The sequence below is a fragment of the Aquarana catesbeiana genome, linkage group LG13 (genome assembly GCF_042186555.1).
Source record: "Aquarana catesbeiana isolate 2022-GZ linkage group LG13, ASM4218655v1, whole genome shotgun sequence".
Taxonomy (NCBI): Eukaryota; Metazoa; Chordata; class Amphibia; order Anura; family Ranidae; genus Aquarana; species Aquarana catesbeiana.
The window spans coordinates 7,069,070-7,213,248 of NC_133336.1; the positions used below are offsets into that span (position 1 = coordinate 7,069,070).

Below are 144,179 nucleotides of genomic sequence, written 5' to 3' on the forward strand. Positions count from 1 at the left end.
ACCTACCCAGTATGTCCTGAGGAAGCCACTAAACTGTGAAACGCGTTGACAAGCAAACGTGGAGGCGGTGTTGGATCACATCCTTTTATACACAGATACATTATCTTATACACGATTTTGGAGTACCACTTTTACTATCAGGATCCAATCTTTATGTTTGCTCATTGGGTATCTGTTGACCTTGTCCAACAGTAGGATGTTGTCTTTATGTTTATATTTTTTTTTAACAATTTTGTAATAAGGTATATCATTTTTATACATGGTTTTCCTCATTATGTGCCCACAAAGTCCGCTCTTTTTTTTAGTTTTTTCTCAATCCTTTTATTTATTTTCAGCAGGCAACTATTTTTTTGATGTTATTAAATATTTATCAGAAAATATTTTGTAACCTTTTTTTAATAGTATTCCTTGTATATTGTGTTATCATTTTGAGCATTATATTTTAAAGATCTGACTATAATATCAAAGTATCTCTTAGAATGGGACTTTTAGAAGGCAACCAAAGAGAACAAAAATATATTATAAAAATAGATTTTTATTAATATCACTTTTAAAAACTCCTCACATGAGGCACAAAAACAAACATTGTGTCAAAATTGTTCAAAATGAAGCACAAAACACATTCTTTGGATACCCCATTCCATGTTCTGCTGTCATTGAACCTTTGAGATCATACAGCCATTCATGGTTTGGGGTATCACCACTTGTATGTTTTGTGCTTTATTTTCAACAATTTTGACATAAATGTTTGTTTTTAAACATGTGCCTCACGTGAGGAGTTTTTAAAATGATAATAATAAAATCAGTTTTTATAATATATTTTTGTTCTCTTTGGTTGCCTTTTAAAAATCCCATTCTAATGCCGCGTACACATGGTCGGACTGTCTGACGGGAAATGTTGGATGTGAGGTTGTTGGCTGAAAGTCCGACCCTGCGTACGCTCCATCGAATATTTGTTGTCGGACTTTCCGCCCACAAATGTTGGCTATCAGGCTCTCAAATTTTCCGCCAACAAAATTTTGTTGTCGGACTTTCCGATCGTGCGTACACAAGTCCGTCGCACAAAAGTTTGCGCGTGCTCAGAAGCAGGATCAGCCGGTCTTGTAAACTAGCGTTCGTGATGGAGAATTAACATTCGTGCCGCGGCAAATTATGAAATCTGGAAATGCAGTGCACAATTCTCTTCTTCTCTAATGGGATAATAATGAAGCTGCTTTGCTGGTGATACTGATGGGGTTATTGCAAACGAATTTTTAAAGGTTTTTTTTTTTAAGTGATATCAAGAATAATATTAATAGTGCTAAATGAAAAACACAAAAAGAAAAGCGTGAATCAACACTCACCAAACTTCTACTAACACGAAATTAGCAGAAGGAGCCCAAATGGCGCAAAAGAGCTCTAGTAGGTCACTACGTAATTGTTGGCCAACATTTCTGTGACCGTGTGTATGCAAGACAAGTTGGAGCCAACATCCTTCGAACAAAATTCCACGGTTTTGTTGTCGGAAAGTCCGATCGTGTGTGCATAATAGATACTTTGATATTATATACTAATTACAGGGTTGATGGCAACCCTGATCCAGCACTGATGAACTAATACTGCATTCAAAGATCTGACTATATGACAAACCGGCTGGAGAATATAGAGCTTTTATTCATTGAGTTTTATTGAAACCACTGGAACATTCCATTGGTGTAAGGCGCGGTATTCTTCTGGTTTATTTCCGGGCAGGATTCATGACAGTCGCCATGAAGAGAATGCTGTTGGTTTTGTGCTCACAGATGATGGAAATGAATGGACGGTTAATTTGTATCTGTTTGAATAGCGCTAATGGAACCGTTTCTATGGCCGTAGCTCCGGCGGCCACTGTCCCTTTTTCATCCACATCCAGGACAGCCTTGTGTACGGCCTGAAATATAATAATAGCATCAGCAAATAATCAGCAAATACAGGTTGCATTTTTTAAAATCGAATAGAATTTTTGTGCTGCACTACTTCGGTATCTCTACCCTGGACAAAAAATGGTGTTAGCACCCCCTCTAGCCCCCCTCCTGGATTCTGTGAATGCGTAGACATGCCGCAGGGCTTTGGGTTCCAGAAGAAAACTGCTGCGCAACATATGTGCACATGTTTCCCACACATCTGAGCATGCATGGGTTTCCTCTACGCATGCTCAAAGCCAGGCTGTTATGGTAATTATTATTATTATACAGGATTTATATAGCACCAACAGTTTACGTAGCGCTTTACAACTTCAGGGTAGACAGTACAAATACAATACACTTTAATACAGTAGGAATCAGAGGGCCCTGCTCCTTAGAACTTACAATCTAAGAGGGAAGGTCAAGAGATACAAGAGGTAATAACTGTGGGTGATGTGCTGATTGAGAAGATAAATGTACAGTTGTTAGGTGGGGGCCAGATAGGCTTCTCTGAAGAGATGAGTTTTCAGGGATCGTCTGAAAGTGGATAAAGTAGGAGAAAATCGGACGGATTGGGGTAGAGCATTCCAGAGGATGGGAGAGGCTCTGGAGAAGTACTGAAGGCGAGCATGGGATGAGGTGACAAGGGAGTTTGAGAGCAGGAGGTCTTGGGAGGAGCAAAGAGAACGATTAGGTTGGTATTTTGTGACTAGGTTAGAGATGTAGCTAGGGGCCAGGTTGTGGATGGCTTTGTAAGTTATAGTTACCGTATATACTCGAGTATAAGTCGTTCCGAGTATAAGTCGAGGCCCTAATTTACCACAAAAAAATGGGAAAAACTTATTGACCCGAGTATAAGACGAGGGTGAGAAATGCGCAGCTACTGTAAGTGGAAAAGAGGGTCAACAATGCCCATTTGCAGCCTCACTGTGCCCATTTGCAGCCTCACTGTGCCCATTTGCATGCCTCACTGTGCCCATTTGCAGCCTCACTGTGCCCATTTGCAGCCATAGGTCCCCCGAACTTCAAACTTGGTAGTTAAGGGTTCCTAGATGCCCCCTAGCTGCAGCAAAAATTTGGGGTCTCTGAACCCAAAGGGTCCCAAAATGACATTGCTGCAGATGGACACAGTTGACTGAATTTGGGGCCCCGTATCTTGGGGCCACTTAGAGCTAAGAGCCCCAAATTTGGTGTGCAAACCCAGTGGAACTAGCACCATAAAATATCTAAAGCTGGAGTTTCTAGCACCAAGTGGCCCCGAGATACAGGGCCCCAAATATCGGTTCAGAAAATGTCAAGCACTTTTCTATAGCAGAGAATGACATTTTCCGAACCGGATTTGGGGCCCCGTATCTCGGGGCCACTTGGTGCTAAGAACTCCATCTTTGGATATGTTATGGTACCAGTGCCACTGGGTTTGCACACCAAATTTTGGTTTCCTAGCACTAAGTGGCTCTGAGATAAGGGGCCCCAAAATCGGTTCAGAAAATGTCAAGCACTTTTCTGCAGCAGAGAGTGACATTTTCCGAACCGATTCTGGGGCCCCGTATCTCGGGGCCACTTAGAGCTAGGAACTCCATCTTTGGATATGTTATGGTACGAGTTCCACTGGGTTTGCACACCAAATCTGGGGTTCCTAGCACCAGGTGGCCCTGAGATACAGGGTCCCAAAATCGGTTCGGAAAATGAAATTTTTTCCTGCAGAAAAGTGCTTGACTCGAGTATAAGTCGAGGGGGGCACAAAAAAATGTGCTGAAAAATTTGACTTATACTCGAGTATATACGGTAGTACCTTGAATTTAATTCGGTGTTTGAGTGGCAGCCACTGGAGGGATTGGCAGAGGGGTATAGCAGACGCTGAGCGGTTTGTGAGGTGGATGAGCCTGGCAGCAGCATTCATGATGGACTGAAGTGGGGATGGACTATTTAGAGGTAAGCCAATGAGGAGGGTAGTCAAGGTGGGAGATGACCAGGGAGTGGATTAGAAGCTTTGTGGTGACATTGGTTAGGAAGGGGCGTATTTTGGAGATGTTGCGGCGGTTGAGGCGGCAAATTTTGAATAGCGATAGGATGTGGGGCTGAAAGGTTAGTTCAGAGTCCAGGATTACACATAGGACCTTGGCGTGGGGGAACAAGTTGATAGTTGAGCCATTGATATTGACAGAGAAATCGGTTGAAGTGGCACCTGAGGAGGAAATATCATGAGCTCGGTTTTGGATAGGTTGAGTTTGAGAAAGTGATGTGGCATCCAGGCTGATATGTCTGATAGTAAGTTGGTGATGCGTGAGGAGACAGATGGAGAGAGCTGGGGGGTGGAGAGATAGATTTGGGTGTCATCAGCTTAGAGATGATATTTAAATTCCACAATTGCCATGTTTGAAGTTCCCCACGTGAGATTAAATTTGTCAAGAGGGCTCTGCCAAGACCCTTCAGCACATCTGTGCATATCCCAAAAATATCAAAACATGGCAGCCCTGGTGTGGGAGCAGAGCCAAATGAAACGGGAATTAAGAGGTAGGGATGACCCTAACGTTCGGTCCTTCCACCGAATGTCCCACAATGTCACTGACCAGAACACAAAGGCAACTTTTCAAAGATTAAAAGGAGAGACTTTTTTTCTGAAAAATTATACTGTTTTTGTAAAATTGTGACATGTGAGGATTTTATTTTATGCCAACTTGTAATATTTACTGAGAGGTCCACTGTCTGAGCAAATGCTGATATTGCTTGCTACAAGCTAATTAGAAAAGGCTGTCCCATGCCAGCATGCTGTAGAGAGGATCCTTGCTCTCTGTAAGGAAACAGTGGTCTCTCTACAGCGGTCCAGCACACCCATCCCTGGTTTAGACCTATAGCTCCACAATCAGCAAAGTTCATGCTATCTGCTGATAACTAGCGATGAGCCAACAGTTATAGGAGAAGTACAGCCAAAGCTTGTTTGGCTGTACTTCTCCTGTGGATCACAGGAGTGAAGTTCATTCTGCACTCCTGCAAACCCGTTTTCAGCAGACAGCGGGCTGAAGTCCGCCGTCTGCTGATGTCACAGAGCCGGTCCAGGTTCAGGCAAGATCATGGCAATGGAGTTGAAGTCCATGAGTGTGGGGTGCTCTGCGCCCCCGAGCCCACCATTTTTTAAGCCAATTAAGAGCCTCAGTCTCTAATCACTTGCTTAAAAAAAAAAACCTTGTAGAAATCTATGCATCCGGTGCCCTGCATGGAGATTAGAGGCCAGCGCATGGAGATTAGGAGGGCGGCGCATGGAGATTAGGGGGGCGGCCCCTGCTCCCCTTATGGACCGGCTGCTGCTGATCAAATGGATATTTTTAAAAAATCTTTGCACTGGCACGTGTTCCCCAGGGCAATGCCCATCCTTCATCATGCCATTATTTTGACAACCCTGAAGGGTTAATGATGTTTCTATGCTGTTTTTATCCTGTATATTTCCATCTCATTTCTATTATCTGAGTTTGAATTGGAATGTGTTTGCTTGCTAGAAATGTTTAGGCTAATAGATTAGTGTGGCTGGTTTATTGTGAGAACATTCTAGCATGCACCTTTTTACCAAAAATATTATGAGACAGCACGCCATATGGCGATAAACTCCTTTTCTTAGAATTGCCATCCTTTTTCTCTGTAACCAAACCCGAACGTATTGAAATCCATCTTTTTTTATTTTGAATAAAACCAAGGGTTATCCCCCTTGTTAAATGAACATATTTTTGACCTTATCTTGTGTACGTGTCATTCTGTGTTCCCGGGATTCTGAGTAGGAGCTAGTCAGCTGTCCAGTTCAAATCCCCATCAGACCCTTTGCCTATTAGCCCAGAAAATGGACAGTTCTGATTTGACAAATTCAGCACCAATTGATCTCAATGGTGTTTGAGTTCAGCACCCAAATGTCTTTGAAGTTTGCCGAACCCAGCTTGAACCAAATCCAGGGCAGATGAGGGCTCCAAATCCAGGGCTCATTTCTACTAATAACACCATGCTGCCCCTAAAATCTGTGGATCAGTCTTCTAATGGAAAGCTTTCCATAGTTTGAGAGTGCTAAGATCCTTTTTAGAACTAGAAGTATGCAATTTTGGTTGCTCCCAGTTGTGAGACCATGTTGTGAATTAAAGTGTAGTTCCTAATCATGTAATCACCATGCCTGCATTCACAACTCTGCCCCGAGCTACATCACCAATCTTGTCTCCAAATATCACCCAAATCATCCTCTCCGCTCTTCTCAGGACCTCCTACTCTCAAGCTCTCGCATCTCCTCCTCCCATGCTCGTCTCCAGGATTTCTCCAAAGCCTCTCCCATCCTCTGGAACTCCCTACCTCCACCTGTCCAGCTATCCCCTAACTCTTGCTACCTTCAGGCGATCCCTGAAAATTCATCTCTTCAGGAAAGCCTATCACATCTCCAACTAATCTCTTTTACCACTTCCATCAGCTCATTCCCCACAGTTACAACCTTTTTTAACACCTGCCCCATCCTATTAGATTGTAAGCTCTTCTGAGCAGGGCCCTCTTAATCCTCTTGGATTTTATTGTATTATAACTGTACTGTCTCTTTTTATATTGTAAAGCGCTGCATAAACTGTTGGCGCTATATAAATCCTGTATAATAATAATAATAATGACAGCCAATCATGGTGATCACACAAATCTATTAGCTGTAGCTTCCAATACAAATGTATACAGTGGAACCTCGGATTACGAGCATAATCTGTTCCAGGAGTATGCTTGTAATCCAAAGTACTCGCATATCAAAGTGAGTTTTCCCATTGAAGTCAATGGAAACGAAAATAATTTGTTCCGCATTGACTTCAACGGCATGCAATACCGCATGTGGCCAGAGGCGGGGGGCGCCTGGGAGCCTCAGAAATGGCCAAAAAGGCCAGAGGACAAATTCGGCTGACCTCAGCAAACTTCGGATAGGCTTCCTACCCGAGATTTGCCAAGGTCAGCATTGCTGTCCTCGGGCCTTTCCGTGCATTTCCGAACGGCGCCGATCGGCTGCGATCGGCGATGTTCGGCTCTGCTCGGCTCCGGCGCCCCCCCACCTCAGGCCAAAAGCGGTACTGCACACCGCTTTGGCCTGAATTTTGCGAGACAACACTTGTAAACCCAGTTACGATTTTTAAAAATACAGTGCTCGTATTGCGAAACGCTCATTAACCACGTTACTCGCAATCCGAGGTTCCACTGTATACTTAAAATGTAAAACATATTCAGGTGTGCTAATTAATCATAGAGTTATTGACAAGCTAAGTAACCTACACTTTCTCTGCTACATTTGTTCTGGACATCTTTCATCTGTGACCTCTGGTTAACCCCCTTCCTAACCTTCATTTGTTTTCATTCTAAATTCTACAATTCTTGGGCTTCCAGATTTCTTGATGAAGAAAGAAAAAAACCCCTTACCTTTCCAACTTTTAGTTTAATATCACGAGTGATTCCAGGGAACTTGGCATCTTTGGAGAAGGCAGTTCTGATGCCAAGTGCACGCAAAACCTCCTTTAGGTCTATAGTTGAACTGATGGAAAATTTTGGCACAGAGAGTTCAATGTACCTACAAAGGAAAATAATAGTCATTAGTGAAGGACGGAAACATCAACCAACGTGATAAAGAGGGGCAACTTCAACCACAAAGCCAAATATACACACCCGAGGCGCTTATATAGATTACTGAACCCGGAAAAAGATTTATGAAGCCATATATGAAAGGTTCCCATCATTAGATAGCAGTCTGAAGATATGAGCAACTTTAAGTAAAATGCTCCTTTTGTTTAAAGCTAGTCACAAGCCTTTAGATCAGCGTTTCTCAACCAGGATTCCATGGAACCCTAGGGTTCCTCCAGAGGTTGCTAGGGGTTCCTTGAGCAATGAGCAATTTCTGCCTCTTAGATAAGTTCCCACTGACACCATTGATCTTTTTAGCTATCTGTAAGGGGGGAATTCTTCCCAATGGCCACAAGTGTAAGGAGCATTCTTCCCACTAACCATCACACTAATGCATCATGAGTTGTAGATATAGTCATTTTTAGCAGGGGTTCCCCGACACCTGAAAGTGTATTTCAAGGGTTCCTCTGTTAAAAAAGGTTGAGGAAGGCTGCTTTAGATTTAACAATAGTCATGTCGCAAGAGCGATATAAATTGAAAGGATTGGTCTTCACATAATACTGTTGATAAAACTACAGCTTTCCACTTGTATTAATTTCACAATCTCCTTTAGGATAAAAGTTGAATTTCTAGCACTCCTTCTCTTCCCACACCCCTGCCCCCATCCTCAAAAAAAAATGGTAGAAATACTAATCACTATCTCAAATCTTCTACTTTCTTCTCTGCAGGAGGATCATCATTGCCTGGGTGGAGTGGACACCTCCATTGACTGTCCAGCAGAGAGGTGACTGGCCCATTGCAATTCTAGAGCCGCTGATTGTCATACCGAGAAGCAGAACTACTGAGGAAGGTTGATGGCCGGAGGAGTTAGAGGAGTAAAAAAGAGTTTCAAAATGTATCTTTTTAACCTCTTCCCACCGGCCATACGTATACTGTATATGAGGCCTTTTGGCAGGTTGTCTTGAGGCCACATATATGCATCCTAAATGTGAACATTTCTGTGCTGAGAGTGTGGACACTGCACGCTCCCAGTACAGTTACCAGCGGGTAACCAGCGGGAAAGCTCCCAATGCCTTCTTGCGATTTCCAATCATGTGACCTCTCTGACAGCCATTCACAGCTGTCACATGATCGGAAGGCCTGCCAAGGGCCGGGAGTTGGCGGTGGGAAGAGGTAAAAAAAAAAACTACTGGACACTGACTGGTGACGGTATATAAAAAAAATAATTTTTTACATTTTTTACAATTTTTATTACATTTTTTTTTGCACAATTTTTTTTCTAACATCATTTTTTATACACATTATGATTGCTTATACCAGTGAATTTCATTGGTATAAGCACCCATTTTTTACTGTATGAAACTGGTTCATTCAGTGTCTTTTGTTGTGATTAGCTGTGATTGGCCAAAGTTAATCACATGGTACAGATGGGCTGTGATTGGCCCTGTCTGTACCATGTGATCATGGTGACCAATCACAGCTAGCAACACAATTATATACAAAGGATGGCATGAAAGGAAGCCATCCATAGTTTACAATTGTCATGTGATCTGCTGTAATTGGTCACAGCAATCACATGGTACTGGCAGCGGGTCGGTAAAGGAGAAGGTTGTCAGTGCATGCCACTGGCAGCTAAAACTCCTGAGGGTGTTGTTTAAATACTTGGACCCTCCGGACAAGAAAACCGTCATCTGTGCCACGATAGGCAGCCGCCTAGACTATCGCAATTCATTATATCTGGGATTGCCAAAGAAGACAGTGCAGAGGCTTCAACTCATACAGAATGCTGTGGCAAGGCTACCTATGGGTGTCCCTTTGAGGGATCATATCACCCCCGTTCTTTGTGCCTTGCACTGGCTGGCGGTCTACCATCATAGTCTGTTTAAAGCAGGTTGTATCATGTTTAAAATCATGAGAAGCCTTGCTCCAAGTTACCTCTGCTCACGCTTCCACAAACGAGTTCTGGGAAGATCACTTAGTTCGAGCAGAAGAGACCTCCTCCACATCTCTGTGCCTAAGAAGACCCGGCGGGGTGGTCGAGCTTTCTCCCACCAGGGAGCCGTGCTGTGGAACAGCCTCCCTGCTGAGCTCCCGGAGGCCCCTACCATCTTGGTCTTTCTCAGGAAATTGAAGACTTGGCTCTTCACACAAGCCTTTCCTACGTAGCCCCTCTTGTTCCATCTCTTATGCTGCTTCCACCTGATTCTGTCTCCTCCTAGTCCCTGGGTTTTTTTCCAGGGACTCTGCCAAGCGCGTCGGGATCCTATGGGGTAAATGACTGCGCTATATCAAGATGTCATGCAACTCAACTCAACTGAAAGTGATCAGTCATCGGCTTTGTTCGCTGGATACAGCCGGTGACAGATCACGCCACTGCATGGCTACGTGAGAGGCGCGTTCTGGGAGGATACCATAAGACATCCTCCCAGAACACTGGTGCTCCCGCCCGGCCGTCTTTGTACTATAGGGGAGGATGTTATGTGAGGTGTTAACTTTAGCTGTTTCACCATCAAATCTTGTACTCTACCTACTGTACCTTTAAGCTACATTGCATAGGATCAGTGGCAAAGAACACTTCAGACCCTACAGCTTTTACGCTTTCCTTGCCTTCCGCTTGCCCTTGTCCCATCTCCTTCTTGGCTTTATCCTGCCTCCTGCTGGCTCTTTGAGTTACTAGTCAACACTACAGGGTTTTTAGAGCTGGTCTTGAGCTTTCTTCCTCCGGTAAGCTTAAAAAAGTATACACTAGTTTCCCTCACCTAACAGAGAAGACACTCCCACTGCAAGTCTGATTTTAACTTCCAGCTGACATATGGCAAACAAGAATAAAGATATGTTTTATATAATTACGATTTTATATTTGAATAAATCAACTAAAAAGGTGTTTGTATACATTTTCCTGTAAGTTTCTTCTCTTACCCTTCTATGAATGATGTCCTCCATCGTTGTATGGTCTTAGCGGACATTCCTTGCTCTATCTTATGGATCTTGCCCGGCTCAGCCAGGGCGATAATCATGGATGCGTTATCCTTGTATGGAAGCTCCACCACTGTACAAGGAAGATCGGTGTCATGGTAAGTGTTGTAGATACCTGTGCGATGCATCATTGGAACATCCACCATTGTCTTCTCATCAACCAAGAACTTCTCAACTCTTGTATTATCTGGATGAAAAGTTTCCTGCCATTCTCCTAAAAATAAAATAAATAAATAAATATATAAATACAAAAATACAATACAATGAAACTTCAAGTTATTAGGCAAGTAAACTCTAAATCTTCTAAGATATGAAACTACATCTAATAAAAAGTGTAATTGATCAGTGGAGTGCGCACCAAAAAAGGACCAGAAATGTCTTGAGCAAAACTGCCTATGGTACCAACGCTTGGGCATACAACTGACTACAAATCCCAAGAATAGGACTTCAAAAATACAGAAAGGACTTAAAAAATATGCAAAAATATACTATATTACCAAAAGTATTGGGACACCTGCCTTTACACGCACATGAACTTTAATGGCATCCCAGTCTTAGTCCGTAGGGTTCAGTATTGATTTGGCCCACCCTTTGCAGCTATAACACCTTCAACTCTTCTGGGAAGGCTGTCCACAAGGTTTAGGAGGGTGTCTATGGGAATGTTTAACCATTCTTCCAGAAGCGCATTTGTGAAGTCAGGCACTGATGTTGGATGAGAAGGCCTTGCTCGCAGTCTCTGCTCTAATTCATCCCAAAGGTGTTCTATCAGGTTGAGGTCAGGACTCTGTGCAGGCCAAGTCAGGTTCCTCCACCCCAAATGTGCTCATCCATGTCTTTATGGACCTTGCTTTGTGTACTGGTCCAAATCATTTGGTGGAGGGGAGGATTATGGTGTGGGGGGAGGGGGGATTATGGTGGGGGGTTGTTTTTCAGGGTTGGGCTTGGCCCCTTAGTTCCAGTGAAGGGAACTCTTAAGGCGTCAGCATACCAAGACATTTTGGACAATTTCATGCTCCCAACTTTGTGGGAACAGTTTGGGGATGGCCCCTTCCTGCTCCACCATGAGTGGAGTCTTTTTAGCTGTTGTCAGATATTGTATAAATAAAGAGCTACACTATATTACCAAAAGTATTGGGACATCTGCCTTTACACACACATGAACCAATATATTCTACTGTATATTTGTTATAATGTAGACATTCTCAACCTGGGCTCATCTAGAGATTGATGGGGGGGATGACTGCCCTCTCATTTGATAATGACTGCACAGTTTCCAGACCAACGCTACTTGACAGAGACAATGGCTAGACCTGTGAAATTTGTTTGGTTACGAATTGAAACTTGGACAAAATTTTCATTATTCGGAGATTCAGAAGTATCCGAATTTCAATGAATCCGAAATAAATTGTAAAAATGAATTTGAATTTGAATTTGAATTTGAAAATGAATCTGAATTTAAAAATTAATTTGAATTTGAAAATGAATCTGAATTTAAAAATGAATTTTAATTTGAAAATGAATTTGAATTCAAAACAGAAACATATTGCGATAAATACAGTAAGATTTAAAAGTGAAACAAGATGTTGATACCTACTTAGGCTGCTTTATAGAATAGAATAGAATAGAATAGAATAGAATAGAATAAAATGTAATAAAACAGAATAAAATATAAAAGAATAGAATAAAACAGAATAGAAAAACTAGAATAAATTAAAATAACAAGAATATAGCCATCTTCTAAAATTAGAATTTCGAAAATTTGAAATTTTTAGTAGAATAAAATAGAGTAAAATAGAAAGAATATAGCTGTCTAACAAAACAAAATTATTTAAATTTGAAAAATGAATTAGAATTTGAAAATGAATTTGAATTTAAAAATGAATATGAGTTTGAATTTAAAAATGAATTTGAATTAAAAACAGAAACATATTGCGATAAATACAGTAAGGTGTAAAAGTGAAATAAGATGTTGATTCCTACTTAGGCTGCTTTATAGAATAGAATAGAATAGAAAATAAAATAAAACAGTAGTATAGAATAAAACAGAACAAAATCTAAAAGAATAGAATAACATAAAACAGAATAGAAACATTAGAATAGAATAGAATAAATTAAAATAACAAAAATATAGCCATCTTCTAAAATTAGAATTTCAAATTTGAAATTTTTAGTAGAATAAAATAGAGTAAAATAGAAAGAATATAGCCGTCTTCTGTAATTCAAATTTCAAATAGAATAAAATAGAAAGAATATAGTCTTTCATAAATTAAATTATTTAAGGAGGCGTGGACTGTGTGTGGCGGTCATAGTCTCACTTATAGCATAATGCTACAGCAAACGTGGTAAATCTGAGTCTAAGTAAGATGACATATTCAGATTTGGTAAAATGTATCTAATTACCACATATGGACATAGAATGTTGTGTTCGCAATAGGAAATAAAAATGAAAGATGGAAGAATTCATTGATGATGCCCTCACTTTCTGTGGTTAACATGTCAGACAGCTACAGAAATATTACATTTTTCTCCAACTACAATAAAAACAACAAAAACAATGTGTGAACTGGCACTTTATACTATAATTCGCTCCAGCTGCGACTGTTCTCTTCTTACCCTTAAACAGAACATAGTTGATCAGGACCATCTTAGTGTCTTTATGAAGGTCTTTGATAAGTTCATTAATTTTGCCTTTAGTTTTATTTTTCACGTATCTGTTTATTTTTTTTTCAACTTTTTTTAGGTCGCTAAAATCCTCTTGCATAATTTCAGCATGGTAGTAGCGCTGGGTATCATCTTTAAAGCTCTGGAGCACGGTCAGTTTATCTTTTAGAAAGATGGCATTGCCGACGTTGACCTGAAGGCTGCTCTTCGGCTCATTCAACGCTTGGAGAAGAGCGGAATAAGCCTGGTGGACCTCCATTTCCCTGCAACCTGTGTTGTTCAGGCTCAAACCTTTCCACACTTCCTGGTGGGTTTTTGTTTTGGCCCCCAGCAACATCATGGAAAAAGCAGAAGAAATGCTAAGAGGTGACAAAACAACATTTTTGGGTGGGGAATCCTTGTTCTGAGATGACCTGGAGGTCAGATGTTTGAAGAAATTTATGACGAATTTAGTATTTGCCTTTACCGTTTCCCTTAAAGCTTGGTCTTTCTTCGGCTCTTTTCCACCCTTGGTTTCCTTTTGGGACTTTGCAGATTTTTGTTTAGCTGAAGCAGTTATGACCGGGATGAGCAAAAGCAAAATTAGGAGGAACTTCATGTCTTCTCAGTATAGACGCACACCTACTGATAATGATATTGAGTTAGTTAATGTAAGTTTTCTTTTTCAACATCTGATCCTCCTCTGAGACTTGTAGCAACTAGACTTCTGTATCTCAGCATGAAGATATTAAAGGATAATCGAACCCAGGAACAAAAATGTAATATATAGCATCTTACCTGTCCTTAGATGTCATAGCTGCATACATTTTTTTTTCAAATTCTTTATTTAAATTATCCAACATACACAAAACGGCAGATCCGTTTAGTCAGATACATGAATAGAATGAACATAAAGCAAACTTGTACAAACCAGATGTACAACATCAATTATAATTATTATAAATGTATGGGCGGCCATATCGGAACGCCCAATAATCATAAAATCTAGAAGACTTAAACTGTTAAAAAAGGAATCAACACTCTAGGCTCGATTAATCATTACCACCATGAGTGCAAGGATAAAGTAGTTTTCTTTAACACCAGTTCAGTGAAAGAGTAACACTAGTAAGTGTAGAAGAGAAAGAGGGTACAGTGAGGGAAGGAGAGAGAGGAAAAGAGGAGTGAGGGGAGGGAGGCAGGACAGGTGTAGCCGCCGGCAGGGGGTTGAAGGACCTTGTAGATGTTCTAAGACAGTGGTTCTCAACCTGGGGGTCGGGACCCCCTCAGGGGTCGAATGATGATTTGCCAGGGGTCACCAAATCCTGGGCTGTTCCTGAAGTCCGCACCACCCTCCCAGTCTTTTTGCGGCTGCCCAGCAGGGCTGATCCTTGAGCCCGCGGCTGCCCAGTCAGCCTCTTCACAGCCACCCATTCAGTTCACGGCATGGCTGGAGGGCACAATACTAGAGGTCAGCTGACTGGTGAGGAATGTTAAGTGGGAGGGGCTGGAGGAGACCCCATCTCTTGATTTCGGCATAGGTGTCACTGCTACGAGACATCACAAAGTTGAAGCCACAGAGAAGCCGGAGACACAGTGAGTAACACTACCTGTGATTATTGGTGCCATTAAAAACCCCCACTACAGTTCAGATCAGCAGATGACCTTGATCAAGAGCACCTAAGCTGGCTGATCAGAACCCCCCCCAGCAGTGCCCCTCATCCCATCCCCCCACCAAGGAGTAAGAGAAGGAAAAAAAAATACATGGAAGGGAGAGGAAAAGAGGGGGAGGAACAAAGAAAAAAAAGGGAGAGAAAGAATAATGCCGCGTACACACGGTCGGACTTTTCGTCTACAAAAGTCCAACGGACGCTGACGGACTAAAGCTGGCTGGTAATCCGATCGTGTGTGGGCTTCTCCGGACTTTCAACTGACTTTTTTAGCCTCAAATCCGACGGACTTTAGATTTGAAACATGCTTCAAATCTTTACGTCGTAAGTACGACGGACCCCGAAATCCGCTCGTCTGTGTGCTAGTCCGACGGACAAAAACCCATGCTAGGGCAGCTATTGGCTACTGGCTATGAACTTCCTTATTTTAGTCCGGTGTACGTCATCACGTACGAATCCGTCGGACTTTTGTGTGGTCGTGTGTAGGCAAGTCCGTTCGTAAGAAAGTCTGCCGCAAGTCCGCCGAAGGTACGTCGGAAGTATGTCGGACAGGCTGTCGGACTTTTGTAGACGAAAAGTCCGACCGTGTGTACGCGGCATTAGAGTAAGAACAAACAGAACGGATGGGAAAAAAAAACACAAGAAATTTAAGATAGAGACAGATAAAAAGGGAAAAAAAGGAGAACAAAAGAGAAAGTGTTACATCCTAAAATGTACCATAAGGGGTTTTAATACTGTAGAATAGGGATGAGCTTCGTGTTCGAGTCGAACCCATGTTCGACTCGAACATCGGCTGTTCGATCGTTCGCCGAATTGCGAACGTTATGGGCCGTTCGCGCTAAATTCGTGTGGCGCGTCACGGCCCATAATTCACTGCGGCATCGCAGTGCATTGCTGGCTGATGATTGGCCAAGCATGCACTATGACCCGCATGCTTGGCCAATCACAGCGCCGTCAGTAGAGAGAGCTGTAATTGGCCAAAGCCAGGGTGGCTTTGGCCAATTATGGCTCAGGGGATTTAGTACACACCCCACACTATATAAGGCCGCCTGCACGGCGGCCCTGTGTAGTGTGTGTTCCGGTGTGCTGAGAGATAGAGAGAGAGAGAGACAGTGTCATTTGATTTGAGTTAGATAGATTAGGCAGAACAGTCAGTCAGTTAGCTGCACTTACAGTGTATTGTGTATATATATGCATCCCAGGTGTTGCATATATATATATACACTGTATTCAGTTTAGCTAGATCCGTTGCTGTTATCTTCTATCTAGACTATTTACATTTAATGCAGTGCGTCCTGCTCACAGTGTTCAGCTAGATCCGTTCCTGTTATCTTCTAGACTATTTACATTTAGTGCAGTGCGTCCTGCTCACAGTGTTCAGCTAGATCCGTTCCTGTTATCTTCTAGACTATTTACATTTAGTGCAGTGCGTCCTGCTCACAGTGTTCAGCTAGATCCGTTCCTGTTAAATTCCTACTGACAGGCAGGCTTGTCTGGTTACAGTATATAAAGCTACCTGAAGAAAATTACAGGTGTTCTATTTGATCCTATTAGTACCACGGTCAGGCAGCTAGACTATTTACATTTAGTACAGTGCGTCCTGCTCACAGTGTTCAGCTAGATCCGTTCCTGTTATCTTCCTACTGACAGGCAGGCTTGTCTGGTTACAGTATATAAAGCTACCTGAAGAAAATTACAGGTGTTCTATTTGATCCTATTAGTACCACGGTCAGGCAGCTAGACTATTTACATTTAGTACAGTGCGTCCTGCTCACAGTGTTCAGCTAGATCCGTTCCTGTTATCTTCCTACTGACAGGCAGGCTTGTCTGGTTACAGTATATAAAGCTACTTGAAGAAAATTACAGGTGTTCTATCCCAGCTTAGTGCAGCTACAGGCCATTAGTATGTCTGGAAGGCCAAGAAGGAGAGGCAGACAGTCACAAGCCAATAAGAGAGGGCAAGCAGGCTCTGTGTCTAGTGCTGGTCGTGGAGACGGTGCATCCTCATCAGCACGTGGCCATGGGACACGCTTGGCCTTTTTTTCGGCAGCTGGCCGTGTTGAGCCGCAACATGCGGAAGACTTGGTCGAGTGGATGACCAAGCCGTCCTCATCCTCCTCATCCTCTCTCACCCATGCCCAGGGTGCTTTGTCTGGCAAAGCAGCGGCCTCTTCCCTCAGCTCAATGTCATCAGTGACTCCTTCCCTAGCTCCACCATGTCCTCATGAGGATTCCCTCGAACTGTTTGACCACAGTGTTGGGTACATGCTCCAGGAGGATGCCCAGCGTTTGGAAGGCTCTGATGACGATACTGAGCTCGATGAAGGCAGTAACATGAGCACGGACAGAGGGGGTGCCCAAGAAGGACAGCAATCTGGCAGTCATGCTCCCCCTGCTGCAGCATACTGCCAGGTTTGCTCCAGTGATGAGGAGGGAGGGGATGATGAGGTCACTGACTCAACGTGGGTGCCTGATAGGAGAGAGGAGGAGGAGGAGGAGGAGGAGGAGGAGGCGGCGGCACATCACCAACGAGGCAGGATGCCCTCCAGGGGCCAGCCTAAGGGCAGCACATTGACTGCATCACACCCCAAAGCTCCACATGTGCAGGGCGCTGCAGTCTCTGCGCGTTATTCAAAAAGTTCTTTGGTGTGGGCCTTTTTTGAGACGAGTGCATCAGATCGCACCGCTGCTATTTGCAACATATGTCTCAAGCGTATCTCGCGTGGCCAAAACATCTCCCGCTTGGGTACCACATGCTTGACCAGACATATGTTGACCTGCCATGCAGTTCGTTGGCAAGCGTATCTAAAAGACCCACACCAAAGAACAAAGAGGATCTCTCCTTGCTCCTCATCAGCTGAGATTTCCAACCCCACTAGACCTTCAGTCCTCTCTGAGACCTGCAGTGAGAGGAATGAAGGTGTAGAATTAGGTGTGTCACAGCCAAGTACTTGTGGGCAATCTGCTTTTGGTACACCGACGTCAGATTGTACCAGGCAAATTTCCCTGCCCCAGCTGCTGCACCGCCGAAAGAAGTTTGCTCCCAGCCATCCACATGCCCAGCGGTTGAATGCTAGCTTGGCAAAATTGCTAGCACTTCAACTGCTGCCTTTTCAGTTGGTAGACTCTGCCCCCTTCCGTGAGTTTGTGGAATGTGCGGTTCCTCAGTGGCAGGTACCCAAACGCCACTTTTTCTCACGGAAGGCGATTCCGGCTCTCTACCGGCATGTGGAAGGCAATGTCCATGCCTCGCTGGACAGGGCGGTCAGCGGTAAGGTGCATATTACCGCTGACTCATGGTCCAGCAGGCATGGACAGGGACGTTACCTAAGTTTCACGGCGCATTGGGTGACTCTGCTGGCAGCTGGGAAGGATGCAGGACAAGGTGCAGTAGTGTTGGAGGTTGTTCCGCCACCACGCCTCCAAAATGCTGATTGTGACACACCTCTCTCCTCCACCCCCTCCTCTTCTTCTTCCTCCATGGCCTCTTCCTCGGAACCAGCGGTGCTCCGTAGGCGTTCAAGGGGCTACGCAAGTACGCAGGCCAAAAGATGCCATGCGGTGCTTGAGCTGGTGTGCTTGGGGGACAGGAGCCACACTGGGGCAGAGGTTTTGTCAGCTCTGCAGGGGCAGGTTCAGAGGTGGTTGACGCTACGCCAACTTAAGGCAGGAATGGTGGTTTGCGACAATGGCACCAACCTCCTCTCTGCCCTCCGACAGGGACAAATGACCCATGTGCCCTGTTTGGCTCACGTCCTTAACTTGGTGGTGCAGCGGTTCTTGGGCAGGTACCCGGGCTTACAGGATGTCCTGAGGCAGGCCAGGAAAGTCTGTGTGCATTTCCGCCGGTCATATAATGCCAGTGCTCGGCTGACGGACCTCCAAAAGGAGTTTAACCTGCCCAAGAACCGCCTAATCTGTGACATGCCCACCAGGTGGAACTCAACGTTGGCCATGCTGCAGCGGCTGCACACGCAGCAGAGGGCCATCAATGAGTACCTGTGCGACTATGGCACCAGGACAGGGTCAGGGGAGCTTGGTTTTTTTTCCCCACGCCAGTGGGCCATGATCAGGGATGCATGCACTGTCCTGTCACCATTCGAGGAGGCCGCGAGGATGGTGAGCAGTGACAGTGCATGCATCAGTGACACTGTCCCCCTTGTCCACCTGTTGGAGCACACGCTGCGTGGAATAATGGACAGGGCACTTGAGGCAGAACAGAGGCAGGAAGAGGAGGACTTCCTTAGCTCTCAAGGCCCCCTTTATCCAGACAGTGTTCCTGCGTGCCCGCCGATCACACAGGAAGAGGACGAGGAGGAAGAGGAGGAGGAGGAAGATTGTGTCAGTATGGAGGTGGAGCCTGGCACTCAGCATCAGCAGCAGTCTTTAAGGGATCAGTCCCAAGAAACACATGGACTTGTACGTGGCTGGGAGGAGGTGGCTGCGGACCATGTCGTTCTTAGTGACCCAGAGGACTCCGGACCGAATGCCTCAGCAAACCTACGCTGCATGGCCTCCCTGATCCTGCAAAGCCTGCGTAAGGATCCTCGTATTCGTGGTATCAAGGAGAAGGACCAATACTGGCTGGCAACCCTCCTTGATCCACGTTACAAGGGTAAGGTTGCGGACCTTATCTTGCCATCGCAGAGGGAGCAGAGGATGAAACATCTTCGGGAGGCCTTGCAGAAAGGTCTGTGCAACGCGTTCCCAGAGACTGGGAGGTTACAAACTCCTGTTTCTGGACAACGTGTTGCTGAGGCTTCGGTCAGTCAAAGAAGGAGCGGTGGAGAAGGTGGCCGTCTGACCGATGCGTTCAGACAATTTTTTGGTCCGCAGCCCCAAGGTATGATCGGTTCCAGCAACCATCGCCAGCGTCTGTTTTACATGGTGCAGGAATACCTAGGGGCAAGATCAGACTTGGACACCTTTCCCACCGAAAATCCTCTGGGTTACTGGGTCTTGAGGATGGATCACTGGCCAGAGCTTGCACAGTATGCAATTGAGCTACTGGCCTGTCCTGCATCCAGCGTTCTTTCGGAACGCACATTCAGTGCTGCTGGAGGCGTGGTAACCGATCACAGGGTGCGTCTGTCCACCGACTCGGTCGATCGGCTGACCTTCATAAAAATGAATGAGTCTTGGATCACCACCAGCTACCAAGCACCTGATGCTGATGTAACCGAATAATTTTTTTTTGAAATCTCAGATCCCTTCAAAGACTGCCTATGCTGATGCTGAGTGACTATCCCTGAGTAATTATCCTCTTCCTCCTCAATCATCACGCTGATAGCTTGTAAGAACATTTTTGGTTCTGGGCGCCACCACCAGTGCCTAAGGCACAATTTTTCAGCCCCTGTTTAACAGGGGCGTGTAATTACAATTTTTGATGTAATACTTTGCAGCAGGGCTCGTTCCTGCATTCCAACTAGAGTGTCTGTGAGGGGTTGCAGTGTTGTGGCACCAGCACCAGTGCCTAAGGCCCAATTTTTCTGCCCCTGTCTAACAGGGGCGTGTAATTACAATTTTTGATGCAATACTTTGCAGCAGGGCTCGTTCCTGCGTTCCAACTAGAGTGTCTGTGAGGGGTTGCAGTGTTGTGGCACCAGCACCAGTGCCTAAGGCCCAATTTTTCTGCCCCTGTCTAACAGGGGCGTGTAATTACAATTTTTGATGCAATACTTTGCAGCAGGGCTCGTTCCTGCGTTCCAACTAGAGTGTCTGTGAGGGGTTGCAGTGTTGTGGCACCAGCACCAGTGCCTAAGGCCCAATTTTTCTGCCCCTGTCTAACAGGGGCGTGTAATTACAATTTTTGATGCAATACTTTGCAGCAGGGCTCGTTCCTGCGTTCCAACTAGAGTGTCTGTGAGGGGTTGCAGTGTTGTGGCACCAGCACCAGTGCCTAAGGCCCAATTTTTCTGCCCCTGTCTAACAGGGGCGTGTAATTACAATTTTTGAAGCAATACTTTGCAGCAGGGCTCGTTCCTGCGTTCCAACTAGAGTGTCTGTGAGGGGTTGCAGTGTTGTGGCACCAGCACCAGTGCCTAAGGCCTAATTTTTCAGCTCCTGTTCAACAGGGGCATGTAATTACAATTCTTGATCTAATATTTCACAGCAGGGCCCTGTGAGGGCTTACAGTGTTGTGGCCACAGCAACACCTAAGGCCCAAATTTCTGCTGAGTATATAGGGCAGGACCCTACTTTCAAACATCTAACTTACAAACGACTCCTACTTGCAAACGGAAGGAGACAACAGGAAGTGAGATGAAATCTACCCCTAGGAAGGGAAATTCTTTCCTGTAAGAGTTAATATGGGAAAACAATTTCTCCTTTCCACTGATGCTTTCCAATCCTTGTTCCACAAAAAAACCCAAATTTTCAAAAAACATTTTTCATTGGGACAAAAAAGTGAGGTGAAATCTTCTGAAGAGGAGGAAAGACAGCAAAACAAATGTCACAGGGGTGATAACCCTTCCCTATGTTTTCCAAAAAGCTTAGAAAAGATTTTTTGGCTGGAGCTAAACACGTTAAAAATGTTCAAAATTACAAACAGATTCTACTTAACAACAAACCTACAGTCCCTGTCTTGTTTGCACCGCCTGTATACTGCTGTTCAGAGTATATAGGGCCTGGTGGCCCCACACCTTTCCTTATTTTAATTTGGGTGCGGGGTTCCCCTTAATATCCATACAAGACCCAAAGGGCCTGGTAATGGACTGGGGGGTACCCATGCCGTTTGTCTCACTGATTTTCATCCATATTGCCATGACCCGACATGACATTAAACCCGCAAGCAGTTTTAAATGAGATTTTTTCCTTTAAAAATGACATTTGGTGCAGGGACTGTTCTAAACATGGGAAACACGCGTCACTTTACAGGCATACTATAGACACCCCCCAGGTACGATATTTAAAGGAATATTTCACTTTTTTTTTTTTACTTTAAGCATCATTAAAATCACTGCTCCCGAAAAAACGGCCGTTTTTAAAAGTTTTTTTTGCATTGATACATGTCCCCTGGGGTAGGACCCGGGTCCCCAAACCCTTTTTAGGACAATACCATGCAAATTAGCCTTTAAAATGAGCACTTTTGATTTCGAACGTTCGAGTCCCATAGACGTCAATGGGGTTCTAACGTTCGTGCGAACTTTCGGTCCGTTCGCGGGTTCTGGTGCGAACCGAACCGGGGGGTGTTCGGCTCATCCCTACTGTAGAAGTGGAAGGTACTCAGGGAGCACTAAATGTCCGTGGGTTAGGGGAGCAAATTACTTGTCTTGCCTTAGGAGCTGACAGCTCACACTACAAAAATAATTTTACTGTTGGGGGTCCCCACAACTTGGGAAATTTTATCAAGGGGTCACCGCACTAGATGATTGAGAATCACTGTTCTAAGACTATGTTTTAATTAACTGAGGGTGCGAAGAGGGCCTTTCCTTCATCCGAGAATTTGAATATGTTTCACTGAACCCAAGTTTTAGAGTAAATCTCATGGCGGTTTTGAGCCTAGAGTAGCAGATCTTCCATCTTGTTTACCTCTTCAACTCTTGAGAGCCAAAGCGAGATAGAAGGGGGCCTTAAGTCTCCCCAATGCAGGGCAATGCACGATCTGGCAGCATTAAAAAAATACATTTTTCTTTTTTAGCAAGTACAGAAAATATGTGTTGACCTTGCCAAAAATGGAGTGTCTTTGTAACTTCATATTAGTTGAACTGGAAGCATAAGACTATTGGGTCTTTCTCCTGTAAACTATTATTCTCCCCATTCCTCATGTAAACTATTGGGTCTTTCTCCTGTAAACTATTATTCTATTCTATTATTCTCCCCATTCCCCATGTAAGGATGAAGAGATTAGGGCCAGCCATAGACGGTTTGAATCTTGGCCAGTTCAGCAGAACCCGGCCAAGATTTGAACCATGTATGGGCAACCTAAATGTACCAGGTTGCTCGATTGATCAACTTGGGTACAACCAGCCTGCCGGATTCCCTTGTGGTTGGCTGCTATAGCCGCTAGCAATAATCACTGTCTGTGTTGATGGGGGAATTGTGGTTGCAGGAAAGAAATTTTCACTGTCTATGGCCTGCCTTAGTTTGGAGTCCAGCTTGGCTGACAATTATGGTTACCTCCATAGATACAGTAGAGTGAGTGAGTGTTGTCAACATGGGACAAGACGTTGTTTATTTGCATTGATAACCATGCAATGCAATAAAGAAAAAAGTCTGAAAAAATATTAATGCAGTCACCCCATTTTTGTTTAGTCAAATTTTAATTAAATTTGTATTCAGATGAAATTACGTTCTACTTCCTGCCTGAGGGACATAGCAGGAAGTTAAAGGAAGTCACTCTTAAATGTGTAAATATTTATTTCTAGTTGTCACTGGAACAGTGGAACAGGTTGGGGTTAGGGTTGGGTTGGGGTTGGGGTTAGGGTTGGGTTGCGGTTGGGGTTGGGGTTTTCCCTTGAAGAACAAGGTTAGGACTAAGGGATTGGGATAGAGACACTGGAACAGGTTTCCCCATTAGCTGATTTCTCCTCTTTTCCTGTTCTACTGACCACCACTGTGGAACTTTTGACTTCCCACTACTTACCACTCCAATGACAACAGTCACCAGGACCAAGAAAAGAGAGAGAACTTCCCCAGTAGGACAAAGGCAACAAGAAAAAACTGGCAGAACTCCCTAAGATAAAAAGGCAAAAAACAAGAATCAGACAGAACTAAGAAAAATAAACTTTTCATAACCCTAATTCTAAGGAAGGCAGCAGATAAGGATTCATTGCACACTGTCTACATGAATTGTTATCTACCTCCTACCTTACAGTATCAATACAATTAAGGATGTGGAGAACAGTGGCTTGATTAATTCTCCCCTTTGAAGTAAACCATGACCACCCCTTACCAGTGCCAATCTGACCAGCCTTTCCGCAGAGACAGAACCTTCACTTGTGAGCATCCGAGGAAAAATCCATTTATATAGACTGGAAGATTTTCCAGTAGTCTCCGGTTACTCCCCCCACCCCCACCCATTGCTTTGTTGTATGTGAGACTTTTTCTTCTAGGCTAAGTGGGAATTAAGGCAGCCCATTCATTATGGACAGGCTGATGCTGGAATAATACAATTGTGCTGCCATTAAGAGGTTGTAAACCCTCGTTTTTTTTTTTTAATAAGAAACATGTCATACTTACCTCCACTGTACAGTTAGTTTTGCACAGAGCGGCCCCGAACCTCCTCTTCTGGGGTCCCTCGGCGGCGCTGGTGGCTTCTCCCCGCATCGAGTGTCCACGTTGGAGAAGCGCTCTCCTTGGTGGACACCCGTGCGGGCGCGCTCCCGAGTACTGCATCTGTGTCCATTCCGCCCCCCGGCGCCGCTTCATTGGATTTGATTGACAGCAGTGGGAGCCAATGGCTGCGCTGCTATCAATCTATCCAATCGGGACACGAGACACCAGCTGCAGATGGTGTGCTTGTTCCTGGGCAGAGGATGACAGCGTCCAGGTAAGTAAAACAGGGGGCTGGGGGGGCTGCAGCACTAAAAAAAGTTTTTCACCTTAATGTATAGAATCTAAACCGTTTACAGCCCCTCTAACACAGTATAACCCATAACTACAGTATGTTTTAAATAAATAAATACATTTTTATCAATATAAATACATCTTGTGAGTCCAGCTATACAAATGTGTCATTGGACACCTTAGAACATGTGAAACATGAATTAAACATTAAAATTTAAACACTGGTACCCAAAAAAACTGCGCCCTCCTTGAGTCCCCACCACTGCGCTCAGTGATCACCGATCACTGTATCACCGATTTTTGGACTCTTTTTGATGTTGTTTTATTTACAGGTTAGAGTGATATACATAAGTGTCGTTTACATCATCACAATATACTGATTGTACACTTTGAACACTGGGGTATGTTATATCACTAATAATAGCGCCGCTTATATTAATTTTCTGGGTTTTGCAAATTAATATAGATTATTTAAACATTAAAATTGTTATATAAATATAGCCAATGCTGTACTCTCAATGCCATAAACCTACACTATATTACCAAAAGTATTGGGACGCCTGCCTTTACATGCACATGAACTTTAATGGCATCCCAGTCTTAGTCCGTAGGGTTTAAGTTGACCCACCCTTTGCAGCTATAACGGCTTCAACTCTTCTGGGAAGGCTGTCCACAAGTTTTAGGAGTGTGTCTATGGGAATGTTTGACCATTCTTCCAGAAGAGCATTTGTGAGGTCAGGCACTGATGTTGGACGAGAAGGCCTGGCTTGCAGTCTCCGCTCTAATTCATCTCAAAGGTGTTCTATCAGGTTGAGGTCAGGAGTCTGTGAAGGCCAGTCAAGCTCCTCCACCCCAAACTGGTTCATCCATGTCTTTATGGACCTTGCTTTGTGCACTGGTACAAATCATTTGGAAGAAAGAAAGAAAGAAAGAAAGAAAGAAAGAAAGAAAGAAAGAAAGAAAGAAAGAAAGAAAGAAAGAAAGAAAGAAAGAAAGAAAGAAAGAAAGAAAGTCCGCAGAGCCCCCCTTACATCAGAGTCCCTCTTTCATTAGAGTACTCACTGGGAGGTAGGAGAAAGAATGGGGGGAGACTTCACTCACAGTGGATGGATGGTTTGGCACCTTTTCTCTTCTGGCTGCTGGGCTTCAAACTTTCCACCCACACATCTCCTTCTCTGAGGCACAACACTGCTGGGGAGTGGCGGGAGGAAGAGCAGAACCAGCACTTTCTCTCTCTCCTCTGCCATCTGTGCAGGGTGAGGGAACAGTCAGTGCTGGCTCTGAGCTGTGAGAGAGAGACTCTCTCAGCTCAGAGCCCTGCAGCCACTGGGGATCCACAGTCCAGCCTCCTGCCCCCTCCCCCCCCAGTGCCTTCCCTGCTTCCTCTGCCCTCTGCCCATTTGTACTACGGTGAAGGAGGTATTTTTTTAATAAAACACAGAGACAGGGGGGCACTGTATTAAGATACAGAACGGATAGTATACCACTATATATGTTATTCCTGCAGCATGAGGGAGGTGGGGCGGCACTGTAAATAGGTGACAGGCAGAGAGGGGAGGGGGGAGGAGGACAGAGGAGACAGACAGAGGAGAGCAGGCTGCAGATGACGGAGGCACGCAAACAGACCATGATGTCAGGGGCTCAGCAGCCATGATTATCGTGGTCTGTTTGCAGAGGGGAGGGTATAGCCAGGCAGGATCAGCCAGGTATTACAGGTGTTACAGGGTGCCAAATTACATGGCACAAACATTGTGCTGTATAACATGCTAAAGAAGCAGAATCTGTGTTTTTTTGGGGGGGTTAACAAATGCTTTAATGACCACAGTTGTAGGCAAGACTTTCCAGCATGCTCCTTTACCTCCCCAGTGGGCAGCATTCAGCAGAAGTTATGGTGAATATGACCTCAGGGGGCATGATATACATGTCGCCTCTATTTACATATCAATGCTGTCGGTCCATGGCTATTACATATCAATGTCGCCTCTTTTTACAGGTGAGTCATCTCTACATGGCAATAGCACAGAGCTGAGCAGCATTAGTAACAGAACTTCACACTGAGATATCTGGACACAGCACGGGACTAAAACTACAAGGGAATTTAAACAGGGATAATTGGCAAGTATGAGGCAGTTGCTTTGGACCCCACAAGAATGATGGCGCCCAGGGACGCTGCCCCTTTGGTCCTGCCCTAAAAATGGTCCTGACTAGGAGCTACATGCTTTCAATATTGGGATGGCAAGGGAAGGGGAGGAATACTGTTTTTTAGAGCGGGCGGTTGGCTCTTTAGTAATAACAACAGAAGCGGCTGAATGCTGCTTGTCTGTTATCCTAAAGGAGCGGGAGGGGACGCCCCCCGCCGCCTTCTGCCGCTCTTCCTGGGCCTCCCATTCCACCAGGAGACACGATCCATGATCCAGCACTTCCGCCGGCTAGGGCGAGACTGGAACAAAGCTGGAAATGGCTTCGATTGAGTTTCCTATGCGTAAAACCCAGTAATGGCCAATGGCGGAGAAAAAAAAAAATGACAGTATTCATAATCGCAGTTTTTGATGATCTGAATACCTTTAAGTGTAAAGGAGGGATTTGGGGTCTTTTAGACCCCTGATTCCTCCATAAAGAGTACCTGTCACCACCTATTACTGTCACAAGGGATGTTTACATTCCTTGTGACAGCAATGAAAGTGATCAGATTTATTTATTTTTTTAAATGGACAATGTAAAAAAAAATAAAAAAAAAATTTTTTTACAGCGCCTCTGTCCCTGCGTGCTCGGGCAACAAAGAAAACGCATACACAAGTCACGCCTGCAAATGTAAATGGAGTTCAAATCACACATGTGAGGTATCACTGCGATTGTAGGAGTGAGAGCAATAATTCTACCAAAGACCTCCTCTTTAACTCTAACCTGGTAACCGTACAATTTTTTTTAAAACATCGCCTATGGAGACTTTTAAGTACCGTAGGTTGTTGCCATTCCACGAGTGTGTGCGCAATTTCAAGGCATGACATGTTATGTATCTATTTACTCGGCGTAACATCATCTTTCACATTATACAAAAAAAATTGGGCTAACTTTACTGTTTATTTATTTTTTTAATTCATAAATGTGTCTTTTTTCCCAAAAGAATGCATTTGAAAAACCGCAGCGCAAATACTGTGTGACAAAAAAATATTGCAATGATCACCATTTTTTCCCCTAGGGTCTCTGCTAAAAAATATATATAATGTTTGGGGGTTCTAAGTAGTTTTCTAGCAAAAAGTATGGATTTTAACTTGTAAGCAACAAATGTCAGAAATAGGCTTAGGCTTGAAAGTAGGGATGCACCAAAATTTCAGCCGCCGAAAATTATCGGCCGAATACTGTGTTTTCGGTATCGGCCGATAGCAAAAATCAGCCGATACCGAAAGGGGGCGGGGTCCGCCCCAGGTGCCGCCCATTGCGAGAGTGTCACCCCCCAGTCCTCCACTTCCTCCACTGCGAAATTTCACGCCAGAGTGTCTGGCTGCCTCCTCCTAATTTTAAGTTCATGTGTCCCCCGCGCTCCGGCTGCCATGTTCAGTGTCCTGTGATTGGGCATATGGGGTCATGTGAGGCGTAGGGCTGGCCTGTCCGCGATCGCGGTTGCTCCTGAAGTCCCACCTCTGCACATGACCCCCATACGCCTAATCACAGTGCACTGGACACTGAACATGGCGGCCAGAGTCCGGGGGAGACAAGAAATAAAAAATGTGAGCCGCCGCGGCCACTATCTTCTCCTCCTCCTATCCTCCGGACTGATGCAGGCCAGGACAAGAAGGTGAGAGAGACTCCCTTGTGAAAGTCGTATTACTGGCCCCTGGGGGGGTGAGAGAGAGAGAGATAGTGTCAGTATCAGTATAGGAATGCTGTAGGCAGGACAGCATAATGGACAGTATAGTATAGCGTAGTGTAGTGGTCAGTGTAGTGTAGTGGACAGTATAGTGGTCAGTGTAGTATAGTGGTCAGTGTAGTATAGTGGATAGTATAGTGGTCAGTGTAGTGTAGTGGTCAGTGTAGTATAGTGGTCAGTGTAGTATAGTGGTCAGTGTAGTATAGTGGATAGTATAGTGGTCAGTGTAGTGGTCAGTGTAGTGTAGTGGTCAGTGTAGTATAGTGGTCAGTGTAGTGTAGTGGACAGTATAGTGGTCAGTGTAGTATAGTGGTCAGTGTAGTATAGTGGATAGTATAGTGGTCAGTGTAGTGTAGTGGTCAGTGTAGTATAGTGGTCAGTGTAGTATAGTGGATAGTATAGTGGTCAGTGTAGTGGTCAGTGTAGTGTAGTGATCAGTGTAGTATAGTGGTCAGTGTAGTATAGTGGACAGTGTAATGTAGTGGTCAGTGTCGTACAGTGGTCAGTGTAGTATAGTGGATAGTATAGTGGTCAGTGTAGTGGTCAGTGTAGTGTAGTGGTCAGTGTAGTATAGTGGTCAGTGTAGTATAGTGGTCAGTGTAGTATAGTGGATAGTATAGTGGTCAGTGTAGTGGTCAGTGTAGTGTAGTGGTCAGTGTAGTATAGTGGACAGTGTAGTGTAGTGGTCAGTGTAGTGTAGTGGTCAGTGTAGTATAGTGGTCAGTGTAGTGTAGTTTAGTATGGAGGTCAGTGTAGTGGTTAGTGTAGTATAGTATAGTGGTCAGTGTAGTGTAGTTTAGTATGGGAGGTCAGTGTAGTGTAGTGGTCAGTGTAGTATAGTGGACAGTGTAATGTAGTGGTCAGTGTCGTACAGTGGTCAGTGTAGTATAGTGGTCAGTGTAGTATAGTGGTCAGTGTAGTGTAGTGGTCAGTGTAGTGTAGTTTAGTATGGAGGTCAGTGTAGTGTAGTGTAGTGTAGTGGTCAGTGTAGTATAGTGGTCAGTGTAGTATAGTGGTCAGTGTAGTATAGTGGTCAGTGTAGTGTAGTGGTCAGTGTAGTGTAGTTTAGTATGGAGGTCAGTGTAGTGTAGTGTAGTGTAGTGGTCAGTGTAGTATAGTGGTCAGTGTAGTGTAGTGGTCAGTGTAGTGTAGTGGTCAGTGTAGTATAGTGGACAGTGTAATGTAGTGGTCAGTGTCGTACAGTGGTCAGTGTAGTGGACTATACCACGTCTGCAGTCTGAGCATCTCCTGTATTACGTCTGCAGTCTCTGACCATCTCCTGTACCATGTCCAGGTGCACCACATGGAAATTTTGCTAATACTATTAGCAATGTGTTATATAAAAATGTATACGTTTTATTTAAAATATAAAAATACATTTTTATTTAAAATATTTAAAAATATTTTTTTAAAAAAACAGTCATTTTCGGTATCGGTCATTTTCGGTATCGGTTTTCGGCCTAGTGTATTTTTCATTTTCGGTATCGGTTTCGGCACCAAAAAACCCATTCGGTGCACCCCTACTTGAAAGGGTTAAAAAAATGTTATATATTCTTTTTGGGGGTTTCACTAATCTTTAGTCCTTAAATGATTTTTAAACACGCATGCAAAAAAACCCCACAAAAATGGCACTGGTAGCAGAGGAATGAAGACACCTTGAAGTCTTTCACCGTTTGGTTTGGCGCCTTTTTTGGTCCATTCATGCTTTGAGTTATGTCTGGTTACCCATTGAGGGAGACCCGTTTTGTTTGAGAGTCGCCTTACCAGAGCCAGTGAGCTTCCCTGAAAATTTCCTTGCACGAGATCATTTGAATAAGCTTTGAAATCCCAGCATCTCCTCAATACATCTTCATCGGGGATCACCCCGCCGGGTGAGAATACGCATTCATAATATAGGCTGGTGCCGTTCTCACACATATAAATGGTAAAGGTAAGGTGGAAGGTTTTACACTATCTGAACATCTTATTTGTCATCACTGAGAGAGGAAGATAAGAGGATTGAAGATAATGAGTAATACTGTATATATAGTTGTTAGTAGACCTTTATATACTAGAAGGTCATTTCTCTCCGGTGAGTGCGGGATTATACAAGGAATGGATTGGGTTGCACGAATCGTAAAGATGCATTGTCTGCAAGAAAGCAAAGATTCTTTGTATTGTCAGATTTTTGGGCTTATTATTACACACAAATGACATTGTCACTTGAGATTATTGTCGCTGTTTAATAACAGTAAAGCCGGCATAGAGGATTATTGGCAGCAGTCAACCTACTATTAGTGACATTTATAATAAGAGGTGCAAGAAAACGTCCCTCTTATATCACGAGGGACTCAACTCGTCCTGCTTACAAAAGTAAGAAAACAATGCTGCAAAAATACAAAACGGACCTTAGTTTACAGCGTACCTTTACTAGAATACATGAAGCATGAGGATTATAGGGGTATTTTTATCTAAAAAGTAAAATTTCGGCCGGAACACCGCTTTAAGCACTTACACGGAATCTTTATTGATTTGCATTTTGAGCACTTATATATTTATTTCTATATGTTATAATCTTCACTTGGTTTAAATTTTCATTTCACTATACATATATATTTATTATTATATTTGAGTCCAGATACCTAGCCAACTGGGTTGATAAACGTAAACAGCGTTTATTTTGCAAAAAGATACACGAAAGCAGCTTATTTTTTGAACATGAAACAAATAAAACAGATCATAAACCTTACATAGTTACATAGTTACATAGTTAGTGAATAAAGACACCAGTCCATCCAGTTCAACCTGAGTGAGTGTGGGTGCGTGTCTACAGTTGTCCCTATCCCTGTACATTGTGTCTCATTAAGATGCTCATCTGTTATTATTATTTATTTAAGGTACCCATATATCGCCGTCAATTTACACAGCGCTCCACACATACTCACACACTCACTCGCCAATTAACCTACCAGCATGTCTTTGTAGTGTGGGAGGAAACTGGAGTACCCGGAGGAAACCCACGCAGGCACAGGGAGAACATGCAAACTCCAGGCAGGTAGTGTCGTGGTTGGGATTCAAACCAGTGACCCTTTTTACTGCTAGGCGAGAGTGCTACCCACTACACCACTGTGCCACCCAAACCTAGAAATCAAAACTTCTGCTCACCGCCAGCATAACCTTGTCCCATAACAGGGTTTAAAGTCCCCACCTGCTCCAGTGCTTCAGAGAAAAGATCACCACAGTTCAGAATGTAAGGGCAATTTGGAAGGTGTTGGTGCCAAATTGTGCAAGTGCACATAACACTTCTTCTTGGATAGGACAACTACCCACCTGCTATTGATGGAACCCTCCGCCATATTGTGTCATACTCCTGGCCAGAGGCCCGCTCTTAACATCCCCAGCCATTTAGAAATAAAAGAATGTCTATATATAAAATCCATCTTCCACATTTTGCTGTAACTTCACAAACTTCACACAAACTTCACACTTCTGTGATATCTTACATAGTTACATAGTAGGTGAGGTTGAAAAAAGACACAAGTCCATCAAGTCCAACCTATGTGTGTGATTATGTGTCAGTATTACATTACATATCCCTGTATATTGCGGTCATTCAGGTGATTATCTAATAGTTTCTTGAAGCTATCAATGCTCCCCGCTGAGACCACCGCCTGTGGAAGGGAATTCCACATCCTTGCCGCTCTTACAGTAAAGAACCCTCTACGTAGTTTAAGGTTAAACCTCTTTTCTTCTAATTGTAATGAGTGGCCACGAGTCTTATTAAACTCTCTTCTGCGAAAAAGTTTTATCCCTATCGCTCCATTTCCAGTACGTCCCTCCTGAGGACTGGTGCCCAGAACTGGACAGCATACTCCAGGTGCGGCCGGACCAGAGTCTTGTAGAGCCGGAGAATTATCGTTTTATCTCTGCAGTTGATCCCCCTTTTAATGCATGCCAATATTCTGTTTGCTTTATTAGCAGCAGCTTGGCATTGCATGCCATTGCTGAGCCTATCATCCACTAGGACCCCCAGGTCCTTTTCCATCCTAGATTCCCCCAGAGGTTCTCCCCCCAGTGTATAGATTGCATTCATATTTTTGCCACCCAAATGCATTATTTTACATTTTTCTACATTGAACCTCATTTGCCATGTAGTCGCCCACCCCATTAATTTGTTCAGGTCTTTTTGCAAGATTTCCACATTCTGCGGAGAAGTTATTGCCCTGCTTAGCTTAGTATCGTCTGCAAATACAGAGATTGAACTGTTTATCACATCCTCCAGGTCGTTTATGAACAAATTAAATAGGATTGGTCCCAGCACAGAACCCTGGGGGACCCCACTACCCACCCCTGACCATTCTGAGTACTCCCCATTTATCACCACCCTCTGAACTCGCCCTTGTAGCCAGTTTTCAATCCATGTACTCACCCTATGGTCCATGCCAACGCACCTTATTTTGTATAGTAAACGTTTATGGGGAACTGTGTCAAATGCTTTTGCAAAATCCAGATACACCACGTCTACGGGCCTTCCTTTATCTAGATGGCAACTCACCTCCTCATAGAAGGTTAATAGGGATGAGCCGAACACCCCCCTGTTCGGTTCGCACCAGAACATGCGAACAGGAAAAAAGTTTGTTCGAACATGCGAACACCGTTAAAGTCTATGGGACACGAACATGAATAATCAAAAGTGCTAATTTTCAAGGCTTATATGCAAGTTATTGTCATAAAAAGTGTTTGGGGACCTGGGTCCTGCCCCAGGGGACATGGATCAATGCAAAAAAAAGTTTTAAAAACGGCCGTTTTTTCAGGAGCAGTGATTTTAATAATGCTTAAAGTCAAACAATAAAAGTGTAATATCCCTTTAAATTTCGTACCTGGGGGGTGTCTATAGTGTGCCTGTAAAGGGGCGCATGTTTCCTGTGTTTAGAACAGTCTGACAGCAAAATGACATTTTGAAGGAAAAAACTCATTTAAAACTACCCGCGGCTATTGCATTGCCGACAATACACATAGAAGTTCATTGATAAAAACGGCATGGGAATTCCCCAAAGGGGAACCCCGAACCAAAATTAAAAAAAAAAAATGACGTGGGGGTCCCCCTAAATTCCATACCAGGCCCTTCAGGTCTGGTATGGATATTAAGGGGAACCCCGGCCAAAATTTAAAAAAAAAAATGACGTGGGGTTCCCCCTAAATTCCATACCAGACCCTTCAGGTCTGGTATGGATTTTAAGGGGAACCCCGCGCCAAAAAAAAAAAAAAAAAAACGGCGTGGGGTCCCCCCAAAAATCCATACCAGACCCTTATCCGAGCACGCAACCTGGCAGGCCGCAGGAAAAGAGGGGGGGACGAGAGTGCGGCCCCCCCTCCCTCCTGAACCGTACCAGGCCACATGCCCTCAACATTGGGAGGGTGCTTTGGGGTAGCCCCCCAAAACACCTTGTCCCCATGTTGATGAGGACAAGGGCCTCATCCCCACAACCCTGGCCGGTGATTGTGGGGGTCTGCGGGCGGGGGGCTTATCGGAATCTGGAAGCCCCCTTTAACAAGGTGACCCCCAGATCCCGGCCCCCCCCCTGTGTGAAATGGTAAGGGGGTACATAAGTACCCCTACCATTTCACGAAAAAAGTGTCAAAAATGTTAAAAATGACAAGAGACAGTTTTTGACAATTCCTTTATTTAAATGCTTCTTCTTTCTTCTATCTTGCTTCATCTTCTGGTTCTTCTGGCTCTTCTGGTTCTTCTGGTTCTTCCTCCGGCGTTCTCGTCCAGCATCTCCTCCGCGGCGTCTTCTGTCTTCTTCTCCTCGGGCCGCTCCGCACCCATGGCATGGGGGGGAGGCTCCCGCTCTTCTCTTCTTCTCTTCTTCTTTTCTTCTTTTCTTCTTTTCTTCTCTTCTTCTCTTCTTCTTCATTTTCTTCTCCGGGCCGCTCCGCAATCCATGCTGGCATGGAGGGAGGCTCCCGCTGTGTGACGGCGCTCCTCGTCTGACAGTTCTTAAATAACGGGGGGGGGGGCGGGGCCACCCGGTGACCCCGCCCCCCTCTGACGCACGGTGACTTGACGGGACTTCCCTGTGACGTCACAGGGAATGCCACAGGGAAGTCCCGTCAAGTCACCGTGCGTCAGAGGGGGGCGGGGTCACCGGGTGGCCCCGCCCCCCCCGTTATTTAAGAACTGTCAGACGAGGAGCGCCGTCACACAGCGGGAGCCTCCCTCCATGCCAGCATGGATTGCGGAGCGGCCCGGAGAAGAAAATGAAGAAGAAGAGAAGAAGAGAAGAAAAGAAGAAAAGAAGAAGAGAAGAAGAGAAGAAGAGAAGAGCGGGAGCCTCCCCCCCATGCCATGGGTGCGGAGCGGCCCGAGGAGAAGAAGATAGAAGACGCCGCGGAGGAGATGCTGGACGAGAACGCCGGAGGAAGAACCAGAAGAACCAGAAGATGAAGCAAGATAGAAGAAAGAAGAAGCATTTAAATAAAGGAATTGTCAAAAACTGTCTCTTGTCATTTTTAACATTTTTGACACTTTTTTCGTGAAATGGTAGGGGTACTTATGTACCCCCTTACCATTTCACACAGGGGGGGGGCCAGGATCTGGGGGTCACCTTGTTAAAGGGGGCTTCCAGATTCCGATAAGCCCCCCGCCCGCAGACCCCCACAACCACCGGCCAGGGTTGTGGGGATGAGGCCCTTGTCCTCATCAACATGGGGACAAGGTGTTTTGGGGGGCTACCCCAAAGCACCCTCCCAATGTTGAGGGCATGTGGCCTGGTACGGTTCAGGAGGGAGGGGGGGCCGCACTCTTGTCCCCCCCTCTTTTCCTGCGGCCTGCCAGGTTGCGTGCTCGGATAAGGGTCTGGTATGGATTTTTGGGGGGACCCCACGCCGTTTTTTTTTTTTTTTTTTGGCGCGGGGTTCCCCTTAAAATCCATACCAGACCTGAAGGGTCTGGTATGGAATTTAGGGGGAACCCCACGTCATTTTTTTTTTTTAATTTTGGCTGGGGTTCCCCTTAATATCCATACCAGACCTGAAGGGCCTGGTATGGAATTTAGGGGGACCCCCACGTCATTTTTTTTTTTTAATTTTGGTTCGGGGTTCCCCTTTGGGGAATTCCCATGCCGTTTTTATCAATGAACTTCTATGTGTATTGTCGGCAATGCAATAGCCGCGGGTAGTTTTAAATGAGTTTTTTCCTTCAAAATGTCATTTTGCTGTCAGACTGTTCTAAACACAGGAAACATGCGCCCCTTTACAGGCACACTATAGACACCCCCCAGGTACGAAATTTAAAGGGATATTACACTTTTATTGATTGACTTTAAGTATTATTAAAATCACTGCTCCTGAAAAAACGGCCGTTTTTAAAACTTTTTTTTGCATTGATCCATGTCCCCTGGGGCAGGACCCAGGTCCCCAAACACTTTTTATGACAATAACTTGCATATTAGCCTTTAAAATTAGCACTTTTGATTTCTCCCATAGACTTTTAAAGGGTGTTCCGCGGCATTCGAATTTGCCGCGAACACCCCAAATTGTTCGCTGTTCGGTGAACTTGCGAACAGCCAATGTTCGAGTCGAACATGAGTTCGACTCGAACTCGAAGCTCATCCCTAAAGGTTAATAGATTGGTTTGGCAAGAACGATTCTTCATGAATCCATGCTAATTACTGCTAATGATATCATTCTTATTACTAAAATCTTGTATATAGTCCCTTATCATCCCCTCCAAGAGTTTACATACTATTGATGTTAGGCTAACTGGTCTGTAATTCCCAGGGATGTTTTTTGGGCCCTTTTTAAATATTGGTGCTACATTGGCTTTTCTCCAATCAGCTGGTACCATTCCAGTCAATAGACTGTCTGTAAAATTAGGAACAATGGTCTGGCAATCACCTGACTGAGTTCCCTAAGTACCCTCGGATGCAAGCCATCTGGTCCCGGTGATTTATTAATGTTAAGTTTCTCAAGTCTAATTTTAATTCCGTCCTCTGTTAACCATGTAGGTGCTTCCTGTGTTGTGTCATGAGGATAAACACTGCAGTTTTGGTTACTGAAGCCCCCCGATTCACTCGTGAAGACTGAGGAGAAGAATAAATTCAATACCTTCGCCATCTCCCCATCCTTTGTAACCAGATGTCCTTCCTCATTCTTTATGGGGCCAATATGGTCTGTCCTCCCTTTCTTACTGTTTACATACTTAAAGAATATCTTGGGATTTTTTTTTCTGTCCTCCGCTATGTGTCTTTCATGTTCTATCTTAGCCATTCTAATTGCACCCTTACATTTATTATTGCATTCTTTATAAATTCTGAATGCTGAGGATGATCCCTCAACCTTGTATTTTTTGAAGGCCTTCTCCTTTGCTTTTATATGCATTTTTACATTGGAGTTAAGCCATCCAGGATGTTTGTTCGCTCTTTTAAATTTATTACCCAATGGGATACATTCGCTAATGCCCTTATTTAATATGCTCTTAAAGCAAACCCATCTCTCCTCCGTATTCTTTGTTCCTAATATTTTATCCCAATTTATGCCTTTTAGCACGGTTTGTAGTTTAGGGAAGTTGGCTCTTTTGAAATTCAGTGTCTTTGTGTTCCCTTCATGTCTCCTATTTGTGTGATTTATACTGAAACTAATTGACCTGTGATCGCTGTTACCTAAATTGCCCCGTATTTCCACATCTGTTATCAGGTCTGTATTGTTGGTAATCAGTAGATCTAGTAATGTTTTATTTCTAGTTGGTGCGTCTACCATCTGACCCATAAAATTGTCCTGCAAGACATTAAGGAACTGGCGAGCCTTAAATGAATGCGCGGTTCCCTCCGCCCAGTCTATGTCTGGATAATTAAAATCCCCCATTATGATAACACTTCCCATCCTTGCTGCTAATCCAATTTGTGATAGGAGATCTGTCTCCACTTCCTCCTTCAGGTTAGGGGGCCTATAGCATACTCCCAGTATTATTTTCCCCTTAGCTTCATCCCTTTGGAGCTCTACGCATAAAGATTCCACCTCCTCCCTAGCCCCCTCAGTGATGTCATCTCTCACATTCACTTGTACATTATTCTTGATATATAGGCATACCCCTCCCCCTTTTTTACCCTCTCTATCCTTGCGGTATAGGGTATACCCTTGAATGTTTGCCAGCCAATCATGAGAGCTGTTGAACCAGGTCTCTGAAATTCCCACAAAATCCAAATCCTCCTTGTACAACAGTATCTCTAGTTCACCCATCTTGTCCGCCATGCTCCTGGCATTGGTGAACATGCCACATAGTTTAGACCGGTCGCATATTGTCCTCGTATTGGGTGTTTCAAGATTGCAACTAGGACTTGCTACTATACTCACCTTGTGTTTTTGTGCTTTGGTTAACCTACCACTAATGCCCCCAATACTACCCTCTGAAATATCTTCTGCACTGGCTATCACTGTCTCTGGACCCTCTCCCCCATCGCCTAGTTTAAAAACCCCTCTAACTTTTTGGCCATCTTCATTCCCAGCAGATCTGCACCCTCCTCATTTAGGTGCAGTCCGTCCCTTCTATAGTACCGGTTACCGACTGAGAAGTCGGCCCAGTCCTCCAGGAACCCAAACCCCTCCTTACTACACCAGCTCTTCAGCCACTTGTTTACTTCCCTAATCTCCCTCTGCCTCTCTGGTGTGGCTCGATGTACCGGTAGTATTCCTGAGAATACTACCTTGGAGGTCCTTTTCCTCAATTTAGCTCCTAAGTCCCTAAAATCGTTCTTTAGGACACTCCATCTGCCTCTGACTTTGTCATTGGTGCCAACGTGCACCATGACAGCCGGGTCTTCCCCAGCCCCTCCCAGTAATCTGTCCACAAGATCCGTGATGTGCCGAACCCGAGCGCCCAGTAAACAACATACTGTTCGGTGCTTCTGACATCACATTTGAAGTCTTTGGTGCGGAATGCCACACACAAGCGTAGAGGTTCTGTAGTTGTCATTTCTGCGCAGAAAGCAATCACATCTTCCTTTTGCTCCTTCATTCCTCTGCCACCACAGAATTGGGACCACTTTCCATGTCTTCTATATCCACAGCATCTAGTTTCCATCACCAAGTCACATGCCCCACGGCCACGGGTCAGGGGAATCAAGGTGATCTTGTTAGTATACCAGACTCTCTCCCACTGCCCCTTCTTTGGCTCTGCCCAGCCGGGCATGTCCCCAAATGTCACATACTTCCCCTGGCTTCCACCACTACTCACAAATGCTGCTGTACCTTGCCTGGAACTTCAGCCATGCAAAGGGTCCTTTAGGTTATCAGGTAGGATACTACATCTTAATAGCTCTGAGGCATTTGGCTCCCATCCCCTGTCCGAGAGCAGGCCCCTCCCACGCTGACATTTATATGGGCACTCCATCCATTACAGCACTAGAGGAGGGTTTTCTCTAAAAGAGAAGCTAACACCCCATTACCACTTTCCCTTTACTGTACGATTATAGGAATGCTATCTAGTGGCAGATAAGCAGACTGCACCTGCTAGCAAACAGTATCAACTGTACACAGCTCTTTATCACAAGTGTATCTTACTCTACATCACACCTCATGGATACCTGCTAGCAACTTCCTGACCTTTTCAGCCTTCTCTCACAGGTGGGTTAACCATTTCAGGGCCAATGTATTCATAGTCAGATATCGGGTCATATAGCACTTTTCCCAAAAGGGATCTGGCTCTGCTAAGCTCCTCCACCCCTTTGGTGAAAGGGGGTCAAAGAGTTCTTGTGAGTTCTCATTGGTGGGGAGTGGGAACACTGAGGAGGAACACCAGTGGACTAGAGCAGTTTTTCTCAACCTTTTTTTCAGTCAAGGCAAATTATAGACAATCTCAAGGCACCCTTTAAAATTATGGACAGTCTCAAAGGCACTCCACTCTAAAATGTTCTAATGGTTTTACATAATGCAACAACATCCACATGTAGGACACCCAACGTTAGAGGTGATTCATTCTTCCAAAGCAAATACACTTTGCACACTGGTACTGACTAGTATTCCAATGTTTCTCTTCTTCAATTTCTCTCCATCAGTCAACTAATGTCACCCCAGTGCTGAGGGAGAGCGGCACAGGAGGCTCAAACAAGGATGCTGTGGAGGCAACAGACATACTCTTTATTAACTGATGTTGTCATCATTAGTTATTAGGATGCTAATGTCTAGAAAGTCGTAATGGTGCATAATGAAGATGCGTGGCTTTGTGTAACTAAAAAGCAGGCTTGATCCACCTGCTGGCTTGTATACCATTTTTGATACATTTTTTAGGCATTTTGCCAAGGCACCCCTGAAGAAACCTCAAGGCCCCCTGGTTGAATAAGGCCGGACTGGAGGCACAGCGTGGTGCGGAGCACTTTTGTTATATAAATCTGATAATAAATGCCGATAAAGTTGCAGGCACTGAGCATCTGAATTTTAAATGAACTGAAACACTGATGTATGTATTAGTGGCACTGGACACATTTGCTTTTAAAAATTGAAGCACTGGACACTTTAGTGATAGAAATATTTATTTGTTAGCAATGCCCATGGGGTACTGAGGACTTTATTGTATAATATGTGTTTATGAATTTTATCAATTATTTATATGGCAAAAACTGCAGGATATGAGTGACATAGCACGGTATAGTAGATATACAGCCCCTCCCTGGGTTACAAACAAGATAGGGTCTGTAGGTTTGCTCTTAAGTTGAATCTGTATGTAAGTCAAAACAGGGACATTTTTTTAAGTGTAGCTCCAGCCTAAAAAAACTTTTTTCAAAGGGGTTGTAAAGGTTCAGATTTTTAAAAAAACAAAAAACAAACATGTCATACTTACCTCCACTGTGCAGTTGGTAATGCACAGAGTGGCCCCGATCCTCCTCTTTTGGTGTTCCTCCGCGGCGCTCCTGGCTCCTACTCTACTCGAGTGTCCCGTCGGAGAAGCGCTTCCCCCCAAGACACCCATGCGGGCGTGCTACCGTGTCCTGCTGCTGCGTCAGTTGACACAGACAGCAGGACCCGGCTCCGCCCCCTCCCGGCGCCCGCGTCATTGGATTTGATTGACAGCAGCCAATGGCTGCACTGCTATCAATCTATCCAATCAGGACACAAGACACTGGCCAGAGCTGGTGTGCCCGTTCCCGTTGCGGGAATTACGGGGCTCAGGTAAGTATAAGGGGGGCTCGGGGGCGCTGCTGCAGTAAAGAAGGTTTTTCACCGTAATGCATAGAATGCATTACGGTGAAAAACGCTGAGGGTTTACAACCCCTTTAAGCTTTTTGGATAGCATAGGGAAGGATTAACACCTCTGTAATGTTTGTTTTGCTGTCTGTGTCCCTGTTCAGAAGATTTCACCTTACTTTCTGTCCCAATGGCAATTGGATTTTGAAAATGTGGGGTTGTCGTGGAAACAAGGATTGGTGATAAAGCGTCAGTGGAGGTACCTTTTTCCCATAATAACTCCTATAGGAGTGAGTTTCCCTTCCTAGGGGTAGATTTCCTCTCACTTCCTGTTGTCTCCCTCCGTTTGTAAGAAGGAGTTGTTTGTAAGTCGGTTGTTTGTAACTAGGGGACCGCCTGTATATAGATTTGAGACACTTATGGGTGTTTAATACAGTAACTGATAGTAAATTAAATAGGTGAATATTGATTTACTATAACATGTAGTGGAGATGTTTCCGCTACATCCTCCCCAACCTTGGGCTGTACCAGAGGAGATCCCCCACTCAGGGGTCTGCTTCTACCACAGGCAGTAGCGGCTGGTGCTCCATCGTTTGGGGGGGGTATCTGACTACGGACCCCTTCCCATCGCTCCAGCTTGCCACTGGGCACCATACCCACACCCCCACTCACCCCTCCCCGGCCGCTGGCTCAGTTACACTGTGCTGCTATCTCCGGATGACACTGCCTTTACCTGCAGGCTCTGGGCTCTCCTCCTTCTTCTGTTAGGGTCCTCATGTCCAGAGCCAGGTGCTGTGCTAGGCTTGCTGACTCCACACTCTGCCCCCAGACTGACATGTTGGAGGGAGCCCGCTGGTGGCGGCTTCCTCCCTCTGTCTCCTCCGTGTCCCGACCTCCATGTCCCCCCCTCCATCTTTTTCTCCCAGCCAATCAGGTTTTTGGACTCCCAGCCACTGGGGTCTTAGGACTTCCAGCCACTGGGGTCTCAGGAGCCACTTCCTGATTGGATGGGAGAAGAAACAGAAAGACATTAGCAAATATTAATTTGCTAATGTCACATTACTGGGTGGGTTCAGGGCGCAGTGCTTTGCGCCCCAAGCCCACCCTTTTTTGAAGCCATTTAGAGCCTCAGGCTCTAGTCATGTGCTTCTAAATAAAAAAAAAACTATAGAAATCCCTGCATGTAGATTAGGGGCTGTACGCATGAATGGGGGGGTGGCGCCCATTCGCACCCCATGGACGGGCCGCCACTGACCACAGGTACAATTGTTTCTATTGTTTTGGCATTCCAGAGCCTCCAAACACATGATGTAGTCAGTCAGGAAATTGGATGCCTAATTTACACCCTTTAAAAGCCTGAAGGTGCTCCTTATATTTTGGGCCCCTCGAAGTGGCTAGGCTGCAAAAGAGTCTCAGCTGATAAAAACAAAAAGGAAAGACCAGTGCATAGATCTGGCGCAGTGAAACTTTTTATTAACAAAAGCAACAAACAACACCACCAGCATCAGTGGTGTGGTGAAAGATTTTCCCCATCAGATGAGAAAATCATCTGACTGAGTAGATCTACCCAACCAGAGAATTTCTCTCATCTGATGGGGGAAGATCTTATCCCAAGTGCCGCCGAGTGCTGCCAAGTGTGGCCGAGTCACATAGCAGGTCCCGCCTTCTGGAGCCTGCAGCGCTGATGGACATCCCACTGGTCCAATGGTGGGACCGCGGGAAGTGTGACGTCCATCATAGGCGCTGCAGGCTCCAGAAGGCGGGAATTACAAATGCGGCCACCGTGTGAGATCCCTGCTCGGCTCTCCTCTTCTCCTCCAGCTGCCTGCTGTGATGATGGGCATGCACCGCCACACACCACGGCTGAGCTGCTGCTACAGGACACATGAAGGCTCCTGGTCAGGTAGGATTAGTGTGTGTCACTACCCTCAGTGTATGTAGGTCAGTGTATGTCAGGTAGGCAAGTCAGTGTGCCAGGCAGGTAGGTCAGTGTGTCAGGCAGGTGAGTTTAGTGGTCAGCATTGATGGGCACCGGTAAGCCAGGCAGCAAGTGAGCTTATCCCCCCGGCATACAACCCCACCGCCCAGCCAAAAAAGCCTGCGCTGCCGCCGCAGCCCCCCCTCCCCCATGCCGGCCTTGGACTTCGGGCTGAAGCCCCTGGTCTTTTTGTCACCTAGCAACTCCCCTGGCACTTCCCTTTCCATTTATTTTAGTTTTTTGTATTGTTTTTATCGGTTATACCTCTTCCAGATGGTGATGTGGAAGCTGCAAGACTCCCTGGCAGTTTAATCTATGTTCTGGAACTATACTGACAGTCTTCAGCTCTGTGTTTTTGTTTTTTTTTTTTACTTTTTCAATGTCACAGGTTTTTTATTAGTGAAGATTTATAGTTGTTTGTTTTTTTGCAAAAGAGTCCCACATATATGATATTCCTATACTTAGGAGAAATAGCAGAATGCATTTTGGGGTGTAATTCTGAGTATGTTCATGCTGTGTGCATAAAAAACAATTTAGTAATTAACAGCTGTGTGCAAAAAAGAAAAAAATAATAATTTTCTTTTGTTCATTTTCAAAAAACATGTGGCAAAAAAATGTGATCTTCAAAATGCTCCCCATGCCTCTAATTAAATTTTTTGGAAGGTCTACTTTTTAAAATGGGGTTATTTTGCAGGTGTTTCTCCCGATCTGGCACATTTCATCCTCACATACCAATCCTGCACTTTCGGACAAACTCACCAATGCATCTTTATCTCACCATACACCACAGCAATGCACCTCTTCTAAAAATCAGGACACGACAGGTCCACACGAACCAAGTCATAACGACTCATCTTTTTTAGACCAAGTACTGGCAGGCGTCAAGCCACCTCCACCCAATTTGAACACTTATACACAAATGACACTGTACGAATTCATCCCATCACACAGACACATACGGACTCTGACCTTAGTATTATTAACTTATCGTCACACCCCCTAACGATGAGTGAAATATCTCTTTTGAAGAAAGGCCTTAACTTTTGCCCTAACACCAATTTAGATAAATTCGAGCTTTACAAGGATCTCCAATTATTTGTTCGTAAAGTAATCCTCAAAAAACTTTACCAAAAACAAGATACCACAACAAACTATACTCTTCAAGAAAATCAAGCTTTGGATCAGCTAATTGCTCTCTTGGAAGAAAGCGACACGGCTAATCTGATTGATCAAATAGATCTCGCTCAAATTTTACAATCAGTAGAACACTTGGATGCGGAGGATCGGACCCGCCCAACTATGTCAAAACTAAAGAAAAAATCGGATTTATGCCCACTACCCAGCACATGTCCGAATGCGGCAGCCTTTTTAAAACTTGTAAATAATGATCTAGACAAACTTAAAATACAAATGAAAAGACCCTCTAACCTAAGCCTAGAAGAATCAGATGCATTAACCGCCTTAGCTACTAACAAAAAAATCACTATAAAACCATCAGACAAGGGAGGCAACATAGTGGTATTAAACAATGATCACTATGTCAGCATGTGTAAAAAAATTCTCAACAATGCAGACTGGTATCGTCGAATGCCGGCCTCCATTGTTGAGAAGTATAACAGAGAGTTCTACACGATAGTAGATTCAGCGTTTCTGAACAGTACCATCACCAAATCAACCTGGACCTTTATAAGGAATAATTTCCCTAGAATCCCGACGTTTTATACACTTCCAAAAGTACATAAAAACCTAACGGACCCTCCAGGTAGGCCAATTATTTCAGGCATTGGTTCGATCAGCGACAATGCTAGCAAACTAGTCGATGAACACTTAAGACCATTCGTAACGTCATTAACATCCTACATAAGGGATACAAGTCACCTTCTACAAATCTTGGATCAACTATACATACCAGATCAAGCACTTCTAGTCACAATCGACGTAGAGACGCTCTATAGCTCCATTCCACATGATCGTGGATTGGCGGCTATTAGACACATACTCCATCAGAATCCAAACTCAGATCCTGTGTATAATGACTTCGTGGTCGCACTGCTCGAGTACATCCTTACTCACAATGTTTTTTCTTTTGATGGCTCCCACTACCTCCAGGTGCAGGGGGTTGCGATGGGGACATGTTGTGCCCCGTCGTATGCCAACCTGTACCTGGGGGAGTGGGAGAAAACTTTTTTGTCGGACGATAATCTTTCCCAATATACTAACCACATTGTGAGTTGGTATCGATATATAGATGATATTTTGATCATTTGGAATGGTCCCTTGGATGTACTCGAGCAGTGCGTACTTAGAATGAATAAAAACGACTTTAATCTGGCATTTACTATGTCTTCCGACAAAGATCGGGTAACCTTTCTAGATTTAGAAATCTACAAAAACGAACGAGGTGGACTATCTAGTAAACTATTCAGGAAAACCACCTCAGGAAACACTATATTGCATGCAGCGACTTCTCACCCCCAACCCCTTATTGATTCAATACCCTATTCACAGTATCTTAGAATCAAACGTAATTGTACAGACAATGACACATTCATGAGGGAAGCGGCCAACTTAAGAGATAGACTACTGGCACGAGGATATACACGCACGTCTTTGAAAAAATCCTTCAAGAAAGTATTGGACAAACCTAGGAATACACTTTTCCAGACTTCTAAACCTAAGGACACCAACTCATTACGTATTATAACAACGTATAACCAACAACATCGCCAAATTAGAAAAATAGTCGAAAAATATTGGCATTTATTAACTCTTGACCCTTCCCTAGGTTCTTTGATACCAAACAAACCTCAGTTCACGTTTAGGAGAGCATCATCTATCGGTGACAAAATGGTGAGCAGTGAATTTAAAAATGAATCAACCAAAACACACTGTAAATATAAAGGAACATTCATATGTGGCTCGTGCCGATACTGCGGATACATGTTGACACAAAAGAATCCCATTCTCCCTAATGGCAAAAAACTATTTCCAAAGCATTTGAAAGCATCCAAACTGCAGAACCACTGGAGTCGTTTATCTTCTCCAGTGCGACTGCGGTTGCTTTTATATAGGGAAAACTAAAATGGAGTTTTGGAAAAGAGCATACAGACACATTTTGTCAATGCAAACTTCTGATCCTGATCTCCCTCTCGGTCGCCATGTTGCCCTGGTACATGGGGGAAAATTCCCCAGAATTAAATTTTTAATTCTGGACCGGGTGCACCCTAGCCCTAGGGGGGGTGACTGGAATAAAACCTTACTTCAGAAGGAATTAAAATGGATTTACTCGTTGAAGGCTACTTTACCCCCAGGCCTCAATGATGCCATGTGTTTTAAACCATTCCTTGAAGGTTTCAATTCTGGTGGAATGGAGAAATAAAACACTAACAGATCTAATTAATAGATCCATGATTAATATGCAGAAACATACTTTATCTCCGATCTGTACTTACTCCATACTACTAACTATCTCTAAATATCATTAAATAATGCTCTAAATATTATTAAATAATATCATTAAATAATGCTGTGCCTGTTGTCTACGCTGTAAACCTTTGGGCTATCTGTTCTTTGCACATACCACCCCCCTATTGTGGATTATTATGTTTCTAATAAAACCAGCCCCACTTTTTTGGCAATATATATCTTCGTCAATGTAAGAGTAAGCATATACCTACTATCGTATTATTCTGAATGGTAAGATCTTACGACCTTACATGAAACCTCCACACTTAGCGGACCCATTACATCCATTTTTAATGGAATGGGGAAACATGTGTGCAAGTGCACAGATAGCCTAATAGTAGTAATTTCACAATACCTCTGGCTTGTCGAACCTTCTGTGATTGTTGATCTTCATATTTATCTTTATTATTATTACTATCTTTATTTGATTGCATCGCCTTGACGAACAAAGTGATTTTCTGTTATATATGAATTAAGGACCATTCATCTGTCTCACTACTACCGTCTAGATGCTAATACTAATACTATTATTTACATGTTTATAATACAAACGACTATAAATTCAGCTGAAATGATATAATTAATGAATTTAAGTATAATTGAAGTTTGCCATAAATGTAAACTGTGAAGCTAAATCCACTTTGCTATATAACAACCTGCATTATATATGTCACTTTTTAGTTTTTGAAGGGGAAGTATATAAAAGATCCAGTCCTTTCTTCTTCATTTACAAGTAACCATTCAGTAAAAATTATTTGTAAGTATATATATATAAAAAATTTGTGATTATGCGCTATGTTTGTGGCTCCCTACCCACTCTCATATACAGATGGCTTATTAATGGATACTTTTTCCTTCTCTTTTTATGTTATAAACCTTTAAATATTAATGTTTTTTTCGTTGTTTGCCTTTCTCCCGGGCCCCCCCCGGGTGCGTCTGCCACTAGCGGTTGCCCGGCACGGAAGGGCCGCCCAGCATCTTCAGCTGGGCGGCACCACAGGAGGTTACTAGGGCAACACAACAACTTGCCCTTTACCTCCATATTGCCACTCCGGCGGACATGCGCAATCCGCCGGTGAGGCTTCCCGTGCCGGTGGGACGGGTGTGCGTGACGCCGCCCCAACGTAACTGCGCTCGCGCATGCGCGGTAGGGGTGGCGCCGCGCATCCCCCTCTCAGGGAGCGACACAGACCTTCCAACTGACGAGAATTACCAGTCAGCTGAGCGCGATCAGCGCTCAGACTGATTGGAACTCGTCATACATATAAACTGACTCCACTCATTCCCAGCTCAGGCGTCTTACTTGCCAGATGCTGGGATGCGTGGCTGGCTACACACTATTGTTTGAAAACAGGTACAAGAACCTTGCTGTTTAATCACTTAATATGTTGGACTTTTCTTCCTGCTCTGCATATCTTTTATGCACAAGATCTCTCTCTGTTTATCACCATTCATCGGTTATTGCTATGCATCTGAATTGCAATACTAAAGCTATCTACATAGGTACTTACGATTTCTCATTCATACACACATTGAAATGTATATGGGTATGTACATATACACATATAGTTCAGTTCAATTATTATTTTGTATTTTTTATTTTACTTTTCATCATTTTTTATTTTCTATTTTACATTCATTTTTATTTTTATTTTTATACTTACTTTTATGATTTTTTTTTTTTTTTTTTTATTTATTACTTTTCACTATTATTATTTTTTCTTCTGATTTTCATTATATATTTTCTCGTTTTTATTTTTTACTTTTATTCCTCACTGTACAGTCTTTACTACTCTTTATTTGCATACCCCTTGCTATATAGCTTCTAAACATCATGATTACACAATGCTATAATTGTCAATATGCATAAACATGAATCATTAAATATCATCAAGGGGAATCTACAGTGCAAAACAAATACAACTTCTATGAATTCATATTTTCCACTTACAATGACTGATTAAAAGTTTTGTACTGTACATGTGCACATATACTTTATGCGTGGACTATGTCCATCCAATATCACTCCAACTAACAATATAGATTTCTCTTACCTTGAATGACATACAAGTAGTGCTGCACTACATACAAACTTATAAGTGGATTCAGTCCACTATGTATCAACAACTAGTTTACACACATTAACAAGATAGTATTTCTGCCTTTTTATTAAGCGAGAATTCGCTTTTCATTCAAACTATGTGAATTTCTATTTATAGGACTGTTCTTCTTCGCTCCAGTATACCGCTGTGGCCTGCACGCATCCGGGGGAGGCAGGGGTAGGTGAACCTCTATACACACCACCAAAAACAAACAAAAAACCCCCAAAAACCCCCTCTTCTCTTCTCTCTCTCCCCTTCTCATTGGGGAAGTGCTACACATGAGATATAAATACCCAGAGAACAGCATTTCCCATGCATGAAACATCAAAGTAAACGCCATCTTTTTCGCAAGCATTTACTGCTCCTGGTTGTAACTACCACTGTCTTTTTGCATAAAAAACAAAGGTAACATAACAGGTAAGTGATCCATGGATCATTTAACCTACAATTGGTTATTGACATATAAAGTTATATGCCAATTGATCAAATATATGTTTTTTTTTTTTTTTTTTTAATTATCTAGATGAACTTTCTTTTCAACTATGCCCCCCGCGCTGCTCCTGACCCCTACCCTCTCTGTCCAGTGCCCCCATGGGAAGCTCCGTCCCATGGGGGCACTGGAGCATGCTCTCTCCTAAGCCCTGCTACTGCATTCATTTACACAGACACCGAGACTTAGCCCTGCCCCCCTGCTCCCTCATCACTGGCTTTGATTGACAGCACTGGGAGCCAATGACTCCCAGTGTCCCAGCAAAGCCAGTAAGACCCAGGAGTGAGGGGAGAGAAGAGCTGCAAACGTGCACATCGTTGACCCGAATGAGGTCTCAGGTAAGCAAAGGGGGGGGGTGAGGGGGGATGCTGATGCCAAAACATTTTTTACTTTAATGCAGGGAATGCTTGCTTTAGGCATTTTAAAAGCCTGAAGGTGCTCCTTTGATTTTGGGCATCTAGGCAGTGAAAAAGTCTCACATGTGTAGAGTAGTAGCAGTAGAGGAGTAGAATTTGTTTTGGGGTTTTATTGTAAGCATGCCCATACTGTGTATGAGAAATAGATTGCTAAAATGCCAACTTTGTGAAATAAAATTAAATTGTATTTACTTAATCTTACTGTTCCAAAAAAATTGTGGTAAAAAATTAAAACTTGAAAAAAAACACAATTTTTCTCCCTAAATACCCTGGACTAACTACTTTGGGGGATATTTGTACTTTCCTGGCATTTTAGGGCCTTAAGAAATGAGATAAGCTGTCAGTACATCAGGATAAATCCATTTATATATGTATATATATATCATAGTTTGTAGACTTTATAACTTTCGTACAGACTAAATAATATACATCTATTTGTTTTTTGTTTTTTTATACCAAAGAATTTATAAAGATAAATTTATAAAGATTTTTTATGTGCAATTTTTTATAGCAGGAACTACGATAAGAAAAATGTTTTTTTTTTTGTTTTTTTTTAAGTTGGTATTTTTTCCTTTCTATAGTAAAAAATAAAAACCCAGTGGTGATTAAATACCACCAAAAGAGAGATTTATTTGTCTCAAAAAAAGATTTAAAGTTCATTTGGCTGCAGTGTGGTCAATTCCTCCTCCCAACACAAATCTCTTCCACCCCATCTCTTCGTGGTGCCCCCCACCTCACATGATAGCACAGTGCCTCCTGCCCACTCCTTGCCCCAGCCCTGCACAGCACTATTGTGTTCTACCGGCAGGGAGCCCTCCCTACCAGTAAAACACAATGATTCCTGCTGGCAACTATAGCCACTGGCAGTACTTGCATGCAAAAAATCCGACAGGCTGGCTGTACTAAAGCTGAATGATGGATTGACTTCAATACAACCAGCCTGCCCATACATGTATCAAATCTTGACTGGTCCCTGCTGAATGGGCCAAGATTCAATCCATCTATGCAGGGCTGCTAATAGGAATCACTGGGCCCTGTACAGACTACCTGAAAGGCCCCCCCAAGAAAATATTAAAGCTATATTTTCCAAAAAATACAATAAAATTATTAGCAGACACAAATACAACATAACTCACATCATTCCTGCTAAATCTAAAAGATAAAACTGAGTTAATAAATAAAAATGAAGATGAGATTAAAACAAATATACAAGCTGGGTTCCTGGATCAGAGAGACAGAGAGAGAGAAACAAAGTTAAAGAGATAACAAACCCAGAAGCAGAGCTAACATTAGAGCTAGCACAGGGAGGGGGATTAGTGAGGGACATCTCTTTTTCAGCAAATAAAAACTGGCAGCAGGGAGAGACAAGCTTTCAGCTGCTGGAGGAAAAGAGACACAATTATCACCCGTCACTAATCTGTGTGCTCGGGCCCCCTACAAGAGGACCGGTGGTCCCCACCTATGAGCGGCCCTGCATCTAAGGACAGCTTTAACCACTTCAGCCCCGGATGGTTTTACCCCCTTCCTGACCAGAGCACTTTTTACAATTCGGCACTGCGTCGCTTTAACTGCTAATTGCGCGGTCATGCAATGCTGTACCCAAACGAAATTTGCGTCCTTTTCTTCCCACAAATAGAGCTTTCTTTTGATGGTATTTGATCACCTCTGCCGTTTTTATTTTTTGCACTATACACGGAAAAAGACCGAAAATTTTGAAAAAAAATTATATTTTCTACTTTTTGTTCTAAAAAAAATCCAATAAACTCAATTTTAGTCATACATTTAGGCCAAAATGTATTCGGCCACATGTCTTTGGTAGAAAAAATGTCAATAAGTGTATATTTATTGGTTTGCCCAAAAGTTATAGCGCCTACAAACTAGGGTACATTTTCTGGAATTTACACAGCCTTTAATTTATGACTGCCTATGTCGTTTCTTGAGGTGCTAAAATGGCAGGGCAGTACAAAACCCCCACAAATGACCCCATTTTGGAAAGTAGACACCCCAAGGAATTTGCTGAGAGGCATGTTGAGCCCATTGAATATTCATTTTTTTTGTCCCAAGTGATTGAATAATGACAAAAAAAAAAAAAAACTACAAAAAGTTGTCACTAAATGATATATTGCTCACACAGGCCATGGGCATATGTGGAATTGCATCCCAAAATACATTTAGCTGCTTCTCCTGAGTATGGGGATACCACATGTGTGGGACTTTTTGGGAGCCTAGCCGCGTACGGGGCCCCGAAAACCAATCACTGCCTTCAGGATTTCTAAGGGCGTACATTTTTGATTTTACTCCTCACTACCTATCACAGTTTTGAAGGCCATAAAATGCCCAGATGGCATAAACCCCCCCCCAAATGACCCCATTTTGGAAAGTAGACACCCCAAGCTATTTGCTTTGAGGCATGTTGAGTCCATGGAATGTTTTATATTTTGACACAAGTTGCGGGAAAGTGACAAATTTTTTTTTTTTTTTTTTTTTGCACAAAGTTGTCACTAAATGATATATTGCTCAAACATGCCATGGGCATATGTGGAATTGCACCCCAAAATACATTTAGCTGCTTCTCCTGAGTACGGGGATACCACATGTGTGGGACTTTTTGGGAGCCTAGCCGCGTACGGGGCCCCAAAAACCAATCACTGCCTTCAGGATTTCTAAGGGCGTACATTTTTGATTTCACTCCTCACTACCTATCACAGTTTCGGAGGCCATGGAATGCCCAGGTGGCACAAACCCCCCCCAAATGACCCCATTTTGGAAAGTAGACACCCCAAGCTATTTGCTGAGAGGCATGGTGAGTATTTTGCAGCTCTCATTTGTTTTTGAAAATAAAGAAAGACGAGAAAAAAAAATTTTTTTTTTCTTTTTTCAATTTTCAAAACTTTGTGACAAAAAGTGAGGTCTGCAAAATTCTCACTATACCTCTCATCAAATAGCTTGGGGTGTCTACTTTCCAAAATGGGGTCATTTGGGGGTTTTTTTTGCCACCTGGGCATTCCATGGCCTCCGAGACTGTGATAGGCAGTGAAGAGTGAAATCAAAAATTTACGGCCTTAGAAAGCCTGAAGGCGGTGCTTGGTTTTCGGGGTCCCGTACGCGGCTAGGCTCCCAAAAAGTCTCATACATGTGGTATCCCCGTACTCAGGAGAAGCAACAGAATGTATTTTGGGGTGTAATTTCACATATTCCCATGGCATGTTTGAGCAATATATCATTTAGTGACAACTTTGCGCAAAAAAAAATAAAAAAAATAAAAAATTGTCTCTTTCCCGCAACTTGTGTCACAATATAAAATATTCCATGGACTCGACATGCCTCTCAGCAAATAGCTTGGGGTGTCTACTTTCCAAAATGGGGTCATTTGGGGGGGTTTTGAACTGTCCTGGCATTTTATGCACAACATCTAGAAGCTTATGTCACACATCACCCATTCTTCTAACCACTTGAAGACAAAGCCCTTTCTGACACTTTTTGATTACATAAAAAAATAATTTTTTTTTGCAAGAAAATTACTTTGAACCCCCAAACATTATATATTTTTTTAAAGCAAATGCCCTACAGATTAAAATGGTGGGTGTTTCATTTTTTTTTTTTCACACAGTATTTGCGCAGCGATTTTTCAAACGCATTTTTTGGGGAAAAAACACACTTTTTTAAATTTTAATGCACTAAAACACACTATATTGCCCAAATGTTTGATGAAATAAAAAAGATGATCTTAGGCCGAGTACATGGATACCAAACATGACATGCTTTAAAATTGCGCACAAACGTGCAGTGGCGACAAACTAAATACATTTTTAAAAGCCTTTAAAAGCCTTTACAGGTTACCACTTTAGATTTACAGAGGAGGTCTACTGCTAAAATTACTGCCCTCGATCTGACGTTCGCGGTGATACCTCACATGCATGGTGCAATTGCTGTTTACATTTGACGCCAGACCGACGCTTGCGTTCGCCTTAGCGCGAGAGCAGGGGGGACAGGGGTGCTTTTTTTTTTTTTTTTCTTTATTATTATTATTTTTTTAGCTTATTTTTAAACTGTTCCTTTCATTTTTTTTTTTTTAAATCATTTTTATTGTTATCTCAGGGAATGTAAATATCCCCTATCATAGCAATAGGTAGTGACAGGTACTCTTTTTTGCAAAAATTGGGGTCTATTAGACCCTAGATTTCTCCTCTGCCCTCAAAGCATCTGACCACACCAAGATCGGTGTGATAAAATGCTTTCCCAATTTCCCAATGGCGCTGTTTACATCCGGCGAAATCTAAGTCATAAAATGCTCGTAGCTTCCGGTTTCTTAGGCCATAGAGATGTTTGGAGCCACTCTGGTCTCTGATCAGCTCTATGGTCAGCTGGCTGAATCACCGGCTGCATTCTCAGGTTCCCTGTTGAGAGAGGAGAGCCAGAGAAAAACACGGAAGACGTTGGGGGGGGGCATTCCCTCCCACTGCTTGTAACAGCAGTCTAGAGGCTAATTAGCTGCTAGGATTGCTTTTACATGAAAGCCAATCACTGGCTGAAAAGAATGATACCAAGATGATACCTAAACCTGCAGGCATCATTCTGGTATAACCACTCAAAGTCGTGAATGGCGTACCTGAAGACAAAAAAATGGTTAACAATAAAGCACAGTAAACGGTAAGGTATAAAAAATTGCATACCTGAAAAGCAAACATGATAAAACATAACAATAAAACATTGCAGAATAGAATACAGTAAAAAAGAGCAGAACAATAGAGAGAGAATAGAGAGAGAGAGAGAACAATAAAACGACAACTTTTTTTTTTTTATTTTATATTTTTGTTTGTGTTTTTTTTTTTTTTTTTTACACTTTTTTTTGTAACTAACTTTTATAACTGTAACCGGTTCCAGGTTCGGGTCTCTCAAAATGCGATGGCATCTTGGGAGACCCTGTGAAAGTGTGCCTAGTCTGTGGAATGCTGTACCCTACGCTAATACTCAACTAGTGAATGGTAGCGTTCAAAACATTCACCAATGTAAAGACCAGGATTGTCAGGACAGGAGGGACAATAATAGCGGGTGTCACACCTATATCCGCACTTGCTGCAGACACAACATCTTTTTTGGGGGGGTTCGTTGGGTAGGGGTACTCGGGAGGACATAAAGAAAATGCCTCTCATGCAGCCGACTGCATTTGGTTGGGGATGTGAATGGGGGAAGTACGGGCGCTGCAGAAGCGGTGGGTTCCCAATTAGGATTGGCGAATGCAGCAGGAAGGGCATTATGGGCACGACGGGCCTGTGTTTGTCTTTTTGGTGGCAGTGGGACACTACTTGTGCTTGTCACCTCACCAGCTTGAACTGCACTTATGGGACTCGCCACGTCACCAAGTGTTACTGCAGCGCTGGTTTGACTACGACCGGGGTGTACTAGGCTGCTGGTGCTTGCCAGTTCACCAAAACGCTACCAAAAAAACTGTTAGCGATCGCAGGGATCAGGCCTGACTCTGCGAACGCTGCAGTTATGCATTTAGTGTTTTGTAAGTGACAGTGATCGATCGATACTGCACTTGGGTGGGCTGGGCTGGGCTGGGCGGAGGGGCAAAACGCAGGTGCTAGCAGGTATCTGGGCTGATCCCGCTAACACTGCATTTTTGGGAACCCTAAGCTGCTGGGGACGCCAGTATAGATCTGATCGGATCAGATATTGATCAGTTCAGATACTATACCACTAAGGGAGGTGTACGGTGCGTGCGTGGGTGTTAGCGCTACTGGCACTAACCTGACGCTGCCTGGGGCTTGTGCTTGCCAGTTCACCAAAACGCTACAAAAAAAAACTGTTAGCGATCGCAGGGATCAGGCCTGACTCTGCGAACGCTGCAGTTATGCGTTTAGTGTTTTGTAAGTGACAGTGATCGATCGATACTGCACTTGGGTGGGCTGGGCTGGGCCGGGCAGAGGGGTAAAACGCAGTTGCTAGCAGGTATCTGGGCTGATCCCGCTAACACTGCGTTTGTGGGAACCCTAAACTGCTGGGGACGCTAGTATAGATCTGATCGGATCAGATATTGATCCGTTCAGATACTATACCACTAAGGGAGGTGTACGGTGCGTGCGTGGGTGTTAGCGGTACTGGCGCTAACCTGACGCTGCCTGGGGCTGGTGCTTGCCAGTTCACCAAAACGCTACCAAAAAAACTGTTAGCGATCGCAGGGATCAGGCTTGACTCTGCGAACGCTGCAGTTATGCGTTTAGTGTTTTGTAAGTGACAGTGATCGATCGATACTGCACTTGGGTGGGCTGGGCTGGGCCGGGCGGAGGGGCAAAACGCAGGTGCTAGCAGGTATCTGGGCTGATCCCGCTAACACTGCGTTTGTGGGAACCCTAAACTGCTAGGGACGCTAGTATAGATCTGATCAGATCAGATATTGATCCGATCAGATACTATACCACTAAGGGAGGTGTATGGTGCGTGCGTGGGTGTTAGCGGTACTGGCGCTAACCTGACGCTGCCTGGGGCTGGTGCTTGCCAGTTCACCAAAACGCTACCAAGAAAACTGTTAGCGATCGCAGGGATCAGGCCTGACTCTGTGAACGCTGCAGTTATGCGTTTAGTGTTTTGTAAGTGACAGTGATCGATCGATACTGCACTTGGGTGGGCCGGGCGGAGGGGCAAAACGCAGGTGCTAGCGGGTATCTGGGCTGATCCCGCTAACACTGCGTTTTTGGGAACCCTAAACTGCTGGGGACACTAGTATAGATCTGATCGGATCAGATATTGATCCGTACAGATACTATACCACTAAGGGAGGCGTATGCTGCGTGCGTGGGTGTTAGCGGTACTGGCGCTAATCTGACGCTGCCTGGGGCGACGCATATCACCGCCGGACGATCAGGGGCTAAACCTTTATTAGGTAATAAACGGCGGGTCCCCTGACACTATAAAAAATAAACAAACTAACCAGCGTCACCCGTAACGGTTATACGGTGATCAGTGGTGAAAGGGTTAACTAGGGGGCAATCAAGGGGTTAAAACATTTATTAGGTAGTATGTGGGGGTCCCTGTCACTATAAAACGCTGACGGCAAACCTAAATATTTACGTTCCTAACTAGCGTCACCAGCGACACTAATACAGCGATCAGAAAAATGATCGCTTAGTGACACTGGTGACAGGGGGTGATCAAGGGGTTAAAACTTTATTAGGGGGGGTTAGGGGGGTATCCTAGACCTAAAGGGGGGTAATACTCACTGCCCTAACACTGTAACTGTCACAAACTGACACTATGCAGTAATCAGAAAAAAAAAAAAAAAATACTGCTGGTGTCAGTTTGTGACAGGGGGGGGGGGTGATTGGGGGGGGATCGGGGGGCGATCGGGGGGGGATCGGGGGTGTAAAGTATGCCTGGCATGTTCTACTGTGTGTGTGTGTTGTGCACTTACATGTCTTCTCTCCTCGGCGCTGGACGGAAACTGCCAAAGCCGAGGAGAGATGACATCACATCCTCTGCCTGTGTGAAACTACACACAGGCAGGGGAGGATTCCGATTGGCTGGGAGCGATCGCGAGGGGGGGGCCACGATCGGATGGTCTCCCCCTCGCCTCCCAACGCTCCCAGTCAAATGCCGACCGCCGCTGGCACCGGGGGGGGTCCGATTGGACCCCCCGCCCGCGGGAGGCAGATCACGTACAGGTACGTGATTCTGCCTGCCCGTGCCATTCTGCCGACGTATATATACGTTAGGCGGTCGGCAAGTGGTTAAGCATTCTGTTGCTAAGCTCTAATGCACATGTATGAAAGCAGAACTTTATTCAAAACAGCTTGATAATTAATGTTCTTTAACAAAATGACATCCATTCCATATTAATAATTGTGCTACCAAATTAAGTGTGTGCTGTAAATTTCCTTCGACATTGTTCCTGCTTCTTCTTAAAGGAAGCCGCCATTTTGTTGAAGCCCAGTGCAGTCACTTCCTTATTTAAAACTCCCCTTGGTCTCAAAGACTATGGGGAAGATTTACTAAAACTGGAGCGCACAGTATCTGGTGTAGCTCTGCATAGTAACCAATCAGCTTCTAACTTCAGCATGTTCAATTAAGCTTTGACAATAAAACGTGGAAGTTGATTGGTTTCTATGCAGCGCTGCACCAGATTTTGCACTCTCCATGACCCCCGATATTTCACAGCTTTACAGTGCTGAAATTCACAGGCTGCAGCTGCTAAGGGAAAAAGGAGAGAATATCAGGAATATAACACATTATCTATCACGTACTGTACCTTGTTGGAGGCCGGAGTGCTGAGAGGGCTTCCCTTGTGGCTGAGTGCCGAGCACCCCTGAAGGTGGTAAACAGTAGGGTTGCCACCTTTTCTTCAAGCCAAACCCGAACACTTTAGCGGTCTGGGACACCTTTGGGTGCCCCAAGTAGAGTAGTAATGCAGTGCGCATACTGTGCCATGGAAAAATGTGGGCGTGTCCAAATTGCTCTTGCTGACATCATCACCCTGCCCCTTAGTGATGCCAAACCTGCCCCCAGACAGCTGCCCACAGCTCCCGAACGGCAACAGATTTGTGTATGACTATCTTGGTTACTTGGGGAGCCACAGCCTGCCTGAAACCCGGACACATGATTCAAAATCCAGACTGTCCGCGTGAATCCTGGACAGGTGGCAACCCTAGCCCAGGTTGGAAAAAAAAAAATTTTAAAGTGAAAGATCAAAAAAAATTTTTTTTGGATCTTTTGCTTTTAAAAGGTAAAGAGAAGATGTAGGGTCCTTTTGACCCCAAATCTCTTAATAAAGAGGACCTGTCATCCTTATGACTATCTTGCTTACTTGAGGAGCCACAGCCCAATCTGAATAATGTGTCCGGGTTTCAGTCTGCCTAAAACTCGGACACATGATGCAAAATCCGGACTGTCTGGGTGAATCCTGGACAGGTGGAAACCCTAGGTAACAAGGAAAGCTAGGCCCAAAGAAGCAGGGGTCACCAGCTGTGATAGTCTGAGGTGCAGAAGTGATGTTTATCGGATAATGGGTAGAAAAGCAGGATGCGCTGAAGGGCAGGAGTTCCTCAGATGCGTCAGGTGATGCTTGATAATGGGAAGAGCCAGGTCAGAAGTCAAGCCGGTAGTCAAGCACAGGATATCAACCAGGAGTAGTGGCAGGAAGCAGAATCACGAACAAGCAGGGGACATACACTGGAAATCAGGCAGAAGCATAGTCGGTAGAACAAGCCAAGGGTCAGGAGCCAGGAATAGAGACAAGACAGGTCAAGGACTAGCCCATCCATGAAACAAATTCAGTTTTCTGGCTGGGGGAAGAAGGTTCTCATCTGAGATTTTACAATACATGGCTCCATCCATTGGCCCCTCAATGTGGCAAAGTCAGCCTGTACCTTTATCAGAGAAACAGCCCCAAAGCATCATGTTTCCACCTCCGTGCTTGACTGTAGAGATGGTATTCTTAGGATCATAGTCAGCATTTTTCTTCCTCCAAGTAAGACCGAGTCCCCCTGCTCAAGAAGGCACATGTACAGTCTTGCCAATGAACATCTAAATGATTCATAGAAGGATTGGGAAAAAGTGCAAGATGAGACCAAAATTGAGCCCTGGAATCTGGCCAATGGGGTCTTAGGTCTCCCGGCCAATCGGGTCTCAGGACCTGCTTCATGATTGGCTGGGAGGAGAAACAGGAAGGCACCAGTGAATATTAATATTCACCAATGTCACACAACTGGGTGGGCTCCGGGCGCAGTGCCCTGTGCCCGGAGCCCACCCTTTTTAAAGCCAATTAGAGCCTCAGGCTCTAATCATGTGCTTCCAAAAAGAAAAACCCAGTTGACATCCATGTGTCTGGCTCCCTGCATACAGATCAGGGGCCGGGCATGTGGATTAGGGGGCGGCGACCTGCAAGAGCAGCCACCAATAATGCCTATCCTTTCTTGGTTAGTTCTTTAGTGGGTGCTCAGTCTGCAAGGCTATTGCTCTCATTTGTCATCTCCTTGATCCATTGTGGGTTGCATGACCTCACTGTCCATGATGAGGACCTCCATAAGATGTGTTGCAACATTTTAATTCAATATCTGGTCTATTCATTTATGGTGAAACTTGTCAGGAACAATTGGTGGCTATAAAATTAATAAAGTTCATACACGTCATATGATATTTCTACTCCTAATTAGGAGACACAAGCAATAGACTAGTAGTTATACTGTCTAGACTAGAGGAATTTTAACCTTGTTGTTCAATAAATATGCTTTTACTTTTTACTACATAGTGTATGGGTTCGCGTGAATTTTGGTTGCATCATAGTCCCATGGGAGATGTGTTTTTTCTTTTTTTTTTGTGATGTAATCATGCTTCAATAAAAAACATTTGGACTCTACTTGATGATCCGTGGTGCGCAAATATACTCATTGTGGCTAGGGATGAGCCGAACACCCCCCTGTTCGGTTCGCACCAGAACATGCGAACAGGAAAAAAGTTCGTTCGAACATGCGAACACCGTTAAAGTCTATGGGACACGAACATGAATAATCAAAAGTGCTAATTTTCAAGGCTTATATGCAAGTTATTGTCATAAAAAGTGTTTGGGGACCTGGGTCCTGCCCCAGGGGACATGGATCAATGCAAAAAAAAGTTTTAAAAACGGCCGTTTTTTCAGGAGCAGTGATTTTAATAATGCTTAAAGTCAAACAATAAAAGTGTAATATCCCTTTAAATTTCGTACCTGGGGGGTGTCTATAGTGTGCCTGTAAAGGGGCGCATGTTTCCTGTGTTTAGAACAGTCTGACAGCAAAATGACATTTTGAAGGAAAAAACTCATTTAAAACTACCCGCGGCTATTGCATTGCCGACAATACACATAGAAGTTCATTGATAAAAACGGCATGGGAATTCCCCAAAGGGGAACCCCGAACCAAAATTAAAAAAAAAAAATGACGTGGGGGTCCCCCTAAATTCCATACCAGGCCCTTCAGGTCTGGTATGGATATTAAGGGGAACCCCGGCCAAAATTAAAAAAAAAAATGACGTGGGGTTCCCCCTAAATTCCATACCAGACCCTTCAGGTCTGGTATGGATTTTAAGGGGAACCCCGCGCCAAAAAAAAAAAAAAAAACGGCGTGGGGTCCCCCCAAAAATCCATACCAGACCCTTATCCGAGCACGCAACCTGGCAGGCCGCAGGAAAAGAGGGGGGGACGAGAGTGCGGCCCCCCCTCCCTCCTGAACCGTACCAGGCCACATGCCCTCAACATTGGGAGGGTGCTTTGGGGTAGCCCCCCAAAACACCTTGTCCCCATGTTGATGAGGACAAGGGCCTCATCCCCACAACCCTGGCCGGTGGTTGTGGGGGTCTGCGGGCGGGGGGCTTATCGGAATCTGGAAGCCCCCTTTAACAAGGTGACCCCCAGATCCCGGCCCCCCCCCTGTGTGAAATGGTAAGGGGGTACATAAGTACCCCTACCATTTCACGAAAAAAGTGTCAAAAATGTTAAAAATGACAAGAGACAGTTTTTGACAATTCCTTTATTTAAATGCTTCTTCTTTCTTCTATCTTGCTTCATCTTCTGGTTCTTCTGGCTCTTCTGGTTCTTCTGGTTCTTCCTCCGGCGTTCTCGTCCAGCATCTCCTCCGCGGCGTCTTCTGTCTTCTTCTCCTCGGGCCGCTCCGCACCCATGGCATGGGGGGGAGGCTCCCGCTCTTCTCTTCTTCTCTTCTTCTTTTCTTCTTTTCTTCTCTTCTTCTCTTCTTCTTCATTTTCTTCTCCGGGCCGCTCCGCAATCCATGCTGGCATGGAGGGAGGCTCCCGCTGTGTGACGGCGCTCCTCGTCTGACAGTTCTTAAATAACGGAGGGGGGCGGGGCCACCCGGTGACCCCGCCCCCTCTGACGCACGGTGACTTGACGGGACTTCCCTGTGACGTCACGGGGAATGCCACAGGGAAGTCCCGTCAAGTCACCGTGCGTCAGAGGGGGGCGGGGTCACCGGGTGGCCCCGCCCCCCGTTATTTAAGAACTGTCAGACGAGGAGCGCCGTCACACAGCGGGAGCCTCCCTCCATGCCAGCATGGATTGCGGAGCGGTCCGGAGAAGAAAATGAAGAAGAGAAGAAGAGAAGAAAAGAAGAAAAGAAGAAAAGAAGAAGAGAAGAAGAGAAGAGCGGGAGCCTCCCCCCCATGCCATGGGTGTGGAGCGGCCCGAGGAGAAGAAGACAGAAGACGCCGCGGAGGAGATGCTGGACGAGAACGCCGGAGGAAGAACCAGAAGAGCCAGAAGAACCAGAAGATGAAGCAAGATAGAAGAAAGAAGAAGCATTTAAATAAAGGAATTGTCAAAAACTGTCTCTTGTCATTTTTAACATTTTTGACACTTTTTTCGTGAAATGGTAGGGGTACTTATGTACCCCCTTACCATTTCACACAGGGGGGGGCCGGGATCTGGGGGTCACCTTGTTAAAGGGGGCTTCCAGATTCCGATAAGCCCCCCGCCCGCAGACCCCCACAACCACCGGCCAGGGTTGTGGGGATGAGGCCCTTGTCCTCATCAACATGGGGACAAGGTGTTTTGGGGGGCTACCCCAAAGCACCCTCCCAATGTTGAGGGCATGTGGCCTGGTACGGTTCAGGAGGGAGGGGGGGCCGCACTCTTGTCCCCCCCTCTTTTCCTGCGGCCTGCCAGGTTGCGTGCTCGGATAAGGGTCTGGTATGGATTTTTGGGGGGACCCCACGCCGTTTTTTTTTTTTTTTTTGGCGCGGGGTTCCCCTTAAAATCCATACCAGACCTGAAGGGTCTGGTATGGAATTTAGGGGGAACCCCACGTCATTTTTTTTTTTTAATTTTGGCCGGGGTTCCCCTTAATATCCATACCAGACCTGAAGGGCCTGGTATGGAATTTAGGGGGACCCCCACGTCATTTTTTTTTTTTAATTTTGGTTCGGGGTTCCCCTTTGGGGAATTCCCATGCCGTTTTTATCAATGAACTTCTATGTGTATTGTCGGCAATGCAATAGCCGCGGGTAGTTTTAAATGAGTTTTTTCCTTCAAAATGTCATTTTGCTGTCAGACTGTTCTAAACACAGGAAACATGCGCCCCTTTACAGGCACACTATAGACACCCCCCAGGTACGAAATTTAAAGGGATATTACACTTTTATTGATTGACTTTAAGTATTATTAAAATCACTGCTCCTGAAAAAACGGCCGTTTTTAAAACTTTTTTTTGCATTGATCCATGTCCCCTGGGGCAGGACCCAGGTCCCCAAACACTTTTTATGACAATAACTTGCATATTAGCCTTTAAAATTAGCACTTTTGATTTCTCCCATAGACTTTTAAAGGGTGTTCCGCGGCATTCGAATTTGCCGCGAACACCCCAAATTGTTCGCTGTTCGGTGAACTTGCGAACAGCCAATGTTCGAGTCGAACATGAGTTCGACTCGAACTCGAAGCTCATCCCTAATTGTGGCTTTCTGATCCAGTATCCAGCTGGTGATTGCTGCAGCACCCAAAACTCTAGAGCTTTCTCCAAGAATGTGTGCATTGGGAATATGGAGTTTCTACTTAATGAGACCCCTGATGTCCCACCTGCCCTCCAATGAAACTAAGGCAATACAGGTCGCAGTCCATTAGTGTCTTCCCCGGTTATTCTGGCTGGGGACAGTGACACCAGAACCCGGAAGTGATATTTTACATGTTGCTTCCAGGTTAGTAACAGGAAGAGGAGATCTTCTTCCTTTCTGTCTTGTGGCTCCTGCCATACTGGTTCCGGGTCCATGGATGGGCACGTGGAACCTGGGAAACATGGCAGGGGTGCGTGCTGGGGGCCTGGGAGTTACCAGGGTCTGTGGAAACGATCCAGTGGCGGCAGAGCCTCCAGATCACTTACATCTGACAGCCGACTTGTCAGATTTACACATACCAATGGTGGCTGCAGCCACCACGAGTGCATGTAAAACCTCCAGAAGCAGTAAAAGGGTTAAATCCCCCGAAATCTATTCTCCTCCCATGAATTATAATTTTAAAAGCTTTTTATTTATTGCTGTGGTACCTGTTTCTCTGGGCACTGCCAAGTTCCCTGTGCCCTTTCTTTAGCAATCCCTTGCCTGCTAACCTAGAAAATTTACCATCACTGATATTTAGGATTTGGCTAAAATTGAATGCAATAGGATTCAGATACGGCCTCTGAACCTCAGTAATGTTCAGTGAACCTACCCCAAACCCAACTCGGGTATGTTCAGCTCATCACTGGACACTGGACAGCATGTTGTAATTCTCCTTGTTCCAAATCTGTGCAAATGTTGGTTAATAATAATAATGTAAGGTTCCTGTAATTACCATTTACATACTAAGAGAACAAGAAACCAGAAGGACTGGTTCTCTCCTTGTGTAACCTCACTATTATTATAATCATACTGTAATTATATATTGGTTGGCATTTAAATACGACTATATAATATAAGTAAACCTTACTTATAGATTTTACATTTTAGATTGTAAGCTCCCACAAGCAGCACCTCCCCAGCCCTCTGGTCTTTAATTGTATTTTACCTGTACTGTCTCCCTTTATTTTGTAAAATGCAAACTGTTGGCTCTTTGTAGGAACGAGGTCCACCAGTACGGTCGTTGTACCAAATTGGTTGGACTTTTTTTTTTTTTTATCAATTTATGTAATTCATCAATAAAGCCTTATTATTTTTTTTTGTACAATTATACCATTGTTGACCCACCCCTTAATTGCTTTCTGTGGACATCTCTTTGTCCCTCATTTTTTGAATAGAGGCTCCATACAAATCTTGAATAATAATATTAATAATAATACAAATCCTGAATAATCACTTGCCCTCTGGAAGGTTTATCCCTCCTTCATGTCCAGGCCATTTTTTGCGATATGGCCCTGCAATGTTTTTTTTTTCATTTTTTTTTATAATTAAACAGAAGATAAACAGACATTGTGTTAGCCTGCCATGCCAATGTCGGTACATAACGAAAAAGTAGCAAGTTCAAAGTAAGGCATTGTGGTTGGGGGTACAGGTAGGTTGAATAGGACAATACCAAGTTCTATAAAAATATGTAAATGGAGAAGGACCTTACATTGTGCAGGAGAATTACCGGTATGTACAGAACATTAATACAGTCATGATGAGTGCAATAGTAGTACACGCTAAGTGGGGGAATAATATTGGAAGCGGGAATTGATAACTGATCACTCGATGGAGAGTAGATCACCCCAGGGGGATCTAACTGTGAACGGGGAGATTCCATCAGGATGGATCAGTAATCAAGACAGTAACCCATCGCAGTCTGTAAACTTTTGTCGACTATCCCGGGTGGACCAGGGCTGTAGCTGCTGGTGCATTCGGAACCCATAGGAGGTCACCAATGACCCAAAAGCAAATTGTATATAAAACCTTCCTAGACCTCCTGGTCAGAGACCTGGATGTGAGGAAAAACAGAGGACTATAGGAAAATAGCTCCTCAACTTGACAAGAAACTTTCTAAAGTAGCAACCTTTGCCTGTAGTACAAGGTTCTCAGCAATGAGGTACCAATAGTGTGCCTTGTCCAAAGGCTCTAAAAAAAAACAAAAAAAACCCCAATAAATCAAAAATAAAAAAACACTAATGTTAATAACATATATAGGGCAAAATATCAAATGGTTGGGAACCCAATAGCTTGCCCCTCTGCCTCAAAGTATAACATTAGATAGTTGAGCAGGCCTAAAAAAATACAGACAAAATAAAAGTAAGGACTAGACGTTAAGAAGGAAAGAGGGAGATACGTCAAGAGAGAGGAGGAGGACCAGACGGGCATAGATGGCCCGAGAAAGAGGATGGGGGGCCTACGTTATTTTAACTGACAATTGTGCGGTTATGCAACGCTGTACATAAATTAAATTTATGTTATTATTTTTCTCACAAATAGAGCTTTCTTTTGGTGGTATTTGATCACCACCAGGTTTTTTATTTTTTGCGCTATAAACAAAAAAATGACCAACAATTTTGAAAAAAAAAAAGTAGAGGCACAGCACCAGCTCTCTCTCCCTTCTCCTGTGCATGTGGGGGGGGGAGGGGAGAACTGTCAGTGCTGGCTCTGGGCTGTGAGAGAGATACTCTCTCAGCTCAGAGCCCTGAAGCCACTGGGAAGCCACAGTATGGTCTCTTGCCTCCCCCCCACACACACACAAGTCTAAAAGTCTAAAAAAAGTAGCCATGATCTTGAGCCCTCGTAGTGTAAGACCAAGATTTCCACTAATATAAATCTGCCCTCCAAAAAGTCTACATTTGCCTCTTCACTGCCAAATAGATCTATTTTATTACTCTCATTAAAGCGGAGCTCCACCCTAAAGTGGAACTTCCGCTCATTGGATTCCTCCCTCCCTCCGGTGCCACAATTGGCACCTTTCAGGGGGGAGGGGGGGTGCAGATACTGGTATAATACAGGTATCTGCACCCACTTCCGGGCATAGCTAGCAGAATATCCGCAGATACGTCACTTCCCGTCCCCCCCCCATTATGTTCTGGGAAACACACAGTTCCCAGAACACAACCGGGACCAGTGAAGACGCGCGTAGCAATCCACGCATGCGCAGTAGGGAACTGGGCAGTGAAGCCGCAACGCTTCACTTCCCGATTCCCTCACCGAGGATGGCGGCAGAGGCAGCTGAGAGACAAGCAATTGCTCGTCTTCTGCTGCCGACATTGCCGGCACCCTGGACAGGCAAGTGTCCTTTTATTAAATGTCAGCAGCTGCAGTATTTGTAGCTGCTGGCTTTTAATATTTTTTTTAAAGGTGGAGCTCCTCTTTAACACCTTCTCATCCAGTCCCCATCAACTCTTGTTCACCTGTAACTCTCTACTTCGTCCTCCACTGCCTCAACCCACTAACTTACTCACTGCTCAGGAGATCAATCATTTAAAAAATAAGATTGATACAATTTGTGATGAAATCTCCACTCTGCAGATATCCCCCCAATTATCACTCCACAGGTACAATAATTACTTTTCTCATTCAACCCCACTACTATAGACAAGGTTGCTAAACTTTTTTCTAAGGCTCACTTAACCACCTGCCCCTGGACCCTGTTCCCTTCGCAAGTGCTATGGTTACCCTCTGGTAGGGATGAGCCGAACACCCCCCGGTTCGGTTCGCACCAGAACCCGCGAACGGACCGAAAGTTCGCACGAACGTTAGAACCCCATTGACGTCTATGGGACTCGAACGTTCGAAATCAAAAGTGCTCATTTTAAAGGCTAATTTGCATGGTATTGTCCTAAAAAGGGTTTGGGGACCCGGGTCCTACCCCAGGGGACATGTATCAATGCAAAAAAAACTTTTAAAAACGGCCGTTTTTTCGGGAGCAGTGATTTTAATGATGCTTAAAGTAAAAAAAAAAAAGTGAAATATTCCTTTAAATATCGTACACTGGGGGGTGTCTATAGTATGCCTGTAAAGTGACGCGTGTTTCCCATGTTTAGAACAGTCCCTGCACCAAATGTCATTTTTAAAGGAAAAAATCTCATTTAAAACTGCTTGCGGGTTTAATGTAATGTCGGGTCATGGCAATATGGATGAAAATCAGTGAGACAAACGGCATGGGTACCCCCCAGTCCATTACCAGGCCCTTTGGGTCTTGTATGGATATTAAGGGGAACCCCGCACCCAAATTAAAATAAGGAAAGGTGTGGGGCCACCAGGCCCTATATACTCTGAACAGCAGTATACAGGCGGTGCAAACAAGACAGGGACTGTAGGTTTGTTGTTAAGTAGAATCTGTTTGTAATTTTGAACATTTTTAACGTGTTTAGCTCCAGCCAAAAAATCTTTTCTAAGCTTTTTGGAAAACATAGGGAAGGGTTATCACCCCTGTGACATTTGTTTTGCTGTCTTTCCTCCTCTTCAGAAGATTTCACCTCACTTTTTTGTCCCAATGAAAAATGTTTTTTGAAAATTTGGGTTTTTTTGTGGAACAAGGTTTGGAAAGCATCAGTGGAAAGGAGAAATTGTTTTCCCATATTAACTCTTACAGGAGAGAATTTCCCTTCCTAGGGGTAGATTTCATCTCACTTCCTGTTGTCTCCTTCCGTTTGCAAATAGGAGTCGTTTGTAAGTTAGATGTTTGAAAGTAGGGTCCTGCCCTATATACTCAGCAGAAATTTGGGCCTTAGGTGTTGCTGTGGCCACAACACTGTAAGCCCTCACAGGGCCCTGCTGTGAAATATTAGATCAAGAATTGTAATTACATGCCCCTGTTGAACAGGAGCTGAAAAATTAGGCCTTAGGCACTGGTGCTGGTGCCACAACACTGCAACCCCTCACAGACACTCTAGTTGGAACGTAGGAACGAGCCCTGCTGCAAAGTATTGCTTCAAAAATTGTAATTACATGCCCCTGTTAGACAGGGGCAGAAAAATTGGGCCTTAGGCACTGGCGCTGGTGCCACAACACTGCAACCCCTCACAGACACTCTAGTTGGAACGCAGGAACGAGCCCTGCTGCAAAGTATTGCATCAAAAATTGTAATTACACGCCCCTGTTAGACAGGGGCAGAAAAATTGGGCCTTAGGCACTGGTGCTGGTGCCACAACACTGCAACCCCTCACAGACACTCTAGTTGGAACGCAGGAACGAGCCCTGCTGCAAAGTATTGCATCAAAAATTGTAATTACACGCCCCTGTTAGACAGGGGCAGAAAAATTGGGCCTTAGGCACTGGTGCTGGTGCCACAACACTGCAACCCCTCACAGACACTCTAGTTGGAATGCAGGAACGAGCCCTGCTGCAAAGTATTACATCAAAAATTGTAATTACACGCCCCTGTTAAACAGGGGCTGAAAAATTGTGCCTTAGGCACTGGTGGTGGCGCCCAGAACCAAAAATGTTCTTACAAGCTATCAGCGTGATGATTGAGGAGGAAGAGGATAATTACTCAGGGATAGTCACTCAGCATCAGCATAGGCAGTCTTTGAAGGGATCTGAGATTTCAAAAAAAATTATTCGGTTACATCAGCATCAGGTGCTTGGTAGCTGGTGGTGATCCAAGACTCATTCATTTTTATGAAGGTCAGCCGATCGACCGAGTCGGTGGACAGACGCACCCTGTGATCGGTTACCACGCCTCCAGCAGCACTGAATGTGCGTTCCGAAAGAACGCTGGATGCAGGACAGGCCAGTAGCTCAATTGCATACTGTGCAAGCTCTGGCCAGTGATCCATCCTCAAGACCCAGTAACCCAGAGGATTTTCGGTGGGAAAGGTGTCCAAGTCTGATCTTGCCCCTAGGTATTCCTGCACCATGTAAAACAGACGCTGGCGATGGTTGCTGGAACCGATCATACCTTGGGGCTGCGGACCAAAAAATTGTCTGAACGCATCGGTCAGACGGCCACCTTCTCCACCACTCCTTCTTTGACTGACCGAAGCCTCAGCAACACGTTGTCCAGAAACAGGAGTTTGTAACCTCCCAGTCTCTGGGAACGCGTTGCACAGACCTTTCTGCAAGGCCTCCCAAAGATGTTTCATCCTCTGCTCCCTCTGCGATGGCAAGATAAGGTCCGCAACCTTACCCTTGTAACGTGGATCAAGGAGGGTTGCCAGCCAGTATTGGTCCTTCTCCTTGATACCACGAATACGAGGATCCTTACGCAGGCTTTGCAGGATCAGGGAGGCCATGCAGCGTAGGTTTGCTGAGGCATTCGGTCCGGAGTCCTCTGGGTCACTAAGAACGACATGGTCCGCAGCCACCTCCTCCCAGCCACGTACAAGTCCATGTGTTTCTTGGGACTGATCCCTTAAAGACTGCTGCTGATGCTGAGTGCCAGGCTCCACCTCCATACTGACACAATCTTCCTCCTCCTCCTCTTCCTCCTCGTCCTCTTCCTGTGTGATCGGCGGGCACGCAGGAACACTGTCTGGATAAAGGGGGCCTTGAGAGCTAAGGAAGTCCTCCTCTTCCTGCCTCTGTTCTGCCTCAAGTGCCCTGTCCATTATTCCACGCAGCGTGTGCTCCAACAGGTGGACAAGGGGGACAGTGTCACTGATGCATGCACTGTCACTGCTCACCATCCTCGTGGCCTCCTCGAATGGTGACAGGACAGTGCATGCATCCCTGATCATGGCCCACTGGCGTGGGGAAAAAAAACCAAGCTCCCCTGACCCTGTCCTGGTGCCATAGTCGCACAGGTACTCATTGATGGCCCTCTGCTGCGTGTGCAGCCGCTGCAGCATGGCCAACGTTGAGTTCCACCTGGTGGGCATGTCACAGATTAGGCGGTTCTTGGGCAGGTTAAACTCCTTTTGGAGGTCCGTCAGCCGAGCACTGGCATTATATGACCGGCGGAAATGCACACAGACTTTCCTGGCCTGCCTCAGGACATCCTGTAAGCCCGGGTACCTGCCCAAGAACCGCTGCACCACCAAGTTAAGGACGTGAGCCGAACAGGGCACATGGGTCATTTGTCCCTGTCGGAGGGCAGAGAGGAGGTTGGTGCCATTGTCGCAAACCACCATTCCTGCCTTAAGTTGGCGTGGCGTCAACCACCTCTGAACCTGCCCCTGCAGAGCTGACAGAACCTCTGCCCCAGTGTGGCTCCTGTCCCCCAAGCACACCAGCTCAAGCACCGCATGGCATCTTTTGGCCTGCGTACTTGCGTAGCCCCTTGAACGCCTACGGAGCACCGCTGGTTCCGAGGAAGAGGCCATGGAGGAAGAAGAAGAGGAGGGGGTGGAGGAGAGAGGTGTGTCACAATCAGCATTTTGGAGGCGTGGTGGCGGAACAACCTCCAACACTACTGCACCTTGTCCTGCATCCTTCCCAGCTGCCAGCAGAGTCACCCAATGCGCCGTGAAACTTAGGTAACGTCCCTGTCCATGCCTGCTGGACCATGAGTCAGCGGTAATATGCACCTTACCGCTGACCGCCCTGTCCAGCGAGGCATGGACATTGCCTTCCACATGCCGGTAGAGAGCCGGAATCGCCTTCCGTGAGAAAAAGTGGCGTTTGGGTACCTGCCACTGAGGAACCGCACATTCCACAAACTCACGGAAGGGGGCAGAGTCTACCAACTGAAAAGGCAGCAGTTGAAGTGCTAGCAATTTTGCCAAGCTAGCATTCAACCGCTGGGCATGTGGATGGCTGGGAGCAAACTTCTTTCGGCGGTGCAGCAGCTGGGGCAGGGAAATTTGCCTGGTACAATCTGACGTCGGTGTACCAAAAGCAGATTGCCCACAAGTACTTGGCTGTGACACACCTAATTCTACACCTTCATTCCTCTCACTGCAGGTCTCAGAGAGGACTGAAGGTCTAGTGGGGTTGGAAATCTCAGCTGATGAGGAGCAAGGAGAGATCCTCTTTGTTCTTTGGTGTGGGTCTTTTAGATACGCTTGCCAACGAACTGCATGGCAGGTCAACATATGTCTGGTCAAGCATGTGGTACCCAAGCGGGAGATGTTTTGGCCACGCGAGATACGCTTGAGACATATGTTGCAAATAGCAGCGGTGCGATCTGATGCACTCGTCTCAAAAAAGGCCCACACCAAAGAACTTTTTGAATAACGCGCAGAGAGTGCAGCGCCCTGCACATGTGGAGCTTTGGGGTGTGATGCAGTCAATGTGCTGCCCTTAGGCTGGCCCCTGGAGGGCATCCTGCCTCGTTGGTGATGTGCCGCTGCCTCCTCCTCCTCCTCCTCCTCCTCCCCTCTCCTATCAGGCACCCACGTTGAGTCAGTGACCTCATCATCCCCTCCCTCCTCATCACTGGAGCAAACCTGGCAGTATGCTGCACCAGGGGGAGCATGACTGCCAGATTGCTGTCCTTCTTGGGCACCCCCTCTGTCCGTGCTCATGTTACTGCCTTCATCGAGCTCAGTATCGTCATCAGAGCCTTCCAAACGCTGGGCATCCTCCTGGAGCATGTACCCAACACTGTGGTCAAACAGTTCGAGGGAATCCTCATGAGGACATGGTGGAGCTAGGGAAGGAGTCACTGATGACATTGAGCTGAGGGAAGAGGCCGCTGCTTTGCCAGACAAAGCACCCTGGGCATGGGTGAGAGAGGATGAGGAGGATGAGGACGGCTTGGTCATCCACTCGACCAAGTCTTCCGCATGTTGCGGCTCAACACGGCCAGCTGCCGAAAAAAAGGCCAAGCGTGTCCCATGGCCACGTGCTGATGAGGATGCACCGTCTCCATGACCAGCACTAGACACAGAGCCTGCTTGCCCTCTCTTATTGGCTTGTGACTGTCTGCCTCTCCTTCTTGGCCTTCCAGACATACTAATGGCCTGTAGCTGCACTAAGCTGGGATAGAACACCTGTAATTTTCTTCAAGTAGCTTTATATACTGTAACCAGACAAGCCTGCCTGTCAGTAGGAAGATAACAGGAACGGATCTAGCTGAACACTGTGAGCAGGACGCACTGTACTAAATGTAAATAGTCTAGCTGCCTGACCGTGGTACTAATAGGATCAAATAGAACACCTGTAATTTTCTTCAGGTAGCTTTATATACTGTAACCAGACAAGCCTGCCTGTCAGTAGGAAGATAACAGGAACGGATCTAGCTGTACACTGTGAGCAGGACGCACTGTACTAAATGTAAATAGTCTAGCTGCCTGACCGTGGTACTAATAGGATCAAATAGAACACCTGTAATTTTCTTCAGGTAGCTTTATATACTGTAACCAGACAAGCCTGCCTGTCAGTAGGAAGATAACAGGAACGGATCTAGCTGAACACTGTGAGCAGGACGCACTGTACTAAATGTAAATAGTCTAGCTGCCTGACCGTGGTACTAATAGGATCAAATAGAACACCTGTAATTTTCTTCAGGTAGCTTTATATACTGTAACCAGACAAGCCTGCCTGTCAGTAGGAATTTAACAGGAACGGATCTAGCTGAACACTGTGAGCAGGACGCACTGCACTAAATGTAAATAGTCTAGAAGATAACAGGAACGGATCTAGCTGAACACTGTGAGCAGGACGCACTGCACTAAATGTAAATAGTCTAGAAGATAACAGGAACGGATCTAGCTGAACACTGTGAGCAGGACGCACTGCACTAAATGTAAATAGTCTAGAAGATAACAGGAACGGATCTAGCTGAACACTGTGAGCAGGACGCACTGCACTAAATGTAAATAGTCTAGAAGATAACAGGAACGGATCTAGCTGAACACTGTGAGCAGGATGCACTGCACTAAATGTAAATAGCAGGAACGGATCTAGCTGAACACTGTGAGCAGGACGCACTGCACTAAATGTAAATAGTCTAGAAGATAACAGGAACGGCTCTAGCTGAACACTGTGAGCAGGACGCACTGCACTAAATGTAAATAGCAGGAACGGCTCTAGCTGAACACTGTGAGCAGGACGCACTGCACTAAATGTAAATAGCAGGAATGGATCTAGCTGAACACTGTGAGCAGGATGCACTGCACTAAATGTAAATAGTCTAGAAGATAACAGGAACGGATCTAGCTGAACACTGTGAGCAGGACGCACTGCACTAAATGTAAATAGCAGGAACGGATCTAGCTGAACACTGTGAGCAGGACGCACTGCACTAAATGTAAATAGCAGGAACGGATCTAGCTGAACACTGTGAGCAGGACGCACTGCACTAAATGTAAATAGCAGGAACGGATCTAGCTGAACACTGTGAGCAGGACGCACTGCACTAAATGTAAATAACAGGAACGGATCTAGCTGAACACTGTGAGCAGGACGCACTGCACTAAATGTAAATAGCAGGAACGGATCTAGCTGAACACTGTGAGCAGGACGCACTGCACTAAATGTAAATAGCAGGAACGGATCTAGCTGAACACTGTGAGCAGGACGCACTGCACTAAATGTAAATTGCAGGAACGGATCTAGCTGAACACTGTGAGCAGGACGCACTGCACTAAATGTAAATAGTCTAGAAGATAACAGGAACGGATCTAGCTGAACACTGTGAGCAGGACGCACTGCACTAAATGTAAATAGCAGGAACGGATCTAGCTGAACACTGTGAGCAGGACGCACTGCATTAAATGTAAATAGTCTAGATAAAAGATAACAGGAACGGATCTAGCTAAACTGAATACAGTGTATATATATATATGCAACACCTGGGATGCATATATATACACAATACACTGTAAGTGCAGCTAACTGACTGACTGTTCTGCCTAATCTATCTAACTCAAATCAAATGACACTGTCTCTCTCTCTCTCTCTATCTCTCAGCACACCGGAACACACACTACACAGGGCCGCCGTGCAGGCGGCCTTATATAGTGTGGGGTGTGTACTAAATCCCCTGAGCCATAATTGGCCAAAGCCACCCTGGCTTTGGCCAATTACAGCTCTCTCTACTGACGGCGCTGTGATTGGCCAAGCATGCGGGTCATAGTGCATGCTTGGCCAATCATCAGCCAGCAATGCACTGCGATGCCGCAGTGAATTATGGGCCGTGACGCGCCACACGAATTTAGCGCGAACGGCCCATAACGTTCGCAATTCGGCGAACGATCGAACAGCCGATGTTCGAGTCGAACATGGGTTCGACTCGAACACGAAGCTCATCCCTACCCTCTGGCTCAATCCTACACTTTCTAAGTTACATCTTTAATCTCTCTCTCTCTTTTGGCATCTTCCCCAACTCTCTAAAAAATGCACTAGTCACCCTCATACTTAAAAAGTACACCCCATCGCCTTACTCCTCCAAACTCCTTAAACGTCTAGACTACAAACGACTGAGCGACCATATCACTGGCCTTCCTTTAGTCTGAATTTTGCTCTCCACACTCCACACTCCACATAAACTGGTCTCCTAAAACTCACAAATGATCTACCAATGGCCAAAATGGACACTACTCTGTACTCCTACTTTTTGACTTTTTCTGGTGTCTTCAACACAGAGGACTACACTCTCCCCCTTTAAAAAGCTCCACTCATTTGGTCTCTGTGAATTTACTGTTCGCTGGTTCTCATCCTACTTATCCCACTGTACCTTCAGTGTCACAATTCTGTTTCTTCCTCTCCTCTTCCTTTCCCCATTCGGGTCTCCCAAGGTTCTGTTCTCCGATCTCTCCTATTCTCAATCTACACCTCTTCCCTGGGTCAGCTAATAGCCTCATATGACTTTCAATATAATTCTACTCTGAGGACAACCAAATCTATCTCTCTAGCTCACATCAGTCTCCTCACGCATCACTAATTTACTAACCAATATATTCGTCTGGATGTCACACCACTTCCTCAAACTCAACCTTTCCAAAACTGAGCTCATAATATTTCCTCCCCCATGTGCCTCTCCCCTTGACTTCTCTGTCAAGATTGATGGCACAGCTATCAGTCAGTCCCCCCCAAGGTTCTAGATGTAACTCTGAACTCTCCTTTGGGCCCCACATCCAATCACTGTACAAAGCTTGCCACCTCAACTCCTGCAACATCTTGAAAATAGGCCCCTTCCTAACCAATGACACCGCAAAGCTTCTAATTCACTCCCTGGTCATCTCTTGCCTCTACTACTGCAACTTCCTTCACATTGAATTAGCTCTACATAGGATGTCCACCTTCAGTCCATCATGAATGCCACTGCCAGTTTCTTCCACCTCACCAACCATGCAGTGTTGCCACCCCTCTCTTCCAATCCCTTCACTGGCTTCCGCTCACCAAACAAATTAAATTCAACATGCTAACAACTTACAAAGCCATCCACAACTCTGCCCCAGCTACATCACTAACCTAGTCTCAAAATACCAACCAAACCGTAAACATAAGCAACTATGTGTGTCTTCTGCTGCTGGCAAGGACAAAGATGATCTGGTGGTGGAGGAAGAGGAATGGCTACAAAAAAATTAGATTCCTTTCTGATGTAATTGTACAACACATTTTAGACAGGAATATTCTGTTCTGTTACATTTAAATTATTTTCTCACATGGATTACTGCTGTGAAAATGATGGGGGATAACTGTCTCCACAAAAGCTGTTAAATGTGTCTTTACCAAAAAAAAGTAATTTTGCGTCAGTTTTTGGAAGCTGTTCATCGCTGTTAGGAAAGTTTACACTTGTATTGTTGTCAAAGGGACAAAATGACATATTTACTAAATAGCAGTTGTCAGTGGAACTGGAGGTGAAGCCAGGGGCGACTCTCTAATTAGGCAAATTAGGCGGTCGCCTAAGGCCTCGCACTCACAGGGGCCTCGCGGCCGCCTAATTTGCCTGTTCTCAATCACTGAAGTTGACGCCGGCGGCTCCGCCTACCCCCACTGGGACTCTGTGGCTTAGGAGCTGACGGACAAATCAGATACTGCCCGCAACCTGAGGAATAGCGGCCTCATCACGGAGCATCCCAGTCCGTGGGGCCTCATGTGTAAGTTTTGCATAAGGCCTCACAAAGCCTAGAGCCGCCTCTGGGTGAAGCCAAACCTTCACACGGGGACGCCTGTTCCATTGTCCACTGCTGCAAGGTCGAAGTAAATTCTTTCTCACTTTTGTAAAAATGCATTTCTATTTTGCCAGTTATGTTGAAAAGAATGTTTGTTTTTATTGCTGTCTGTGACAGTTAGGCTGGATTCACACCTTATGGCATTTTTAGTGCATTTTTCAGATTTGCACCACAGAACGTGTTCCATAGGAAACCATGGTAAATGGACTGTAGTGCAAATCTGCAAAATGCAAAAAGCACTAAAAATGCCATAGGTGTGAATCCAGCCTTTTTTAGGCTCGATTCACACCTATGCATGTTGCTTTTGAGCGTTTTTGGAGGTTTTTTTTCCATGCTTGCCGCGTATTTTAACATGCGTTTTTTACGCGTTTTGCGGCGTTTTTGCCGCGTTTTTGCCGCGTTTTGCGGTTTTCATTATGCGTTTTATAAAGAACCAATTGGAAAACATCACTGCTTATATCACAGAATGTCAGCTGACATTTGTACTTCCTGCTTCCTCCCTAGTCTTGCTGTCTTTTGGTGCTTAGATTATCCTGGCTTCAATGTCCTTTTTTCTAGCAGTAGCCACAGCTACTGCTGCAGTTTTGCTTGAAGAGGAAGCTGAAGAAGAAGAACAAAGGAGAAAACGAAGATTTTGGGTGCATCCAGTGATTGCCAATAGGGAGCAGAGAGGGCAATTCTGGATAATTTACAACGACCTCCGAGCCCATAAAGACAAGTTTATGGATTACACACGGATGTCTATTAAAAGGTGAGTTCTTGATTTAGTACCATTAGCTAGCCCTACTCTGGTTTAAAGTTAGGTTAGGTTTCAAAGTAGGGTTAGGGTTAGGATTTAAAGTATATTTAGGGTTAGGATTTAAAGTATATTTAGGGTTATGATTTAAAGTATATTTAGGGTTAGGAGTTAAAGTCGGGTTAGGGTTAGGAGTTAAAGTCGGGTTAGGGTTAGGAGTTAAAGTAGGGTTAGGGTTAGGAGTTAAAGTCGGGTTAGGGTTAGCAGTTAAAGTCAGGTTAGGGTTAGGATTTAAAGTATATTTAGGGTTAGGATTTAAAGTAGGGTTAGGGTTAGGAGTTAAAGTCGGGTTAGGGTTAGGAGTTAAAGTCGGGTTAGGGTTAGGAGTTAAAGTAGGGTTAGGGTTAGGAGTTAAAGTAGGGTTAGGATTTAAAGTATATTTAGGGTTAGGAGTTAAAGTCGGGTTAGGGTTAGGAGTTAAAGTCGGGTTAGGGTTAGGAGTTAAAGTAGGGTTAGGGTTAGGAGTTAAAGTAGGGTTAGGATTTAAAGTATATTTAGGGTTAGGATTTAAAGTTGGGTTAGGGTTAGGAGTTAAAGTCGGGTTAGGGTTAGGAGTTAAAGTCAGGTTAGGGTTAGGAGTTAAAGTAGGGTTAGGGTTAGGATTTAAAGTATATTTAGGGTTAGGAGTTAAAGTAGGGTTAGGGTTAGTCTTAACCCCTAAACAAATTTTTGTAAAATCTAATGACTAAATAGGCTCAATGTAGGTGCTTGTCTAGGTGACATTGTGCTTGTGGTTTTCTCAATGTCCTTTTTTGCCCACACAGTTTTGATGCTTTGCTTGGTTTACTCAGCAGCAAGCTGCAACGTCAGAACACATCTTTCAGGGACTGTATTCCACCAGTTGAAAGGCTAATTATTACATTAAGGTAAATGTTAACTTTTTGCTTTTAGACTTTAACACACAAAGTGTTAATCAAATGAACAGGCACACAAAGTTTATATTTCCGCAAAATAGTTTAATTAGGATTTTAATAGTAATTTTGAACACAAACATATAATGTGTAGAATTGCTTCATTCTTTCAAAATAACAATGTTCAGAGAACAAAATAAGTAACAAAGTATTAGGCTCATCCCAATTTCAATATACAAATGAGTTCAGTTAGGTTTCCACCATATGTTTTTTTAAAAATATAACAAAAACATAACTAGCATTTCAAATTATAAAGTATGATAAGTAAATGGGTCTTGGCATGATTCAGGTTGCTGGGATGACAAACAAGGAGCACTTTCTCCATACTGCTGGTCCTAAACAAGACTTGGGTCATTTTGGAAATGGTAAGGTGGACCCCTATTGCCCACATCTGGTGCTCCAAAACCTGATCCTGGTGGCCCAAGTGCAGATGGTAGAGGTAGAGGAGGTTGGTGGTGGTCAAGCCGTCGAAGTGTTGGTCTAGATGGGTAAGGATTTTGTGCTCTGTAACTTTGGTGTCTAGGCATCTGGTAATATAAAGGGTGATTTTGTAAAGAAGCATAATTGGTTGTCTGTGTTGGTTGCATTGGAAGACTTCTGTCTGTCTGGTAAATATTTTGGGGACTGGGGATATATGATTTGATGGTCTGCATGACAGAAATTTGCATATCCATTTTCATTGCATCGGGCACCTGATCAAAATAGGGCACCAGGGTATTGGCAAATTGTTGTGATAGAGACAATTGCCCTGTAAAACGATCTGACAGATCCTTTAATAAACTGTACATTTTCTCTGACTCTTTCTGATTTTGCCGTTTGGTGGCACCCCCCCTCTTAGTAGTGCGCAATGGTGCAGCAGCCCCCTCCTCCTGTTCCTCTTCTCCAGCTATCTCAGCCATTTCCTGATTTGGAGATTGTGGGTTTGTAGGCTCCTGTGTTTGCGCTGATGATTCTTCTTCTGCAAGTTCATCTTCCCAGCAGGTGTCTGTGCTGCAAATCACAACAAAACAGACCATTGTTTTTAGGGTGTGCGGGTAATAATTGCACAGAAACACAGAATCATAATACCCTTTTTAAAATAATTACCTTCGCATCTCCAGAATGGGTCTCAAAAACTCAAGGTCTTTGGCATAGGAGTATGGTGTGAAAGACATTGCAGCTGAACCACTTCTCATACTCCTTTCCTTTTTCAAATGACTATTAAAACTATCCTTTGCGCTCCGCCATCTGGTTTGCAAAGCTTTTACTGCAAAACAATGAAAACATATTTGTGTTTTAATTTCAGATACCTGGCAACTGGACACTCCATTTCTAGTTTACATTTTCAGTTCTTGATTGGGAAATCAACTGCTAGCTACCTAATCCGGGACACGTGCTCCATCATTTGGGACGTTCTTAAAGAGGTTGTCTTCCCGAAACCTACAACTAATGAATGGGCAAAGATAGCAGATATCTTCTGGCAGCAGTGCAATTTCCCAAATTGCGTGGGTGCTATTGACGGAAAACATATACGTATCCAGAAGCCAGTAGGCAGTGGCAGCAGCTTTTATAACTATAAAAAATATTTTTCTTTTGTGCTTTTTGCAATGGCAGATGCCAATTACCGTTTTATATATGTTGATATAGGGTCCTATGGCAGAAGCTCAGACTCTAGTATATTTACCCACTCAACCTTAGGGCATCTTCTGCAAGAAAATAGGCTGGGACTACCAGCCAATACACCACTCCCTGGAACGAATGTGCCTGCAATGCCGTATGTGTTTGTGGCTGATGAAGCTTTTGCGCTAGGGGAACACCTTCTCAGACCCTATTCAAGCCACTCTTTGAGCCAAGAAAAAAGAGTGTTCAATTACAGACTCACTCGGGCCAGGAGAGTTGTTGAATGTGCTTTTGGCATACTGGCCAACAAATGGCGTTTGTTGCACACACCAATATATCTAAAGATGCAACACGCTATACAGGCAGTGAAAGCTATTTGTGCTCTCCATAATTTTATTCGAGAGCATGACGGTTTCCAATTAGAGGACACCCTTGCCAATCAGGCCATGACAAGAGCTGAAATGAGATCCACTCGGGGCAGCAGGAGTGGTGCTGCTTTACGTGAAACTTTCTGTTCATATTTCATGTCTCCAGAAGGTCAGCTGCCATGGCAGCTAGATGCAATAGCCTAGATAGACCAAATTTAACAGATCTTCTAAACTAATTGTGAATGTGTGTTTTTTTGAAGCTTATGTTTGTCAAATTTTGCAACCTATGCTGTACTTTTTTTATGCATTGAAAAATGTGTATCTGACATTAAGATACTATTAAAAACAAATATCCTAATTTGTCAATTTTTTTGTGTAATAATTTTAGTAAATGAACATTAGACCTCATGCCCATGAGGCGCTGTTAAACGTGCATTCAGAGGCAGTTGGACATTTTTTCCAACTGCCCCTGAACTAATTCAATATTATCCTATGTGTCCATGTACACAATTTTTTTCTTGCCTTTTGGCCAGCTTTAAAACGCCTGTCTATGTTAGTCTATGGCTTTATGCCTACCTAGGCATTTTTGAGATGCAAATGGCATAGGCGTTTTTAAGGTGTAAAAAAAACCCGGACCATAAACGTTCAAACATACAAAAACGCTCACAAATGCTCAAAACGGACAAAAAACAGAAACAAAGCTCTTCAAACATTCACAAACGCTCACAAACGCCCACAAACGCTCACAAACTCTTTGAAACGCCCACAAACGCATAAAACGCTCAAAACGCTCACAAACGCTTTGAAATGCCCACAAACGCATAAAACGCTCAAAACGCTCACAAACGCTTTGAAACGCCCACAAACCCATAAAACGCTCAAAACGCTCACAAACGCCCACAAACTATACAATTTGATGGAAATTTAACCCAATTTGAGGGAAATTTTACACAATTTTATGGAAATTTTACCCAATTTGATGGAAATTTAACCCAATTTGAGGGAAATTTGACCCAATTTGAGGGAAATTTTACCCAATTTGATGGAAATTTAACCCAATTTGAGGGAAATTTATACAATTTTATGGAAAGTTTACCCAATTTGAGGGAAATTTTACACAATTTTATGGAAAGTTTACCCAATTTGATGGAAATTTAACCCAATTTGAGGGAAATTTTACACAATTTTATGGAAAGTTTACCCAATTTGATGGAAATTTAACCCAAATTGAGGGAAATTTTACACAATTTTATGGAAATTTGACCCAATTTGATGGAAATTTAACCCAATTTGAGGGAAATTTTACACAATTTTATGGAAAGTTTACCCAATTTGATGGAAATTTAACCCAATTTGAGGGAAATTTTACACAATTTTATAGAAAGTTTACCCAATTTGATGGAAATTTAACCCAATTTGAGGGAAATTTTACACAATTTTATGGAAAGTTTACCCAATTTGATGGAAATTTAACCCAATTTGAGGGAAATTTTACACAATTTGATGGAAATTTTACCCAATTTGATGGAAATTTAACCCAATTTGAGGGAAATTTTACACAATTTGATGGAAATTTTACCCAATTTGAGGGAAATTGGCACAATTTTAGGGATATTGGACAAAATCTAAAGCAGAACTCCACTAACTCCATCCTAAAAATGTAGCTAATTTAAATACATGTATTTAGGTAACTAAATAATTTGAAAAACCTAAACTGTCAAAAATGTTTGGATCATGCACATGAACACATACATAATTACAGTGGATCTAATAGTCTACAGACCCCTGGTAAAATGTCAGGTTTATGTGATGTTTAAAAATGAAACAAACATATATAATTGATGAACTTGTTCCATCTTTAATTAATGCAGAAGTTTGTTTGGGGTTAGTCAGAGCCACATGATGGCAGGTGTGGACTGACTCCTTAACATGATTTTGAATGTGATAGCTTAATTCTGAACACAGCTGCATCCCCAGTTAGAAGAGGATGTGCACACTTATAAAACAACATTATTTGAGTTTCTTATATTGACTACCCAATAAAAGATTTTAGTAAGTTTTCTGTTGAGTTTGTATAGTTTATAGGCCACATTAAGGTTTAAAAAGTTCTAGCAATGATTTCTCTTTGTCTAATTTTTCTACATCACTGAAAACTCAAAGTTTAACAAGTGTGTGTAAACTTTTTCTATATTACTTACATTTGAGGTCTGCTTGTTTCTTGGAGAAAAGATCCCATTGTGGGTACAGCTCCTTGGCAATTTCAAGCCACCCCTGGTCCCATTTTCTATGATCCTTGTGTTGGGGATCAGAAGGAGTATATAGATATGTTCTTGGCCTCACCAGGCTGATAAGATGTTCAGTTCTCACCATTTTTGCTATAGTCCAAACTGGGATTTGCTGGTTCTCAAGGCATCCTGGGTAGTTTATTTTTAAAGGGCAGGTGTTTGATCACATGGTGATTAAAAAAAAGCAAAATGCAAAACGCATCAAAAACGCATCAAAAACACATCTAAAATTATGGACTTGCGTTTTTCTTGTATGCCCATTGAATTCTATTACATACAAAACGCTGCATTTTGCATGAAAAAAGTCCCTGACCCTTTCCAAAAACGCAGAGGTACAAAAAGGCATTGATGTGAACATGTTCCATAGGATCCCATGTTAAAAAATTCCCATGCATTTCTGCAAAATGCAAAATGCATCAAAAAACGCGCTAGTGTGAATGGAGCCTTAACTCTTCTTTGTGGTGGAGGATACAATCTTATTTCGTTTTTTTATGTGTGGATCAATTTTTCTAATAAAGTGTAATATATTTTTGATATACACCATTGTTCCTTTTTGAAGAAACTCTTCCTTTTGTCCTTTTGTCTATCTCACTATAGAACACAGAGATTACCGGTCACATTCCACAATAATCCATTCCCAGTATCCTGGGAAAAACAGGTTGTTCCAGAATCATCTTTCTGGCAAAGTCATTTTGGCAAGTCAACCTGTTATTATATAAAGAACCTAAAATCAGCATATAAAAAGGGTGGAGATAATTGGGACTTTAAATGAGGCACGTAGATAAATGTGCCTCCATTCCTGTTTCTAGTAAAAAAAAAGAAGGGGAATTTGGGACTTTAAATGAGGGAATTGATTTGGATGAATGTGACTTAATATGATTTAATCATGTATTGACATATTGAGTAAATATCAAAATACATACCATGAGCATATACCACGTACATAAGTAATTTCATGTGAGAACATTGACATGGCGTAATTGAGTAAATCCATATATAAATGCACATAGGTTGACAGCACAATCAACTTAGCAGCGCACAACAATCCTGAATATAAAAAATGGGATGGTAAAACATGTAGAAAAGGTTTTATGAGAAATGATGGAAATAGCAAAAATAAGATGGAGTCTGGATATTGCCCTTATTAAAAGCACAGCGTGGCCATCCCCAATGTGGGCATCTGAAGCCACAGTGTCCCTCTTCCTGGATTCCGTGCATGCTGGCTACCCAGCATGCACCTGCCCATCTCGCGCATGTGCAGTGCGGTGCAATATTGGTCAGCTTGCCATGCCAAGCTGACCAAGATTTTCCACAGACGCCAATGTTAAATGTTACTGGAGCCGTGCCATGCCAAGCTGACCAAGAATTTCCATAGACGCCAATGTTAAATGTTACAGGAGCAGTGCCATGCCAAGCTGACCAAGATCTCCTAGGAGCCAATGCAAAACCGAAATGAGGTACGGCACCACGGCGGCTAAAGGAGGAAGTGAAATTAGATGTAGGCATAAATCAGGTAAGTGAGCAGAAAAAAAAAAAAGCCAATTCATTTTAAGGATGCACATTAGTACTGCATTGTGAAGAGTGAAAAATGTGGGTGGAACTCCGCTTTAAAGTCCCAAATTCCCCTTCTTTTTTAACATTAGCATATAAGCACTGAATATTGTCATTTAATCTTAAGGCTACTTTCACACTGAGGCGCTTTACAAGCACTATAGCACTGAAAATAGCGCCTGCAAAGTGCCTACAAAGCGTCTCTCCTGTCACTTCAGTGTGAAAGCCCCGAGGGCTCTCACACTGGATCGGTGTGCTTGTGGGACATTAAAAAAAGTCCTGCAAGCAACATCTTTGAGGTGCTTTAGTAGCGGTGTATACACCATTCCAAAAGCACCCCTGCCCATTGAAATCAAGCGGCACTTTGCGGACAATTTTAACCCCTTATTATGCCGCTAGCTGGGGTTAAAAGCACCCTGCTAGCGGACGTAAAGCGCCACTAAAATTAGCCCCCCACACCTCAGTGTGAAAGTGCCCTTAGTAAAATACATGTTCATTTTTTTTTAGCACTTGAAATGCTCACACTATGACAAGTGATGACATGCATACATACTATTCATTTTCATGTCAGACCTATTTTTTTATTATAACACTATAAACACACAAGGAAGTCAATGCAATAGAAAATGAGCCAAATGCTAATTATTTCTGGAACAGGGATGAGTAAAGGAATAATAATATGTGATTATCGGGTTTGTTGCCCAATCCGGCGTTGTGCAAACGTACTTTGTTATGATGGGGGCGGAGTTTTCTGAGATTCTGGGAAATCTTTTGCCACTTAAAAATTCGTTTCTGACTCTGGCTCTGCAGACGTGAAGGATCTGTCCGTGTAGAAGGTTCGTCAGGTTGGTACCAGTGATGGGTGGTGACGGTCTAATTCTAATTGGAAATTTCTCAAGCAATGCACTCTTTCCCCCATCATTGAATGTATTAATATTGTAAGGTGGGAGGGGGATAATAATCTTTGTACACAGTGTTCAGGGAATTGTTACCTTTTGCTTTTTTTTTTTTTTTTTTAGTTTTGGATATCTTTGAAAAATGGCCAAAGATCCCTTCAGATTTTTTTGTTTGTATCCTATTGTTAGATATCTCTTTACTACTTTTCTGAGAGAAACAATTAGAAGTCTCTCCAAAGTCAGAAGAAACTCTTTCATAGTTGTCAGGTGTCCCCTCTGGAAGATATTCCCTCCCATCCTGTTCTAGTGACAACTGCAAAAAATTGGATTATTACAATGGTCACCAGGACAAGCCGAGAGGGTGAATCTATCCAATGGTGATATGGAGAGCAATAAAACCTGATAGGGGTTTTAATGGGGGTGACAAAATTGTCCTTCTGCGTAGCTGGGGAGTAATAAGAAAGTGAGTATATGTGACTGTAGGTGCTTGCAGTGCAGGGACAAGACTATCCAGTGCCCGGGTAAAAGTTGGGAAACTGTGCCCCCCTTCCTGGGTGGAGGAGGGGTGCCAGGACCTGGATCTGAACCTGGGACCTCTGCTATGTCTGGTAGTAAATCTTCTTGCTGAGCTACCTGAGATTCTGGACAGCTCTCTATCTGATCCCTTAGACGATCTTGTTTTCTACCTTGTTTCTTGTGAACCTTGAACTCTTTGCTCCTCCCGTTACCTTCCTATTTAAGCCTTTGCACCTCCTGTTTGCCAGATTATTGTGCTGTTCCCTGCCAATATCTCCACTGCTGTCCACATCTTTGCTACCATTCATTACCGACCATTGGCTTGTTCCTCGGCTACACTTCTGCTTGATCCCAACCTACACCTAGTACTTGGCCCTGTTTTGCTCACCTCTTAGTTGGGCGATCCTGCAGACTGTGATCTGGTGCTAGCACACAGAAAAACACATTCCCACCATCAGAAGTGCTGGTGAAGACTGGTTAGTGCTTAGACCCTGCAGCTTGGGTGAGCCCGCGTCATTCGCCATGGTGACCTGCTTGCTTGCTTATTCCTGCTGGTCGATGGGAGCATCTCTGCTGCTATGGCTACTGGTCTTTGATCCTGACCCCTGACTGTGACAAGGTCATTGGGACTAAAAGAGGTGGGTACAGCACACCGTGCTAAAATGTCCACATCTGCCCCATCTACCCAGAAGGTATCCATGTGATGAAGAACCAGACAAATTGTTTAGAGGATTTCTCCTCTTTATCAAGTACAGTATATCACAAAAGTGAGCACACTCCTCACATTTTTGTAAATATTTTATTCTATCTTTTCATGTGACAACACTGAAGAAATGACACTTGTCTACAATGTAAAGTAGTGAGTGTACAGCTTGTATAACAGTGTAAATTTGCTGTCCCCTCAAAATAACTCAACACACAGCCATTAATGTCTAAACCGCTGGCAACAAAAGTCAGTACACCCCTAAGTGGGCCTAAAGTGTCAATATTTTGTGTGGCCACCATTATTTTCAAGCACTGCCTTAACCCTCTGGGACATGGAGGTCACCAGAGCTTCACTTGTTGCCACTGGAGTTCTCTTCCACTCCTCCATGACGACATCACGGAGCTTGTGGATGTTAGAGACCTTGCGCTCCTCCACCTTCTGTTTGAGGATGCCCCACAGATGATCAATAGGGTTTAGGTCTGGAGACATGCTTGGCCAGTCCATCACCTTTACCCTCAGCTTCTTTAGCAAGGCAGTTTTCATCTTGGAGGTGTGTTTGGGGTGGTTATCATGTTGGAATACTGCCCTGCTGCCCAGTCTCTGAAGGGAGGGGATCATGCTCTGCCTTAGTATGTCACAGTAAATGTTGGCATTCATGGTTCTCTCAATGAACTGTAGCTCCCCAGTGCCAGCAGCTAATGGTAGAGACGCTATAGTCAGTCCAATGCCCAGGAGAAAGATGGAAAAATATGGGGCTGTGTCAGTGGTGGCACTAGAAGGAAAACATGTCTCTGTGTTAGTGATGTCACTGGATGGAAAAACCATCTCTGTGTCAGTGTTGTCACTGTGGTAAGAGAAAATGTCCCAACACCTGTGGTTTTACTGGAAGGAAAAAAATGCCCCTATGTCAGTAGTGACATTGGAAGGAAAATGTCACTACATAGGTGGTGTCACTGTACAGAAAAAATGTCTATGTGTTGTTGGGGTCAGGCCCATTATTATAAAACAGAGGTGGTATAAATAAAGCAGGACTGGAGCAAAAGATTACTCTTGGCCTAATGCTGCATACACACGAGCGGACTTTACGGCAGACTTTGCCCGGCGGACGGGATTTCGTCGGACAATTCGATCGTGTGTGGGCACCAGCGGACTTTGTTTTCTCAAAAGTTGGACGGACTTAGATTTGAAACATGTTTTAAATCAATCCGTCGAAATCGAGTCCGGTCGAAAAGTCCGCTCGTCTGTATGCTAGTTCGACAGACAAAAAGCCACGCTAGGGCAGCTATTGGCTACTGGCTATGAACTTCCTTGTTTTAGTCCGGTCGTACGTCATCACGTACGAATTCGACGGACTTTGGTGGATTGTGTGTAGGCAAGTCTGTTCATTCATAAAGTACGTTGAAAAGTCCGCCGGGCAAAGTCTGCCGTAAAGTCCGACCGTGTGTACGCGGCATAAGACTCAGGAAGCCATACCTGAGAGAGTTGCTGATCTGAAGTTTCTTTTGTGAGAGAAAGAAAAGGTTGCATGAAAAATAAAAAAAACTGAAAATAAATCCTTGCCATCCAGGCACTAACTAAACATTTCAGGTTCCTAACTCACAGGTGAAGGGCTTCTCCCAGTCACCCACAAAACAAAGATAATACAAACTTTTCTTTCTCTCACAAAACAAACTTCAGATCAGTAGCTCTCTCAGGTATGGCTTCCTGAGTCCCAGGCCAAGAGCAATCTTTTGCTCCAGTCCTGCTTCATTTACACCACCTGTTGGTGGACACAATGGACTGTAATATCTGGTCCGGAACATACCTGCTAAGGTGGTTTGTAAAACCTGGACCAGATTCCACCTTAGTTCCCTGCACATGAACGCATGCGAAGTGAAACATAACGTCCATCGATCAGCTCACCTTTCATAATGTCACAATAGTTACATAGTTACATACTTAATCTAGTTGAAAAAAGGACCATCTAGTTCAACCAACATAGAAAAAAAAATTAAAAAAGGACACACACTCACAAATTGAAAGCTGATCATATCCCCCTTATGTAAAATAAAATAAATAATACTGGGAGTATGCCATAGGCCCCCTAACCTGAGGGAGGAAGTGGAGACGGATCTCCTATCACAATTTGGATTAGCAGCAAGGATGGGAAGTGTCATCATAATGGGGGATTTTAATTATCCAGACATAGACTGGGCGGAGGGAACCGCACATTTATCTAAGGCTCGCCAGTTCCTTAATGTCTTGCAGGACAATTTTTTGGGTCAGATGGTAGACGCACCAACTAGAAATAAAGCATTACTGGATCTACTGATTACCAACAATACAGACCTGATCACGGATGTGGAAATACGGGGCAATTTAGGGAACAGCGATCACAGGTCAATTGGCTTCAGTATAAATCACACAAATAGGAAACATAAGGGGAATACAAAGACACTGAAATTCAAAAGAGCCAACTTCCCTAAACTACAAACCTTGCTAAAAGGCAAAAATTGGGATACAATATTAGGAACAAAGAACACGGAGGAGAGATGGGTTTGCTTTAAGAGCATATTAAATAAGGGCATTAGCCAATGCATCCAATTGGGTAATAAATTTAAAAGAGCAAACAAAAGACCTGGATGGCTTAACTTCAATATAAAAATGCATATAAAAGCAAAGGAGAAGGCCTTCAAAAAATACAAGGTTGAGGGATCATCATCAGCATTCAAACTTTATAAAGAATGCAACAAGAAATGTAAGGGTGCAATAAAGATGGCTAAGATAGAACATAGCGGAGGAGAGCAAAAAGATAGCAAAAAAATCCCAAGAAATTCTTTAAGTATGTAAAAAGTAAAAAAGGGAGGACAGACCATATTGGCCCCATAAAGAATGAGGAAGGACATCTGGTTATAAAGGATGGTAAGATGGCAAAGACATTGAATTTATTCTTCTCCTTCACAAGGGAATTGGGGGGCTTCAGTAAGGAAGCACCTCCATGGCTAACAGAGGACAGAATTAAAATTAGACTTGGGAAACTTAACATTAATAAATCCCCGGGACCAGATGGCTTGCATCCGAGGATACTTAGGGAACTCAGTCAAGTAATTGCCAGACCATTGTTCCTAATTTTTACTGACAGTCTACTGACTGGAATGGTACCAGCTGATTGGAGAAAAGCCAATGTAGAACCAATATTTAAAAAGGGCCCAAAATACATCCCTGGGAATTACAGACCAGTAAGCCTAACATCAATAGTATGTAAACTCTTGGATGATAAGGGACTATATACAAGATTTTAGTAATGAGAACGGTATCATTAGCAGTAATCAGCATGGATCCATGAAGAATCGTTCTTGCCAAATCAATCTATTAACCTTCTATGAGGAGGTGAGTTGCCATCTAGATAAAGGAAGGCCCTGTCACGTACCTTACAGCGGAGCCCGAAATGATGAGGGTGGCCTCTTGCACGGTTCCGGTCCAAGCACCCCTGGTGGTGGGTACAGGGAGTGCGAGGGCAACGAAAGGGTGCAGGTGCCTGCAGGCAGGAGGCTGGAACTTGGAGATATTGGAACCTCTGCTGAGGAGATGTGGAAACTGATCACCAAACTTGTTCAGCGGGAGCCAGATCAGGATCAACTGCAGAATCAGGAACAGGCAGGAGTCGGCAACAGGCTGGCAGTGGGGTACCAAGTCAGAAGGCAAAACCGTAGTCAGGAACAGGCAGGGGTTGGCAACAGACGGGCAGCAGGGTACAGAATCAGGAGGCAGAGCCGTAATCATAAGTTCAAGCCAAGGTCAGTATTGCAAGTAGAGGCAGGTTCAGCAGGCAGGGGAGATCCAAGAGAATGGTCAGAAGATAGCCGGGTTTTCAGGAACAGGGTCAATCAGGCAGAGTAACAACAGGAACACAGGAACACGCTGAAGACAATCCAGCACTGATGCTAGGCAGACTCTGTTTATATAGGGTGCTGTGTGCCAGGATTGGCGCCAGCGTACGTGCGTACGCGCATGCGCATTACAACTTAGCACATTGGCACATGCGCGTTAGCACATTAGCACTTTGGCACATTGGTGCATGCGCGTTAGCATATTAGAGCTTTGGCACTCGCGGACGCGCCTTAGCGCGCGTGCGCATTTGCATAGAGGTGCCATTGTGCATGCCCACCCTGGATCTCATTTGCCTCTGGCTATGGTTCCGTGCATGCACCTTGGCATTAGCAGAACGAGGATTGGCAGCTGCTGCATGGAGACGGGTGCTTGCTGTGTGAGTTCTCTGACAGGCCCGTAGATGTGGTGTATCTGGATTTTGCAAAAGCATTTGAGACAGTTCCTCATAAACGTATACTGTACAAAATAAGGTCCGTTGGCATGGACCATAGGGTGAGTACATGGATTGAAAACTGGCTACAAGGGCGAGTTCAGAGGGTGGTGATAAATGGGGAGTACTCAGAATGGTCAGGGGTGGGTAGTGGGGTTCCCCAGGGTTCTGTGCTGGGACCAATCCTATTTAATTTGTTCACAAATGACCTGGAGGATGGGATAAACAGTTCAATCTCTGTATTTGCAGACAATACTAAGCTAAGCAGGGCAATAACTTCTCTGCAGGATGTGGAAACCTTGCAAAAAGATCTGAACAAATTAACGGGGTGGGCGACTACATGGCAAATGAGGTTTGATGTAGAAAAATGTAAAATAATGCATTTGGGTGGCAAAAATATGAATGCAATCTATAGACTGGGGGGAGAACCTCTGGGGGGATCTAGGATGGAAAAGGACCTGGTGGTCCTAGTAGATGATAGGCTCAGCAATGACATGCAATGCCAAGCTGCTGCTAACAAAGCAAACAGAATATTGGCATTAAAAAGGGGATCAACTCCAGAGATAAAACGATAATTCTCCCGCTCTACAAGACTCTGGTCCGGCCGCACCTGGAGTATGCTGTCCAGTTCTTGGCACCAGTCCTCAGGAAGGATGTACTGGAAATGGAGCGAGTACAAAGAAGGGCAACAAAGCTAATAAAAGGGTCTGGAGGATCTTAGTTATGAGGAAAGGTTGCGAGCACTGAACTTATTCTCTCTGGAGAAGAGACGCTTGAGAGGGGATATGATTTCAATTTACAAATACTGTACTGGTGACCCCACAATAGGGATAAAACTTTTTTTGCGGAAGGGAGTTTAATAAGACTCGTGGCCACTCATTAGAATTAGAAGAAAAGAGGTTTAACCTTAAACTATGTAGAGGGTTCTTTACTGTAAGAGCGGCGAGGATGTGGAATTCCCTTCCACAGGCGGTGGTCTCAGCGGGGGGCATCAATAGCTTCAAGAAATTATTAGATAATCACCTGAATGACCGCAACATACAGGGATATACAATGTAATACTGACATATAATCACACACATAGGTTGGACTTGATGGACTTGATGGTCTTTTTTCAACCTCACCTACTATGTAACTATACTATATGCATTTATACATGGTGATCATATCCCCCTTATGTATTTATACATGGAGATCATATCTGGCCTGGCAGCTTCACAGACGTCTCTTTACTGCACATCCGTGAAGTATGCTGCGCTTTGTGAATGGCCCGGCAGAGTGGGAAGGAGGAGGGGGGGCTGAACCTCTGGCTGAGTTTGCTTGGCGAACTCAATCAGAAGTGGGAGCGGGTACCCTCACCCACGAAAGGTGCCAATTGTGGCAGCGGATGGGGGGGGGGGGCATGTGGCGCTTCCCCTTTTGGGTGTTGCTCCACTTTAAACCTCATCTGCCACTTAGTTGCCTAATTAGACAGAGCATTGAGGTCGGATTGTAAATTGGAGAAATCCTGTAAGGATGTTATTCCACTGCATAGCTTGGTGTAATTTGCAAAGACTGAAATCCCAGACCCCATATCATTTATAAAGATAATAAAAAGTAAGGGTCCCAACACTGAACCTTGGGGTACACCACTGATAACCTTAGACCATTCAGAGTAACAATCATTACCCACAACTCTCTGAATTTGGTGTTTTAGCCAGTTTTCTATTCATTTACAGGCTGCTTTTCCCTTGAGCCTTGAGTGTCCTAAACCTAAAAAAAGCCCTATCAACATATAATCAAATAAAAAAAAGAAAAACCCCAAAATCCCCCCGCCCCTTAAAAAACCCTCTTTGTAAGGGAAGTCTAGTAAGAAATAAGAGCAAGAGCTTGCGATCAATTGTATTACTGACACAGATAAGTCATAATAAAGACTGTTGGGTTGAGGGTACAAACAAGACCCCACCACTGCAATTTACCAATGTAAATCAGTTTGTCAGCTTTCCCTATCCTGGACTACTACAGACATCCCCCAATCTCAATAACATAAGAGGGGGGTGTTCTGTAGTCCAGTAGGGAGAACTGGGAAGGACTGAAAACAATTCTAGGGATTTGAGTGCAGCAGAGGCAGCAATGGCAGCTCACTGAAGGAAGTTGGGAGCCCAATGGATTTCTGACAGATTAACAATTTTAATAAACCTGCAGCATTCTAAAGTGACAAAACATTGGGAAATGTGGATGTATTTCAAAGATTTAATGATTTTTTTTTCTACTTATTTTGCCCAGACATACATTTTAAGGCCTCCATGATGATATTTAGAAGTCTTGAGATCGTGTCATGTCACACTTATGCCCCGTACACACGGTCGGACATTGATCGGACATTCCGACAACAAAATCCATAGATCTTTCCTGACGCATGTTGGCTCAAACTTGTCTTGCATACACACGGCCACACAAAAGTTGTCGGAAAATTAGATCGTTCTGAACGTGGTGACGTAAAACGTGTTCGTCGGGACTATAAATGGGGCAGTAGCCAATAGCTTTTGTTTCTTAATTTAATCTGAGCATGCGTGGCACGTTGTGCGTCAGATTTGTTGTCGGAAAATTTTATAGCAAGCTCTCAAACTTTGTGTGTCTGAAATTCCTATGCAAAATGTGTGATGGAGCCTACACACGGTCGGAATTTCCAACAACAAGGTCCTATCACACATTTTTATCTGGAAAATCTGACCGTGTGTACGCGGCATTAGTCTTATCGGTGGTTGAAAACAAAGACTCAACTAACTCATTGTCATTACCTGCAGGTGAGCGTCTATACTGAGCAGACATGAAGTTCCTCCTAATTTTGCTTTTGCTCATCCCAGTCATAACTGCTTCAGATGAACACAAATCTAAATCTAAAGAGTCCCATGAAGATACCGAAGGTGGAAAGAAAGCCCAAGCGCTAAAAGAAGCAGTAAAAGGAAATACTGAATTTGCCTTTAATTTCTTCAAGCATCTGGCCTCTGTGTCTTCTCAGGGCAAGAATTCACCACCCAAAAATATTGTTTTGTCACCTTTCAGTATTTCTTCTGCTTTTTCCATGCTGTTGTTGGGCGCCCAATCAAAGACCCACCAGGAAATACTGGAAGGATTGAGCCTAAACATCAAAAACTCCACAGAAAGTGAGCTCCACCAGGCTTATTCCACTCTTCTCCATCTGCTGAATGAACCAAAAAGCAGCCTTCAAGTTGACATCGGCAATGCCCTCTTTGTACAGCAGACACTGACCTTGCTGAAGTGCTTTGAAGATGATTTAAAGAATCTTTATCATGCTGAAATTAGGAAGACCAATTTCAATGACCCACAAGAGGCTACAAAAGAAGTGAATGAATATGTGAAGAATAAAACTGAAGGCAAAATTAAGGAACTCGTCAAAGAATTTCCTGCAGATACTAAGTTGGCCCTGGTCAACTATGTTCTGTTTAAGGGTAAGAAGAGAGCCACAGGATCTGGAGTAGATGATTATATATGTAGTGCTACCCGAGGAGAGGCTGCTGTAGATTACCCCAGGTCTTACTTGCTAGCACAGAAGCTGCTAGTCACAAGAACAGTTCCATGCACACTGACAATACAGGCTCAGTCTAGGGGATGTCAAACAAAACCAAAGAAATGTCTAAGCTCAACTTACCATCCAGCCTGTGACTAAATTACCCTGTCTAACAATATGCATTATAAACAGGGGTTTAGTCTGCACACATTTGCAAATACATGCAAAAACTACAGAGCCCTGTAAAGGCACCCCATTTTCTGTAGTCCCAACTTAAAAATTTGAGAGCCACCACAATGGAAGCATTGGTGAGGCAACACAGTGGATACCTTTGCTGTCATAGTGCTATGTGCTGGGTGTCCAGTGCACCCCTGTGCCTTTAAGGAGGGTTGGGTTCCCACCAGGCTCACCCGCCCTCTACCTATCCATTATAATGCATGTGCTTCCACTGTGGAAGCTCTCAAAGCCCTTCCAGTGCTCCTTGCTGTGGAGGCCAGTTATAGGTGGGGCAGTGGCCAGTTGTTTGTACTGTTTAAATACTGTTGAGACAATGCAATGGACACATTTGCTGCCATAGTGATATGTGCTGGGTGTCCAGTGTGCCCCTGTGCCTTTAAGGAGGGTTGGGCTCCCTCCAGGTTCACCTGCCCTCTACCTATCCATTATAATTCATGTGCTTCCACTGTGGAGGCTCTCAAAATTTAGAGTTAAGACTACAGAAAACAGTGTGCCTTGATGGGACTCTGTAGCTTACGCATGTAATTGCAAATGTGTGCAGACTAAACCCCCGTTTTTAAAGCATATTGTCAGACAGGATAATTTGGTTGGTTGCAGGCTGGTCGGCAAGTTGAGCTTGGAAATTTCTTTGGTTTTGTTTGACATGCTTCTCTCTTACAGAGCTCCTTGCTGTGGAGGCCAGTTATAAGTGGGAGGATAGCCAGGGTTATGCACAGGAGATCAGAGAAAGACAGTCCGTTAAACAAGCCGGGGTCAAATCAGGAGACGGGCAGAAGACAGGTCCAGAAATATATAAACGGTATGGTGAGGTTTTGCTTCCAGAGCTGCTAAAGACGCTGGGATGGGCATTAACCAATGGGAGACTGCCCACCTCAATGTCAGAAGCCACTATTGTTGTTATACCCAAGGAGGGGAAAGATCAACTGGAAGCCTCTTATCGCCCAATATCATTATTATGTTCGGATGTAAAAATACTGGCCAAAATACTAGCAACCCGCTTAAATGGATGTATCCAGACTCTTATTCATCCCGATCAGTTGGGATTTATTCCGAATAGGTCAACCAGCATTAACATTAGAAGAGTCTTTTTGAATACGCAGATTCCAACTGACAACGGCGGCTCCAGGGCCATTTTGGCCCTAGATGCAGCCAAGGCCTTCGATAGCCTAGAGTGGGACTACCTACTCAGAGTGCTCGTGACATTCGGGTTTGGCCCATCCTTCATTAGCTGGGTGAAAATACTCTATACTGACCCAAGAACTAAAATAAAAATCAATAATGAGTACTCTGATTTGTTCCAGTTGGAGAAAGGTACAAGACAGGGTTGCCCCCTGTCCCCCTTACTATTTGCTCTTGCAATGAAGCCGTTAGCAGTTATGACTAGATCTAAGCTAGATATGCAGGGATTTCGGAGGCGGACAGAAGAGGATAGGAAAGCACTGTTTGCAGACGATGTCCTTTTTTTTCTCTGAGCTGTCCAAGCATCATTAAAAACAGTGATACAAATGGTTGGAGAGTTTGGACGATTTTCTGGCCTGGTTATCAACTGGGATAAATCGGCCTTGCTTCTAGTAGACCCACTTGGTAGCCAGATACCGTCGGGAACTCCCAACCTAAAAGTTAAATTATAAATAAATAAATAAATAAAGATAAATTAAAATATCTGGGGGTTTGGGTTGCCAGCGATATAAATCTCTATCTTAATTATAACTTAGTCCCTCTACTACTTAAATTGAAACATAAGGGAGATATCTGGAGTCGAGTCCCCCTATCTATAGCAGGACGTTGCAATTTAATCAAGATGATATGGCTGCCCCAGATACTATACTTTTTCCATAATTCCCCAATTTTGATAGGCCGAAAGTGGTTCAAAAGAATAGAATCCCTGTTTAAGGTTTTAATTTGGAAAAAGGGCCAATCCAGAATTAGTTAACAAACGATGCAGTTGCCGCTCAAAGAACGGGTTATGGCGGTTCCACACCCGAGGTCATATTTTTTGGCATCTCAGCTACAGCATTTAGCGGGTTGTGAAGCCCCTAGAGGGGGGAATTCCAGCGCTAGGATGATGTTGATGGGGGCCCCACATAGTACACTGATAGAGGTCTAATGCCCCGTACACACGGTCGGACTTTGTTCGGACATTCTGACAACAAAATCCTAGGATTTTTTCCGACGGATGTTGGCTCAAACTTGTCTTGCATACACACGTTCACACAAAGTTGTCGGAAAATCCGATCGTTCTAAACGCGGTGACGTAAAACACGTATGTCGGGACTATAAGCGGGGCAGTGGCCAATAGCTTTCATCTCTTTATTTATTCTGAGCATGCGTGGCACTTTGTCCGTCGGATTTGTGTGCACACGATTGGAATTTCCGACAACGGATTTTGTTGTCGGAAAATTTTTTAGCCTGCTCTCAAACTTTGTGTGTCGGAAAATCCGATGGAAAATGTGTGATGGAGCCTACACACGGTCGGAATTTCCGACAACAAGGTCCTATCACACATTTTCCGTCGGAAAATCCGACCGTGTGTACGGGGCATTAGAGGCAGACTCATTTACCCATAGATGCCCGACGATAAAATTAATTAGCAAAGTATGGCAATCAACGAAGGTTCTACTGGGATATAGAGGAATATCAGAATATGTTCCTCATTGGAACAATAGAAATCTTGTTGAATTAAGAGACATAGAGAGGTCTACTGAATGGGTGAGCCAGGGTATCAATCGTCTATGCCAATTATATGTGGGCAATACTAAGAAAACATTCTTAGATTTGAAACAGGAATTTAATCTACCAAATAATTCATTCTATAAATACCTCCAAATCAGGCATGCTGTCCAGAGGCAGTTTAGGTCGCAGACAGTTGAATGGACCCAGATTCCCATCTTGGCACAAATAATGACCTTAGATTCAACTAAAGGTTTAATCTCTGGGTTATACGCCAGATTAGAAGCTAGAGCAATAGATCGAGCAGGTTCTTCTAGGAGTAGAGAGAGGTGGGAGAGAGATGTCGGGCCAATGACTACAGTGGAATGGGAGGGGATCCTTAAACAAGGAACACTCGTCTCGATCTCTCCCTCACAGAAGGTATCCCACCTGTTCCTAATTCATAGAGTATATTATACCCACAAAAAAATGTTTAAACTTGGGTGGCGACAACATGATCAGTGCCCTAGGTGCAGGGCATCTGGGGACTTTAGTCACATGTTATGGAAATGTCCAAAGTTATTCAGATACTGGATGGAGATTGTAGATAGGATAAACAAAACCTTTAAGACTGCAATTGAGCTGACGGTTAAGACCTGCCTACTGGGGAATATGGAGGGGGGTAATGTTCCGAAGGACACCACTGAAGCAGTGCTAAGATGTCTATTTCAGGCGAGGAAACTAATTGCTCTGCACTGGCAAGCTCATAGCCCCCGTCTGTAGAGAATTGGGTCGCGACTATTAATTTATTAGTAGGGAACGAGAGAGTGATTTTTATTAGACAAGGTAATTATAGAAAGTTCAAGAGAATGTGGAGACCCTGGCTGGATAAGTTGGGATAGCCCTTGTAAGGTGAGAGGGGTATATAGCATTCCCCCCTGCCCTCCTTTTGTTCTCTCCTTTTCTTCCTCTTTCCCCTTTTTTTTTTCATCTCTCTTTCTTTTTATTGAGTATCTTGCACGCCCCTATTTCTTCTCTTTAGTTGTTATATGGTTGAAGACCGAGTGGTGCAGAGGTGGGGGGTGGTTAGGGGTAGAGAGCGTGGGAGCGAGCAGTTAAAGTAATAATAGAGTGTTACATTACAATATATGACACCATAGTCCACGATGTATTTTTTTTTAACATTGCTTTGTTATTTATGTAACAATATTTTAATGAATAAATAAAGAAAAAGTATTAAAAAAAAAAAAAAAAAAAAGAAGACAGGCAAGCCGAGTCGTTAACAGGTATTCACAGCAAGGTTTCACAGGAACAAACACACTAAAGAAACGAAGATCAGCCAGCAATCACAGAGGGTAGCTACTGAAGCTCCCTTATAAAGGCCGCTTGGTGTCAATCCAGGCTGAGAGCATGCACATCAGTGCACTTGCACATACCCATGCGCCTGCACATCCATTATGCCTCCAGCTTGCATTCCTGCCATGTAAGGCACTGGCGGGTCTTCATGATGGGTCAGTATCCTGACAGTAAGTCTTACTAACAATGTCCCAGGTGCTGATTGCCACCTTCCATTGTTAGTTCCTCATTGGGGGAGATAAAAAAAAACTTTCTCCATACCAGGACTTCAGAACAGTGCTCTCCTGCAAAATCCTTTAGCAATGTTCTCCCAGCCCTCGGGCCCAGCTACTGATGAGGTCCTAACTGTAGTTCCCATCTCACTACAGCTGCCTCCAGGGGCAGCAGGCCAGGAGAATAGGATCCTATTAGCAGGGGAAGACCTTCTTGTAAGGCCTCCCTTCCATATTTATCACCTCCCCAGGCACCTTCTAGGAATTGGCTGAGGCGGGATATATTTATATCATATATATGTGATATAATATTTATAATATTCATATCTGAATATTTGACTCTCCCTGCTCTATATTCTGGAAGCTTCTCTCAGGAGAAATCAGACACCCAGCTTAGAAAGCCCAGACCAGACAGAAACAGATCATTGATCCACTGTTTACACTGATTACAGTGAAGCCAACAACTGAATTTAGCCTTATAGCCTAACTAGAGAAGGGTGCTACACATATCAGTTGATTCCAGGGTTGTCAACCCTGCACATTTTTCTGCTGCTATATAGCAAAACACACTCCCTTAATTAATGGAGTTAAGGAGGGAAGAGATGTTCTGTAGTCCAGTAATGTTGAACTGGGCAGAGCTGAAAACACTGCTTGAGGTTTCAGTGTTTTAGGAAGTAGATTAATGATGCTAGAATCAATAATGATTGACACTTCTATGTTCAAATTTTGGCAATATTATGTTGTCCCTGTGGGGTATCTGGATGATAGGTAGGCAGCTGCTTCATTTTTTATTATTTCCGAATCTCTGAATTTCCGAATTTTTGAATTTACAAATTTTCGAATATTCGGAAAAATTTGTTAAATGGGTTTTCTTTAATTCGGATGTTTCCAAATTAAGGAATTTGTTGAAATCCTTGGGATAACAGCCAAGCAGCTTTTTAGCCACATCGGTTGTTATCCCAAGAAAGCCAACCGCCGGCTCTAAAAAAATGGTACGGGGGGGTCATGCATGCAACTGCAGGCATCACCCCAGTACAAACCCTTCAAGCTGAGGCCGCATATTTGCATCCGGTAGGCGGGAAGGGCTTAAAGAGACAAAACATGGGAAATGTGCCGGTATTGTTGAGATATATTGAATATGCTTTTTTTTCCAAACGTTCGCTTTAATGCCACGAAAATGTTTTATTTGGGGCATCAAATCAAATAATTTTATTAGTTTATTCATCCATTCACCAGAGATTTTATCGGATCTAAAACACATACATGTTTTATGTTATTAGGAAAATGGCAGGAAACTTTTAATGCAGCATTTACAAGTACCCGGAAGTTCAAGGTTGATAAGAACACAACGGTGGATGTTCCAATGATGCGTAGAACGGGTCAGTACAACATTTACCGTGACACAAAGCTTCCTTGTACAGTGGTGGAGCTTCCATACAAGGATAACGCATCCATGATCATCGCCATGGCTAACCCGGGCAAGATCCATGTGGTAGAGCAAGGATTGTCTGCTGAGACCATACAACGATGGAGGACATCATGGAGAAAAACGTAAGAGGAGAACACTGCAGGCCAATGTAAAAAAACCTAAACTTTGTTTACATGTTTATGCAAATTTAAAAACCATTTTCATATAATTGTATAACATGTATCTGTATTCTGACATGCCATATGCCAGCTGAATATGGAAATTGAACTTGCTGGCCGAGCATGTATACACTCATTTAGCTTACAGGAGAAAGACAGCCCAAGACAGACATCAGCAGTGCTGTGATGTTGACTAGTATTCTAAAGGGTAGGAGGGAGGCAGAACAAGAACAGGAAGGAGGTGGGAGAAGGGCAAACAGGAGGAAGAAAGGGAGGCAGAAGGTGGAACAAGGGCAGGCAGGTCAAAGTCAGACAGGAGGTGGTAACCTTTTACCACCTCCTGCCTGACTTTGACCTGCCTGCCCTTGCAGGAGGCAGGACAAAGACAATTAGAAGGTTTGACAAGGACAGACCAGAGGCAAAACAAAAGCAAGCAGAATTTGGGACAAGGGCAGGCAGGAGGCAGGTCAAATGTAGGCAGAAGGATGGAAAAGGCCAGGCAGGAAGCAGGACAAGAGCAAGGAGAATAAGGGAAAAGAGCTAGCAGGAGGAAGGACAAAGGTAGGCAGAAGGTTGAACAAAGGCAGGCAGGAGTCATGGCAAAGGCATTCAAATAGTGGGATAAGAGCAAACAGGAGGAAGGACAAAAGGTAGGCAGTTTCTTGAACAAGGACATGCAGGAGGCAGGACAAAGGCTTTCAGATAGTGGGACAAGGGCAGGCAGGAGGGATGATAAAGGCATGTAGGGGGTGTGACAAGGGCAGGCAGGAGGCAAAACAAAGGCAGGCAGTCGCAATGGGCAAGGGCAGGGCCCACAGGCATGATGTGAAGCTTTGATGCCATTGGATCATTATGACACTCGGGCAGCTGGCATTGTCAGAGAGGTTGGGGATTACAGCATCTGTGTTTTTTTCCTTGACAGGTTTATTTTTTAAAATGGTCATGCACATTACATTTTAAGTATACATTCTTTTTAGATCTGCCAAAAATGTTATGGGGAAAGTTATAACTTGGTTATAGATTGAATGGATTGTTTAGGTAAGCCTCCGCACTACATAGTTGTATTTAACTATGGAGGGGGTCCTGTTTAAGTTCACCTTACATATTTTTCTGTAAAGGTGAACTTACACTTTAACTATGTTTACTGCGTGGTGCTTTACTGCTTTGCAGGGAAACAAAAACTGGCACATCACCGCTGTCAGAAGAGAGCTTTGTGTGGTTTACATGCACAAAGCTCTCTCCTGTAACTCATTCTAACGATCGACTGTGCCATAAATGGGTGGTAATTGGATGGATTCAAGCCTCTAAGGTGTGCAGTACCGCATTTGGCCAGAGATGCGGGGGGCGCCGGTGACACTCGGAGCCGTTCCGAGACCATTCGGAGCCGCTCGAAAACACACGGAAACCCGCAGAGTGTCTCCAAGTGTTTACGAGTGTCTCAGAGCATCTCCGAGTGTCTCCGGCACCCCCCCACCTTTGGCCACATGCGGTACAGCATACAATAGCAGTCACTGTGGAATGGATTATCTGAGTTTCCATTGAATCCTATGGGTAAACTCACTTTGATATACGAGTGCTTTGGAATACAAGCATACTTCTGGAACTAATAATGCTCATAATCCAAGGTACCACTGTAACACTGTACCTTGGATTACGAGCATAATTCATTCCAGAAGTATGCTTGTAATCCAAAGCACTCGTATATCAAAGCGAGTTTCCCAATAAGAAATAATGGAAACTCAGATAATCCGTTTCACAGCCACTACTTGTCTATGCAGTACTGCATGTGGCTAGAGGTGCGGGGGTGCCAGAGACACTCGGAGACGCTCGGGAACTGAGTGTTTCCGAGCATTTCTGAGCATCTCCGAGTGTCACCAGCGCCCCTGCACCTCTGGCCAAATGCGGTACTGCACACCCCAACAACATGAATCCTGCTCGTCTTGCGAGACAGCCCTTGCAAAGTGAGTCAGGATTTAAATTTTTTTTTTAAACAACTCATATTGTGAAATGCCCGTAAACCGCGTTACTCGCAATCCGAGGTTCCACTGTACATGATTCTGCGCAGCCGTCCCGCACTGCAGAAGTAAAACTACAGTGTGCGGTCGGCAAGTGGTTAATGATAAATTGTCCTGTTTTCTTTCTAAAGCTGGGTGTTCTGTTCTCGCTACACGTTTGCTCCTGGTGTGTATGTAGCTCAACATACAGTTTAAACCTTAAATCCTAAAATAACCAGACTGTCTGTAACCTTGGATCTTTATTACAATGAACAGGAGGTGGCCATATAAGAATAGGATGTACACGTGCGTGTATGATATGGTGAAACTAGAAATAAACAGATAAATGAACATATAAGAATTACATGAACATAAACAAATGTCTACTAGGTATACAGGTAAACAACCTTTATCATACCAGCGATGCTGCCTTAGAAGGATCAGGATTTTCCTCTGAAACATGTGGTGCAGGCTCAGCTGGCTCCATGCAGTCTGTCCCAATGGAAAAGATTAAAGAGTTGTAATAGCAAGTGGAGCTAGTTCCTAGTGACATTTCCTAGGAAATGTGTATTAACCATAGAACACTGCCATCAATAGTCTTTTGTTAAGAGTGGCATCTAGTGGACAATGTTGGTATTCCAAGTCCAGAAGATATTTTTTTTTCCTTAAAGGTTGAAGGCATGACACTCCCCATCTGGTATCATCAGATGCCACTATTTATTCCTCAGATGACAACAACAAAATTAGTTCAGAAACTGGTCTGAGGAACAACTTTGTCTCCTTGTTTCTATGAATCTTGACTTCTACTTTTCTGACCTTTCCATCCTCACTTGGAAAGGTATTGGTGATGAGACCCGAAGGCCACTCATTTCTTTGGGACTGACAGTCCTTAACAAGAACAAGGTCTCCCCCTTTTAGGTTGTTGTCTTGCCATTTAGTATGTGGCTGTAAAGTGGAGAGTTACTGCTTCCTCCACCTGTCCCAAAAGGTATTTGCCAGACTTTGTACTTGTCTGGCGCAAGTCTTTGGTTGCGAAATTCCCATGGGGAGCACTGATTACTCCAGTTTTCTGTGTAAGGATACAGTCGATCTCCTTAGCATAGGCTTCATGCTGTACAGTGCGGATGATAAGATCCTGAGACTGTTGGAGCTCTAATGCTGAACTGATCCTTTGACAATGATGCCATCCTTTGCGGTCACAGCTGTTTAAGTCACCTTTGAAAGAGTGAGCTATAGGGATAAGACAAGAAATAGCTTGAACGAGTGCCTTCCATTTTGAGAATCTGTTAAATCTGTTAGATTTAAGTTGGCAGTCTGAAGTTGCAGACTGAAATGTCGAGATCTCAGGACGGATGTCAGTATCTGAGTCTGGATCTACTAGTTCAATGGTGTCACTCTTAGGAACGGTCTGTTCTGCATTGTACAAGAATGCAGGTCCTGTAAACCATGTTGTGTCTTTAAGGTCACATGCAGCAACAGCTCTTGTAGCATGGTCTGCAGGATTATGGTCAGTAGGTACGTACCGCCATTGTGTTGGACGAGTGGATCTCCTAATCCTCAACACTCTGTTGTTGACGTAAACATAGAAACGTCTGGTCTCATTGTAGATGTAGCCTAGCACTACCTTGCTGTCAGTGTAGAGCTGGATATCTTTGAGGTCAATGTTCATCTCTGAGGTTATTAGTTCTGCTAGTTCAACAGCTAGTACTGCAGCACAAAGTTCCAGCCTAGGTACAGTGTGCTCAGGGTGTGGAGCTAGCTTTGCCTTGCCCATGATGAATTCTACATGGCATCGTGCTGTAGTGTCAACAGTTCTTAAGTAGGCCACAGCAGCTATTGCCTTGATAGAAGCATCGCAGAATATGCAAAGGTTTTGGCTCTGTGTCTTTGTAGAGGGTATGGGAGCATATGGGCGTGAAACATGGAGATCAGATAAGACCGATAGAGAGTTCCTCCACTCTACCCAAGAGTTCCTCTTATCAGGGGTTAGTGGGGCATTCCAGTCGGATGTTTCACGAATCAAGTCTCTAAGTAGGGCTTTACCATGAATTGTAACAGGTGCCTCAAATCCTAATGGATCATATAGGCTATTTATTGTGGACAATACACCTCTGCGAGTGAAGGGCTTTTCTTCTCCATTTATTTGGAAGGTAAAGGAATCAAATTTCAAGTCCCAAAGTAGACCTAGACTGTGCTGTACAAGTAAAGAGTCTGTACCTAGATCTAAGTCCCTTAGATCATTAGAATGGTCTTGATCAGGGAAAGCTTCCATTACCTCTTTGCTGTTGGAAGCAGTCTTGTGAAGCCTGAGATTAGAACAAGCGAGCATTTCCTGTGCTCTCTTAAGAAGACAGATTGCAGACTCACTGGAAGGTAAGGATTTCAAACAGTCAAACAAGTTCAAACAAGTTTTTATTGCTTTGTATCTGAGCCATACTCAAGTTCACCTTCTTGGGCGGAATGTCTGAATCCGTAGATAGCGACTGCAGGTGAAGGGCTATTGCCAAAGATGTGTACCCTCATGCGACACTCTGAGATGTTTTTGGAAGGGTCATTGTCTCTGAACCAAAGGAAACTTAGGAAGTTTCTGTCTTCCTCTCTGACCAGGAAGCAATGGAACATCTGTTGGATGTCAGCTATGAAGGCAAAAGAATCTTTGCGGAAGCGTAAAAGCACTCCCAGGAGTTTGTTGTTGAGGTCTGGCCTGTCAAGAGGACATCGTTCAAGGAGACACCCTTGAATTTGGCACTACACTGATTTGACCTGGCTTTTTAGGATGGTACACTCCGAATATAGGGAGGTACCAACACTCTTCAGAGTCTTTAAGTGTGGGAGCTATCTCGGCGTGACCGTTCTCAAAGATCTTCCTCATGAAAGAAAAGAAATGTTCTCTCATCTCTGGCTTTCTTTGTAAATCACGTCTAAGGGAAGCGAAATGTTGTAGCACTTGTTCTCTGTTATTGGGTAAGCGTTGTCTCTGTGGTCTGAAGGGAAGAGGTGCGACCCAGCTGTTTTTGCTATCTTTGACTAGTCCTTGCTCCATTATTTCTAAGAACAAATAAGGGGGGAAAAAAGAAATGGGACTTTAAATGGGACGTGAGGGAAGGTTCACGCCCCCATCCCTGGCAACATAAAAATGAAGGGGGAGGAAATGGTGGAACCAATCAGATTCACACAGGTTCAAACATGAATATGTTTATTGGTGAACCAATGATCAGCAATAACAACAAACAACGTAGCATAGGCAATGTATAAAAATAGAGCAAATAAATATATGCAAAAACCTGGCATAAACAAATAAGGTAATACAACATAATCCCTCATGGCAGACAGGTCATGTAGAGTGTTCTCATAAGAGCCAATAAAAGATGGTCATGAAGTGTTGGATGCCTCAAGGTGGGCTCGACGCGTTTTGTGGACTCATCTCCACTCGTCAGGAGCTAGGAGACATCCAAGTTCTATAAAAAAGTATATAAGATCCATTTTATCTGGTGTATTCACCCATATAGGGAGAGTAGAGGGATAGGTATATGAAATAATTGGCGATGCCAGGATTTACTCACATACAACCGGTAATGTGATCAAATGATGCCCACACGCCGGGGGTCCGCAAAAAATTATTTCTAAGAAGAGTTTGTCGGCAATAGACATTGCCACACGATTGTCATCTTTAGTTCTTTGAAAGACTGTGCACCCTAAATGGTCTCGGTCGCTGTCACAGGCAAAGTTGTCACTAGTGGGGCTTGTGAAGGGACAAGACAAGTGGGTGGTGTAGGCTGATTCCTTAACAAGGAAATTGTTGTAGCATGGCTGGAAAAGAGAGAGACAGCCATTCTGTAGGGTATTTGTGAGCATGCTGCTAACGGAGTTAGGTTTGTGCACACTTCCTAGACAGACATCTCTGATGATGACCAATCCAAGGTCTAACCTCTGAGCATAAGGAGCGTTGTTGGGACCATTAATTTGAGCTCTTGATTAGTGGACTCATAAGATATCTCTCCCAGAGAGTAGGATAGCCTGAGGGTCAAGTTTTGGTATCAGATGCGCTATGCGTTTCAAATGTGGGTGATGAGCAGCCACATCTGGTGTAGGAATTTCAGATCTATGGTCAGGGATCTGGTTGCATTTGATAAGAGTTGGCAAAGACAAGCATAATTGTCCGTCAATGCTCAACTTGGTAGATGGATGCTCTCCTCCCTGCCGTCTCCACTATTCCTGCACAAGTTTTTAAGGAGTAGGGGATGCTGGGGCCTTTAATGCCAAAGATGTCAAAGAAGGTTGAGCTGGCTAATGACTTGTTACTTTGGTCATCTAGACTTGCGTAAAGCTTAAAAGCTTTGTCTTTTTGGCCTGTTAGGTAGACTCTGACTAGGCAGATTTTGGAACAGGACCTACCACCTATGACTCCTTTGCAGACCTCTGTACATTGTGAAGTGATCTCTGGTGTAGTTGTAATGGTGTGCTCTTCCTCCCCGCCATGCTTACTAGTGCTGAGAGTGTGTTGTAAAGTCCATGTAGCTGACCCAGGATGTAAACCTGTGTTGTGATCTGAGCTGTCACGTTCTGTGCATTTTAAACTGACCTTAAAGTCCTTGGCGAGGTAAGATGTTGAAGAGCAGCACCTGTAGCAGATGTGGTTCTTCTTGAGGAAGGCCTTGCGGTCCTGCAGGGTTTTCTCTCTGAAGGTTCTGCATTTTAGGAGAGGATGTGGCTTCCGATGCAAGGGACACTGCTTACTAGGATCTTTGACCTTTGTCTCCGAGTTAGAGAAGCTGGCAGACCTGTAAAAAAGAATCTGGAGGAGTCACGTCAGTTTTGTGTACTGTTACTGGAGGTTTGCCAGGGTTAAGTCCCGAAGGAGCAGCACATGACAATGTAAAATCAAAACTTGGATCGTTCCTTGTTTTAGCTTGATGACACACAAAGTCCACAAAAACAGAAAAAGGGGGGAATGGAACATCATGCTGTCTTTTAAATCGGGATCCATGTGTAATCCACTGCTCTTGGAAGTTATAGGGTAACTTTTGTACAATGGGGTTGACACCTCTGGCTGTGTCAAGGAATGTAAGTCCTTGTAAGTCCCCCTCGGATTTAGCTACTTGAAGTTCCATTAGCAAGTCACTTAGCTCCCTAAGTTTGTGGTAGGCTTTGTTAGGTATTTTGGGGAAGTTATCAAGTGATTCGAGTCTTTTGAATAGTGCGCTTTCTACTGTTTCTGCTGAACCATAACACTCATCAAGTCTATCCCAGATCGTTTTAAGACCAGTGTCTGGGTGGTTTTTATTTATTGTCCTGATTTGCCTGGCGTGCTCGGCAGACTCATTTCCAAGCCATTTGATCAGGAGGTCTATCTCTTCACTGCAAGACAAATCTAAGTCTCTGATGGCATTTTGAAAGGAAGACTGCCAGGCTCTGTAGCTTTCAGGGCAGTCATTAAACTTTTCAAATCCTTTGGTGACTAACTCCCGTTGTGCAAAGAACCTTGCAAAGTCAGTGGCGTCTTGGTTAGCCTGCTGTGTGTTGCCATGGTGAGATAGCTGTGTGTAGTCATACCTTTTGAGGGTGTCAAGCCAACCTCTGTCATACCGTTCTGACTTGGACGTTGGTTCTGGAGGATGATTAGAAGGCTCTGTTATCTCACGTGTAGGGAGTCATTCGTAGGAGGTGTCACTTTGCATGGATTTCTCCTGTTTGCAGGCTTGAGACTTGTCACTGACTTGCGGCGGTATCGTGTAGTGTCTCTGGCTTGTCTCTTTGATGTCATCTTTGTCAGGCTTAAAGTGTTGATTGATGTAATCTGAAGTTCGTTGTAGAGAATCTTGAGTTTCAGCTTCTGGGTCGAGAATATTGCTGCGTCTGCTGCATTCATTTCTCGGGTATACAGCTAGTTCTAAGGCCTCTGCTTCGACTATGGCGGCTGCTTCTTCCTTCTCTACAGTGAGTTTCTCTAGGGCTACTTCCTCGGTCTCTAACTGTGCCTTTAGCCTCACTTTCTCCTTTTTAATCTGCATTTCTTGCTCAGCAAAGGCTGCTCGGGCCTTGTCGGCTTCAGCTTTTGCACATGCGATAGGGAGTGCATTGCTTGTGGAGGAAGATCTAGAGGAGCCGAAAACTTGGGACCTTGACTTGAGTGAGGATGCCTGGCTATGTGGCATGTTGCTTGCAGGAATGCTTGACTGTGTAGAGACGTATTTCCATATGCAGGTGACTGCGCTGACAGGGTAGCGGGCCCCATAAACAAATATCTACAAGGTATACATGCAAACAATCTTTAGCATATCAAGAATAGATAGAATACATAGAAGAATCAGGATTTTCCTCTGAAACATGTGGTGCAGGCTCAGCTGGCTCCAAGCATTCTGTCCAAATGGAAAAGATGAAAGAGTTGTAATAGGAAGTGGAGCTAGTTCCTAGTGATATAACAGGAAATGTGTATTAACCATAGAACACTGCCCATCAATAGTCTTTTGTTAAGAGTGGCATCTATTGGACACTGTTGGTACTGCAAGTCCAGAAGATATTATTTTTTCCTTATAGGCTGAAGGCATGACACTGGGTCATATATGGCTCTACAATTGTTTTGGTGGATCAGCAGGTCTACGGGGGTCTCATCTGCAGTAGGGGTGGATAGAGAAGGGGGTTGAAGTTGTCCTTTTTTTTTAATCTCAATGATTGTTGCAGCTATCAGCATTTTCCAGTTCTCATAAGCTTCATTGTTTTTGTTTTGTTTGTTTACTTCACAGGACCATTGAACTTTCTGTACCCAAATTTAATATTACTTCCAAAATAAACCTGAAGGATGAGTTACCTAAAGTTGGCATCAGAACCCCTTTCACCGATGAGGCAAACTTCTCCGGAATCACTCACAATTTAAAGCTTAAAGTGGGATCGGTAAGAGTCCATTCTCTTCATTATTCCTGTTATTGAGTTTATATTTGGCCCATAAACATGATGTCACCTCTGACCTACTATCCTCTAGACATGCCCAATTTGTTTCGTTCTGAATTCCTTTTTTAATGAATTTCGTCAAAATTCTTTAATTTGGAAATATCCGAATTAACAAAAACCTGTTTAACAAATTTTTTCAGAATATTTGTAAATTTGAATATTTGAACATTCAAAAACCCGAAAATTTGAAAATCTGAAATAATAACTAACTAATAATAACTTAACTATCACTAACTAGGGATGAGCCAAACACCCCCCTGTTCGGTTCGCACCAAAACAGGCAAAAAAATTTGTGCGAACACCGTTAAGTCTATGGGACACGAACATGAAAAATCAAAAGTGCTCATTTTTAAAGGCTTATATGCAAGTTATTGTCATAAAAAGTGTTTGGGGACCTGTGTCCTGCCCCAGGGGACATGGATCAATGCAAAAAAAAGTTTTAAAAACGACCGTTTTTTCGGGAGCAGTGATTTTAATAATGCTTAAAGTGAAACAATAAAAGTGTAATATCCCTTTAAATTTCGTACCTGGGGGGTGACCCATGTGTCCCAGCAGACAGCGTGGTGGGGATGGGAAGAGGCATAGACTCCCGTGGAAGTGGGTGCAAATACCTCCTTAGCAAATGTAAGAAACCCCCCCCCCTCTCGTTTTTAGATTTTTTTTTTTCATACCTTTTTCTTGTATTTTCTTCTGGACTTCTGTCCCACCGGCCGCGGTGAGGTATGTCACTTCTATGGGTTTTTTTTGCCCTTCCTTCCCCCGTCGCCTTCTGGGTCCCACACAGTGGCGTCTGCAGCTTTCATATTTGGGGGGGGGGGGGGCATATGGGGGTACAGGGACAAAAGAAGGGGGGCAAACTATAAAACACAATTTATATATCAAGAATAGAATGCACTCCAGAGGTCTTGTTAGAAAGAGAGATGTTAGCTAAACATTGCAGCTGCAAGAAACCACTTCAAAGCGTATAATTGTTCTTTCAATGTTGGGCTAACATACATGCTCTTCAATGCCACCTATCAGTGCCACCTATCATTGCTCATCAATGCTGCCTACCAGTGCAGCTTATCAGTGCCACCTATCAGTGCCCATCAATGCAGCCTATCAGTGCCCATCAATGCCACCTATCAGTGCTCATCAATACCACCTATCAGTGCCTCCTCATCAGTGCAGCCTATCAGTGGCCATCAATGCTGCCTAGCAGTGCTCTTCAATGCAGCCTATCAGTGCAGAATATCAGTGCCCATCAATGCTGCCTATCAGTGCCACTTATCAGTGCTCATCAATCCCAACTATCAGTGCCCATTAGTGCCTCCTATCAGTGCCACCTATCAGTGCCCATCAGTGCCGCCTATCAGTGTAGCATATCAGTGCCCATCAATGCTGACTATCAGTGCTACCTATCAGTGCTCATTAATCCCACCTATCAGTGCCCATAATTGCCTCCTATCTGTGCCACCTATCAGTGCTCATCAATGCCACCTATCAGTGCCACCAATCATTGCTCACCAATGCTGCCTATCAGTGCCTCCTATCAGTGCCCACCAATGCAGCCTATGAGTGCAGCCTATCAGTGGCAATCAATGCTGCCTATCATTGCTCAATGCCCATCAGTGCCACCTATCAGTGCCCATCAATGCAGCCTATCAGTGCAGCATATCAGTGCCTATTAATGCTGCTTATCAGTGCCCATTAATGCTGCCTATCAATGCCCATTATTGCCTCCTATCAGTCCCCAATAATGCCTCCTATCAGTGCTCATTAATGCTGTCTATCAGTGCCTATTAGTGCCTCCTATGGGTGCCTATTAGTGCTGCCTATAAGTGCTCATTAGTGCCTCCTATCAGTGCCCATTAGTGCTGCCTATCAGTGCTCATTAATGTTGCCTATTAGTGCCCATTAATGCTGCCTACCAATTCCCATTAGTGCCTCCTATCAGTGCCCATTAATGCTGCCTATCAGTGCCCATTAATGCTGCCTATCAGTTACCATTAGTGCCTCCTATCAGTGCTCATTAATGCTGCCTATTAGTGCCCATTAATGGTGCCTATCAGTGCTCATTAGTGCCACCATATCTCGATATAACGCCTGGTAGTTCTCTTTCCCCGCCTTCCTCTCTCGCACGGAATGAGAGAGAAGACACATCCGATCTGTTCCTCCCCCCCATCACCACCGCTCTCCTCCTGTGTGTGTTGTGCATGACCATGTGTACGCCCCATCGGACTTTTCTGTCGGCATTTCCAACGAACTTTAGATTGAGAGCCTGTTCTTAATTTTTCTGTTGGAAATGTTGACGGCGTTTTGAACGGTGCAAAATCTGGCCGTGTGTACGCGGCATTAACCTCTTGGCGCCGACAGTACGTATCTATTCAGCCTCTCGGCGGGGGGGCCTTAACGCAGAGCGGCCGCATATATGTGACCCTGTATAACCATTTCAATACCGGCACTTATACACCTTCCTGCCCAGTCCAATTTTCAGCTTTCAACGCTGTCACACTTTGAATGACAATTGCGCGGTTATGCTACACTGTACACCATATGACATTTTTATCATTTTGTTCCCACAAATAGAGCTTTCTTTTGGTTGTATTTGATCACCTCTGGGGGGTTTTTATTTTTTGCATTACAAATAGAAAAAGACCAAAAATATGTCTTTGTTTCTGTTACAAAACTTTGTAAATCAGTATGTTTTCTTCTTCTCTGACGGGCACTGATTAGGCAGTACTGATTGGCACTCATGAGGTGGCACTGATAAAGAGGCACTTATATGCAGCACTGATAGGCACTGATAGGCACTTATATGCAGCACTGATGGGCACTCATAGGTGGCACTGAAAGGTGGCACTGAAGGGCACTTATAGGCAGCACTGATGGGCACTGGTGGACTCTGATGGGCGGCCCTGATAGATGGCACTGATAGGCAGCACTCATCAGGAGGCACTGACAGGCATCACCGATGGGCACAGAGTGCCATCCCTAATGGGCATTGATTGACATCCTTTGTGGGCTCTAGTGGGCTTACCTGGTGGTCATGGGTGGGCATCTCTGGTGGCCCTGGGTGGGCATCCCTTTGGGGGGGCTGCACTGACAATCAACACAGACTCCTCCCCCCATCAGGAGAGCAGCCGATTGGCTTTCCTCTACTCGCGCCAGTCAGTGCGTGTGGAGGAAAAGCTGATACACGGCTTTTCCTATTTACACCGTGAGCAGCTGCGATTGGACAAAGATGATCACATGTTAAAGAACCTCTGTCAGAGACTCTTTACCTAGATCAGAGATGCAGTGTGTCAGACTGACACACCACACCAGCAATCGCCGCGCTGCGCACCCCCGGGGGCACGCGATCGCAGCTTATCCTGCTGGACATCATATGACGCCCAGTCAGGATAACAGAACCATGTAAAACATCCCATTCAGTTTAAAATAGAAATGAAAGGCAAAATATTTGTGTATAGTGATCACATTCCCTCTGTTCTCAGCTGCATAAGAGCTGGGGGAGGATAAGCAGCAGCATACTGAGCTTCCCAGTTAATGGCTGTACAGTGGGGGGTGTCAGGACAAGTCTGATCATTGGAGGAGAGCAGGCTGAGTTCCCAGTACTGACCATGGTGTGCTCTCCTGTGTGGTCAGTATTTATTAGAAAAGCAGAGGGACTGGCAGGAACACCAGGGATTTCACACAAAGGAAGCAATACAAAGAGAACAGGAGACTTTCTCATACAAGTACATGGTACAGCAGACACATATCAGGAATATGAAGTGTTGGGGTAACAAACACTATAAATGCTGCAGACAAGCTGCCTTGGATCAGAGCCATGCATTGCCATGGTGCAGGTGAGCCCGCTGCCATTATCATAGCAACAAATGGGGCCATGCCTCCTGGCACTATTGTTGTATGGTGCTGGTGGCTGACCTGTCCATGCCATGGCAAGTCACGGCATTGATCCGGGAAAAACCAAGATGGCACTTTAGGGTGCCTTGGCACTCTGGTTGTGAAACACAGGTCTAGCCAACAGTAGGGATGAGCCAAACACCCCCCGGTTTGGTTCGCACCAGAACTTGCGAACGGACCGAAAGTTTGCGCAAACTTTAGAACCCCATTAAAGTTTATGGGACTCGAACGTTCAAAATCAAAAGTGCTCATTTTAAAGGCTAATTTGCATGGTATTGTCCTAAAAAGGGTTTGGGGACCCGGGTCCTACCCCAGGGGACATGTATCAATGCAAAAAAAACTTTTAAAAACTGCAGTTTTTTCGGGAGCAGTGATTTTAATGATGCCTAAAGTAAAAAAAAAAAGTGAAATATTCCTTTAAATATCGTACCTGGGGGGTGTCTATAGTATGCCTGTAAAGTGGCGCGTGTTTCCGTGCTTAGAACAGTCCCTGCACAAAATGACATTTGTAAAGGAATAAAAGTCATTTAAAACTGCTTGCGGGTTTAATGTAATGTCGGGTCCTGGCAATATGGATGAAAAACAGTGAGACAAACGGCATGGGTACCCCCCAGTCCATTACCAGGCCCTTTGGGTCTTGTATGGATATTAAGGGGAACCCCGCACCTAAATTAAAAAAAGGAAAGGTGTTGGGCCACAAGGCCCTATATACTCTGAACAGCAGTATACAGGCGGTGCAAACAAGACAGGGACTGTAGGTTTGTTGTTAAGTAGAATCTGTTTGTAATTTTGAACGGGTACATTTTTAAAGTGTAGCTCCAGCCAAAAAATCTATTTTAAGCTTTTTGGAAAACATAGGGAAGGGTTATCACCCCTGTGACATTTGTTTTGCTGTCTGTGCTCCTCTTCAGAAGATTTCACCTCACTTTCTGTCCCAGTGACAAATGTTTCTTGAAAATTTGGGGTTTTTTGTTAAACAAGGATTGGTGAAAAAGCATCAGTGGAGAGGAGAAATGTTGTTCCCATATTAACTCTTAAAGGAGAAAATTCCCTTCCTAGGGGTAGATTTCATCTCACTTCCTGTTGTCTCCTTCCGTTTGCAAGTAGGAGTCGTTTGTAAGTTGGATGATTGAAATTAGGGGACTGCACTATATACTCAGCAGAAATTGGGGCCTTAGGTGTTGGTATTGCCACAACACTGCAAGTCCTCACAGTTACTCTTGGTGGGCGCAGGAATGGGCCCTGCTGTGAAATATTAGATCAAGAACTGTAATTACATGTCCCTGTTGAACAGGGGCAGAAAAATTGGGCATTGGGCATTGGGCACTGGTGCTGGTGCCACAACACTGCAGCCCCTCACAGATACTCTAGTTGAACGCAGCAACGAACCCCCCTGCAAAATATTGCATCAAAAATTGTAATTACACGCCCCTGATAAACAGGGGCTGAAAAATTGTGCCTTAGGCACTGGTGGCGGCGCCCAGAATCAAAAATGTTCTTACAAGCTATTAGCGTGATCATTGAGGAGGAAGAGGATAATCACTCAGCATAACAGGATAGTCACTCAGCATTAGCATAGGCAGTCTTGAAGGGATCTGACATTTCAAAAAAATTTATTCGGTTACATCAGCATCAGGTGCTTGGTAGCTGGTGGTGATCCAAGACTGATTCATTTTTTATGAAGGTCAGTCGATTGACTGAGTCGGTGGACAGACGCACCCTGTGATCGGTTACAAAGCCTCCAGCAGCACTGAATGTGCGTTCCGAAAGAACGCTGGATGCAGGACAGGCCAGTAGCTCAATTGCATACTGTGCAAGCTCTGGCCAGTGATCCATCCTCAAGACCCAGTAACCCAGAGGATTTTCAGTGGGAAAGGTGTCCAAGTCAGATCTTGCCCCTAGGTATTCCTGCACCATGTAAAACAGACGCTGGCGATGGTTGCTGGAACCGACACAGTACACTAACTGTAAATACTGCAGCTGCCTGCCTGTGGTATTAATAGGATCAGAACAACAGCAATTGTCTTCAGGTAGCTTTAGGTGCACACTGTGCAGAGGACGCACTACACTAACTGTAAATACTGTAGCTGCCTGCGGTACTAATAGGATCAGAAGAACACCACCAATTTTCTTCAGGTAGCTGTAAATGCTGTAAAAACACCTGCCTGCCTGTCAGTAGGAAGAGAATAACAGGAACGGATCTAGCTAAACTGAAAAAAGTATTTATATATATATATATATATATATTTTCAATCTACAGCTTATAGGTAAATTTATTGGGTTATCTGTTTCATACATAGTCAGATTTGCCTCTGTTCCAGTTTGGCTGTCTTGCATGTAGTTTCATACTGTGCCTGTGGGTGTCGTTGTTGCCATGGGCCGGTGTTGGAAAGGCAACACGCTGAAGCGTATGAGTGCTCCTCTGTCCTGGAGATAACTCTGTGGAGGTGGTCCTCCGAGTTGCATTCTGGGAGAGGGTATTTATGGGAGGGACGCCATGCTTTAGGGTTCATTTTCGTTCCACCTGCTGGCCCTCCTGGCCGACAGGTATGTGTTGGGAGTACTACCTCGTGGTCCTCCGACCGGGAGGCCCACGTCGCTGCAGCGTGTGGGTGAGCCCAGAAGCCTGTCTGGGGCCTACCACAGCGTCAGAGGAATGGTCCTGAGCTGTCTGTCCTACGGGAAGAAGCTGGACAACTGAGAAGATCCCAGGGGAGGACCCGTCATGGAAGGATCATGCAGAGTGCTGGAAAAGATACTCAAGTGTCCAGTGCCTACATTGTCTGGTATTAAACTCAACGGACCCTAGACCCGGTTCTGGTGAAATAGAGGTAACGAAGGTGACGGTAACAGCCCGCTTTAAACCAGCAGCTCCACCGAGAGTTATTGCTACATATATACATACAACACCTAGGATGCATATATATACACAATACACTGTAAGTGCAGTTAATTGATTTGCCTGCCTACTCTAGCTAACTTAAATCAAATGACACTGTCTCTCTCTCTCTCTCTCTCTCTCACTCAACACTGGAACACACTACACAGGGCCGACGTGCAGGCGGCCTTATATAGTGTGGGGCGTGTACTAAACCCCCTGAGCCATAATTGGCCAAAGCCACCCTGGCTTTGGCCAATTACAGCTCTCTCTACAGAGGGCGCTGTGATTGGCCAAGCATGCGGGTCATAGTGCATGCTTGGCCAATCATCAGCCAGCAGTGCACTGCGATGCCGCAGTGAATTATGGGCCGTGACGCGCCATTAGAATTTGGCGCGAACGTCCCATATCGTTCCCATTTCGACAAACGGTCGAACATGCGATGTTCGACTAGAACTCGAAGCTCATCCCTAGCCAACAGTAAGCAAAGGAACTGGCGAAAATGATTAGAAAAAACCCACAAAGATAATTGTATATATAGAATGTTTCTTGGTCTTTTCTTGTACTGACCCGACACCAATCATCTTATAGAGTCAGAGATGAGCAGGTTGTGTTTGCTGATTATTTGCTGATCTTCTCATGTCTGTTATTATATTTCAGGCCGTACACCAGGCTGTCATAAATGTGGATGAAGAAGGGACAGTGGCCGCCGCAGCCACCGCCGTGGGGATCGCTGTATTATCCCTCCCCCAATCGATATCCATTGATGGGCCATTTGTTTTCTTCATCATTGAGAAAAAAACCAACAGCATTCTTTTCATGGGGACGGTCATCAACCCTACAGAGAAATAATCCACAATGTTCCCATTTCTGCCACAATGTAACATTCCGGTGGATTCAATAAAACTTGATGAATAAAAGCCGTACATTCTCCGGATGGTTTGTCAAATATTTAAACCCGGGGTCTCCAAACTTTTCATAGGGCCAGTTTACTGTCCTTCAGACTTTAGGGGGCCAGACTGTGCCCAGTGAGGGTAGAAAATACCCCGGGTCCGGCATCAGTGAGAATAAACATTGCATCAGTTACATAGAGCCTGTGGTCAGTAGGTGGAGGAATAGTGCCCCATTGTTGGTATCAGTGGAATGAATAGTGCCCCATCATTGGTATCAGTGGGAGGAATAGTGCCCCATCATTGGTATCAGTGGAAGGAATAGTGCCCCATTGTTAGTATCAGTGAGAGGAATAGTGCCCCATCATTGGTATCAGTGAGAGGAATAGTGCCCCATCATTGGTGTCAGTGGGAGGAATAGTGCCCCATCATTGGTGTCAGTGGGAGGAATGGTGCCCAATCATTGGTATTAGTGGGAGGAATGGTGCCCCATCATTGGTATTAGTGGGAGGAATGGTGCCACATCATTGGTGTCAGTGGGAGGGATAGTGCCCCATCATTGGTATCAGTGGGAGGAATAGTGCCCCATCATTGGTGTCAGTGGGAGGAATAGTGTTCCAAGGGCCAGATAAAGACTAACAAAGGGCCACAGTGAAATACAATCATGAAATTTAGAACACAATGTGCATAAAAAAATATTTACAAAAAGATAATATATTTTCTTGTAAGTATTTCCCTCCTGTACTCACCGCTAAGTGTAGATATATAAAGATCTTGGACATCAGGTGGTTTTACCTGGATCAGGGCTGCAGCTGAATCGCAGTGATCAGTCTCTATACAATCCTCTCTGGGTTTTCTTTTTTCTCCTCTTGAATGGAGAAAACGGAACATTTTATACTTTTTCTCTTTGCTAGAGGAGAAACATTTGAATAAAGAACAGTGTGTGAAAAAATAAAATTAAAGATAAAAATCGACATCAGGATGTGATTGAGGTCAGTGACAGGGTCAGTGTTGGGATCAAAGGTCACAGTCAAATCCAAAACATTTGGGTCAAAGGTCAGGGCCAAGTATTTAAGCTGCAGGCTAGGCAACGTACCCATATATCACCACCTACTTCTGGGTTATACGTGCCCCCTGCTGACCCGTGCTGTGATTGGACACAGCACAGGTTTGTTAGCAGGTTTCAGCCAATAGTTTTGGCTAAATACCTGCTGATCAGCTGTGGCCAATACCAGCACAATGTTCTGCAAAGTTGTCTTGCAAACACACAGAACTTTGACTACGCCATTGAATTCTGTACTCTGGCAACAGAGGTTGCTTGGAACAATGAGGCCCTCATGGCTGCTTTTTCTCATGGTCTCTCGGATACCATCAAGGATGAGATAGCAGCCCGAGATATGCCCACTGAGCTGGAGAGGTTGATCATGTTTGCCATCCTCATTGACCCCAGACTCAGAGAAAGACTCCCTTTTAACCACTTGAGCCCCGGACCATTATGCTGCCTAAGGACCAGAGGTCTTTTTCCAATTTGGCACTGCGTCGCTTTAACTTTTAATTGCGCGGTCATACAATGCTGTACCCAAACGAAATTTGCGTCCTTTTCTTCCCACAAATAGAGCTTTCTTTTGATGGTATTTGATCACCTCTGCAGTTTTTATTTTTTGCGCTACAAACGGAAAAAGACCGAAAATTTTGAAAAAAAATGATATTTTCTACTTTTTGTTATAAAAAAAATCCAATAAACTCAATTTTAGTCATACATTTAGGCCAAAATGTATTCGGCCACATGTCTTTGGTAAAAAAAATGTCAATAAGCGTATATTTATTGGTTTGCGCAAAAGTTATAGCGTCTACAAACTAGGGTACATTTTCTGGAATTTACACAGCTTTTAGTTTATGACTGCCTATGTCATTTCTTGAGGTGCTAAAATGGCAGGGCAGTACAAACCCCCCAAATGACCCCATTTTGGAAAGTAGACACCCCAAGGAAATTGCTGATAGGCATGTTGAACCCATTGAATATTTATTTTTTTTGTCCCAAGTGATTGAATAATGACAAAAAAAAAAAAAATATTTACAAAAAGTTGTCACTAAATGATATATTGCTCACACAGGCCATGGTCCTATGTGGAATTGCACCCCAAAATACATTCAGCTGCTTCTCCTGAGTACGGGGATACCAAATGTGTGGGACTTTTTTGGAGCCTAGGTGCGTACGGGACCCCGAAAACCAATCATCGCCTTCAGGATTTCTAAGGGTGTAAATTTTTGATTTCACTCTTCACTGCCTATCACAGTTTCGGAGGCCATAAAATGCCCAGGTGGCACAAACCCCCCCCCCAAATGACCCCATTTTGGAAAGTAGACACCCCAAGCTATTTGCTGAGAGGCATATTGAGTCCATGGAATATTTTATATTTTGATACAAGTTGCGGGAATGTGACACTTTTTTTTTTTTTTTTTTTGCACAAAGTTGTCACTAAATGATATATTGCTCACACAGGCCATGGGCATATGTGGAATTGCACCCCAAAATACATTTAGCTGCTTCTCCTGAGTATGGGGATACCACATGTGTGGGACTTTTTGGGAGCCTAGCCGCGTACGGGGCCCCGAAAACCAATCACCGCCTTCAGGATTTCTAAGGGCGTGAATTTTTGATTTTACTCTTCACTGCCTATCACCGTTTCGGAGGCCATGGAATGCCCAGGTGGCACAAAACCCCCCCCAAATGACCCCATTTTGGAAAGTAGACACCCCAAGCTATTTGCTGAGAGGCATGGTGAGTATTTTGCAGCTCTCATTTGTTTTTGAAAATGAAGAAAGACAAGAAAAAACATTTTTTTTTTTCTTTTTTCAAATTTCAAAACTTTGTGACAAAAAGTGAGGTCTGCAAAATACTCACTATACCTCTCAGCAAATAGCTTTGGGTGTCTACTTTCCAAAATGGGGTCATTTGGGGGGGTTTTGTGCCACCTGGGCTTTCCATGGCCTCCGAAACTGTGATAGGCAGTGAAGAGTGAAATCAAAAATTCACGCCCTTAGAAAGCCTGAAGGCGGTGCTTGGTTTTCGGGGTCCCGTACGCGGCTAGGCTCCCAAAAAGTCTCACACATGTGGTATCCCCGTACTCAGGAGAAGCAGCAGAATGTGTTTTTGGGTGTAATTTCACATATTCCCATGGCATGTTTGAGCAATATATCATTTAGTGACAACTTTGTGCAAAAAAAAAAAAAAAAAAAAAAATTTGTCTCTTTCCCGCAACTTGTGTCGCAATATAAAATATTCCATGGACTCGACATGCCTCTCAGCAAATAGCTTGGGGTGTCTACTTTCCAAAATGGGGTCATTTGGGGGGGTTTTGAACTGTCCTGGCATTTTATGCACAACATTTAGAAGCGTATGTCACACATCACCCACTCTTCTAACCACTTGAAGACAAAGCCCTTTCTGACACTTATTGTTTACATGAAAAAGTTATTTTTTTTTGCAAGAAAATAACTTTGAACCCCCAAACATTATATATTTTTTTAAAGCAAATGCCCTACAGATTAAAATGGTGGGTGTTTCATTTTTTTTTTTCGCACAGTATTTGCGCAGCGATTTTTCAAACGCATTTTTTGGGGAAAAAACACACTTTTTTAAATTTTAATGCACTAAAACACACTATATTGCCCAAATGTTTCATGAAATAAAAAAGATGATCTTAGGCCGAGTACATGGATACCAAACATGACATGCTTTACAATTGCACACAAACGTGCAGTGGCAACAAAGTAAATACATTTTTAAAAGCCTTTAAAAGCCTTTACAGGTTACCACTTTAGATTTACAGAGGAGGTCTACTGCAAAAATTACTGCCCTCGATCTGACCTTCGCGGTGATACCTCACATGCATGGTGCAATTGCTGTTTACGTTTGACGACAGACCGCCGCTTGCGTTCGCCTTAGCGCAGGAGCAGGGGGCGACAGGGGTGCTTTTTTTTTTTTTTTTTTTTTCTTTATTATTTTTTTGCTTTTTTATCTTATTTTTAAACTGTTCCTTTCATTTTTTTTTTTTTTTTTATCATTTTTATTGTTATCTCGGGGAATGTAAATATCCCCTATGATAGCAATAGGTAGTGACAGGTACTCTTTTGAAAAAATTGGGGTCTATTAGACCCTAGATCTCTCCTCTGCCCTCAAAGCATCTGACCACACCAAGATCGGTGTGATAAAATGCTTCCCCAATTTCCCAATGGCGCTATTTACATCCGGCGAAATCTAAGTCATAAAATGCTCGTAGCTTCCGGTTTCTTAGGCCATAGAGATGTTTGGAGCCACTCTGGTCTCTGATCAGCTCTATGGTCAGCTGGCTGAATCACCGGCTGCATTCTCAGGTTCCCTGTTGAGACAGGAGAGCCAGAGAAAAACACGGAAGATGGTGGGGGGGGGGGGCATTCCCTCCCACGGCTTGTAAAGGCAGTCTAGAGGCTAATTAGCCGCTAGGATTGCTTTTACATGAAAGCCGACCGCTGGCTGAAAAGAATGATACCAAGATGATACCTAAACCTGCAGGCATCATTCTGGTATAACCACTCAAAGTCGTGAATGGCGTACCTGAAGACAAAAAAATGGTTAACAATAAAGCACAGTAAACGGTAAAGTATAAATAATTACATACCTGAAAAACAAACATGATAAAACATAATAACAATAAAACATTGCAGAATAGAATACAGTAAAAAAGAGCAGAACAATAGAGAGAATAGAGAGAGAGAACAATAAAACGACAACAATTTTTTTTTTATTTTATATATATATTTTTTTTTTTACACTTTTTTTGTAACTAACTTTTATAACGGTAACCGGTTCCAGGTTCGGGTCTCTCAAAATGCAGGACAGGAGGGACAATAATAGAGGGTGTCACGCCTATATTCGCGCTTGCTGCAGACACGACATCTTTTTTGGGGGTTCGTTGGGTAGGGGTACTCGGGAGGACATAAAGAAAATGCCTCTCATGCAGCCGACTGCATTTGGTTGGGGATGTGAATGGGGGAAGTACGGGCGCTGCAGAAGTGGTGGGTTCCCAATTAGGATTGGCGAATGCAGCAGGAAGGGCACAACGGGCCTGTGTTTGTCTTCTTGGTGGCAGCGGGACACTACTTGTGCTTGCCACCTCACCAGCTTGAACTGCACTTATGGGACTCGCCACGTCACCAAGTGTTACTGCAGTGCTGGTTTGACTACGACCGGGGTGTACTAGGCCGCTGGTGCTTGCCAGTTCACCCTAAAACCCTAAACTGCTGGAGACGCTAGTATAGATCTGATCGGATCAGATATTGATCAGTTCAGATACTATACCACTAAGGGAGGTGTATGGTGTGTGCGTGGGTGTTAGCGGTACTGGCGCTAACCTGACGCTGCCTGGGGCTGGTGCTTGCTAGTTCACCAAAACGCTACCAAAAAAACTGTTAGCGATCGCAGGGATCAGGCCTGACTCTGCGAACGCTGCAGTTATGCATTTAGTGTTTTGTAAGTGACAGTGATCGATCGATACTGCACTTGGGTGGGCTGGGCCGGGCCGGGCGGAGGGGAAAAACGCAGGTGCTAGCAGGTATCTGGGCTGATCCCGCTAACACTGCGTTTTTGGGAACCCTAAACTGCTGGGGACGCTAGTATAGATCTGATCGGATCAGATATTGATCCGTTCAGATACTATACCACTAAGGGAGGCGTATGCTGCGTGCGTGGGTGTTCGCGGTACTGGCGCTAATCTGACGCTGCCTGGGGCGACGCATATCACCGTCGGGCGACCGGGGGGCTAAACCTTTATTCGGTAATAAACGGCGGGTGCCCTGACACTATAAAAAATAAACGAACTAACCAGCGTCACCCGTAACGGTTATACGGTGATCAGTGGTGAAAGGGTTAACTAGGGGGCAATCAAGGGGTTAAAACATTTATTAGATAGTATATGGGGGTCCCTGTTGCTATAAAATGCTGACGGCGAACCTAAATATTTACCTCACTAACTAGCGTCACCAGCGACACTAATACAGCGATCAGAAAAATGATCGCTTAGCAACACTGGTGACAGGGGGTGATCAAGGGGTTAAAACTTTATTAAGGGGGGTTAGGGGGGTATCCTAGACCTAAAGGGGGGTAATACTCACTGTTCCAACACTGTAACTGTCACAAACTGACACCAATGCAGTAATCAGAAAAAAAAAACAAAAAAAACAAAAAACTGCTGGTGTCAGTTTGTGACAGGGAGGGGGGGGTGATTGGGGGGTGATCGGGGGGGATCGGGGTGTTTTGTATGCCTGGCATGTTCTACTGTGTGTGTAGTGTTGGTGCACTCACATTGATGTCTTCTCTCCTCGGCGCTGCAACGGAATACCGAGCCGAGGAGAGATGACATCATTTCCTTTGCTGCTGTTTAGCATACAGCAGCAAAGGAAGTGATCTGATTGGCCGGCGGCGATCGCGAGGGGGGGGCCACGAACGGATGGCCTCCCCCTCATCTCCGATCGCCGGGGGACCAAACGGGACCGCCTCGGGCGGCGGAGGGGGGTCCGATCGGACCCCCCACCCGCGGGAGGCAAATCACGTACATGTATGTGATTTTGTCTGCCCGTGCCGCCTTGCCGACGTAAATCGGCGTGAGGCGGTCCTTAAGTGGTTAAGGAGCGCTTACGGAAGCCTCCTGTACATTTGTCTCCGAACTTTACAGTCTCACCAGTGCCTCCCTCACCTCCCATGCCTCCTGGTACCGAGTCAGTCTGTGAAGATGAACCCATGCACTTGGGTTTCACGCGTCTCTCTGCGGATGAGAGAACCCTTAGGAGGAGGGAGAGATTGTGCCTTTGTGGCCAGAAGAAACTGCGTTTTTTGTTCCAGGAATATATTAACGATGTCCTCTGAGATTTGTTGCAGTTATGTGTGGTGGTTTATCTCAATGATATCCACTTTTTTGAGGGACCCAGAGAAACTTTCAGAATTCCTGCAGTGGACCCCGACCCATGGGTTTACATCCTCTGCTGCGTTTTCTTGGCTTTTCTTGGCTTTGCCAACTATTATCGGAAGTTTGTTCGTAACTTCTCGTCTCTGGTCAAGCCCATGACTGATATGACCAGAAAGGACTTTAACCCACAGAGTTGGTCTCCGGAGTCTGTTGAGGCCTTTGAGAGTCTCAAGGCTGCCTTTGTTTCTGTTCCTGCGTTGGCACATCCTGATCCTACGTTACCTTTTATCCTTGAGGTTGATGCTTCTGAGACTTGTGTTGGCGCCCTTCTGTCTCAACGTCCTACCACTGAGAGCACTATGCATCCTTGTGGCTACTTTTAGCCCTGAAAGAATAGAGATATCTCCTCGAAGGTACCACTGTGCCGGTTCTCATTCTTACTGACCATAAGAATCTCACATTCTTGTCTGTCCCAGAAGGGCGCGATGGGCTCTTTTCTTGTCAAGTTTAATTACATTGTCTCATTCAAAAAAGAGGAAGCACTAGAGAGAAGGAAAGAGAATTGCTACTCACCCCTAAGAAGACTGAAAGCAAAAAAGGAAGGATTTCCCTGGGGTGGGGTTTTTAGGCAGCACAGTAACGAGTAGAGTCAATAGTGTATGAAAAGTAGAACAAATTTATTTGTACAAAAATATGTCATAAAAGTTAAAACAATGAGCTCCAGTGGGAAGTACCTTAAAACTAAATTGGCTAAACATACATTTGCAGACATATATTCATAACAAGGCTTATTATCATGAACATTAAACCTGACGCGTTTCAACCCATACACTAGGGGTCTTCTTCAGAGGGTCAGTCTGCTGGAAAATATACACAGATAGAATTGATGTACATATATGGATTCCATTAATATGGCAACAATTACATTTACCATGCAATACACAAATACAATATAATTACCCAATAATGTATGTCCAGCAGGAAAGGAGAAAAACCTCCCACATGGAGATCCCTTAAAACTTATCTTCCCCTCTTCCCCAAGGAAGAGTCCCAGACACCTCTTTTACCACCGTAGCCCAGACCAGGGCAGTGAAAACAGTGACGCAGCTTACGAGAGGTCACACTCTCAGGCACTGCCCGCCAGGTCAAATAACCGTCCGAAAGACAAACCACACCTGCGATGAAAATGAAAAAACAAACTAAATAAGCGCCCATGACAAATATAACAGGTTAACCAAATTTGTTGTGTGGACAAAAGGCCACAAGGGGACTGGAGTCTCCAATATTTATCATACGTATACTGCGTATAACTCAAACAAGGAATTCAAAGCCATGTTTGTATAACAAATTCTCAATACCAATTAATAAAGTTTAGTTCACAATTTAGTTTTAAGGTACTTCCCACTGGAGCTCATTGTTTTAACTTTTATGACATATTTTTGTACAAATAAATTTGTTCTACTTTTCATACACTATTAACTCTACTCGTTACTGTGCTGCCTAAAAACCCCACCCCGGGGAAATCCTTCCTTTTTTGCTTTTTTACATCGTCTCATTCTTACCCAGTACTAAGAATGTAAGGGCTGACGCCTTGTCACGACAATTTTCCTCCACTTCCAAGATGGAGTCGCTTCTGGTCCCTGCGATTCCTCCTGATCATATTCTGGCTATGGTTCGCACCAGTCTCACTTCTCCTTTGGGTGACAAAATTCTTGCTGCTCAGGTCCATGCTCTTCCTGAGAAAACTTGCGACTGCTGCTTTGCCCCAGAGGGTCTCCGTACTGCCGTGCTCCAGACTTACCATTCTCCCAAGGCTGCTGGCCACCCTGGGAAGAATCAACTCTTTTGGGCCATTTCCCAACAATTCTGGACAGGGGTAGTCAGTTTGTGTCCTGGTTCTGGCGAGCCTTTTATGCACAGTTGGGAATTCAGCTTGCTTTCTCCTCTGCGTATCACTCACAGTCCACTGGGGCCGCAGAACGAGCCAATCAGTCCTTCCTTGGAGCAATTCCTATGTTGCTATATTTCTGACCATCATAACAACTGGTCAGACCTCTTACCGTGGGCGGAGTTTGCCCACAATAGTGCCTTGAATTCTGCTTCCTGATTGTCCCCGTTTATGGTGAACTATGGTTTCCAACCTTCCATGTCGCCTGACTCATTTGTTCCGCAGAGTACTCCTGTGTTAGAGGAGCATCTCCGTGGTCTTCGTTCCAGTGGTCACAAGTCCAGGAGGCTTTGCGACATGCTAATGATAGGTACAGACTCCATGCTGACCGCATACGCCTACCTGCGCCTTCTTACCAGGTTGGGGACAGGATCTGCCTGTCATCTCGCAACCTCTGACTTCGTATTCCCTCTCTGAAGTTTGCACCTCAGTTTATTGGGCCTTTCCATATTCTTCACAGGATTAACCCGCATTAGAACTCACTTTTAATTTGCGTATTTCATGTCTCCTTATTAAAACCTTTGGTCTTCAACCACTTTACCACCTCGGTGCCTCGTCCTCACCCTGTACAGGTTGAGAACCATGAGGCGTATGAAGTACAATCCATTGTTGACTCCTGTAGGTTCCGTGGGCGCATACAGTACCTGGTGCATTGGAAAGGGTATGGTCCGGAGGATTGCTCTTGGATTCTGGGACGTACATGCACCTGTCCTCCTCCGTGATTTCCATAGACGTTTTCCCCTCAAGCCTGGTGGTCCTTCGAGGGGGAGCGGTCATTGAGGAGGGGGTACTGTCAGGGCTGGGCTCAGTCCTTTCTTCTCAAAGCTGGCCGCTCAGCTGTCGGCTAATTGCCAGCTCCTATCTCTCCACAGTGACTCACCTGTTGATGATATCCTGCTTGTCAGTCCTGCCTACTTAAGCTGTCCAGTCCAGATGATCTCTGCCTTCGCCTTGGTCACATCTCTAGAGACGCTCTCCTGTGTTCCTGTTAAAGACTTGCTTGGCTGATATTCCTTCTGGCTCCAGATCCTGCTTTCTGTTCTACTATGCTGTTCTCCGGCTCCCTGACGTTTTGGCTTGTCTGACTATCCCTTCCAGTTTCTGAACTCTGGCTATGTTTTGACTACGTTTACTCTGTTTACCTTTTTTTTATTATTATTAAACAAGTGTGATTTATCTATACTTCAGTCTCAGTCTGATTCATGGTTCCTGACAATGAGTCACATTGGAGAGAAACCATATAAAATGTTCAGAATGTGGCAAAGCTTTTCCAGTGAGGTCAAACCTTATCACACACCACATGGTTCACACTGGAGAGAAGCCATTTCAATGATCTACATGTGACAAAGCTTTTACAGTTAATGTCGGGCTAATCAAACACCAGAGGATTCACAAGCTTTAGCTGCACAGAGAAAACTCTGGAAGAAGGGGAGATGTTAAAGGCTCATGGGTGTCTCATTAGTTTCTCACAAACTAGTAAAAAAATGAATTTGTATAATGCTACTTTGAAAAACAAACTAAAATCTATGAGCAAACAGGAATGAAATGGATGAATGTATTGAGTTTAGTGCATATGTTCGTCAGGCACACACCTAGAAAGTCCTTGACTATTTTGCCTTTTGTATGTAAGGCTGCCGATAAGGCAGTACAACTGGTCCTGTTGTACAGGACACAGACCTCATCAGCTAAACAGAGGGGGCCAGGACAACTTTATTGTTCATTACTATCTAAATGAATTTTTACTAGATCACACGCCGGCTCCTACCAGGTTACCAGGACTTAAATTACATTTCAGGTCAACAGAGGAGCCCAGAAAGTAGGTCTTTTTTCTCATTTATTGGGTGTAGGTGGGTGTAGGTGGGTAATGTAAATGCCGCTGTTTCGCTGTCCCCAGGTGGGTGGAATGGGGGGCCCTGTCAGGAAGCCTGTATAGGGCCCCATAATTTCTAACAGCAGCCCTGTGGGAGCCGCTTGAAGATGACTGACCCCAAAAGATTGCCCTGCCCTTGCAAGTCTCCCGACACCTCTGACACCCTGAGTTCGGACATTTATGAATGACAATGTAATTATAAAACACCAAACTGTGAAACAATAATCAAGTATTTTATTTAAAGCTTTGCAGTCAGACAGGTCAACAGAATATGGCTTAGGCAAATTTACAGTTAATACTAAACTCTCAACACACACAAACAGGATAACTATGCATATAGAGCATCAATGAAATAGTAGCAACCAGTAACTTGAATAAGGCCTATGACCACAGGTAAGAAATGGGAAGGAGAATGACTGTCTTAATGTCAGACTACTCCCTTTAGCACCTGTCGCCACAGGCCAACGAACACAGGTACACCAGAATATCCCAACAGATTGCCCAAAATATAACGTCTTGGTCTCTGAGAAGAGTATCTTTTTAATATGGGCGAATATTTTGCTCAAAGTCCCTTGAGTGGGGGGAGGGTAGGGAAGTCCACGTGCTGTAGATGTTTTCAGCCTAAACAAGGGTCTAGGAGAGTCCCTGTACCATAGCATCCAAAGTTGCGAGTAGCAAATGCAAAGTGTCCTCTTATTAGAACTTTAGTAAACACAAACAAGGTAAAGTTGTCTGCATGCAGTGTCTCTTGGGGTGTAAAGAGGTTGGACTTCTGCCCGCTCACCAGTCCAGACAATACCCGGCTCAAAAGAATAGTGGGGAAATCCTGGAGCAGGCTCCTGAAGATTCCATGGTCAGAAGGAAGGCGCCTGACCGCACACTAAGCAGCACTGCGGTTCAGCTGGATCTGTAATGCGGGCAATGAGGGTGACCCCCAATTGTCACCGGACTAAGAGAAGCTGATGATGGATGTGTCCACACACACACCCGCCGGAGGCTTTCCCTGGCTGCCTAGGCCGCAGCGCTGGCTTGTATCCCTTCGATTGTCCAGGTCTCTGCTCGCAGCTGAAGACCATGGTCCCAAGAGACCGACTCTTCCCCAGCACAGGCTATTTATCACTTCTCCCAGCATTCTGTCCTCTCCCTCCAGCTGGCTGAAACTTGTAGTCCATGACGATCTGTCCTCAGTGTAGATTTGGCTCTTTGAACTACATGTCCCAAGATCCTTTGCTCTTCTGTCGGCTCTAACTCTGCTTCCAGGATATAACACCATAAGGTCTGAGCTGAGTGCTGGAAGGAACAGTCTCACTGGGGCTAATGTTATAAATTACCCCCCCCCCCCCCCCCTTGATGACACAGGCAATTTAGACAACACCTGGCTATACATGTATAAAACAAAAAACATGTTGTGCTGTTCCCTTAATTCTCAAATCTTATAAAAGGATGGATTAATCTCTCCCTTTTGAGGTCTCATAGTATTAATGTCCAGCATAAATTAGTATTCAGCATGGAGGAAATTTAAGAGGAACAACACAGAGTAGTAAATTAACACACCATTTACTAAAAGGAAGACAGGTAGGTACTCACAAAATGCAAATATGAATCCAGCTCAAGCAGGCATGATAGCATCGCTACTTAGCTCTGACCAATGTGTTTTGCCACAATATAGACATTGTCCAGGGCACATCTATGCCCCGGAGTAAAAAAATTTTCATTTTCCTGTAATTTATCCCATCGCAGCATTTATATAATTTGTGCACTCCCATATTTTTACTTGTAGTAATAACTCTCGGTGGAGCTGCTGGTTTAAGCGGGCTGTTACCTTCACTCTCGATACCTCTGTTTCACCGGCATCGGGTCTAGGGCCACTGGTGTTGCGACAGTGGTCGCGAGAGCAAGGTGAGGTAAGAGTGACTGCAATATCTTCCGTTGGTCACTGAGGTGTGTGGCAGGTGCGTCAGAGTTGGACTGGATAGCTGAAGCAGGGGATGGCAGCAGGAACAGCAGACCCCAATCTGGGTAGGCAGCAGGTGGTAGTACATGCGGGCACACAGCAGATGGAGAACCAGCATCACCAGGCACTATGCAGAACAGGACAGACGGATGACTGGATGCAGGGTTGGACAAGCCAGGTCAACAACGAATGATCAGATATAAGCATGGCAGGCAGAGAATGGTCAAGATGCAAGCGGAGTTTGGCAACACAATAACAGGCAGATGAGACGATATAAACAAAGTGTTAAGGCAAGCGGAGGTGAGGACAGGTGAAATGCAAGCATGGTCAGGATAAGCCGGGTCAAACACAGGAGTCAATATACAAGGCACGGGAACACGGGTAAAGCTGCAGATCAGACAGCAATGCACTAGTGCAGCTTCTGCCCCTATATAGGCCATTTGGCGCAAGCGTTAATGGCTAACACAGGCGCATTCGCATCTGCGTGAAAATATTTGTGCACGTGGGCATATTTGTGCACCTGTGCCTTGGCGAAACGTTCACCTTCAGGGCTGCACCCATGCATGCGTATCTGCCTTTGCATTGGAACTTCGGCTGTGCTATGGCCTGCACTTCCCTGACACTATCCCAGAAAATCTGGGACATTTGGCAAAAATGATGTAATGCAAGATTATCATGGGGCCCCCATGCACCTGGGGCTCCTGGGCAGTGCTCAGAGGTGTTCATGCATTAAGACGGCCCTGCTAATAGTGATTGACCTGCAGGAGCTGCTGAGGCCACACGTTGTGTTAAAACGGCACTGAGAAAAATAACAACTATCCCAGCGCCATTTTAAAACAGCAAACAGCAATCAAGTGGTTAACATATTTGTATTTGATTTTCTCAGTCTCCTCTTGTAACATTTTTTATTACCAGTTGACCCGGTCAATGGATCCATTATTTTTCTACTTCCTGTAGGATGCTATTCTGTCCATCAAGCATGGCAGTTTGAGATGTTGGGACAAACAAATAATACTGATCGTGGTGCTTATAGCTGTCACAATTTTTCATAATGTCTAAACCTTTTATAAAAGAAAAAAAACTTGTTGCTGGAACCACTTTAGTAGTGTTAGAACTCAGGCTTTATGTTTTTTGCTTCTTACTTAAAGTAGAAATTCAGTCCTCTCAGTACTGAATTGTATAACATATTGGCACATGCAGATGTGTCCGTTGGGCTCTGCCCGGCCTTGCATATATGCTATATATTTATACATGGTGATCATATCCCCCCTTATTCTCCTCTTCTCAAGAGAGTATAAATTCAGTTCCTCTAATCTCTCCTCATAGCTGAGCTCCTCCATGCCTCTTATCAGTTTGGTTGCTCTTCTCTGCACTTTTTCCAGTTCCCTGATATCCTTTTTGTGAACTGGAGCTCAAAACTGAACTGCATATTCCAGATGAGGTCTTACTACTGTAATGATTTGTACAGGAGCAAAATGAGATCTCGCAATCTGGAGTCCATACCTCTCTTACTCCATTAGAGGGAAAAGGGAGGAAGAGGAGGAGGAGGAAAATCTACATTACCCTCTAAGGGTCTATACTTCAACTATAAATTTAATTTCAATCCTATATAATTCCTAGAGACGATCTCTTAATATTAAGCTGAACAAAATCAGTAAAAAAAAAAAAGCAAGAATATAATTTTCCAGTTTTCTGCCATCTATGAAAGAGAATCATCTACCAGATCAGGACTCAGTCTCCAGTTTAAGTGTCAGTGTGAGGTCCCCGGTGTCCTCAGCTGTCCATGGGGAGAGGTTGGTTGTTATATTAGGAGATACAGTTTGTCGTGGTGGCCTCATCGTGGGTTGCAACCAATTTGAGATCGAAAAAGCCTCTATCCCCAAAAAGGAAAACAGATCTGGGAGGTCAAGAGGGTGAGACAGAGCGAATGAAGATGATCCTTCCTTCATCATTAAAGAAATGGGGTAACCCCACCGATATGTGCCACCCAACTGCCTGATCTTATCCAAAAATGGACGTAACAGTGTTCTTCGTTGTAAAGTAGCCCGAGATAGATCTGGTAAAATTTTCACAGGGGGTCCCCTCAAAATCCATTTCCCCTGTTTCCCATGCCTTGCGACTTATCAACTCTTTAAACGCGTAGCAATGTAAACGGCATATAACATCTCTAGGTATTTTCAGATCTGTTGAACGCGGTCCCATGGCTCTGTGTATTCTGTCAAACGCCAAATCTTGAGGAAGGGCTGGAATAGCCAACTGACATATTGCCAAAACCGTAGATTGTAATGTTTCCTGTCCTATAACCTCCAGGATGCCCCTAAACCGTAAATTATTATGGCGGCTCCGGTCCTCACGCTCTTTCAAATGAAGTTGTAAGGAAGATACATGGGAGGCTTGCGAGGTCTGTACCTTTTCAATTCGGGAGATGCAACCCTCCAGGGAAGCCAGAGACGTTTCTCCTATAGTAAGTCTATCCCCTTCAGTCCATCATGAATGCTGCTGCCAGACTCATCCACCTTACAAACCGCTCAGTGTCTGCTACCCCTCTCTGCCAATCCCTCCACTGGCTACCACTCACCCAACAAATTAAATTCAAAATAATAACAATAAGTTACAAAGCCATCCACAACTCTGCCCCCAGCTACATCACTAGCCTAGTCTCAAAATACCAACCTAATCGCCACCTCCGTTCCTCCCAAGACCTTCTGCTCTCTAGCTCCCTCATCACCTCCTCCCATATCCGCCTCCAGGACTTCTCCCGAGCCTCGCCCATCCTCTGGAATTCGCTACCCCAATCTGCCAGACTGTCTCCAAATTTATCCACCTTTAGGCGATCCCTGAAAACTTTCCTCTTCAGAAAAGCCTATCCTGCCTCCATCTAACAACTGCACTATTTGCTCCATTAGCTTATCCCCCACAGCTATTACCCTTTTGTATAACTTGACCCTCCCTCCTAGATTGTAAGCTCTAACGAGCAGGGCCCTCTGATTCCTCCTGTATTGAATTGTATTGTACTTGTATTGTCTGCCCTAATGTTGTAAAGTGCTGTGTAAACTGTTGGCGCTATATAAATCCTGTATAATAATAATAATCCGATAGCGACTGTACCTCCATCAAGACCAGCTGTAGATCCTTGCAATGTGCCTCCTCCAGGAGAGATACCAGTGCCTCCATATTACTTTGTGTCCGCAGAACCTGCAGGAGAGCCCTAAGATCAGAGTCTCCCAGCACAGAAGGCAGAGCATTCAACTGCTCCAGGAGGCTCAGCCGCTGGTCATCCCTAGACTCCGACAATCCCGGCGCAACTGAAGTGGTAAGTGGAGCCGCCATTGAAAGGTCTGTGCAAGACACACCTCGTGTCTCAGATGCTAAAGTCTGGGCTATAGAAGCCCATGTACACGGAAAAAAGTATTGGATCTCCGATTGAGCAGGTGCTTTTTGTATACGCTTCTCCTTCTTCAAGTTGCTCATACTGAGAAGTATATCTGCTGCATTAATAGCCAGTTTGCTGGGAGGAACAATCGAAGCTCTGTTAGGGTTTCTCTCTACCATATCCAGACCGCGCTACCCCCCCGACATCCATTCCTCTCTTATACAAGAAAGGACTTGGCATTGCATGCTATTATTGAGCTTATGAACTACCAAAACCACCAGATCCTTCTCCACTACGGATACCCCCTATTGTACTCACTCTAGTATGTACAGTATGATATATGCATATTCTTAGCCCCCAAGTGCATAACTTTACATTTATCAACATTAAACCTCATCTTCCACATAGACGCCCAATTAGACAGAGCATTGAGGTCAGCTTGTAAGTTGGAGACATCCTGTAAGGACGTTATTCCACTGAATAACTTGGTGTCATCTGCAAAGACTGAAATGGTACTTTCAATCCCAGACCCAATATAATTTATAAAGATATTAAAAAGTAAGGGTCCAACACTGATCCTTGGAATACATCACTGATAACATTGAACCTTGGGGTACACCACTGATAACCTTAGACCATTCAGAGTAAAAATCATTAACCACTACTCTCAGAGTTCGGTCTTTTAGCCGGTTTTCTATCCACTTACAAACTGATATGTCCAAGCCTGTAGACTTTACCTTACACCATTATGTGTGGGGAACTGTAGCGAACAGTTTTGCAAAATCCAAGTATACCACAGCCACCCCTCTGTCCAAGGCTTTACTTACCTCTTCATAAAAAGAAAGATTTGTTTGACAACTTCTGTCTTTCACAAATTCATTCTGTATGTTGCTTAAGATATTTTTTCCAGCAAGAACTCATCTATGTGGTCTTTTATTAAACTCTCCAGTATCTTCCTGACTACACCCACAAATGCCTACATGGAAACGTGCCTCAATACCTATGCGAGAAAATAAAACGCTACGTACCTAATCGCAGTCTTCTATTCACCCACCAAAACCTACTCCACGTTCCCAAATCCCGCTACAAATCAATGGGAGAACAAAGATTTGCCAATGGTGGCACAGTGGTTTAGTGGGTAGCACTCTTGCCTAGCAGTAAAAAGGTCGCTGGCTCGAATCCCAACCACGACACTACCTGCCTGGAGTTTGCATGTTCTCCCTGTGCCTGCGTGGGTTTCCTCCGGGTACTTTGTTTTCCTCCCACACTCCAAAAGACATGCTGGTAGGTTAATTGGTTTCTGCACAAAATTGGCCCTAGTATATGAATGGGGGCCTTGGATTGAGGGTAGGGACTGATGTGAGTGTGCGATGTACAGGGTTAGGGAGAATTGTAGACCACACTCACTCAGGATGGACTGGTGTCTTTATTCAACCTTACTAACTACTAACTATATATGTAACTATGTGACCACAGCTATGGAACACTCTACTGACCAACATCCGTATGGAAGAAAACCATCAGGCCTTCAGGAAGAAACTCAAGACCTACCTCTTCTAACAAGCTGGACCCACAGGATGGACCAAGTGCCTTGAGGCGATTCAGTTTGCATTTGCAGCGCTATACAAGTCATTCATTCATTCATGGAAGTTAAACTAACAGGTCTATAATTACTAGGTAAAAACTTTGTTCCCTTTTTAAGTATAGACACCACATGGACCTTACTCCAATTCAGTGGTACCATTCCAGTTATTAACAAGTCCCTAAAAATTAGAAACAATGGCTGTGAAATGACAGAGCTCAATTCTTTTAGGATCCGTAGGTGGATGCCATCTGGTCCAGGTGCTTTATCCACCTTTATTCTGTCTAAATATTTCTGGACCATATCACTTTTGAGCCATTGTGGATCATTTGGGGCTGTGTCACTACTATCCCCACTATGGACATGAGCCCCCCTCCATGCTCCTTTGTATACACAGAACTAAAGAAAGTATTTAATACATTTGTCTTCTCTTTGTCCCCAGTCACCCACTCTAGATCATTGTGTAAAGGGCCTACATCTTCAGACCTGACCTTTTTACTATTAATATATTTGAAGAATTGTTTGGGATTTGTCCTATCTTTTTCAATCTGTCGTTCGTTTTGAATTTTTGCATGCTTGATTTCCCTTTTACATATTCTGTTATATTCTTTGTAACATTTAAACAATAATAGTGTTCCTTCATTTTTATATTTTTTTAAAAGCTCTTTTCTTATTGTTTATAGCTTTTTTAACTTTGGCGTTGAGCCACATAGGTTTTATTTTTAGCCTTTTAAACGCAAACGTAAATTGCTCATGGGAATATACTTTGCACTGAGTTCACAGTCTTTTTGAAGAATTCCCATTTCTGTTCTGTGTCCATTGATGCCATAATTCCCTCCCAGTCTAAGTCCTGGAGAGCAGCCCTCATCCTTGGAAAATCTGCTCTCCTAAAGTTAAGTGTTTTTTTTTCCCGTATGTGTTTTTTGCTTACAGATAACATTGAATGAAATCATGTTATGGTCACTGCTACCAAGATGCTCTTTTATATGAATATTGGTAATAAGCTCTGCATGGTTTGAGATTACCAGGTCCAGCAGAACGTCATTCCTAGTCTGGGCTTCAATAAACTGGACCATAAAATTGTCCTGTAATAGGTTTATACATTTTTGCCCTTTAATGGTCCCAGCAGTGCCATTACTCCAGTCAATTTCCAGGTAGTTAAAGTCCCCCATTATTATCACTGTCCCAGCCCTGGCAGCCCTTTCCATCTGTGCAAGGAGCTGAGTCTCCACCTCCTCGTTAACATTGGGTGGTCTAAAACAAACTCCAATGATTAACTTTGAACTATGCCCATCTATATGCAGTTCCACCCATAATGCTTCAGCCACATCACACTCTCCATCAACTAGGGCCTCTTTCACCCTTGCTTTGAGATCACCCTTTTTTACCCTGTCTTTCCGAAAGAGAGCATAACCAGGAATATTAATGGCCCAGTCATGTGAAGGATGAAGCCAAGATTCAGCAATACCAATTAGATCATAGTTCTCCTCGTGCACCAGAGTTTCCATGTCACCTATTTTGCTTGGCAGACTTCTGGCATTGGTGAACAAACACTTTAATGCATTATTACATTTTGCATATCCTTTTTAGTAGTACAAATAGCACTATAATTTCCAATGGTTGTTTGCAACATGGGAACCTTCTTGTTACCTGCCATAACCCTCCCCCATCTATCCCCATTCCACCCTCCATTAAAGTCCGACCCCTAACTGACCTGTCTGCCCGATTTAATTCTAGTTCACCCTTCCCCCTCAATCCTAGTTTAAATACTCCTCCAACCTTCCCATAAACCTCTCCCCCAGAACAGCAGCTTCCATTCAGGTGCAAACCATCTTTAGCATATAGGTTGCACCCCAAAGTAAAGTCAGCCCAGTGCTTTAAAAACCCAAATCTCTTCTTCTTACACCAGATCTTAAGCCATGCATTCAGCTCTCTAATCTCCCCTGCCTTTCCTGTGTTGTGCACGGCACAGGCAATATTTCAGAAAATATCACCTTGAAGGTCCTTCCCTTCAACTTGCAGCCTAGTTCTTTAAATTGATTCTTAACCTCCACCTTTCATGTATTCTGTCATTGGTTCCAACATGGACCAAGACAGCTGGGTTATGCCCAGCCCCTCCCAGTAATTTAACAACCCGGTCCACCACATGCTGAACCCTGCCACCAGGGAGAGCGCAAACCATTCGGTTGAGGCGATCCTGGTGACAAATTATTCTATCAGTCCTGATTATAGAATCCCCTATTACCACCAAATATCTAGGCCTACCTGCACTTCCCTCACCACCTCTACTAGATGGGCTGCTCTTCCGGCTGTTAGGGGTAGCAGTGACTTCCAGGGCTGCCACCTCTGTGTTTGCCACCTATACATCTTTACTCAACTTGGCAAATTTGTTTTGATGCAAACACAGGACTGGCCTTCCTTTTCTGTGAAACCCCTTCCACTCCCTCTAACTGTATTAACCCATCTTCCTACCTGATAATCATGACTTGCCCCTCCACATCAACCCTACTGACCACCTGCTCAGCGAGCAGAGGACCCTTTCAAGGTTGTCCTTTCTGACCAGTGTTGCAACTTGCTCCTCCAGATCTCTAATGTGAGCTTTCCTGTAACCTGTTCACATAAGCATTGTATGTGCCTTGCTGAGTACAGAAATTATAGTCCTCACTGTTGAATGTTTAATATTGATATGCGATTGCCTCTCAGTTATTGATAATGTTTCTATAAGGGATATCATTCTAAATTGTAAACTTGCATTGATTTACCAATGTTCTCAGTTCACTAAGTAAACAAGTTACCGTATTTATCGGCGTATAACACGCACTTTTTCCCCCTGAAAATCAGGGGAAAATCATGGGTGCGTGTTATACGCCGATCCCCCGCCGATTGTAAGCTTTTCGGCCACTCTCAGTGGCTTTTAGCTTTTCTTGGCGGCTTTGAAAATGGCGCCGCCGTTCTCGGCCGCTTTCAGCCATTCTCGGCGGCTCTCGCCCGCCTTCAGCCACTCTCGGCGGCTCTCGGTCGCTTTCGGCAATTCTCGGCGGCTCTTGGCCATTCTCGACGGCTTTTGGCCGCTTTCGGCCATTCTCGGCACCTCTCGCAGTCCCGCGGGAGCCGCCGAAAGCCGAGTGCGTCCGAGAGCAGCCGAGAGCCACCGAGAATGGCTGAAAGTGGCTGAGAGCCGCCGAGAATGGCCGAAAGTGGCCGAGAACGCTGGCGCCATTTTCAAAGATGCACAGACTACAGATGGACACTAACAAGGCTGCAAGGGGGGACAAGGCTGCAATGGGGGATAAGGCTGCAATGGGGACAAGGCTGCAATGGGGACAAGGCTGCAATGGGGACAAGGCTGCAATGGGGACAAGGCTGCAATGGGGACAAGGCTGCAATCAGGGACAACACTACAGATGGACACTGACAAGGCTGCAGATGGACACTGATGAGGCTGCATTGATGGGCATTTAAATGTAAATTTTTTTCCTTAAACTTTCCTCCTAAAAGTTTTTTTCCTTAAAATTCCCTCCTAAACTTGGGGTGCGTGTTATACGCCGGCGCGTGTTAAACGCCGATAAATACGGTAATTGGTTTTATTCAATTCTGGTGTACCTGCTTTATTACTATCATTCCCAAAGGGAAAATGTCTGAACCCAGGGTGTCAGAGGTCGCGGAGGACTTGCAGGGTCAGGGAAACCAGTGGGGTACTGATTTAACCAGCGACCCTCTCGAGGGCAGCGCTACATGTATCTCACACTCTTTTCCCCTGAGAAGTAAAAGGTGCTAAGAACCATTTCCTCACTCACTGCCTTATTTAGTTTATGTTCAAAACTGTTCTATACTATACTTATTATAAGTTTCAGCAAAGTTAGTTGTGGATTGATATTATCCCCTTCTATATCTCTGTATAATTTTTATTCTTTTTATTGCTTTTTTTTTTGTTTTTCATACCAGTGTGCAATCATAAAAGGTGTACTTCTTAAGCTCCAAGCTCCCTCTTGTGGTAATTGTTCGAAATGTCTTTTACCATCACATCCATCAATGCTAAAGGCCTTAAACGATTCAGCCCCGGAAGATTTTACCCCCTTCCTGACCAGAGCACTTTTTGCGATACAGCACTGCGTCGTTTTAGCTGACAATTTCGCGGTCGTGCGACGTTGCACCCAAACAAAATTGACGTCCTTTTTTTCCCCACAAATAGAGCTTTCTTTTGGTGGTATTTGATCACCTCTCTGTTTTTTTTTTGCACTATAAACAAAAAAAGAGCAACAATTTTGAAAAAAGCTATATTTTTAACTTTTTGCTACAACAAATATCCCAGAAAAAATATATAAAAAAAAATATTTTTTTTTTCTCAGTTTAGGCCAATATGTATTCTTTTACATATTTAAAAAAAAAAAATCACAATAAGTGTATATTTATTGGTTTGCGCAAAAGTTATAGTGTCTACAAAATAGGGGATAGTTATAATTATTTTTTTTAATTAGTAATGGCAGAGATCTGCAATTTTTATCATGACTGCAACATTATGACGGACACATCGGACACTTTTGACACTATTTTGGGACTATTGTCATTTATACAGCAATCAATGCTATAAAAATGCACTGATTACTTTGTAAATTACACTGGCAGGGAAGGGGTTAGACACTAGGGGGCGATCAAGGGGTTAAGTGTGTCCTAGGGAATGATTCTAACTGTGGAGGGGGATGGGCTCACTAGAACATGACAGAGATCACTGCTCCCATTGACAGGGAGCAGTAGATCGCTGTCATGTTGCTAGGCAGAACAAGGAAATGCCTTGTTTACATAGGCATCTCCCTGTTCTGCCTCTCCGTGACATGATTGCGGGCCCCCGGTGGACATAGAGTCTGCAGGACCCGCGGGCACAGTCATGGAGTACGCGGTGGGCACATGTGCCCACAGTGCCGCGATTTAAAGGAGACATACCTGTACGCCCATTTGCTCAGCCGTGCCATTGTGCCAACATACATCGTTGCGCGCTGGTCGGCATGTGGTTAAAGAGGAAGTAAATCCTGATGGGTTTTACTTCCTTCCTTTACCCCTGCAAAGTAAAAGTATAATGTGCTAGTATGCATCCCATACTAGCACATTATGTGACACTTACTTGCAAACGAAGCCCACGCTGTCCCCGCTGGAGGCCCCATTCTTGTTCGCCCATATTCCTTCCGGGACCACGGATTCCATCTCTGTGACTGGCCGGAGCCTAGGGTTGCCACCTGTCTGGGATTCACCCAGACAGTCCAGGTTATGAATCATGTGTCCGGGTTTCAGGCGGACTGAAACACTGACACATTATTCAGACCGGGCTGTGGCTCCCCAAGTAACCAAGATAGTCACATACAAATCTCTTGCCACTTAGGAGTTGTAGGCAGCTGTCTGGGGGCAGCTTTGGCATCACTGGGGGGGGGTGGCAGGGCAATGATGTCCTCAAGAGCAATTTGGCCACACCCACTGTTCGCTGTGGCAAGCTTTGCGCACCGCATTACTGCTCTCCTTGGCTGCTAAAGTGTTCAGGTTTGGCTTGAAGAAAAGGTGGCAACCCTACCGGAGCCACGTGACGTCACTCCCACGCATGCATGCAGGAGCCATCGGTCATGGCACTCGCTCGTGAAGATGCGACTAGGAGGGGCCGTTTCTTCACAGCGCATGCTCCAATTACATAATTTTTTCAAATAAAAAAAAAATACCACTGAAAGAAAGCTTTATCTGTCTCAAAAAACTTTGTTTGGGTTCAGTATTACATGGCCGAGTAATTAACATTCAAAGTGTGACAACGCTGAAAGCTGAAAATTGGCCTGGGCAGGAAGGTGGCGAAAGTGCCCGGTATTGAAGTGGTTAATGTAACTTTTTTTTGTCCAATGGACATTTAAATACATCTTATGTATCCTGCAACCCTATATTGAGCCTGGAATGCAGGGCTCTGGTTGCATCAACTATAATAGTTGCAGATTCCTTTTATTCTTATTTGGACATATGCATTGGGGGTTATTTACTAAAGGCAACTCCACTTTGCACTACAAGTGCACTTGGAAGTGCAGTCGCTGTAGATCTGAGGGGGACATGCAAGGAAAATAAAAAACAGCATTTCAGCTTGCACATGATGGGATGATGAAATCAGCAGAGCTTCCCCTCATTTCAGATCTTCCCCTCAGATCTACAGCGACTGCACTTCCGAGTGCACTTGTAGTGCAAAGTGGATTTGCTTTTCGTAAATAACAACCAATGCATATGCTGTACATATTGTAGGGGGATCAGACTCAATGCAGGGAAAAACTCAGTTTCTTTAGGAAAACATCATGTTTAATCCACAAGATTAAAAAAAAAAGCATCTTGCCATCAAACAAAAATAAACTTCTACCGATCCCTACTGTGTCTGTAGTCTGACCAGGCCTTGGTTTTGTAGTAAGTGTCCTTACAAACGCAAATACTTTGTATCCAAAGTCAGGGATAAGCAACCATGCTCCTAAGTTGCCTCCTCACATAGAGACACACACTCTCTCTCTCCGAGAGCTACGACCAGCTTCCCTAATCAAGACCTGAAAAGAAAACATTAAACTGTAGTCCATGGACTTGGGGGTCTGTCCCACCCAGATCTCTATCAGACTCCCAATAAAACCAGCCCTGGAACGGACTTTACCAATACAGGGTATAGAACTATCCTTCTTTACCCTGAAGTCTTTGCTGGTATTATCTTAGATTGCAAATCTAAGAATCCGTGGAGGAACATATATCCCATCACTTTTCCTGTCATTTTAACTTTGTTTCACAGGCACCCCGCTACAATATATATATATATATATATATATATATATATATATATATATATATATATATATATATTCACATATATAGTTCCAAGGGTGGCCACGGCACTCTATGCTTGAAGTAAATGCCCAGGTGCTTACCCACAAAGAAATCCATATAAATCCAAGAATTTAGAAGCTGTCAGGAGACTAGCCAGAGGAGAGTTGCCCACAGGCTTGGCACAGTGGCCAAATTCCAATATGGCCCTGCCCGCATGAAGGTGCGCACACATACGAAGATGTGTGCGTGCTGGCGCATGCAATGCTTGTCAGATCCTGGTGCCCTCTGGCCTTTAAAAAAGAGTGACTGCATCACATGAACACTGCTGACTGGTCTTCAGCTTCCTACTTCCTGTTCCTGTGTGTACGCTTATGCTTCTGATCTCCTGTTAATGACCCGGCCTGCCCAGCTCTGGCCTCGGATTGCCCACGGATTTGCTCTTGTCTCCTGTCCTGTGTATGACTTTGGCTTGCCTAACCATGTCTCTGTTCTTCTGTCTGCTGACCACTGGCTTACCAACCTTGGCATCCATCCCTGACTATGCTTCCTGCTTCACCCTGTCTGCTGAGATCCGCCCTGTTGCCTACTTGCAGTACCCAGCCTGCTGTACCTACCTGAAAAAAAATATTTTTGATGCCTGGATGTCACGAGGGCCATGTACCTGATGTGAGACCGAAGTAGTGGGGAGGCCTCCCTTGCACCTCATGTCCTTAAAGCCTCTGGAGATGGAGACAGAGACTTGGTGGGGACAATGAGTGGCAGGGGTGCCAGGGGTGCAAGCCTTAGTCCGGGACCTGAGCCGAGGTCAAGTCCAGTTGGGCAACGAAGCATGAAAGGATTAATCAGAAGAAGAATGGTCGAGATCCAAGCCGGGGTCGGTTCCAACTTGGCAGCTGAGTACAAAAGGGGCAAAGAAGTAGAATGGTCAAGGTACAAATTCGAGGTCAAGGGCAAGCAGCAAACACGAGTAGTCAAACAGGTTTCCAGGTCACAACAGGTTCAGACAGATCACACACTAGCACAGGAACAAGGGGGGGCTGAAGATAATCCAGTAATTTGGCAGTGTCTGGGCTGGGCTTATATAGGGAAGTTTGAGGTCACTTCCTGTGTGCCTCCTGGGCATTTTCCTGCTTTTTCATCAGGCTGAGGTCACTTCCTGTGCGCGTCCTGGGCATTTTCCTGCCCTTTTCCATCAGGTCTTCTGCGCAGGTGCGGGTTGGCACCCTGAGGAGTCTTTGGCGCATGCATAGTTGGCACGGATTTCCTCTTGCGGCAAGGCACCATTGGTGCATGCGTAGTAAGCCCTGGACTCTTACACTGGATCTACCGCTATAGCTGTTATTTAATTAACTTACTTAAATTCCAACGTGTATTTAAATATCTCAACCTTTCGCCTTGTAGTGATTACCACAAGGTGCAGTCCATGCGGCCAGAAAAACACATATACAAAAAGAGAAGAAAAGATTCTCCAAGAAGGCCACTACTGCAGGACACTTACAGTTAATTTCAATAAATTTTATTTGTAGAAAAAACACACCATGATATTAGCAAAAAGAAAATCGAAGTATATACCCTTCAGAGCAATTTTTAAGAAGACAACGTTGTCATTAAAAGAGGAACCGCAGCTGCACATACATCCATTCAACCAGTCACACTGACACGCTAACAGCTTCAGGGATTGGGGATTCATTTAAGTATTTTTGTGGAAATTTTATGAAGATGTATTTAATATGTATTGTCAAAGTGTCTCCCAGTGTTAGTTCTCCCGCAACCCGCTCTAAAGGCCTGACTGGGGCAGACTGACGCTGGTTGAGATCCGCTTGGTAGTGAAAAACTTCCTGAGGTTGGAGAGAGGTGTTTGCGAAGTGAGGATATGTCCGCTGGCGAAAGGGCCCCTGTGCGATGCACAGAATGATCGTCTGGGGGGGATGTGTTCGCTCTGCGAACACATTATCGGTTTAGCGGATGTGCGCTCGTGTCACCCCTGTATGCCTGATCAAGATATTTGGGGTGCCATGACGTACTCCTGCAGATAATCTCCCATCAGCAGGAGTGGTAGTCATTGGTTGTTGTATAAACTCATATCCTGTTTGGTCACATCCTGTGTTGTCACATCCTGTGGAGGAAGCGATTGGCTGCTGGGGCGAGAGTTTCCTGTTTGTGACTTCCTTTGTGTGTGTGAATAAAAGCAGGAGCCTAGGAGGGGGCAGTCATGCTGAGATGAGGACATAAGCTGTGGTCATGTCTGGGGATATGCGGGAAATAGAGTGATAGGTAAGATGTATTATACCATTAGACTAAATGGGCGCCTATTAGCGCAAGAGTACAGTGGTTACTAAGAACGTCACAATATACTCGCATGCTCCCAGTATAATCCAGTTTTTCTATTAGCTCAAAGTATTTATCAGGGGGCTGGTTTAGGTATTGGTGCGACTGAGCAGGTAGGTATTCAGAGCCGCCCTATAGTCCTGTACTGGGTATTTCAGTCCAAAAAGTGATTGAAAATCCTTGTAGTTAGGGGCTCGGCTCTCATCTACCTACATGAGGCATTAGTAATTAGCTTGCATAGGCTTATAATGTCCAGGAGTGACCTACAGAGAGTCACCTTGTTAAAATTGTAATGTCTGAGAAGGTCATTCATCCATATAGTGGAGAATGGGGAGGGAGGATTAAAGTAGAATGTGAAAAAGCGGAACTTGCCTGTCTACAGCTGATCAGTTAATTCTGTGCATTACAGCAGGTAGAGATACCCTCACCATTTCTTCTGCTTCCTCATACCTCCACCCATCCCTTCAAGTTACGCTCCCTAGATCACCAGAAGATTCCACCAATGATCCGCCCGTTCCCTGAATAGGGTGCCTTCCCTGCCTCCAACGAACTTTCAGCCACCACTTTACCGCCGCCTCAGTATGCTGCTCATGTTGTGGGCTGAGATCCCACGATCGTCACAAATGTGCTGACGCGTTTCATTAGCCAATGACAGTTAGCTCCTTCAGAGCAAGGAAGAGTTAGGAATGCTGGCTTAAAGAGGGAGTCCACCTAAAAAAAAAATTATTAAAAGCCAGCAGCTACAAATACTGCATCTGCTGACTTTTAATAAACGGACACTTACCTGTCCTGGAGTCCAGCGATGTCGGCAGCCGAAGGCGACGAATAGCTCGGCTCTCGGCTGCTGCTGCCGCCATTCTCTGTGAGGGAACCAGGAAGTGAAGCGTTGCGGCTTCACTTCCCGGTTCCCTACTGCGCATGCGCGAGTCGCGCTGCGCATCCTAAGTGGTCCCCGCTATGTCCTGGGACCTGTGTGTTTCCCAGGAGACAGCAGGGGGTGCGGGAAGGGGCATGACTCCCACGGGAGTCTATTCCAGGAAGTGGGTGCAAATACCTGTATTAGACAGTTATCTGCACCCCCCCCTGAAAAGTGCCAATTGTGGCAACGGAGGGCGGGAGGAATCGGATGAGTGGAAGTTCCACTTTTGGGTGGAACTCCGCTTTAAATATCCACGTAATTAACTGCTATATCTTCTTTCAGCCACTAGATGTCATCCATACATTCTCCTCCATTCAACTTTCGGCACATAGAAACAAATCACTAAGTAATTTTGGCTCATTTTGAAGACCGGAATATGGGAAGGGATTAATTATTTAATTAAAAATAAAGAAAAAAAATGAAGAAAAAATTAAAAAGAGGAAGAAAAATAGAACTGAAAATAAATGTGAAAAATAGAGATAATAAAAATTAAAATTAAAATGAAAAATAAAAATAAATATAAATAAAATAAGGATATGAAAGGAAGGAAAAAAAACCCTGAAAGGAAAGGAGGAATGAACAGGTGAATAGGCCCAGCCAGAAAGATGTATTTATCCTCCTTCTTATATTATTTTTCCTAAAATGGTTGAAATTGCACTCATTATTGAGGCCTTGCGGAAATAGAGAATCCAAATAATATATCCACATCTTTTCTTTCTGTAAAACAGGACTATACTGGGAAACATGCGAGTATTTTGTGATGTTCTTAGTAACCAATACTTAAATTAATCCCCAATCCCTGAAGCTGTTAGCCTGCTAACATTATTTTAACAAGGCGATTCCTTGCAGTTCACTCCTGGACAATATACAGTGGGGACGGAAAGTATTCAGACCCCCTTAAATTTTTCACTCTTTGTTATATTGTAGCCATTTGCTAAAATCATTTAAGTTAATTTTTTTCCTCATTAATGTACACACAGCACCCCATATTGTACACACAGCCCCCCATATTGTACACACAGCCCCCCATATTGTACACACAGCACCCCCCATATTGTACACACAGCACCCCATATTGTACACACAGCCCCCCATATTGTACACACAGCCCCCCATATTGTACACACAGCACCTCATATTGTACACACAGCACCCC

The 144,179-nt window shown here is 44.3% G+C and overlaps 3 protein-coding genes across 6 annotated transcripts; 2 read left to right on the forward strand and 1 right to left on the reverse strand.

Moving 5' to 3' along the window:
* Positions 1–1,429: 1,429 nt before the first annotated feature.
* Positions 1,430–101,226, reverse strand: LOC141117443 (serine protease inhibitor A6-like). 3 transcript variants are annotated; one of them, XM_073610303.1, is made up of 6 exons: positions 101,101–101,226; positions 23,400–23,489; positions 13,122–13,790; positions 10,452–10,722; positions 7,335–7,482; positions 1,430–1,909 (listed from the first exon to the last, which is right to left on the reverse strand). In XM_073610303.1, the coding sequence occupies exons 3-6, from the start codon at positions 13,765–13,767 to the stop codon at positions 1,718–1,720; spliced, it is 1,257 nt and encodes a 418-aa protein (XP_073466404.1). In that variant the 5' UTR covers positions 13,768–13,790; positions 23,400–23,489; positions 101,101–101,226; the 3' UTR covers positions 1,430–1,717. The 3 variants fall into 3 exon arrangements, with proteins under 3 accessions (XP_073466404.1, XP_073466403.1, XP_073466406.1); XM_073610302.1 differs by having other exon boundaries at positions 1,431–1,909; positions 13,122–13,793; XM_073610305.1 differs by lacking the exon at positions 101,101–101,226 and adding an exon at positions 62,986–63,275 and having other exon boundaries at positions 1,431–1,909; positions 13,122–13,793.
* Positions 43,336–79,086, forward strand: LOC141117574 (uncharacterized). Its single transcript, XM_073610488.1, has 4 exons — positions 43,336–43,965; positions 75,736–75,959; positions 76,769–76,870; positions 78,201–79,086. The coding sequence occupies exons 1-4, from the start codon at positions 43,336–43,338 to the stop codon at positions 79,084–79,086; spliced, it is 1,842 nt and encodes a 613-aa protein (XP_073466589.1).
* Positions 83,447–115,316, forward strand: LOC141117444 (serine protease inhibitor A6-like). 2 transcript variants are annotated; one of them, XM_073610307.1, is made up of 5 exons: positions 83,447–83,554; positions 91,923–92,588; positions 98,382–98,652; positions 107,426–107,573; positions 115,057–115,316. In XM_073610307.1, exons 2-5 carry the CDS (start codon positions 91,946–91,948, stop codon positions 115,246–115,248), a joined length of 1,254 nt encoding a protein of 417 aa, XP_073466408.1. In that variant the 5' UTR covers positions 83,447–83,554; positions 91,923–91,945; the 3' UTR covers positions 115,249–115,316. The 2 variants fall into 2 exon arrangements, with proteins under 2 accessions (XP_073466408.1, XP_073466407.1); XM_073610306.1 differs by having other exon boundaries at positions 83,452–83,563.
* The last annotated feature ends 28,863 nt before the right edge of the window (positions 115,317–144,179 follow it).

Coding starts and splice junctions, on each gene's coding strand:
- LOC141117444 (XM_073610307.1), top strand. CDS start 91,946: ATGAAGTTCCTCCTAATTTTGCTTTTGCTCATCCCAGTCATAACTGCT. Junction 98,653..107,425: donor AGGACATCATGGAGAAAAAC/GTAAGAGGAGAA, acceptor TTTACTTCACAG/GACCATTGAACTTTCTGTAC. Junction 107,574..115,056: donor TAAAGCTTAAAGTGGGATCG/GTAAGAGTCCAT, acceptor ATTATATTTCAG/GCCGTACACCAGGCTGTCAT.
- LOC141117443 (XM_073610303.1), bottom strand. CDS start 13,767: ATGAAGTTCCTCCTAATTTTGCTTTTGCTCATCCCGGTCATAACTGCT. Junction 10,723..13,121: donor CAACTATGTTCTGTTTAAGG/GTAAGAAGAGAA, acceptor TTTTATTTTTAG/GAGAATGGCAGGAAACTTTT. Junction 1,910..7,334: donor TTAAACTAAAAGTTGGAAAG/GTAAGGGGTTTT, acceptor ATTATATTTCAG/GCCGTACACAAGGCTGTCCT.
- LOC141117574 (XM_073610488.1), top strand. CDS start 43,336: ATGAGTGAAATATCTCTTTTGAAGAAAGGCCTTAACTTTTGCCCTAAC. Junction 75,960..76,768: donor ACACGGATGTCTATTAAAAG/GTGAGTTCTTGA, acceptor TTGCCCACACAG/TTTTGATGCTTTGCTTGGTT. Junction 76,871..78,200: donor AGGCTAATTATTACATTAAG/GTAAATGTTAAC, acceptor TTTTAATTTCAG/ATACCTGGCAACTGGACACT.